This window comes from Lonchura striata, chromosome 3 (assembly GCF_046129695.1).
Source record: "Lonchura striata isolate bLonStr1 chromosome 3, bLonStr1.mat, whole genome shotgun sequence".
Classification (NCBI taxonomy): Eukaryota; Metazoa; Chordata; class Aves; order Passeriformes; family Estrildidae; genus Lonchura; species Lonchura striata.
This window is the reverse complement of record NC_134605.1, coordinates 78,786,191-78,908,896: the sequence shown is the minus strand read 5'-3', so window position 1 is coordinate 78,908,896 and position 122,706 is coordinate 78,786,191. Positions and strand designations below refer to the sequence as shown.

The following is a 122,706-nucleotide window of genomic DNA, read 5'->3' as shown; positions in this document are numbered from 1 at the left end:
ACATTAATTTATTGCAGGTTACTGAACTCAGAATAAGGAATGGAAGGTCTAAAATTCCCAGGTACTTCTGTGAGTGTCACTGGAGGGTGGGTGGGCACTGTGGTGTTTTCCTAGCACATATGGTGATCCCTTGTGAGCCTTTGAGCAAACTGTGCAGGCAGGTGTCTTCCTGCTCCAGCACCAAGTCCTTCTCCCATTAGCTTCCCTGTTGCTTCTGGGTGCCTGACATTTCCTAGACAGTGTCCCATTAACCAAACTCCAGAAGGTGTGGTAGGGGTACACATACCAGGCTGTGACCTGTTTCTGCCATGGACCCTTCCTGACGTTATGTTGCAGTTTTCTGTTTATATTTGCAGAGCCAACAAGGGCTCCCAAGAAGCTGAGAGACCTCTTTGTCAACCCTCTTCTGACCAAGGTAGCTTCCGTCAGGCCAGAGAATGAAAATGCAGGAAGGAACTCCTGCTTTGCTATTCTGGGAGTTGCTTTGGGTTTTAGCAGAAGATTTTGGTACTGAAGATAAAAAAGGTGACTGGCTGCCTTGAGGGACAGCAGTTACACCATGGGATTTCTCTATATCTCCCTCTAAGTCCTTCACTTTGAATCTGTGAGTTTACTTCTGTTCCTGTTTTATATTTAACTGTATCTTAAATTCAGCAGGTCTTTGGTTAAGCTTCCTCCTTCCTGAGAAGTGAAATGAACCCTACCTATAAGAAAGTTGTTTGGTTTTTTTTTTGGTTGTTTTTTTGTTTGTTTGTTTGTTTGTTTTTTTTTGTTTTGTTTTTTTGGTTTTTTTTTTTTAAAGGGCATTTTTGCAGCCTTTAAAAGCAGATTAGCCTCTGTGAGCCTGCTGCCCTACAACAGCAAGGTTCCTGGGCAAATCTAAGTTTGCAGGTTAGGAAACTGCTTGCCTTTTGATTGGTGAAGGAATTTCTGGCTGAAATGATCAAATATTCAGAACATGCTGTGCATGTCCTGCAGAATTGTTTGGTGTTTGTGAAGGATCTTTAGAATAAATCTCTGCTTTAAAAATGGTTGCACAGGATTTTAGCTCTTTTCAGTTCATTAAAATGCACAGGTCTCGTATGTTTGCTTGAATTCAACTAAATTATTCCCAAAACAGTGCTACAACTACATATTTTTACCTGTTTTTCTATAAGCTTTTAGAACACTTTGATCCTTTGCAGATGTCTGCAGATGAATTGAAAGCCCATTCTCTTATTTTCACATATTTGAGAATAATGCAGGATTTATGTTCTCAGGATTTCCAGTTATGCTTTCTGAAGTGAATATGGATCTAGCAGTTACTGAGGAAAAGAAAGTGGGACTAGAGGCATAAAAGATAATAGACTGACCTGGACAGGGTGTAGGCATGTACATGCCAGTGACACTTCTTATAAAAGCTGTCTGAGATAGGGCCTCTTGAATGTTGGCTGGATTCAAGGCCTGTTGACCAGGTTACTTTAGAACTGTGAGGCTGAAGGAAGAATGGATGTTTAAATTTGTCCTATAATTTCTTTGGTAGCTGCTGTACAGATAACTCTCAATGAAACACAATTTATATATAGAAAAGAGATAAAGCAGTGCAAATACAGAGAGGTATGTGGTATGTTAATGAATGTTACAGTATCAACACAGCATTTGCTGTTTTAAGTTCCTGATTTTTATCATAAGAACAATGTGTGTATAGGGATTAAAGGAAAAAAAAACCCTACCCAAACAAAACTGCTTTGATACTAAATTTGTTTGCTCAGCTCTGAAAGTGTGGCACCCCTTATGCATCTGGAGGACAAATGCAGCACCAGTATAGTTTATTTTGTTCTGTGTTTTTCAATTTCAGTCTTCATTATAGTGATAATTATCTAAAAGGGATGATAACTGGCTTGACAAAAACTGTGAGTCAAAATTATTTCCTCTGAGATTTTTGCCAGTTCCTTACTGTCTGTGCTGACTTACACATCTTTTACCAAGAGCAGCAACAAAATGCTATGACTAAAATATCCAAAACCATAGCTGTTTTACTGTTCCCAATATCTCCTTAGACTACATGGTGTGAATGGGAGTTGTTGGCATTCAACAACAAAAAGTAATTAAACAATTAAAGGGCCAAAGCCTACTGTGATGCTGCTTAACTATTACCAGGGAAAGTTAGTTCTTTGGGGGTGAAACCAGCCCTTCCACAGTAACAGCTGCTACATAGGAAGCTGCATTCAGGCTGGAAAGGGTCACTTCATAAAACCCTCCCTTGTCATTTTCTCCTGGATATTACTGAATTGTTAATGTGTTTGAATCCTAATTGGAAAGCAAATGTTTCAGCTAGCTTGGTAAATAATTGCCAATGATTTTTCTCCTTTCACCAGCTTGTGTGTTTTGTCTAGCAACAGTAAGTTTTGCCTGCAAATGAGATCTGTCAGGATTAGAGTTCTGACGCTCTTATAACTATTACAGAATGACACTGGAACACCACAATGATTAAAAGTTCTGATCTGGATTCCTTTGTTGTGCTGTGTGTTCAGAAAGGGTACCACCACCAACTCCCAGTGCTGCTTTTGATCAGATTCAGGAGTATAAGCTTTCCAGTATTAAATTCAGTATTAAATTCATGGTAAGATAGTGGGAAAGTTCATTTCTGAAATTCCTTTCTTGTGTTACAATCTGAGATTTAGGAAAACCCCAAGTCCTCTTGATTCTGTGTGTTCTGGGCAGTCATTCATATCTTAGTAAGAAAGAACTGCTGCATATTAGAAACTCCAGTATATTCAGAGGGGGAACAAAGTCAGCTGTTCTGCAGTGCATGAAGGTTCTGAGTTGGGCATAATGAAGTCTGAAAGGTGAAGGAGCTGCAGGACCATTAGCAAGTGTTTTCTGAAGCTCAAGTACTTTGGTAAGAACTACATTTGATTTGCCATTTGTGCAGATCATCCAATCATCCTTCAACAGGACACAGCTGTTTAATCCTGAATCTCATCTTCTTACACCTGATTCTGTCTCCTGACCTTAGACTGAAGCTCTGTACAGTCTCTTGAGGTTTGATTTTTTCATGGCACACCACAATAATAACCTCAGTGATGAAGGGCTTATGGTAGTATTCATATGTTTGAGGATCTAGGAAGAATCTGAAGTATATGCTGTGTCTAATTTTCTTAGAAGTTTCTGATCAGCAGTGTAAAGTTTTGTAGAAATCATGTTGTGCATGGTTATTTAATGTGTGTTGTGAAGAGGAATGTTTGATTTCTATTTTAAACAATATCAAGAGTTTATCAATGTCCTGAGAGCCCTGGCAGCAGGATGAGTGCCATGCATGCCTGGGAGCATAGGCTTCAGCCTTGCATTGACACACAATCTCTTTTTCAATTACTTTCTCTTCACTGCTTGATAAAATGGGCAGGGGAAGAGCTGTGTCATCAAGGCACAACATGTTTTCAATACTGTGGAAATAGCCAGCATGACAGAACTGAGTGCTTAACAGCCAAGATTGTAATTCTGAATAATAATAAAAAAAAAAATTTAGTTTGGAATTTTTGGCGGTTTTTTTTAAATGCTTGCCATAACCAGGACCTTTATTCACTTGAGATTTGAACACTATTGCCAGAGTAAGTACTTAGCCTGAAAAATTACTGGCTTTGTGCTTGATGAGATATGAGCTTGAGCTGGCTGGTTTTTAATTCACTTTCAGAACATTTCACTACTTTTTTTTTATTGCATGAAGTTTATGGACTTCATTGTAAGTTCATTATCAGGCCTTGTTTCATGATTAGGTACATTTCCTAAGGGCAATAAAGTACAGGCTTAACTTAAAATCTGTCCTGAACGTTTGTGTCCATCAGAGCTAATAAAGTGTTTAACAGATTGGCTGAATCTGGACCCTAAGAAAACTGCCAACATACATATATTCCTAAATGAAACATGCCAACTGTAGGTTTATGTTTCTCTGTATACTTGGCTCATGCTTTATATGGCTTTTTGGATATCTGAGAAAAGACTGAAATACACAGAGAGATCCTTCGGGATCTGAGCCTTCCTGCTTTCTGCACCACTTCACGGGGCTTTTCACTGCCGGAGCACCCGAGCGCTCCTCAGCCAGGCGTTACTCAGCACGTCCAACACCTGTCATCCATAGTCTTGCAGCCTCCCACCAGATGACGAACAGCTCACGGAGAATTGCTGGAGTGTTTTGCTTTGGAATTTTATTTTATACAAGTTTCTAAATAGCTGTCTGTTTATAGTGCAGGCGGTCAGAGCAACACACTTGGCATCTGAAGAGGAAAAGCACGGAGGCTTACAGTGGTCTTAAGTTTTCAACAGAGTTTGTTCCATTTTATGGAGCTGTTTACCAAGGGAGCTCTGCCTCTTGCTGTCATAGTATCTGCTGACAGTAGCTGGCAGAATCTTAGTTCCTCGTGTTTAACCATTCAATTACTTGAATGTAAAAAGGCTGTTACATATCTTCATAGACCTGAGTGCTCAGGATTTGAACTTGTACCATTTGCCCTGATAATACTGGCTTCAGAGACTAAGGCTGGGGAGAATTCCCAGGTGGAGAATTCTACAGCTGAAACAAAATAAGAGACAGATATGACTGAAGTAATTGCAAGATGTTTTCTGTTTGTTGGGGTTTGTTTCTTGCAGTTCATCTTAAGAGGTGGGTTAACCTTAATGAGCTAAGTGCTAACTAACAGTGAGCTTGGACAGCTCAGGGTAGTGGAAAATTTATTCATCATCTGTCTAAGCAAACACATCAGTGCATGAGTGATTGAAGTGGGATTTTAAGTGTAGGATAGTTCAAAGTCCATCACTCTACCATACTAAGAAGTCACTTCCAAACAAGTGAAGTCACTGCTTTCTTGTGAAAGTGTTTAATTCATATAAGATACTTCAAACAGATATTTGGCACACTCTGGCACTGTTTCTGATTTACATGTCTGTAAAGCCTTACCTCTATGAAGCTCTGTAGATAACTGTTGTTCCATGTTCATTTCCCTCTTACATGCACGCTGAAAAAATCCAAACTTCATGTTCACAGTTGTCTAATTAAATCCATAAACTGCACAGAAAACAGTTTGCATGTGTGTGTTTGTGTGTAAGGCAACATGAGGGGCAATTCTGCAAGCTGCATGTTAGAAAACTAAGATGATGTTGAAGTGTTTCAACTCTCCTTGAACAAACTGTTCAGCTTCTCTTACACTGATAAATAAGTAGATTTGTTAGTTCTTTTCTACTAGGGAGGACATAATATAATCATAATTCTGCAATGCCTTACTGATCACATGGAAGGAGGAAGTCACCCTGTCTTAAAGGGTTAGCCCACTTTTTATCTAGGATACAGTGGCAGGGAATGATACAAACCATGGCTGGCTACAGGGGTAGGTATTACCGGTGGTGGACCTTAGTCCTGGGCACCTCATTCATCCAGACAAGACCAAGGGCCCTGGTGAGTGCACATCCCAGGCCCTTCTTGATCTACAGCCTTTGGAAGCATATTTGGAGACAGGCAGCAGGAGCTTCAGATCAGGCCAGCTGTGTCTGTACATATCTATGCTGCCAGCACACTCTGGGATGGACTTACTCAGCAGTGTTTGCACAGCAGATACAGCTCATAACAGTCTGTCAGACCCTGGCATTACTTCTCCTTGCCTCTTGGGAGGGGAAAAACATTTTGTTTTACTGCTTTCAAGTGTTAAGTTGAAGGTGTGTTTGTTCCACTTAGAAACAGCACATCCTCTTAAGTCTATGTACTTGGTTTTGGAGAGATGAAAGGAGCCACAGCTTGGCCTAAATGAGTAGCTTGGTGATGTAGATAAATAGACAAGATAGCAAACAATAGGATCACTGTGGGATCTGGAGAGCTATTTACCATGGACACTATTTGGTATTTCAAGAAAATATTTTAGCAAGTAAAGTAACTAAGCATGATTTAAGATATTTTTTTTTCCCTTGTAGTTGTACTCACTGCAGAATATTAATTATGATTGACTGGCAAGTTTTTAAAAAAGGCCATTTCATATTCGATCGATTTCTGCATGTCAGGTACTGTGAGTACAGGAGCTACTGGTTGCTAAAAAGAATTGTGGGCTCATACAAGCAAGCCTTCCATTGCATGAAGCAGAGACAGCATATGTTTTTTGGCTTGATTTTGTTCCTGTTTGAGAAGTATTACAGCATAAAAAGTAACACTACCCACATTACTTCCAGCTCTGATTCTGAGGGAGTCATTCTTTATGGCTGTTATGTCTGAATGATGCAAATAAAGAATCTTTCAGATAACAGCTGGATGCTCGGGTGCCAGTGATGGCATGTATTGACAGCATGAGACAAAGCCTAGAATGGGGAGCTGTAATGGTACAGTGAATAATACAGAAAGCAGGATTTCTCTATTAGTCATTCAAGAGATGTCTAATAATTGCCAGAAAATACCACAGTCTCAGGAACAGTCAAACTTTCTCTCTAAGGCAGTGTTATGGAAGACTGAAAAGTGGGTTGTCTAATTACTGTAGCTGAACAGCTGAACTAGTAGAGAGCTGTGGAGTATGGCCGAGAAGCAGCTAATTAATAAAATAGAGACATCTTGCTCGTTAATCCCTCAAAGGTCTGCAGAAGAGCTCCGTGACATCTTAAAAGGAAGATATGCAGATTGTGAAACCTTTGAATGCATCACATGGTGAAATGAAGTGTGAAAGGAACTAATGAGGCTGGTAGCATTTGGAGTGTGAGTGCACACTGTCTGTGCGTGAGAGGCAATTAAGGAGCTGCAGTGCCTGATGGGCACCAGAGCACAGAATGAATGCACCATGTCTGTCCAGGGGTGGAGGGGTACCCACACTGAGAGAAACCCAGCCATTGGGATTGGAGTTACTGGTGTGATTTCCTTTTCTGAGCTTAATTAACAGAAGGGCAATGTCACATTTACTGCTACTCAAAATACTCAAAATACTCAAAATACAGACGGAGGAAAACCAATTGAGTGACCAATTGCAGAATGCATCAAGTGTCTAGTGGGAGATGCAGATGCTGGAACAACTGGCATTAATATTGGCTAGTAGGTACAGTACATGGGTGTTTTGGGGATATCTAGGCAGGGTTCTGTCATATGTCAGCAGTGGCCAGACACAAAGACAAATCCCAGAAGGAAGACTGAGCCAGTAACAATGATGGCAACATCCTCAGGAGAGAGAAAACCTGTACTCCTTTCATTGCAATTTACTGGGACTAGCAGTCAACTAGCTGTCTTTGGGTCTGTAAGCAAACCAAGAGTAAAGTAAACAGCTTGACTAACAGCAACTAGTAATCTAACTCCAAGTCTCATTCTTATTGCTGGGTCTTGCCTTTCTTTTGTATACTTGGACTTTTCCACTCTACAGTTGCAGTCTGCTGTTGCTTTTCCCAAAACTTGAGTGACTAGAGAAAAATACTACTCACCAAGGTGTCTGAGCACCATATTTTTCCATTATTTTTCCACTCTTCCTTCCTCAAGTCAGCTTTCCAAAAGGCACAGGCACTTCCAATTTGTTTATTCAAAAACTTAATCCACAGTATAAACGGAATATTGCTGGCTATTCCACTTCATTCTGTTTTCCTTCATGGCTTCTTGGCAACTTAAACTGCTGATGTCAGATTACCTGCAGGGCTCTGGCTTCTATATCTGCTAGCCACAATAGCTGTACTACCTTCTTTGTGTTGCCTATAGTATCCCAAAATGATTCCCGGGATTTGGGGGTTTTGGGATTTTTTACTCGATGTGCCAAACATTACAGTAGTTAGATTTCAGAAAAAGAATAATTTAACTTTGAGTCTAGCCAAGTACTGCCAGTAACAGCTTTGTAAAAGAGTACTTTAATGCTAAGGCTGGAGTCTGACCTACTTAGACACCTAAGGTGTTAACCATCTTTGATATGTTTCTGATAGTCCCTCTTTAGTATGAGGTTTATAATCCTGATTTATACCCAGTTCTTATTTTCAATGTGGATTTAAAATTCAGTGATCTGGACCTTCACCCTTAAACTTCACTTTGAATGATTTTATAATTTCATTATATTGATAGGAATCCGATGCCGAGACACTTAGCTATTCTAGTGAGCATCTTAAGTCCTTCTGATACGTTACTTTTAAAATACTAAGTATTCATTTTTGCCAGATATGCTTATTTCTGGATCAGCTGACTGGATGATTCCATCTTACCCTGTTTTCTGTTCTCCTGCTTCTACCTGGATAGCATCACTCTTCATATGTAGTGACCTTTCAGGTGTTGCATCTAATTTCTCAGTTACAAAGGACATTTCTAGTATCAATAATGATCTCAATGAAAAATCTCCCTATTTCTTAATGTGTTTAATCAATATCAGAAAATAGCTGTGAAATGATTATTCTTGTAACCAGCTTGCATTAGTTTCCCATTTCTATTTAGATCCTGATTAAATATAAATGGTAATTTGTCTATGGATAGTTGAGAATGGAAACTGATTAACTGTTGTATTGCACTAAATACAATTAACATTCAAGAATATATGTATATATTCAGTAATATCCATCTCTTGGTTATTAAACAGATGGCTTATATAGAAGGCTTGCTGACCTCTCCTGGATAAAGACTCCTAAATGGTTTGGAATGCTGTATTTGTTAATGAGAGAAATCTGTTCTCCATCACAAGCTGGACTGATCCTTTCATCTGTTACAAACTACATTAGACAAAACTGATTGCTGTAGTCAAGAGCAGCAAATTCCCATTCCATCTCACAAACCATAAAAAAGAACCTATGTTTCAAAGCATGACTCAGATAGGGCTATAATACTGGGTTCAGTTCAGTAAGCTGAGCTTTGTTAGCGAAAGCTTGGAATTACTAACTTTGCTGCCAAGGGAAAGTTCTTAGTCTTTTAATTCTGCTGCCAGAAAGGGCTTTATTGGCAGGTACTGAAGAGTTCCTGCAGGACTTTGCTGGAAACCTTGCAATGTTACAGAAACCACCAGCCACCCAGTCTACTGCATGAACTGTAATTCCCTGACATTATTGCTGGTCAATTAGAGGTGCACCTGTGTGACTGAGGCCTTGGTCTGTGTCTGTGCTGTGCGAGCTGACACATGCTCTTGCAGGCTTGCCAATTCTGCACTGAGCACTGCAGAGACCATCCTCTGCAGGGCTTTCACCAAGGACAATGGGGAGTTGGATTCCTTTCATAGTATGATGTGGGACCACTATGATCTTGCCAGAGGATTCCTGGGAAGCTGCCAAAAGACAGCAAAATTTTCTTTTATTCCATTCAGAAGCAAAATATTCTGGGATTCTCTACACACACTGCACTAGCAGAGGTCTTTCAGTATGTACCCCCAGTCTTTTTAGCTTTAAATCCAAGGTTAAGGTGTTAGAATGTACGTGGTTCAAAGATCCTCCTGAACAAAAAGCTTCTAATACTGTAAAAGGCTGAAAGCCTTAGTTTCATCTGTTCCTGTGCTTGGTTCTATCTAAGCAGCAATATGTTGAGTGACTTGGAGTGGGTCTTGAAAGTCTGGCAGTGTAAAAAGACATACATGGTATTGAAAGACTTCTTGAAACAACTGAGCTCATTTGGAAGTGAATAATAGGTTTCTAAAGGCCTTGCTGCTTGCATATTTTTTTCTTGCTAACTAAAATTATTTTTCCTTTAATAAAATTATTATTCTTCTAAGAATACTAAAACTGCATATCTTTCTGTTTCTCTAAAAACCCCTACTTTTTGGATACTGAAATCCTTAACATAAAATCATCATATTTTAATTGCCTTGCAGCCTTACTTAGGACAAAAAGATCTGTCCTCCTGCAATTTACTTATCTGTTCTTACCAAATGCTGGTACAGCAAGCAGGCTGGAAAACATGAGAGGTACAATACTGTCTAAAGCCCAGGGGAACAGTAAGAACCCATATAACCCTGCAGGAGGACGGCAGCTGATGTTAGGTGGTGACTTTTTCTTGGTTCTCGGTAGGTTCCTGTCAGGCCTCTTTCCTCTTGTACATTAAGTGTTTTGCTAGATCTGATTTGTGGCATTGAGGAGTTTCTGAGTTCAAACATGCTGAGCGGATTTGTCACTGTGCACTGCACCAGATCTCCTTGCACAGCTCCTGGCAATAATGTTCTTATGGCACCTTCAACTGAACTCTTTTTAAAAAGTGGAAATTGTCCTTACAGTAAAAAGTCATGCAGGCTTAATACCATAATGTGCTGGAAAAGCTGGATGTCAGTGGGTATCAGTATGACTTTATACTGAGGATAGCAAAACTTTTCTCCTTTGCCCTTTTCTTGCAGGCTATCTTAGTGAATCTGATGTGTGTGAACCAGAGAAGTGGTGAGTCTGCCAAAGGATTTACAACGCTTTAAAGCCACCCTCTTGAATGTATGCTGGAGGTAGGAATTTCTTGAATATTTTGGAGCAATTTCTTTCTCCTTTCCCCCTGAAAGTGACCACCCTGCAGTGTCACTCTATGTACACATAGAGGGGGGCAACCACAACATTTTTTTTCCAATGTATTTTAAGTGGTTTTGAAAAATCTACTGGAGTCAGAGTCAAAGAAACCAGAACTAGAACAAAAAAGTGTGAAAAATTGCAGAAATTCTGGAAAGAATTGCAGAAATTGCACAAATTCTTCAGTGAATTGGAGTCACATAGAATCACTGAATGGGTAGGATTGGAAGGGACCACAGAGGGTCATCTGGTCAAACCTCCCTGCTCCATCAGGGTCATCCTAGAGCACAATGCACAGGATTGTGTCCAGATGGTTCTTGAATATCTCTGGTGAGGGAGACTCCACAACTTCTTTGGGCAATCTGTTCCAGTGTGTGGCCACCTGCACAGTAAAGAAGCTCTTCCTCATATTCAGGTGGAATTTCCTGTCCATCAGTTTCTGCCTATTGCTGTTTGTCCTATTGCTCAGTACCACTGACAAGAGCTTAGTATAATCCTCCTGGCACCCTCTTTTCAGAGACTGATACATGTTAATGAGATCCCCTCTCAGTCATCTAAAGGCTGAACAGCTCTCTCAGACTTTCCTTGTAAGAGAGATGCTCCAGTCCTCAAAATGTCTTTGTTGCCCTCCACTGGACCTGGTCCAGGAGCTCCATATTACATACACATGCACAGTCATCTCTCAGCTTTATTTCCCCCTCACACATACACCTCACACTGTACACATAGCCCATTTTTCTTACCTGTTGTATTTTCTTTTTCTCTTCTTGACTACAAGTGGTAGAAGCATTGTCTGTCAGTATAGATAAGAGGCAAACATCTTTCTTTCAGCTGCAGGCCTCTAGTTAGACCCAAGTCTTCAATGGGACATGGAAACAGCTTTTTTCTTCACATGCTGATCACAAGTCCTTTCTGCATATCATTCAAAGACTGCTCTGAGTCACTGGGGTAGAAAATTTTTGACCACCAAAGTAGTCCAATAACTGCCTCACCCACAGATGTGTGTGCTAGGAATATCTGTCTTCATTAGAAGTAGGGGGTGCAATGAAGGAACAAAGCAGGAGGCTATTTCATGCAAGCCCTAAGTACAATAGCATTCCAGTCAGGTATTGTGTAAATGTTTGATCTGCTGTTAATGTTTTAAGGTGTGACCTGGGCACGTTCTGATTGACTGGGACATAAACAGATTTACTTCCTGATATACCTATTGATGTAGAGTCATTAACTCAAGCTTTTAGGTGAAGTTTTACATTGTATTTTCCAGACAGTTCTAGAAGTCCTATATAGAGAGGATACAGATCTTACCAAGCTGTATAAATATTCTTCCTTTTGATATTCTATATTTATTTGTCCGTATAGATGTCCATTATCTAGAATGCTGTGAAACCTCCAGTGTAAGCAAGTGGTCAAAGAAATGATTAGTTGTCTTTCATCAAAACATCCTTCCAGAATTTCACAGGTACTTCTGAGAGCAGTTTGTGCATTAAGGGGTCATCCACAAAGCTGAGAAATAAGCTTTTAATGTCAGTGTGGGCTTCCTTTAAAAACTCTAACTTTAGGAGGAAGAGGATATTCTTCAGGATTAAGTAAAAGGGGATATAATTTTCAGACCTGGCTAAAAATTTAGAAGGTCTTCTGAAATAAAGAATTGCAACAAGTGGAGTCACCAGGCTTGGAACAGGCATGAAAATCCTTGCTTTGCTCCAAAAGTCCATTTCTCTAAATCTGTTATTGCATTGATAGTGTAGGTCAAAGCTCATTCCTGAATTCTGTGGTTTAGATACTTGTATCGAGATTTAATGTGTTGTATTTTAAATCTTGTCCTATAGGGTGCTTACATTTTAAGTTAATTCTATCCCAACTGAACTTTGAAAAGAGGCTGTGAAAGTTGTAAGTTCTCAACCTGGTGTGTACAAGCTTAAAGCTTAATATGATGTGTCTTTTGTCAACACAAATTGTCCTTCAAACACTATAAACCAAGAATTATACAATCAGATTAAGCTGATAATTGGGAGACCTATTGGGAGAAGCTATACTGCTTAAGAGTATAGCTTATATAGTATTGATGCGAAATTGAGCTAGGAGCAGTACTTTAAGCAGCACTAATGCTGAGACATCAGGAATATGGTGACACAAAAGTGGAGAGAATTACATGAAGTTCAAACAGATTAACGAACCCAGACTAAAGATAAAGCCCATAGAAAACTGATTAAAATCACAGATTAAAAGTAAACAAGAACTTCCTTGTCTGTCCTATAAAAGTGAACATACCCAGATGACTACAGAGATGACCCACCTTGGCTGTTTCTGAGAACAAATACCCTTTGTTCATTATCAGAGATCTTAAGATTGAAATATCACAATATTGCACATGTATTAAGATAGAACTAACCATGAAGAATAGTATTTAAAAAAACTTGGTTGGAACAAGAGCATTATGCATTATGGTTACCTGTTTCAAAATTTGTTTCAGTAAAATAATCCTGTTCAGTTTCAAATGGAACAACACAAGGGTTCAGCTAGTCAAAGAAAATCAGATTTTTATAGAAACTAATGAAAGTGCTTTTTTTTGTACATAAATTTTATGTTTAAATATGTTTGTTTTATCCTAAAAGATGACCTGACAACAAATTAAATTTTATATTAAAGCAAGGCCAAATATTCTACAGCAGAGATAAAAATCAATATCAGATTTTCAGATTGTAGTGGATGATCTATAGTATCTCTTGTCTCACATGCAGTATGCCCATGATTTGCAACACTATAGAATCCACATCAAGGATGGAAGTGCTTATACTACCCTCAGAGTGGGATTTAAGGAGCTGCAGGAGGCATAGGGTTTGCAAAAGCCAAGAATTCTGAAAAGTGAATAAAAGCCATGAAGGAACTGCTTTGTTCCAGCAGGAATGAAAATGAGAGATTCACTTCCCTCCTGATCTGCTGCTAGAAAGCAGCAAGGACACTTCTCTGAGAGGCTAAATACTGGCCATGCATTCTCTTGGTCCATGTCTGGATGAGGAGAAGTCCCTTGTTGCTTGGGCTGGGATTGAAGATTTGGACTGCAAGGTAATACCCAAGGACTGAAAGGCAAAAATAGGAACAGAAATCAGGGCAGGTGATTTGGTCACCAGCGAGTGAATTCTGCAAAGATGTAAGAAAGGCTGCCATAGGTAGAGGCCCAAGTCAGGTATATGAAGTTTCTGTTTCTAATGCAGCCAACTATAAGCAGCTATCTAGTTAAAAGACATGTCAATACTGACTAGGAATTCTGGGAGCTGTCAGTTAGTCTGCCCTGGGCTAAAATATATTTCTTACTGCTTTCTGCTCTTGGTTGATGCTTCAGACCAAGAAAGCTATTAGCATGCTGCTTCCCTCATGTGCAGGTATTCATATGTGCATGTCAAGATGTGTGTAACTTATTAATAGTCTTCCTCCCAGGTATCATTACAGGTATCTCTAAAAGAAATTCTGATTAGAATAAAACTTAATGTTTACAAAAAACCAAGGTTGTGTAAAAATGTGGTGTCCATCAGGATGAGGGAGTTGTAGCATTGCCTGGTGACTCTCTTGATATGATGACCACCTCTGGCACTTCAAGGGAGCAGGGCATGCTCATGACTGATGGTCATATGTTTTACATCCTTGTATCTCCACACAGAACTATTACTGAGGAAATGCCAGAGGAAATAACTGGCAAAGTTTTGGCAGCAAGGACTCAATGTGAATGTAGGGATTTTCTTTCTGCTTTTTCCAAATAGTCCTAGATGTTGCAAGTGACCAATTTGAAAGAGTTGCCCAGAACCAGGGCTTTTTGTAAGCTCTTTCTTCTAATTGTATTTCTCACTATAGCAATGTCTTGCTGCAGCACATGAGACCACTTATGTTCTACATTTATTAATTTTGAAAACTGTTTTAATCTGCCATTAAGATAAACTATGCTCCAAATGATCTGCTAGTACATTTCTAAGTACCTTAAAGCTGTAAAGGATAGGTATTCTCTTGCCAAAAGCGCTCCTAACCTTGGTGCTGTGGTTGTGCACTTGGGTCAGCTTGCAGGTCTGTATGGCCTCCAGCTTACACTTTGATAGAGGCTTGGAGAAAACTCCAGTTTCACTTCAGTCATGGGAAGGATCTGGAGAGAAAGTCAGCATGGTAAACTGTCCTAGCAAAGAGCTAAGACATGTTTTTTCAAGACATGCCTTTTATTCAAAGCAAGCCCAGCTTGTGTTTGTCAAATGCTTGTGCTTGTCAAGGAATAGGACTTCTGCTCTTCTGTCAGCAAGATAAATTTTATGAACATTACTAAATCCTTTCATTCAGATTTCATTGCTATAGTTGAACAGTTCCTTCTATACCATGTTTTGTGTACTTGTAATTTCACAAATTAGTTTCCTACCTCCTCAAGTTATTTTATATCCAAATATTGTTTTCCATTTCTATTATCAAGATCAGCTGATTTGCCTGATTGAAAAAACAATCACAGCTGGCTAGTGCTGAATATCTGAAGAAAAGTCTTAGAATTAATTTCTAAACTAAAAGTTAAGAAAGAAGTGTTATTTCAGCAATGCTTCTGGTTTTCTGAAGGTTATTAGATATCCCATGATGTTAAAATACCACTTTTTTTTCCATTCCTCAGTGCTGCTTTTGAAGATTGCTACAAACAGGCACAGCTCTCTAAAGAGTTTTCCTGCCAAGAATTCAGCACAAATTGACAGGGTCTTAAGTCTTAATGGCTGCTTTAAGGGAGAGAGGTTGTATTGGGAATAGAACTGCTTTTGGGAAAAAAAAAAAATCAGAATTCTGGAGAATAGTTGAAATCTTCATGTAACTACAAGGGTATCTATTTGGTTCTCAGCTCATTTCCTGACATGGGAAAAACACTGCAGGGAGGGCTCTGGAGTACTGTGGATAATAATCCTCTTGCCCTCTCTGTCTGATTCACTGATCATTCCCTTCCTTTCTGACAGATGAATTAAGAGCATCCTTGTACATCAGTGAGAAGCCTTTAGCTGAATAAAAGTAGGCAGAATGAGAAGTTAATTTACAAACTGTGGAATAACCACATTGCTATTATTAGTGCACTTTTTGCAGTAATGGAGTCAGACACAGCAGGATATTTGCTGCAAGATTCTCTCCTTCATCTATTTATTAGATAGCTGTAGTTCTATAACTTTGGAATAAGTTCCTGTAGCCTGAACTGAGGAGAAAGTCCTCAGTCCTGCATCTCCTGATGAATCCCATCAGTGCAGGTTGCTGCCCAGCAGTTGATCCTTAAAATTGTTAAGCTCAAGAGAAAATTACAGCACATGGGATTTTTTTTGCTGTTGTGTTTTGTTTGTTTGCTTTTGCAAACTGGTGGGATATTCTCTATGTTGAAATGACTCATCTAAACATTGTACAAGGAGGTGGTTACCTGTAAAAGAAATTTAATGTTTCTGAATTATTATCTGGCCCAGTACTATCTAGGTATCCCATAAAATAGCCAAACTCTGGCCAAACTACTGCTCTTTTGAAACGTAGTTCAGCAGGAATATCTGATATAAATTGATATAGATTGAGTCACAGCTTGGACAGGAGCACTCCTTGCTGGTTTAGGAACTGGCTGGATGGCCAGGCCCAGAGGGTGGTGGTGAATGGTGCTGCATCCAGTTGGGGCCAGTCACCAAAGTGGTGTCCCTCAGGGCTCTGTGCTGGGCCAGTCCTGTTCAGTATTTTTATTGATGACATGGATGAGGGGATTGAATCTTTCATCAGTACATTTGTGGATGCCACTAGCTTAGTGGGAGTGTGTGTTGATCTCTTGGAAAGTAGGAGGGCTCTGCAGAGAGACCTGGAATGGTTGGATGGATGGGCAGAGTCTAACAAGATGAAGTTTAATAAGTCCAAGTGCTGAGTTCTGCATTTTGGCCACAATAACCCCCTGCAGTGCTATAGCCTGGGGACAGTGTGGCTGAGCAGTACCCAGGCAGAAAGGGACCTCGGGGTGCTGGTCAACAGCCGGCTCAGCATGGACCAGCAGTGTGCCCTGGTGGCCAAGAAGGCCAAGGGTGTCCTGGCCTGTGTCAGGAATGGTGTGGCCAGCAGGAGCAGGGAGGTCATCCTTCCCCATACTCAGCACTGGTGAGGGCACACCTCGAGTGCTGTGTCCAGTTCTCACTCCTCAGTTTGGGAAGGATGTTGAGACGCTGGAGCATCCAGAGGAGGCAACGAGGCTGGTGAGGGGCTTGGAACACAAACCCTGTGAGGAATGGCTGAGGGAGCTGGGGGTGTTTAGCCTGGAGAAAAGGAGACTCAGGGGTGACCTTATCAATCTCTATAACTCCCTGAAAGATTACTGTACTCAGGGTGGGGGCTGGTCTCTTTCTCCACGCAGCAGCTGACAGAACAAGGGGACACAGTCTTAAGCTGTGTCAAGGGAAATATAGGTTGGATATTATAAAAAAAGGTTTTACAGAAAGAGTGATAAAATACTGGAATGGTCTGCCAAGGGAGGTGGTAGTCACCATCCCTGGATGTGTTTAAAGAAGATTGGATGTGCCATTCAGTGCTGTGGTTTAGTTGAAGTGTTAGGGCATGAGTTAGACTTGATGATCTTGAAGGTCTCTTCCAACGTAGTGATTCTGTGATTCTGAGTCTATGGTAAGTCCTGGGTCTAGCTTTGAGCAGATTTTTTTAAAGGGATGATTAATGTAAAATTCTATTGATTACTTTTATAAATGCCTTTAACTGAAATGGTAATGTAATGTTGATATTGTTTGGGAGCCTTAAGTAGTGATTCATCTGAATACAGCTGAATAGCGCATCTTTTGCAGGAGTTTCCAGTTGAGGCACTGATGGTATGTCTGGAATCTCTCCACTCCCTCTGCACAGTGACTGCCAGAGCTCTCAAGATTTGAAGGACAAATAATTGTGCTCTGCACCCTTTTCTGTAACCTGGCAAATACAGTGCATCTATTGTGCCTGCTAAGGGATCCAGGCTTACAGTAGTGCATTTATTAACTGGGTTTCTATACTTCTGGGTTTTTTTTCCCCCAGAAATAGTCAAATTAAAGGAAAACTTTTTGTGCCATGTTATCTGTCTTTTTTTTTTTTCCTCTTTTTTTTTTTTCTTTTTCTATTTCAGAGTTAAAAGACAAATTGGACTTTTTTTGTCCAGCAAAATATTGCTGCCTTGGTGATGGTTTCATCCTGGGAATATCTTTTGTCTTCCCTGAGACCCCTGTCCTATGTTAAGTCTCCGCTCCCTTCCAGGTATCCTCATATTGCAGTGAAACTCTGATAGAAGAGGAATTAGGGGGAGACACAGCACTGGCATTCTCAGATATCCCTTCTTTAATGCAAAAAATGTTGGAGCTGGGAGAAGTAAATAGAAGAACAGTCTAACATTCCTTTATCACATTCCAAAAGGGAGGCTCAGACTGTAAACCATATGTTAAATAATTGCTATAAATGTTGACTAGGATTCCTTTCAATGTGAACCATTAGTCTGCACTGTGCCTCAATGAGTCTGCAGTGGTTACATACCTATCACTTACATAGCTTTTCAGGAGAATCATGGAAGCTTAAAATAGCACTGCCTGCTCTTGTGTGACTATGTCATTAAAGCTGAGCCGGTCAGCCCGGTCTGTGCTTCAAGCAAGGCAGTACAAGCACAGAGGTTTCCATTTGTTGATACACAGATTTGAGGAGGAAGAAATAATAAAAATCCTTGCACCAAAACATTCTCAATTTTGAAAGTCAGGTTTATTTATGAACTAATAGACAAGCAAGAAAAAGGTGACATGACTTGTCTGTTCTCACAAAATGTATTTCTGACTGTGACACTTCTCTGTGACACTTTGGAAATAAAGCCAGATAGATGGAATATATTTTCCTCTCAAAAGAGACAGGCCTTTAATTCCTGTGTGAAGACAGGCTTTCCTTGCACTGCTCCTTTGAAACAACCAAGCCTAATCAAGACTTTAGTTTCTGCATCAAGGTGCAAGGTGGCTTCAGGACACTGAAGAGTAGAAAACAAAAACCTGCATAACCCAGTTTATGTTTTAACTTCAGAGATGAGGAAAGGGACTCAGCTTCTGCTTGTGTCCTGCCCTGTCAACTGTAAATCCTTACACTTAGGTGTATCATCTTTGAAGAGCTTTAACTGGTGCCTTGGAGTGTTTATGGCAGCAGAAGACCTTCAGGCCAAGAGGCTGGTGCTCAGCAGGGTCTCTAGTCAGAGGAGGCCTGAGTGCAGAGAGAGGCTAACTGAGCTGGAAGGTCTTTTTCAGATGAGCCATGAGTGGAAGTGACTGGAGGGTTAGTGAGTGCAGAATCCCTTGGTGAATGTAGCTGTGTTAATGGAACTCAGACAGACTCTTTCTCAGGCCAGTATCTCCACTAGGCACGGGAAATGGGTGAAGCTTCAGAAAGCAGTGCTTTGTGCCATCCTGGCAATTGTTATCTTCTGGGAAACAAGTGCTCTGTTCACCTAATCTGACTCAGGCCATGCCCTGAACTGGACTGCTGAGTTGTTTCCTCTGCAGATCAGTGGTGTAAAAGCACCAGCTTCAACTTTGTCCCCACACTAGCAAAATGAGGGTATATTCTCAGATGAGCAACCTGTTAAGTAAATCCCATCTTCTGTATATAGCTGAATAAAGGGGTGTCTTCCTAGATGAGACAGCCAGTTTAATGTGATAGCAAATTCATCAAATAGCTGATATTATTTTCCATTAATAAATACCACTAAGGTATCCAACTTTACAGAGATTTAAAAACAACCGTGTGTGTTATTTTTAATGCCTCTTCAAACTAATCCGGGAATTCCTCCTATCACAATGCAGGAATCTTTTTACTGACCGTCTGTCAATGGCCTACATACGCCGCCAGGGGGAAGAATTTATCTGTCTTTCAGGTACCAGGCCTCCATTCTTTGAATCGTTTAAAAGTTGATACTAATTCTAGAAGAGAAATCCAGATGCTTTGGTTATAAAACAGTCTTGTGCAACCTGAAGTCTTCAGTAAGTTACAAATAAATTAAAGTAATTTTTGTGGTCTAGTACAGATTACAACCCTTCCCTGAAAGTATGTTTTTCTTTGGAAAATAAATAATCCCCTTCCCCTTATTTGTATAAAAACTAAGCCTGTGAAGGTGTCAGCGAAAGTCTTGCTGACTGTTATGGTATGGGAACTGACTTTCTGCATCGACAAAGCTGCAGGCTCCACCTCCATCTCTACTGCCAACAGCGTTTGGTTGAACTCTGAAAAACTGTCCACTTTTAGCTGATAATCTTTTCAGGAGGAAGTGTTGCCAGCACTACTTTGAGCACCAAGGTTTATGACTGACTTGAAATTTGCCTTTGTAGGGAGAGAGCTGGCATTGGCACCTTCTCTTACTCCTTCTAATCCCCAAAACTACATTTTTTTTTCTCCTCTTGCTCCTCCCCACCTGCAGAAGAGCTGGTTCTTGTGTGATTTACCAGGAAGCATAGAGGAAAATCTCTGTGACCCTAAGCTCACTAACAGCAACACACGTCTGCTTCAGGAAGGGCCTCAAAACGTTATCATCCAGCAATTTGTAGAAAAAGAGATCCTGTAGATTTTTATTCTCTTGATGAAAATCTTGCTATAGTTGCTGGGCTTAAGGGTATAGAATTTTTAAATATCAATGCAGAGGACATATTAAGAAACCCCATTAGCTGTGCTACTAGAATGAAACCTAAGACTTCACAATTGTCCTTTGCAGGATTGTTTTGATCCCTGTTCTACAGATCTTCCCAAAAGCATTTCCCATGGGTTATGCTGGCACTCCTTGCACTCTGCCTTTGTACACACACTGACAACATGGATGCAACCCTGCAGCTACTTGCCAGGTAGCATAGTATCATCTTAATTTTACTGATAAGAGTGACTTGTCTGAGGTCATAGTGGAAAAAAAAAATATCATCTTGATCTCATCATGATTCTCAGTGGAGTTCCCTCTGTCTGACAGTGTAAATCAAAGGCAAAAAAATTAAATCAGTGGAAAACTTTTCATCTGTTATCCCCACATTCCCTGTGCCTTTTGAGCTTATTTGATTGCCTTCCAGGGACATGGCTTTTAAGTTTAATTAGCATGCTATTACTCTTTCCTCTATCTGACACAGAAAAGCTAGAAGTAATTGCATATTGACTAACTGAAGCACTTACAGCAAGGCAGTGCATTCATCCAGTGGTGTGCCCACTGGTGTGTGCAACAACCTGGGGCTCACTGGGCTGTATGTGCAGGCTGTGACCTGTAGCATTAGCAGGCACTACACCCAAGGAGTTGCCACCTCCAGCAGCAATCATGAGACCTGAAAGCAAGGATGGCTCTCTTGCTTGTGTTGCAGAGCAAAGTTGCCTTGTCTGTGCTGCCTCTGCCTGCACCACTCACTGTGTACCATACACACATTTTGTTTATACATGTATGTATGAATTTATCTATGTGTTGTATGCATTTATAGGTGCGTAAATACATTTATCTGTACCGGGTCTGGCTGGGATGGAGTTAACTTGCTTATCAGCATTCCTTGTGATGCTGTGCTTTGTATTTGTGGTGTGTTGTTAACACACAGGTGTTTTGGCTCTGTGCTTGCTTGGCATGAAGGTTTTCTTTTTCCCACTCTACCCCCTTCAGCAGGCCATTCATAGAACAGTTTGAGTTGGAAGGGCCCTTAAGGATCACCTAGTTCTGACCCCCGCTGCCATGGTGTATATATTGTATGTATGAGCATATATGGGTCTAGAGGAGGGCCATAAAAACAATTTGGGGTCTGGAACATCTTTCTCATAAGGAGAGACTGCAGGAGGTGGGCCTCTTCAGTCTTGAAAAGACTGAGAGGGCATTTCATTAATCACTAAATAGCTCAAAGATGGGTGCCAAGAGGAGGGTGCCAGACACTTTTCAGTGGTGCCCAGTGAGAGGGTGAGGAGCAGTGGCCACAATCTAAAGCACAAGGTGTTCTACCTCAACATCAGGAAGAACTTCTTTGCACTAAGGGTGGCAGGGCCCTGGATAGGCTGCCCAGAGAGATCGTGGCTCTCCCTCTGGAGATGTTCCAAACCCACCTGGACATGTTCCTGAGTAACCTGCTCTAGGTGACCCTGCCTTGGCAGGGGGTTAGAATGGATAATTTCTATAGGTTCCTTCCAACCCTAATGATTCTGTGATATTAAGGTACATATGCTTATGTACAGTATGTATGTGTCTTTATACAAACGTATCTATATTTACACACACCTTCATACAGCCATAGCTGCAGACATCCGCACACGGTTCGTGTGCGCGCCGAGACACTCACACCTCCACTCCTGTGCTTCCACAGCCGCGTCTTCGGAATATATGCAGGCGTGTAAGTTCTGCACGCACACTGCCCCGTGTGTCCTGCACGGACAGCGTCTCCCCGTGCTCTGTGTGTAAGCTCAATCCCCGCTGTGCCGCCGGGCGCGTCCCCAGGGCAACGCGCGGGCCGGCGCTGGCCGCGGCCGCCGGCCGGGCCGGGCGCGGGCGGGCCGCCCTCGCTGCGGTGAGTCTGAGCGGCTACACGGCGTGCGCGCTGGGCCGGCATGGCCGGCCAGCTGAGCCGAGGCGTCATCAAGAGGATAATCCGCCAGGTGGGCCTGGAGTGCGCTGCCCAGGGACAGAGCCTCTCGGAAACCTTGGTGGCCTTCATGGTAAGCGCAAACGAAGGGCTGGCGGCAGCCGAGGCTTTCAGGGCTGACCCGAGCTTGGAAATACCTTCGTCTCCAATCGCGGCACTCAGTGACATCCAGTATTGGGTCCTAAAAACCTGAAAAAGTAGATTATACCCCTGAAATCTTATTGACTGTAATACTTCAAGAAGGCTGCAGGTGCCGAGTCCTGCAAACTCTGAACTCCAGCTTGGAGCTCTTTCTTCTGCAGGCAGATAAACCAGTGTTTTCTTTCAGAAGTGAAAAAGAGAAGTTTTGCCAAGTTTTACCAGGTTTTCTTCGCACTCTCATAAATGAACCTGTGATGCATAGATGAATGTTTAATGCAGCAGCTATATTTATTCTTCGATGTTCACCTCCTCCCTCTCTTGTGATAGATAATTTTGTTTGTTGCTCTGCTCTGACAGGGCCAGGTAGTATAAATGGGCTGAATATTTGAAGGAACAGGCTTTGATCCCATTTAAAGTGAAAATTTAATAGAATCAATCTCAGTATTGTCCTTGGTAGACACTATAAATATCCTAAAAACATTTTATATTTTGGCGTCTCTTAGGAGACATAGCATTGCTGCAGAATATAGTCTGAATGCACCTGCAAAGCTGTCTGAAGAAAGATGGACTAGATTCCTTCTTTATTGATGATCAGCTCTTGATAAACTTGTATATAAATGTGAATGCTTCACAGCAGTACTGTTAATAGGCTATTTTTTCCCCTAAAGGTGACACTTTAGAAAAAAGATTGGGCTCAAAAGCAGTATTAATCAAATAAGCAGGAAAATATTAATGAGTAAAAAAGTTCGTACAAGTGGCTGGCAAGACACCCAGCATGAACACCAATTGCAAACATGCACTTATTTTCCTGCATGTAGCAAACTATGGGGTTCCTTATTCAAATGGCAAGTGTTTATATTGATGCATATAACACCAACTAAGAAGTTTATAAACAACCATGATAGATTTTCAAAAAATGTTACTTAAGAAAATATTTTTCCAAATAATTTTAAAGGAGCTATATTTAAATATTTGTATCACAAAAATATTTTTTTCTTCATTTGTGTCTGAGAACTGAGATTGAAACTAGGAAGATGTGAAATTAAGTAATTTTGTTTAATTATCAAAGACTGAAATGGATAAAAAAGAATAGTAAAGAATTATTGAATGCATCTGAGATTTTTTAGAAAATAAAAATTGAGTTGCAAAGATGGTATTTTGTGACATAAATTAGTATCTTTCTTTTGGCAATCTCTAGGTGAAAGCTGTTGTTTTAGATCCAAGAAATGATTTTAATATGGATCGAATACTTACAGAAAACGATATGCAAGATCTTATCCAGGTAATTGTGACATGATGTTGAGAGTCACTACCTATCTAAGACTATAGCATTATTTTCTACCTGTTCCTATAACTAAAATGACATGAATACTTCCAAAATTTTAGTGCTGCTTTATTCTCATAGCTCTGTAGCTGAAGTATGGATTATATTTCCATAAATAAATGCCTTAGAGAAGCTTTATATGGAGAAAATGGTAGTGAGGGGGCTCTACAGCTGTTGTGAAACCTGTAGTAGATCACTATCAGTTCAGATGTTTCCCCAGAGATGAGAAAGAACTCACTTCTCTGACTCTCTTTTTAGCTCTGTGTTACCAGACTGCTTGACACAACAAACCCATCCCTAAGCACAATTAAGATGCAAGTTTACTTTGATATGAACTATGCAAGCCGAGGTAATTTCAAATATGTTTTCATTGAAGTTGATTCTGAGTTTATAATTTAAGAATGGTAATTACTGCAGTAAAGCAAACTAAAAATCCCAGGAGAAATTTGCTGTATAGGAGTCTGATATTTCAGTATGGATATAGTAGGGAAAAGTGTCCATTAGATTTGAGAGTACACTCTTCTCATGCTGATTTACTGAGTATGAGTATTAGGTTGCTTGAGGACAATTACACTTTCAGGTTCAGTGGTTAGCTGCCTTCAGCAAGAAAAGCTTGCACCTGCACCTGTGTGTCTGAAGGCACTCAGAAGTCAGTATTTTATCAATATCCCTACTTGGGAGATTTGAGTAATCTTGAACAATCAGTTACAGCTTCAGCTGAGTATATTTTTGTCTCATTGGTAGTAATTTCGTATAGTCTAAGAATGAGAATGTGAAAATAAAATGAGGTGAGGAAAATGCCTCTGCTGTAAATGTAATTCCTGATCTGAAAGGGACAGTGGAGGCTGGCTGGGAAATAGAAGACACAGAACAAGAATAGATGTGAAATAAACATTTCTGTGTGGGGAGATAATGAAAATTTCCTGTTTTCCTGTTAGCATGGATTAAACCCAAAAATTAGCAACACTGGAAGTTGCTCCTAAATCCTCTGAACTCTATAAGCTCAGTAACTCCAGTAAGTTTTTGAGATCTTGAGTAGTATTCAGATTTGAGAATGTAACTTCAGGTGTGTTTGAAATATGTGTGTAAGTTAGGTCCTCCTACAGTCATAGGAGTCCAGAGAGCCAGAAATTTGCTGTTTAATTTGGCCTGAACAGTTCTCAGGACTCTACTGACTGATGTTAATTATGCTAATTTTATTAATGTTTAACTCTGCTGTTTTTAATTCTAATTGTTTGGTACTATGAACATCTCTTCCACGTACCTGTGCTTCAGAAACCTTAAACTGGTGCTCTGACCTGCATCCTCTGTATAAACCAAATTTCAAAGGATTTAGATAGCACTTTCTAAGTTACCTTCTTTCCTAGATGAATTACTGAGTGAGCAGGCGCGTGTTCTGGAAGGAAAACTGGCTCCTATAGTTAGAGCCATCACAGAGAGTGGTCCACGTGTGCAAGAAGAAACGGAGAACGTGTGTCAAAACATCGTTACCTATGTGCTGCTGAGATCTGGCCTGGGATCCCCAACAGATATTGAGGCTGTCAGAGAGGTAACAGGTCAGTAAACTCCCAGCTGTCAAATTAGGCTTTTTTTCTTGAAAAAATAAAATTTCACCTTCTCTTTGCTGATATTTAGATACAAACATGGTAAACTGTGATGAATGCTTGCTATCCAAACTATCACTGCTCAGCTTTGAAATGTAAATTTCCCATATATTTCCTACTTTTTGCATTTGTTCAGGAGAGGCTATTTTTGCTTATTGATTTTCTTTTCCCTCATATTGAGGGTTTTCTCTGACTTTGTAACGCTAACAGCTGCCTTGCAGAGTGTATTCCCCCAGACAGAGATGATTACTTTCATCTCACTCAGTAAGAAGGACAAAGAACAGCAGCTGAAAGATCTTGCCATGATAGTGACAGGAATTCGTTTGTACAACAAGCAGTGCCAGAAAGGAGGGAGCGGCATTGATGACTGTAAGTAAACAACTGCGTTTGAGTTGGGTATTCCCAATTCATTCTTCCTGGACTTCTTCACTGGAACTGCTCCAATAATTTCCCATTTTAGGGAGTCATATTATTTTTAATGATATTTTACAAATTAAGAAACTGAGAATTGAAAATAGTGCGGATTCTCTCAGGAAACCCATGTCAGTTGTAGTAACAGAGTTGCACCTATGATAAAGCAAAGTTTTCTCACATTCCTTGACTTGACTGTTGTGGCAGCAGCTCTCTGGCCACAGAGAGCAGGCACAGACTTTCCCAGGGAAGGCTGTGAGAAGATCAGAGAAAACAATGAGAAACAATTCTTATCTCCACTTGTTGCACCTGCTGTTGTGCACATGTGGAATGTGTCATGAAGATTTGTTTACCAAAGAGTGATTTCTTAATTGGACACTGGATAGTGTTTGGATTGATTGACCAATTAGGCCAAAGCTGTATTGGAGTGGCTGTAAGGGTTACTGAGTTTCCTAATAAGTGTAGTACAATATAGTATAAGATGATATAATAAAGCAATTGATCAGCCTTCTGCAATCATGGAGTCAATGCTAATTATTCCCCAGCTGGGGGCCTGTGGTGACACACTGTGGTATTTCCACATTGTAATTCTAAATATTTGCAACAACCTGACTAGTGAGATAGGGTGGTTTAATCTGGTTTGCAAGTATTTGGAAATGCGTGAATATAAGAACAAAATGTAGAAATCAAAATTTCATTGGAAGACCATTATGCTCAAATATTGCACTTTTACCACGTGGTAATGATTTCATTAATTCCTTTTATACATATTTTGTATTTATTCTGTGTGACTAGTGCCAGGCATCCTGAGTGAAGCCATTCCGTCGGCTACACGGACTCTCGATGAACGTCTGAATTCCTGCCAGCTGCTAGCCCACCGCTACACAGCCCTGCTGGAATCCATGCAGGAAGAGCCCCAAAGGTTCTCCCGGCTTAGGCTTTTTAAATTGAAAGAAGCACTATTCAATGTGAGACAGTATGAAGCCTTCCTTTGCATCCTTCAGGTGAGATGTTATAGCCTGTGGACTTTTATTGCAGATGGAATGTCTTCAAGTTACCTACTTGCACAGGACAGAAATAGAAGAAAAAATATTCTGAAATAAATGAAATAAAATAAAATACATCTTTAGATAAAGAACCATAGATTGTTTAGGTTTGAAAATATCTTTAAAATCATTGAGCCAAACCATTAACTTATTAGCCTGGCACTGCCAAGTCCACCATTAAACAGTTGCTTGCATACTGATTCTCTGTCTCAAAAGGCATGAGAGAAAAAAATCTCCTTGATCAATCCATAAATCATCTCAGTTTTAGTCTGCAGACACCCCCAAAATATCTAGAGTCATCAAAAGTCTTTCACAAATACAATTTAAATTCTTGTTTTGTTAATTAAGAGCTTTTCATTTGTCTTTTGAGAAACTGCAGGTTTTTATTAGTCTTTCCTGTATAAGGCATTGAAAAAAAGTCTTTTTTTTTATTTTTTTTATTTCTTCATTGGGAAAATGTAGAGGATTTTCTATAAATATTGGTAGTTTATGTGTGACTGAAGTGCCAGAACACCTAAACATTTAAGAAAAAAATAAATGAAGAGGCCCAGGCATATACTTATTACTAAATACTTGATTTTTGGAGTGCAATATATCTTACCTGATGTTCTCTTTCCAGTCTAATGCAATTGGAAGTGCTCAAGAAGTTGAATCATTGGATGTTCAGTTTGAAGCAGCAATGATGGTATTGAAAAACACAGTGCAGGATAAGACTTCAATAGAGTCCAGAGAAGTTTTTGTAAGTATTATGAATGGAAAACCCATTAGTTCTTCAGTAGAAAACATTATTAAAGTAAGATACTTTGCTGGTGTGTTTTTGAATAGTTTATGTTTAGCAAGAAGCTCTATATTTTTTCTCTGATACAGTATCACCTATGATTTTTGAAGGGACAAATAAAAGACTAAAGTAAGAAGAAGGTAATGTACACAAAGGGAGCAAAGGAATTAAATGGTATTTTACTGTGTCTTGAGTTGTCATTATTTGTAGATTTCCTTTTTTGTGTGTGTATATATTCTTTCCTGTTCTTTGCAGAAACTGTAAGAACATAATGATTGCAGAAAACAGCACAATAGAGTATGATTCTTTAAAGTTATTAAAGTTATTATAGCAATCGCTGTACTTACAGTATGAGTCATTGATATAGTTTTTCTGAAGAAACTGGGTTTCTGTGATGGGGCTGTCAGCCTCTTTTCCCTTCCCAATAGCTTCTGAACCTGTTGGCAAGTTTCAGTCACATTTGTCAGAGTCCAAAGATATCAAAATATGTCATTTTGTGCAAGTTTTATGGGGGAAAAGAAGAGCAGCTAGAGACACACAATTAGAGCCTTACCAAGATCAGGTCTGAAATGGAGTTTGCTCTCTGGCCAGTGAGCAGCCACTGAAGGATTGATATTCTGTACTGTTGCACCCTTGGTTGGGAATGACAGGACATGGGAAAGAGGTATTAGGGGAAGGGGATGATCAGTGCTGTGATCTACAGGTATTATGAGAGAGGCTGCTTAAAGACCCTGTGAAAACCTGGGATTATTATGCTGGCATGTTATAAAGGAAACAGGAGAGAAATATGCTAGAAACCAGCTTTATTTAATTTGCTTTTCTTGTAAGAACTTGTAATATTGTGTGATTTGATTATCATTCCAATTCCTTGTGGTTAGCTGCTGCACCAGCATACAGTTTCATACATATTTTAGGCTATTTTTCAACATTCTAAGCTAATTATTAGAAAGCAAAATAAAGTCTACTGTGGAGGAAGAGGAAGATCATGACCCCCACCTACTCAGAGTATTTTTTACACTTCCCATAAGAGCATCCAAGCTGGAAACTCATGGGAATGGCACTTTAACTAAGTGATCCAAGCTTCAATTTATGTATGCTTTTGATTTTACAAACCAAATGTTCTCATTTGGAGATCATTTTCCCCTTTTGTCCAGGTACTTAAAGCAGTTTTTCCTCTTCTATATCTTTATGGGGCTTGGGTGACAGATGTACCTTACTTTTTCCCTAAAAGCTGTCTGTTGTTGTTTGCTGCCTTCCTGGAATTTTTTTTCTCTTCTGGCTGGTTAATTGTTTTGTCTTCTCTGCCAAAGACAGAATATATAATGCCTTTTGATTTCAGATCCTTTTCAGGTAGAGATTGTTCTATTAACACATCATTTAAACAACTTTTCTTGTCTTTGGCTTGTTGCTGACAAGCTGGATCCTCTACAGAGGTAGAGAAGCAGGGCATTCTGTCTTTTAAAAAGCATAGGATAAGGCTAGATTTGTAGTAAACATTTGTTTTAGGAAAAATAGTACATTTCATTAATATTCTTTGTTTATTCTATTAAGAATGTTTTTGATCTTCCTTTAGTTTCTTCTCTTTTTGTAACCATAACATTTCCACAGCATTAGCAATGCTGATGAATTCCAGAGCTGGCTCTGTTGACTGCTCTTATGATAATGTTAACATGCATAAAATGTGTGGTTAAGTGTACATTTCAGATTGGTTGAATCTCTCTTCCTGTAAATACTCTCTGTGTGTTTAGATGTAACAGGGCACATTTTATGTCACTGTCATTGAAAACAGCATTTAAACTTAAAGCTTATAGGCTGCTTCTTTATGTGCCTACACCTGTATGCCAATCGCATGAAGGGAGCCTCCAGTTTTGCCTTGAACCCTGGACCACTCTGAAGAGGCCTGCACCCCTTCCATTTGACACACATGATGGCCTGGGGGCTGTGGCACCAACTCACTCTGGAAGCAGGGCAGACAAAATAACAAAACCTGATAGTTTGTATATAGGTGTGGTTTTACCTACTTTGGTAATTAATCAGGTGTGTTGCTTCTGGTCCTTACTTCTGTACGCCATATTTTCAGTTATAAAAGTGTATTGTCAGTGAAGTGCTAAATTCAAAGCATGGTGAGAGAGTACATTTATTTGAGAAAGGCTCTGGAGTAAAATATAGAAAAGTACAGCTCTTGCCTGTGGGTTGACATGATGGATATACTTGCTTTAGGCATATGTGACGGAAGCTCCTCTTACAGTGTCCCTGAGTTCCCCTGGAATTTCTGGTTGCTGAAGGCCTTGGAGATCAGCCCTGCATTGTTCATAGCTGAGATTGTTGTGCACAGTGCTTGGGTTACACCATAGATATAAAACAAATCTACATTTCAGATAATTTTCTTTATGTTCTAGCCTCTGTTTATGGAACTTTCCAAGCTTTGGACTGGCTTCCAGGATGAAATGCTACTGCTAAACTTCCTCACAAATATGGCTGACAATCTGCAACAATTCTTGGAAATCCACTCACAGCTTTTTCCAGAGGAAATGCTAACATCTCTTCTGGAAGGAGTGACTGTGAAAAGTGATGTGGAAAGGATAAAAGAAACCATGGGTATGGAAAGTTGAAACTTTTTGGTTTTCCTTAATTTTCCAAGATTTTGTAGTTTGAATTTTCTTTACAATAGATCTTTTACAGAAGGTGCTATATATTGATTTTTTTAATACTCAGAATTTGCACAGTAAATTAAAATAAGCCTTGTAGGTTATAGATTTACATTTTCATGTAGTGTAGCTTGTGATTCTATCTTTACATATAAAATTAAAATAAAACTTCTAGATACAAGTATACCTTACAAAAATGGCAGAATGATCAGAAAATATTATAATTTTTTGTGAAAGTTTTTATGTGTATTTATGTCTTTTTATACCTTTCAGAACTTTGGAAATTGAGGGGTAGGTTGTTAACAATTTAACAGGGCTTCGTTTACCAGCAGAGTTTTTTTTGTAAGATGGTATCCCTAGGAACCAAGTTTTATGCCAGGGAGTTTGTAATGCATGTGAGGGTGAAAACAAAATCAAATAATAAAATATTATCTTCTTCTTGTTGTCCCTGTTGGCTTTTCTTCTCTCGTGTTTTCAAAGAAAACTAATGCTACTAAAAAAGATTCTTGCAGGACTGATTTTCAGTAGGTTCTCTTTTAAGTCAGGACTAAAGTTTGGCTTTTGCGATCTGGGCACTGCAGGTCATCCTGTGAAAACCAGAGTTATCTGATCATCCTGTAATATTATTAGCTTTTAGTAATCTGATATTTTAATATTGAAATCCTTCCTGTTTTATCTTTTCTTAGGAACCAGAGTGAATGTTTCTGATTTCAGGAACCAAGAATGGCTTTTTCCAGAGACAACTGATAATTTTGATCAGTTGCTGATCCAGTACCATGGTTTTTGTGCACATTCTATTGCCGTGAAAGGTATTACCCTACCAGGTATGCTTTGTGGTTAGGTATTTTCCATACTGTATGTTTACACTGTATGTTTAGACAAGGATTAAGAAAAATGTTAAGGCATTCTGAATGCATCCTCTTATATCCAAACTGGAATACTGTTTATCTAGATTTGTAATTTTCACCCCAGGTAACTTATTTCCCTTGTTAAAGTATCTTTTTTTAAATACACAAATAAACTGCCCTTAGAAGGCTTGAAGAGGAAGCAGAGGAGAAACAAGATGGGATGGATAAATGTTTCTTCCTGCTCTGTGTGTGTCTGTATAACATACACTGCAGCTGAATACAGGTTTGATTACTGTTCGTGTGCTGTAATGCAGGCATAGGGAAATGGCCATTCCTTCTATTTTGTGCATCCATATATAGTAAATATAGCCATTCATATGTATTTTTAAATAGCCAACCTCATATGTATTTTTAAATAGTCATGATGAAGTACTAAAAAGCTTTTGGTCTCTGTAGGCTCATTTGTCTTGAAAGTTAGCCTTATTTCAGCTATTCTAGTTCATGTTTTCCATCTCTCTATACTTTCTAGAACCTGTCCATACAGAATTTTTTTAAGCCTATGGGAGTTTGAGAGGAAAATACAGCCATTTACTTGTCAGTGTTAAAGAACAGATATTTTATTGGCAATGTAATTTACTTACACTTACTTAGTATTTCACATGAGAACAGCTGTCCTTAGTTGGATTGAAGGTCTCTCTAGCCCTGTATCTGATTATTGCACATGGACAATCATGTACAATTTAAAATTACGAGAATTCAAATCAGAGTGATCTTTCCTTAATTATATCCCTTCTTGTTCTAGCAGTTGGTGGTTATGGGATTTCCTCTGATTAATGTTGAGTCTGTAACATTCTGTTGAATAATCCTTCAAAGAAATTTTTTGTTCATCTAATTGATTTTGGAATCTATCTAGAGTTTGACATGGGATGTTCTTATTCTCAAGAGCCCCACAATTATTATTATATATGCTATGAAAAGGTACCTCTTTTTGAGATGGTTTTAAGCTCTGGCTTGATAATTTCAATAAAGACTTGATAGTCCTTCTGTTAGGAAAATTACTAAATAGTAATTTTATGTGGCACACAATTCACGGTTTTACAAAAAAAGAAATATTATTTCTTTTTTTTCTTTTTAATGCTGAGGAGGCTAACCCCTCCTTCTATGAAAGGTATCACAAGCCTTTGATCACTCCTAGCTTCCTTTTATTTGCTGTGTTGGAACAAAGTGTATTATTACAAATGTAGCCTACAGGTTGTTATAATATTGGTTTTCTTCTCTTCCTCTGGTTGCATACTAATAATTCCTTTTTTGACTGAGTATTTTCAAGGCACTGTCTCTGATGATTCTAGTCTTCCCTGGGAAAAGACATTTAAGCACAACCTGCCACTGTCCTTGAAATCAGTCTGTGTTTTCCTATATAATTTATTTGGCCTTTATTTACACTTTATTTTCTCTGTTAATTTGTTGTTCAGCTTCCCAGCTGCTTTATCTGCTTCTTCAGTTCATCTCAGTGTTATGCTCTTTGGTATAAATGCACTACTGTTCTGCAATCAGGTATTTGCTGGAGATTTTAAGTGAAACATTTTAGAGTAGAAACTAGTTTCTTATGCCTTTGCTGTATGTGTTTTATCTGTTGTTTTTCTGAGACATGCACCTAAGGCATGCTGGATGTGAACTGATAAAAAGCAGTTTTAGTGACCTAACAAAATAGAGTTTTCTGTATTTAAAAAAAGCTTGCTTTCAAGGGTTTATACTGAGTTCAGAAATGAAGGAAGTGAAAATAACTTGAGGGAACACAGAATCTTGATTACAAATGTCTTTTGTATTGGATATTATACTGTTCACTATTTTAATTTGTGGTGTTAATTTTGGGTTGGTTTTTCTCCTAATTTTTAGGAAATCCTGCTATTGGAATTTTGAAGCACAATGGGAAATACTATGTTTTCAGTTCAAACGAAGCTGCATACATCTTTGCTCAAGATCCAGATAAGTTCATTCAGTTGAATGTAGAAAAAGCAAAAGAATATGCAGAACTAATTCAACTGCTTGAGCTCCATCATCATTTTGAATACCTTGTCCCGCGTGCACAGGTACACACTGCCCATGCCTCTTGCTAAACAGCTGCTGGGTCACTGGTTGGTCTGTCCTTTCTAAAAGAAAACATATGATACCTATCTTTAGGAAAGAAGTAAAATCCTCTGCCTATCTGAAGGTCCATCTTTTCCAGGTCTTCAGAGCATTGAAGAAATGTTTCTACTTAGTGTCATTCTCACCTTATCTACTCATAGGAGAATATGTAAATCCAAGGCATTCTGGCAGTGATAAAAGCTGCTAGTCCATAGCCTAAGCAGGTCTTGTGTCTGGTGTTTCTTTTCCTCATTTTTGCAAAAGTAGCTTAAAGGACCAGTAAATAACTTGATATCTAACATATCTTCTGTTGCATTTAAGTGGAGCTTTAGCTCAGCAGTCCATCCATGTGTGCTGGATGAGGGTGTAGTTGTATCTGGGGACAGGAGTTATGGAACATATTAAAAAATAAAAGGAGAGTCATCAATAATGAATGTGAAGTGTTATTATGTGAAATCCAGAGACTTGATTTGGATTTATAGACAACATTCTCTGTGATCGACTTGTGAATTTTAGATTCCTAGCAGTGGAAAAAATGTAGTTTTGAACTGGCCCTTGGTTTCAAATATAGTTTATATCCCAGCTATAGCAGAGATGTGTGCACTTCTCCCAGTTATGATTTGTGATTTTTAGTCCATTTGTGAAGACAAACTGAGGTGCCTGCATTATAAAATACTGCTGGTGATGGGACCCATTTTTCTAAAATCCAACAATTAAGCAATTGGTAGGTAGAAAGGAGCTTGCAGCTCAGCTGTGGCCTCTGCCTCATAAGTTTTCTGTCAGAAATTAAATTCATCAGGTACTTAATGTTTTCCTTTTAGTGGGGTCATGGACAGCAAAAATACTGTTGAATGTAAAAATCATTATCCACTTGTGGTTTGCAGGTCTCTATTTGCTTTTAAAAAGTAGCATACACATATGCTATTTCTGTGTATTCTTCTTAATGCCTTGCTTGGCTTTGGTTGTTTCTTTTTATCCAGGCCAGAAAGGCAAGCAAAAGTTCGATGAAACCACCCCCAAAATGTGAGAGTGGTACTCAAACTGATACTCATATCTTGCCTCCAACTATTGTGACATCCTATGAATGGAATGAATGGGAACTGAGAAGAAAAGCTATAAAATTGGTTTGTACTGTTATTACCAGACTTTCATTGTTGGATATAACAAATTTATGAATAAATTATTCTTAACTTTTGTTCCTTGAAACATAAATATAAGCTTTTATTCAAAGACATATACTTCATTACAACTGGCTCAATTTTTTTCTGGATACTCTCTCTCCTTACTTTTAGACTTCTTCTCTCACTTCTTACATATGTTTCCCTGTTTTTTGAGCAGTTCTTCCACTGCTTTGTCTATTCATTTCAAATTTTTTGGTTGCCTTCTTTATGTAATAAGAGTTTGTTGTTTTGAACTGAATTGCATTGAATATTAAGGTTGTTCTACATTCAAATCAATTTAATGGGTGGAAGATACTACTGTATAATTTCTTTGTGAAAAAAAGCCAGAGCAAATGTTTGTCATACTATCAGGATTTTCTGATGGATTGGAAATCACAGTCTGTCCATAGAAGGTTGACCACATTTTAAATTAACAGTAAATATGTCAGAAGCTTCTTTCTAGGGTTTGCCAGCACATGCAGTTGTCAGGTATAGCACCTGATTTTCAGAATTCAGAAATGAACAACTTGTGAGTACAGAGAATATTGCAGTTAACAATATCAACTGAACATATCTAAAGGGTTTTTTTTTTCCTCTGTGAACAGATGCACTGTGGAGGCTTGTGATCTACTGGGCAGCCTATTTCCTTTGTTTTCATTTTTGCCATGAAATCTCTAACATTATGAAAGGAAACCAAAATTTTGGACTGAGGAGTCTTGCCAGTGTCGCTAGCTCATAAAGGATTCTAAGAAATAGTTGTTACTGAGGTATATAAAAAAGCCAATTAGGTTTACAAGAAACTTAGCTAAAAGCCTCTTTTGCTTTTGTAAAGGACAAAACTACATAAATAAACATAAGATGTGGTCAGTGTCTCTTCAGCATAAGCAAAAATGGATATTTTCCAATATCTGGTCATGAAGACCATTCACAAACAAATTTGTAGCTCATTAGTTTGAAATATTTAGAGAATGTATTTTAAAGTACTAAGGGTGTTTTAGCCTCAGCTGTCCAAATATGAGATTAGTGATGTAGAGCTGAAAGAAAAAATCCAGATGCATACAAAAGTGCTTTGACTACGCTAATTTGCAATATGGAGGTGATAAAACATTTAGTAACAATGTGATAAATTAACAGAAATAGTTTACCAGTGCATCAATGAATTTGATACTTCAGGGAAGCATGAGACAAACTTGTGGGTTTTGTTAGAGGAAAGAGCTCACGTGCCTTTGGGGTTTTTTTGTGTTTTTCATACTTGGCCAAAAAACTTCTAGTGGTATGAAATGTTAAGCTATTACTTTGTTAGAAAACCTATATGCTATTAGAAGTAAAATTTTTAGCTCACATTTGTTTCTCTGTGCAAGCACAGTTCCTTGTAATTGCACACATTCAGTCATTAAAACCTCAGAAAAAAAAAAATATATTGTCTTTCTTCCCATGCCATCTCCTCTCTAAGTTCCTTACTGTTCTTTGTTGGATTCTGCTTGATGACTCTGCATGTAAGGTTCAGTTATAGATTAAGGTACCAAAATGTGCCTACATTTAGGTGCTTCACCTTCCATTCCAGCAGAGAGAGGCACCTCAGTGGTGGGGGCTGGAGAATATTTTAACTTGCTCTGATACAACATTTAGGACATTTGGCCAGCTGTATCACTCTCCAGCTTCCACCGACTCCAGTCTTCACTGACTGGACTGGACTCCAGGGACTTTCTCACTTACATGAAAGGGTCTGAATTCCAGCACATGAGACTGTATTTTGAGGAGAACATTATATTATAATTTATAGTGTTTTACATTGTTGCTGACATAGAAGACTCCATGGAATAAGGAAAACCATTTTTGTTTCAAGTGCTGGCTTTGGAATATTAACACTTTGTGAGAAGTAGTTTTGTTTGTGTACCTATGACAATTTCTGTGAATAACCAGCTTTAATCATAAATTACCCTTTTGCTCCTTATGAAGGGGTTAGTAATGTGGTGTAAGAAGGCATTTTTAAACTTTTATCTGATACTTTGTGACATCAACCCCTAAACCTCATAACTTTTGGCAGAAACCAAAGACTGGAAGCACTTACCATGAAAACATTTTATTCTAACAAAACAACAGTGAAGCATTTAACAAAATTTGAAGGACAATGACCAGTGGTATGAAATTATTAAAAGACTAATTTAAAATTGGGTGGGGTACCTAAAGCGCTGTTCACACATCCTGTTAGATCAGGATTTGCCAAATCACAGTCACAACTGTGTATTTTCAAGAGGGTAAGGTGGGCCATGTTCCAGGTTTGTAAAGCTCACGGATGTAACACAGACAAACACTCCTGAGTATATACTGGAGTTAAAATGTTCAAACAAAATTTTTGCTTAATCTGATTCTTTTTGTGTCTTTAGGCCAACTTGCGCCGCAAGTTAACTCATGCCATGCAGACTGATCTCAGCCACATGAGAAGAGAGAACTTCACCCAAGTGTACTTGCCAAAAGATGTTGGCACCCAGACTAAGTGTGACAACTCAAGCAATGTACCCAAACCCCAGGTTTTCTTGAAAGGTCTCCGAGGAGGATCATCTCCCACTACTCATATGGTCACAGTAGACTTAACAAGACCACTGGATGAAACCTGAGTGAAAATGAGAAACCTGAAGACACATCTTGAATGTGCATATAAAAATCCCTGAATACATCTGAATTTAGACACTAAAGACTTTGCTGTGTTTGTTGATTCCAGGAACAGTTGGTCTGTTTCATTTATCTTATCTGTTGGGACTGCTGACTGGCATTAAGTGACAGAAGTGATAAGCCTGAAGCACAGATTTTAAATAGGAATTTAGAATCAAGTTGTTCCCGAGGACTTTCACTTCCAACATTTAAATATGTAGCATTCTGGGATTTTACTTTAGTTTGAATGCAATAATTGCTTGTTGAAATACTGTCTTTAAATGAAAAACCTTACCCCAGGAGACTCACTCAAAGGTCACAGCTCCAGCCTTAGAGCAGAATTGTCAAGAAGGCAAAACCAACAAAATTAAACCACTCTGGGTCCTTGGGCCTGTCCGTTTGTGCTGCTGTTAACCCAACCCAATGAGTGTAGATCAAGGCTGGGAGGTTGAGAAGAGGGCATCTGTCTTGGGTGGTTCTGGCACCCTTTTATGTCTCTAGCAATTTATTGGTTAAACAGTGTACTGGTGAGCACGCTGCAAACCATAGGAACTTGACTTCAGGGGACCTTTTTGAAAGCTCTGTTTTGCTTGTGTTTGAAAACCTACAGCACAACAGAGAAAAAGTTATTAGCTTTATGTCCTTGTGGCGAAGAAATGTGTGCCAGGTCTGATCAATGCAACTGCAGATGGTATTTCTGTTTGTGAAATCCTGAATTATTTTAGCCTCAGGATGAAACATCTTCTCAAATGGAAATGGGGTACCTTAAAACAGATTCTTTTGATGACAATAAAGACTTCCTCGAGCTGCTATCTTCACAATGTCCAGATGCATGTGATTGCATAGGGTGTGCTAAGGTTTCTAAATCTCTTTTTTTTGTGTGTACATTGTGATGCAGTGTGGTTTCCTGGCTGTAGCTAGGTAAGCTTGTGACAATGAAGCTTGAAGATTCAAGCTACTGAGTGACTTTTCTGTGGCATTGTACAGGATAGCATTCTTTTGTTGTTTTTCAAGGTATCTGGCTTCACTTTTTCAAGTTACACAACATGGACAAATCACTAAAGCATTATTAGAAAAACCCAAAGGAGCGTGAGAGGAGCACTAAGCAAGAACTTCGTTTTTGACTATGTGATTTTCTCTTTTGGGAAAATAAACTAATCAATAACAGCTAGATGTGCTGCTCCTCCATGTTTTTAAATTACGAGTGGGCACCAATTATTAGATTTATTAATTAAAGTATCAGTGCGATTACTAGCTGCATCTCTTTTTTTTTACCCAGAAAAAAATACCGTGTTGCTCCTTTATTATTGCTGTGATCTCTCTATATTGTCATAATTTGCTTTTAGGCTTTTATGTTATAGTTCTTACCAACAAACTGGTATTTCAAGAATCCAGAAATACCTTTTATTTAAAGGTAAACCGGTGATTGAAATTTCATTTTATCCTACTTTGATATTTTCCACTGGAGGAGTGCTTACTGCAGTGCTGTAAAATTCTGGGGGATACAACTGTAACCTCCATCTCGGTTTTTCTCGCGGCAGAAACGCGTCAGTGGCTACGAGCTTGCTCCTGGCAATGAGAAATACGTGTGTGAGACTGCTGGATGCTTGCTGCCAATGAAGCCGTTCCGAAGTGCGGCGGGGTGGAGCCGGATGCTCTCCAGGATATCCAGGCGGGACGGAGCTCGACTCGATGGTTCGGCGCGGGCGGCGGGGCGCTCTGGGCGGCCGCGCCGCACTCTATGGTGCGATGGGAGGAGCGGCGGGGCACGGCGGGCGGCCCCGGCCCGGCGGTCCTGGAGCCTTCGGCGAGCACCATGACGCCTGCGAAAGGTGAGGGTGGCGGCGTGGGGCGTCCGGCGGGTCCCGCGGCTCCCGGTGGGAGCACGGCCGGAGAACGAGGACAATTCCCACCCGTTTTCCCAAGAGGAAACGCGACCTGCGCGTAGCCTGCCCCTGCCTCCCCCCTGCCAGAGGGAGTGGAACTGTCCTCCCCGCTGGGGCTGTGGCGCCGGACGCCACCACCGCGGGAGCGAAGGGGGGAAGGGGCTACGCGGGGTCGCGCTGGGGAGGGGCTCTCCCCGCCCGCTTTCCCGCCCCGGAGCCTCTCCCCGCGCTGTGGCGCCGCTGCGCCCCCGGCGTGTGGGCGGCGGGCACTCCCGGCACGGGGCTTGCCGGGGCCCCGGAACGCTTCCGCCTGCAGGATCGGCCGCAGTCGCCACCAGTTCCCCTCTGGAGCGTCTGACCGTGGCGCGGCATCTCTGGGGCTTATCCCGGGGGCAGTGCACGGGCACATCCCCTGCAGCCACCCTGCGGCCCGCAGCTGGCCCTGGGAACGCCGCCGCGCCCAGGTGCCTACTGGAGTGTGTTTAGGATGGACATTAGGAAGGATTTCTTTCCAGAAGGGATGATGAGGTGCTGGAATGGACTGCCCAGGAGGGTGGTGGAGTCACCATCCCTGGAGATGTTTAAGGAAAGGCTGGATATAGCACTTAGGGGCACGGTGTAGTTCGCTTGGTGGCGTTGGGTCACAGGTCAGATCGATGACACCAGAGTCTTTCCCAACCTGCTTGATTCCCCGGTTCTCAGGGATTCTGCCTGTGTACAGCGAGGCCAGAGCCCGCACGGGCCCGCACTTTTGTCCTGAGGCTTTTGGCCTGTCTGGTCCCTTTTTGCCAGAAATCATTTCAGCCAGGTGGGATTTACTGGGAAAAAAAACAAAAGCTTTTTCCAGCTCTTCTTTTCTTTAGGCAGGTGTAAGTTCAGATTTATCAGCAGAAGTTATGTGTGCCCCAGCTGTGTTTTCTTCTGCTCTCCTTGCTGCACTGGTACTGATGCAGACATGGGAGCCTGGCTGAAGAAAATCCAGGCTGAAAAGAATTACAAATACCTTTTTACATAATGCTGGAACTATCTAGTCTAGATACTAGACTTGTTACGTCTTGATGCCTTTGGTTTACCCAAGTTTCCAAAACATTGCCAAATTGGGGCTTTTTTTATTTTTAAAGAGTAGTTACTAGAGGCAAGCATTAAGTTTAGCTGTAGTTTGGTGGTACATAGATTAAAATCTTTGTGTGTCAAATCACAGCATTAATATAATTTTTGTCAGTACTGAAACATCATTTGAAGATACGTTTTTGTAAAACCAGATGGGGTTAGTTATATATATTGTTATGCCCTTGTATTTCCTCCCCACAGTCCAAATTTAATTTTAAAATGGGTTACAGCTTGTAAGTCTCTTCTAAGCATTGTTAGTCCAAAAACTAATTGGCTCTACCTTTTAAAAGTGGTTACTGACGTGGGTAAGATTTTTATCTATAAGGAAGTAGCTAATTTAAATGATTGCAGTGGCAGGAGGTATTAACTGTAGCTTGCAGAAATGTTATGCAATTGAAGACATCTCTGGCTTGAAAGAAACATGAACGAAACATTGGTCTCACTGGATTCAGCAACTCATTCCTTTATTAAATGAACAAAGTTATTATAAAACTGCTTATCCTGTATCTCGTTTCCTAATCAGCAGAGAAACGCAAACTTACACCAATTAAAACACATTTCTTTAGGATATTTAGAACATGACAGTGGCCTCAAAGGTGCTGCTGACATTTGCTGATGTCTTGTGTTGGGTCTTGCCTTTGGGCAGAGAAATCCCATTTGAAGTTGTGTGCTGTTTTCTTGGCTGGTTTAGATGCAGACTTAGCCATTCCCTGACCTGGGAATGCACTGGAGTGTGCGAAAAACTGCCTTGTTCCAGGGGACCTTGGACAGGCTAACTCCAAAATTTTTCAGGATAGTAGTTGGCCCAGGTCAAAATTGTTACAAGTATTACTACTGTTGTAAGAGTATATCAGTGGGGAAGACAGAGGGGATAACACAAATTATACACCTTGTGTGGTTTAATTTATTGGAAGAGCTTAACTTTAGGCCTTTGTACAGGGAATTTTTCCAGAAAGCCCTTTGTGTGAAGTCCCATCACCATTCAGAGCAAAATCTTCTTCTTTTACTAACTTAGGTTGAAAATAGGGCTGATGGAAATGCTGTGGTTTTTATTAAGATTTGCTAGATTTGTTTGCTTATATCGAACTTCTCTCTTTTTGCTTTTGCTAGTCTGCCAACATTCTGTGTCAGAGTTCAGTATATTACATGAAGAAGATCAGATGCCATTTCAGAGCCAGCACCTACTGTCAGCTAAAGAGCATGAAAGCTCTTTTTGATTGTTATTAGATAAATATTAATATTTTTTTCTAGAATGAAGGATGATTACAGGGGCAAGAGAGCATCTCATTTTCAAACATTTGGAGTTTCTGTACAAGCTTATTTGAGAAGGCTGTAAAATTTAGCCAAATATTTTTAATGGAAAGTGTTTCCTAACATTGTAATTATTGTCTGCTGACACAGTAGTGTTTGATACATCCCTCTAGCTGGAGAACACACTGTGTGAGTTCTTAAATTAAAATGGGGGTCATGCTGAGTCCTCTCCTCTGTTTTGTTTCAGAAAATGTCAGCTTGCTGTTCAAGCTGTACTGCCTCACGGTGATGACCCTGGTTGCTGCCACGTACACGGTGGCACTGCGGTACACCAGGACAGTGGAGACAGAACTCTACTTTTCCACAACGGCTGTGTGTGTCACTGAAGTTATCAAGTTGTTCCTGAGCGTGGGCATCCTGGCTAAGTAAGTGTGGGAGTGCTGATCATTGTTTTGAAAACCAGTCCTTGCTTCTAACCTCAGATTCTTGGGTCCTGAAGTGCAGGTATGTTTGAGATTGTGGCTGGATAATGGTGCTGTGGAAGGGTAATTTTAGAGCAGGTTAGAGCTTGTGAGTCCGCATCAGCTGAAACTGCTTTGTATACAGCACAATATTCAGGTGTATCCTTTCTACATATTTTCTATTTTTGTATGCTTTGGAATCAGTTCACAGTGTCATCATGGATTATCCATGATGTTTTAGTCTTTAAGATGTTGGTGTAGGTGAAAGTTGGACTTTCATTATCTTCTATGAGCCATCATCTGCTGAGTTACATAAAATTCTAATGTTCCTACGAATAAATTTTCCCAAACAATGTTACAGACAGACATTTTGCTGTTTCTAATAAGCCACAAACCAATGCTGAAAGACTGATCAAAAAATATTACCCAGACTGCTGCTAAGAGCTAAAACTTTAGTGCATGCATGAGCATCTCAAGTAGGGAGGTTATCAGTCTGCTGCCTTTTCTCTCAGCTTCCCTGTGCTACATCCTTCCTAGCAAGAATCTTTACATTCTGGACTTTTCCAAAGCCCAGTTCTTGCTGCTGTGGTAGAATTTTTTCTTTTAAGGTCTCTGTCTCTCTTTGTGGCTTGTGGTACATCAGAAGGCTGGCTGTTATGTGCTAGACGATCATGGAGTCACATGATATACTTCAGATTTTCATCAGCTCTTTTCCTTTTAACACACAAATGGCATTTTACTTGCTTTAGAAGTGAGGCAATATTTGAATTTGGTAAGGCAACTGACAAACTGCTTTTTTTTTTTTTTTTTTTTTGTTAGCCTTTCATTAAATGGAATGTGTAAGAGAAGGGAGATGAGATCAGTGGGGAAATCTGTTTTTCTTTACATGCACTCTGGACTTCTCTGTCAGCACAAAATGCTGGCAGAAATGGCTCTGCTGACACATGGTTCTGCTGTAGTTCTCACTGTTGTAACCAGTGAGGATCCCACTGGCTCTCTGGAGGCTGTAGCAGCCCATGCTTCCCAATAGTGAGGGTAGAGGGCTGCCTCTGGATAGCCTCACCTGTGCGTGTAATTTGTCAAATCTTGTGCCCCTGAGACTCAGGCTGTTTATAGTACACCTAGTGCAGCAGGGTAAGCAATCCCTTTTGTTAAGGGACTGTAATGTTTTGTTCATTAAATGTATGAATGGTCTTTTTTAATTGAAATCATTAAAAACTAAATTACTTTTAACTCAGAAAGAAGTCTTAACATGTTGATGTTTTTAGAACAGCCCCGCACAGCAAAAAGTCTCTGTAGCCCATTGTCTTCCCTTTGTCAGCAGAGGATGTGTAGAATGGAAGTGTAGCCAAGGGGTCAAGCATGGGCTGAACTTTCCTTATCTGGTGGCAGAAACTTATGGATCCTGTTGTCTTGTGTTGACAAATAGGATGAATAATCTTTCCTCGTCCATTTTGCTTTTTGTAACTCTACAGACCTGTGTTTTCATCACTAATTTATTTTCTAAGCCAGGAGCCCTAGTTTAATTTTTCTGGGATCATCATAGTACCCATCCACAGAGCATTTCCAGTATTGATACATCCCTTTTGAAACAGGATCCAGAGCTGCATGCTGTATTCAGGATGTGACTGTGCCATGGCATTAGGCAGGGGGGTGAAGGTATTTTCTCTCTTGGCCTCAGTTCCTTTCCTAAGGATTTTGCTCATTTCTCTGAGGCAGCTTTCTCATGAAGCTGATGCCATGTTTGAGCTTGTGCCATCCAAGAACTACTTGCATCTTTTTGCCAGGTGCTCAAAACTAGATGAGAGAGGGTTGCTGTATACAGGGGTGGCCATTTTCTATGGTTCTTTCTCATTTATTGACACCTGAGCCTTATTTACCAGTTAAAATGGGAAGAATCAGATTCACTGAGCTGTTTGGAGGTTATAATGTCTATTCTGATCTGTCAGCTGGTGGGCTTTTTCTCTCCATAGCTGAGGGAGTGATGGGCACCAGCAGACAACATTCATCAGGCCATGCTCACCTGTCCTTGGTACCATGTGTGGCATGCAGGCAGGTCCAAAAGTTGCCAACTTTCTAGTAACCTCCCCTTTCAGATCACTTATGAATATGCTGAACAGCATCAATTCCAGCACAGCTTCTTTCTGTGTCTCCTTTACAGCTTCCTTCTGTTTTAAATCCTAACCAATTTGCCTCACCCAAGGTAGGGTGCCTTTGTAGTTCAGTAAGCAGTCCTGGTTTTTTTACTGTATAGCAGGATACATTTGTGTGGGTACCTTTTCTTTTTGAAAGAGATAGTGTTGATAACTGCAGTATACAGGATACTAGAATATAACTCTCCCACTGTTCCAGCTGCCAAATTTGTTTTCTTACACATTATTACATGATGCCTTCATTGTTTACTTCTAAGGCGTCTCCTGGAGGGCATATTGAATGGATGAATGCCAAAGAATTGTCTTTCAAAAGAGAAGCTTATGATAGTTTAAGCTGTGTTAATTGTTAACTGAAATATTCAATTTCTAATGCTTATTTAAAGTCCTGTTCACCATCTGGTATTAGCATTTGCTATGTTCTTAGCTGGCACATAACTACTTACTAATGGATGAAGGAAAGCAGAGCTGTTTTGCAAACTCTAGTTTTAACTTCAGCTTTTCTCACAAATGTGTCTTTCTGTTGCATGACTGATAGCTATTAGTATCTCTCACCTCTTCATACCTGGAAATTGGCTTTGTCAGTAGGGTAATGAATTTATGAAAGGGGAAATGGCTTTAAAGTGAAAAAAAATAGGGTTAGGTTAGATATGGGGAATAAATTCTTCAGTGTGAGGGTGGTGAATCTCTGGAACAAGCTGCCCTGAGATGTGGTGGATGCTCCATCCCTGGAAGTGTTCAAGACCAGGCTGGATGGGGCTTGGAGCAAACTGGTCTAGTGGAAGTTGTCCCTGCTCATGGCAGGGAGGTTGAAACAATATGGTCTTAGGATCTCTTCCAACCTAAACCATTCTACAAAGAAAATTGATTATATTTTAAAATTTAAACTTACATCAGCATCAAGAAAGCTGAACTCAAGCTAGATAATTTTTTATTTTCTAATTTGATCTTATAGTGTACAAGGTCATTTTTTATTTTCTAATTTGATCTTGCAGATTCTTTGGGCACCTAGTTTTGCATTATCAGCTGTATATGGAGGCTTTAAGTTGTTTTTTGGCCATGTACTGAATTCAACTTACAGTTAGAGATTCTTGGTATGTGCATGCTTCAGAAAGCACATCCACTGCACAGATGAACTATTAGATAGCTTATCTTCTTGTTCTCAAAATCTAAAGGGAAGATGGTAATTATTAGACACATGTTATTCTTTGCTGAAATTTTGTTCTTGAAGTGAAAGTAGACAGAATTTACTATTGCCGCTGTGACTTTAAAAATGTGATCAGCAAATTCACTGAGCGTGGTCTGGAAGAGAAGCAGTTTAAATATTACTTTAAATATTATTTTTAAATTATTTTAAATATTGTTGACAGCTCACCTTAGTATCAATGAACAGAAGAAGTTATTCCTGCATGGTATTTTTTTACTTCTTATTTTCATAGAGTAGAACTGTGTCTACGCTGAATATATTTTATTTCCAGTTAGACATTTGAGATAGAAGCACTTTAGTCCATCTGTACTTGAGTATTACCCAATTTTCTTGTACATCTTATCTCCCAATCCTAGACAATGTAATAAACACATTCAGAATTGGAACAAACCAAAAATTTGCCTGTAATATCAATGACTCCTAACATTTTATACATTTCTGCATCTAGTGCAGTTAACCATGGTGAGCTGTAGCATGAACTCTTCCCCTTTCTTGTATTGCAGACTTCATTTTAAGTGCTATTTGTCCGTGGATTTTCTTGTCATGGTTGTTCACTGTGGCCAGACATGTCTGGTTTTTTGTGTGTTCTTTCTGTTATGGAAAAATACAAAAAGAATTCCTTGCAGCTGCCTGTATAACGACTTCTTTCCCTGGAGGGGAAAATAAAAGAGGAAAAGAAAGTATATGCTAGGTGCAAGTAGGGAGGAAGGCAAGGAAGGAGAGAAATTTAGATGGAAGGATCATGACAGGGTAAAGTCTATAATCTTCAGAGAGGAAGAGCTGAACAACTGGAGTACAGAGTCAGTGGTTTATCAGGAAAGGAAAATATGCTGAAAAGAGTTAGTTAAAGCTATTTATTCATACGAATGTGTAATAGAACCACAAGGACAGTTAAATTTAAAAGCAGTACAGTTTACAAGTTGAAAGGCCTGTGGGAGGGGGCAGGAATGATTTTGGATGTTGGTATTTGTCAGTGCTAAGCAAGAGAGGATTGGAAAGGGGGACCGTGGGAGAGGTGGGAAGAGGACTAGAGCAGCAGCAACAAGTAAGCAGCAAATGTCATATTGATGTACAAGTGATAAGGGAGAGCCAGTAATGCAGAGGGCAGCTGTGAAAAGCTGAGTAGCAAATTGCAAAAGCAGCCAGCAGCAACACATTCTCTTCCCCATTGCCTGCTCTGTCACACACTGTAATTACTTGAAGGAGAGGTGTGAAATGCAAAGACAGGGACAGGAGACAGGGAGCCCCCACACATCCGTCAGACCTCTTTGTGTGTGTGCTGGTGCTGGTCTAGCATCTCCCACAGCACAAATGAGAATGGGAACCCGTGGCTGACTGAGGAATGAGAAGTTTTTCTAGGTAAATAGCGTGCAAGGGTACAATCCTTTTCTGACTGTACTGTGAAGCATAGTTTAAATTTTCCCATGGAAAATCATGGGCATTTGACATCACACACCAACATTAATACCCAGTAAAAAAGGGGAAATGTGAACAACAGCCTTCTGTTCCACTGCCTATACACTGCTGCACATTAATGCATCTGACTTCCTGATTCCAGAATGTCTCTCTCATCTTGTTGAAAACCTCGCTTGTTTTTTTTTTCTTTTATGAGCAGAAAGTACAACTGATCATGGAATACAAATTTTCAGCTCTCCCAAGGGATTAATTGATTTGATTTCTGTTTTAAAATACCAGTTTAGGAATGCCCTCCATTATGTTAATGTTTTATTTTGCAGAGAAACTGGAAGTCTGACAAAGTTAATAACATCTTTAAAAGAAAATGTATTCGGAAGTGCTAAAGAATTGCTAAAATTAAGTGTTCCATCTGTGGTGTACGCTGTCCAGAACAATATGGCGTTCATGGCTCTTAGCAACTTGGATGCTGCAGTCTATCAGGTAATACAGGTTTCTGTCAGTAACAGACCTGGAAATATATTTCTCTTTCCTGGTTCATTAGGCACGTGTTTCAGGCACACAGCACTCTCTTCAGCCTCAATGTTAAAAGGGAAACTGTGCTTTGTTCTATTCAGAGCATACACTCTGCTGCAGAGCTCTGGCTTTCTGAGCCAAGCCACTCACTGCTACAGTCCCTTCAAATTCATGTTGTTGTAATTGGAGATGGATACGTAGGAAATCAATGAATATAAAAACCTGACATTCTGTAGCTGAATTTTCTATTTTATTTTCTTCTTTTGGAGGAGTTTATAAAACCATGTCCTCTGCACTACATTCCCATCTTTTTTAGGTGACGTACCAGTTGAAGATCCCTTGTACAGCTTTATGTACAGTCCTGATGCTGAACCGTACCCTTAGTAAGTTGCAGTGGTTCTCCGTCTTCATGCTGTGTGGTGGTGTTATCCTTGTTCAGTGGGAACCTGCTCAGGCTACAAAAGTACAGGTAAGAGCTAAAATTTTCCCTCTGCAGATAAAGATTAAATGATCCTTGATCTTTGGCTTTCACCTTTGTTGTGTACCTGTTCAGGCAGGCTTGTGCTATGGCTCTGGTCTCACTTGTTGGAAATGCAATGGGTTGCTGCAATTAGTATAAATTACCACAGCCATCATAATCTAATGCACCGTCGTAGGAGTGTCTGAGTAGATTGTTTCCAGCAGTAGGCTTGGTAACATTGTAACTGTTGGAACAGAGAACTTGGAATCAAAGCACTGCCAAAAATTAGGAGCAAAACTCCAGCGTACTGTGGGTATGTCATTTAAACACACCCTTCAGAGGCACTGACCTAATACTGTTGTAGGAGAAACAAGTGTCCTCTGTTCCTTAGGTCATAGCTGCTGCTCAGCTGCATTAGTAGGAAAGATAGGTCATGCCTCTGGGAGCACTGGCCACAGCCAAGTAGACAGTACCTCTGAGCACTGTGGCAGCACCCACAGAAAGTGAAACACCGCACAGCTGCACTGGGCTGAGCTGAGGGACAGCCCTACATCAGCAAGGGCACCTGGTACTGCACTGAAATGCTCATGATTTTGCTCTGCTTAATGAAGTAGCTCTGTGCTGTGGTTTTGACTGAATAGAATTTAAATTTCTTCCTAGTAGCTGGTTCAGTGGTGTGTTTTGGATTTAGTATGAGAACAGTGTTAGACTGGTGTTTTAGTTGTGGCTCAGTAGTGCTTAACCATGAGTCTAGGGCTTTTCTGTGCTTCCTGGTGTGCCAGTGAGGAGAGGCACAAGAATCCAGGAGGGAGTATGGGCAGGACAGCTGACCTGAACTGGCCAAAGGGATATGCTGTACCACAGAATGTTACACCCACTATGGAAAATCAGGGAATTTGGTCAGGAGGGGCTGATTATTGCTGCAGGATGGACTGGGCATCTGTCAGCAGGTGGTGATCAGTTACTTTGTGCCTCACTTAGTTTTCTTGGGTTTTATATTTCTCTCTTCTTTCGTTAATACTAGAATTATTAGTAATTTTTATTTTGATTTAGTTATTAAACTCTGCTTATATCAACCCACAAAGTTTACCTTTTGTTTTCAATTCTTCTCTCCGCTGTGGGGCTTGCGGGGAATGAGTGAGGAGCTGGGAGGTGCTTAGTTGCTGGCTGAATTTAATCACAGCATTCTGGAATTGATTATTGTGAATGACTAAATTGTTGTATCCTTTTTAAAATAATGGTTGATGTTGCAGGTGGAGCAGAACCCGTGGCTAGGGTTTGGAGCAATTGCTGTGGCAGTGTTTTGTTCAGGATTTGCAGGTACAGTATTATTTCTGTATGTGGGCTGTATCTAAAGGATTGGAGAACTCAAAGTGCTTAAAACTGAACATTCTACATTTGTTAACTGTCTTCCTCTAATAGTTCATTCCCTCTGCCCATAATTGTCTTCTACTTTTGGTAATTATGGCAGATTCATAACATGATTACTCCCATTGTCAAGCAAATGATAGGAGCATGTACCATTGGTTTTACACGATGCAACATACAGGGCTGGTTTGCAATTGGAAGTGTCTTTCAAATGCTGTGAATAAGACTGTAGGGAGCAGCATAATGACTCACTCCATACATTTAATTAATGTACATCAATTTTGTAAAGTTTACTTTGCAGTGAATAGCTCCCCTTTGGTGATCACATGAAATACTTGCATTTTTTTACAAGGGGAACTGAGCTCCTTGCTCAGCTCTTGTACCAGCTCAGCCTTGAAATACACATTACCATACTTCTGTAGGTGGAAAATCTAACTGGGATGTAGAGGGAGCATGAGGAAGGCAGAGAGTTAGAGTAGTATCAGGAAGCCTGTATAAACTCAATGAAGGATTTTTGGTTTTGTTTATTTTTGCTTTGTTCTACAACCAGTGTCTCCCCTCAGTGTAGCTTTTTCTCTGTCTTCTGGAGAAGGACACCAAAACTTTGGGACAAGTGAACTGGTTTTCAGAAATAAAGAAATGCAAATTACTTGTTAATTTGAAATTTGGCTCACAGGGGCATATTCCCCTGACTGTAAATTGGATTCTTCCTCCCTCCTCTGTAAAAAGCAAGGTACTATCACCCACCTCTAGTACTGGAAAATCTTGCAAGAATGATCTTGTGCTGTGTGTAGATGCTCATTACTCATGGAAAAACATTCTGGTGGGTAGAGGAGGAGAGTGTCATTCTTATTTGGTGTTGTTTCAGTAAAATAGGCACTTTGAAGCAGAAATACTAAATAAAACTGTGCAGAGCTCAGTCAGCTTTTCCTGCAAGGTTATGAATTTCCTCATTTAAATAGATGCTTCAAAGCTGCAAGACAAAATACAGCCTTCAGAATCTCCTAAAACTCCTGTTTTCCCCAATAATGTGGGTCAACAGCTGTGCTTCCAAAGGTCTGCAAATTCAGAGCAGCGTGAGGCACTTAGGGCTTTCTTCTCCTGCAAAAGGATTGCAGCTTGGGTTTCCTTGCTGACAGCTGAAGCTCTGGGGCAGCTGGGAGGGACTGTGTGTTTTATCCACAGAGCCCCTTGTGTCCTTGGGGCTTTACATGTTGAAAACAAAAATTCTATTCAAGTTCTCTTCCTGTTCTTCCTTCCCACGCTCACATGAAGCAGTTATTTTGCTGTTAGATGTCCATTTTCTGAATTGACCATGTTTTATGGAGTGTTTTGTTAGTCCAGCAAAATGAAAAAAAGGTTGTGTGTGTTTGTCACTTAGAGAAGGAAAATAAGTTTTTTCTTCAAATTGCTGATCCTGTGATAATTTCCAAGTACTGGGGCCCCAAAAATGCGTTTAAAAGCATTGGAGGGACAATTTAGTGGCAGATTCTTTGTGATTTAAAACAGTTCTGAGGAGTAGATTCTCCTAATGAGCCCCCATTCTTTCCTTCTTCTTGCCTAGTGGATTTGTGAATTGTATAATCACAAATCTAGAAGCATAATTCTATTGATTTGCCTACTGTTTTCTCAGTTTATAACATTTGCAAGTATGGTTCATACTCAAGCCAAATTTCTGTTATGTTGATTACACCTCATACTCTGTGGGTCTTCTCAGGGGCAGAAATCTCAAGATAATTATTCTAGGTTATTTTAAAGGTTGCAGTCTTAACAATACTAGTTGGTTGTTGTTTACACTTCAAAAATTTATATTCTTATCAGATAATATTTCCTTGGTTTTATAAATTATTTGAACCCCTGAAATATAAATCTGCCTCCTCATTTATTCACTGTAAGTACTCACTGTATTAAATTATAAACTGCATTTTTCATTAATTAAAGAATAGAAAGACCTTCCTTGAAGCTAGTTTGGGGAATTTTTGAGGGGGAGGGGTGCATGCCTAGGGCTTTTAACACCCAGGACTTTGTTGGTTCCATATATTTTCTCATATTGTATGAAGGATGGTGCGTGATATTAATCACCAATAAACTTCTAGTCAATAGGGCTCTCACCAGAAGGTCATGGAAGTCACTGGTAAGAGTCCTGGAAACTGCTCTTTGTTTTGAAATGTGGAGGAAATTTGGTTTGGTGAGCAATGGTTAAAAAGGCAGGTGGGGAGGGCCTTGCCAAATGTCTGCCTCTTAGTCTGACAAATCCCTCCCAAGTAGAATAATGAAGTATTTGGGGAGTTTCAGTAATGCAAAGCATAAAAATAATGCTCTTCCATGTGGTATCGAGAGTTAGAACTTTAGATTAAAATGAATTCCACTTCCTCAAAAGCAACCTGTATTTTCAATTAGCAGAAGGCCTCGGTTTTCTTTTGCTCTTGAAATCCCCTGAAGCTGTGGTTTCAGAAGGAGCTGCTCTGCCAAGTGCTCTGCCAGCACAAAACTCCTGAGGAGTTTTCAGTTTCAGTACTGAGGTAATATAGATCCTCCCTTCCTCCCTTAACCTCTGAGAAAAATTGGACTAAAATAAATCTAAAACTAAAATCAACACAAAATTATTTTCATGGAGGCTGTGAATTGAAAAAGGGCAGAGATAAGAAAGGGTCAGGATAAACAGATAAAGGGAAACCTTCCTGTTAAGTCAAAGCAGATGCACTTGGTAAATTTAGGCCTGGACTTGACCAATGACTTAAAGGGCCAAGTCAGTTACAAATCTAAAGTACTTGAGAATGTAAGAGAGGAACATTGATAGTCCCTTTGCTGTAGCATATTCAGACTCAGCTGTAAAGGAGTTTGTACAGGGTGGAAAACGCCCCCGAGTTCAGTGAAGTACTCCCATGGGATGCCTTTTTATCTTCTCAGTGGGCCAAGAGTTGAGCCTTGAGGAGTGAGGCACCAACCCTCGATCCATCACTGGTGTTCAGCAGTGGTTTTCCACAGACAGTGAACTTGCGAGTTTGCTGGTTCTAAGAGGTTGTCTGGTTTTAAAATGCAATAAACCATGAATCATTCTTCTAATTGAAATATTTTCGGGTTTTTGTTTTTCTTGTTTTTTTTCAGGAGTTTATTTTGAAAAGGTGTTAAAGAGTTCAGATACTTCCTTGTGGGTGAGGAACATTCAGCTGTACTTATCTGGGATTGTGGTGAATTTATTTGTTGTGTATATGTCAGATGGAGCCAAAATTCTTGAGAAAGGGTTTTTCTATGGCTACACATACTACGTCTGGTTTGTTGTCCGTAAGTATCTTGTGGCTTTTGACATTGTTTTTCTTCTTTAACAGTGATACAACTGATTGCAGGAAGCTACAAATTCAGTCTGAGACACTCTCAACTGTGTTTTGAGGGATTTTATTTAAAAGTATCATTTTCTTGGAAGTTATTCGCTTATTCAGTTTAAAATTGTGCTGAAACAGCAGCCTAAATAATTTACTAGCAAGTAGATAATCTTTAAATAAGTTATATCTTATTTATTGGATGCCACACAGACATCCCATTCCACTGAATGATCTGTTAAATCATAAATTAGGACAATGTAGCGCAAAGTAGGAGCACATTCCACACAGTGGAGTAAAATGCATAATTTCAAGAGTAACCTACTGCACCTGTACTTATGGTAACACCTTATTCTTCTTCCCAGTTCTGGCCAGTGTGGGTGGCCTCTACACCTCGGTGGTTGTTAAGTACACAGATAATATCATGAAAGGCTTTTCTGCAGCAGCAGCCATTGTTCTCTCTACTGTGGCATCAGTCATCCTCTTTGGCCTCCAGATAAGTAAGTGCCTTTTTACCTTTGATTTGATGGCTGTGCATGTTTCCTGCCTGCCCAGCCTGCTGCACACAGCTCATACCAAGGCCATCATTTATGCCCCATCTCAGTTTTTCTGGTTTTAACTTCAATTCTTCTCCGGGACTCCTGTGCACTAATGCATCATCAGTCCCTGTTGTGGTACATAAAGGTGCCTGATGACTGTGCTTTGAAAGGCATTGGTGCTTTGTTCTTTCAGAGGCATCTACAACTTCAAACAGAAAGAACCTTTCTGGTTTAAACAGCTTTATGTTTATGCATCACTTTCTGATGCAGTTTAGTGTGTGATACAGCTGTTAACCTAAGACTGCTGTTGATGGGTTATTATTTCTTGTTGGGTTTAGTACAGCCAGTGCCAAATTAATTCCTCAGCTAATTCTTCAAGGGCTTTACACAGCCCTGATGAGTTACACCCACTACTGCATTAACTTTTACCTCCCCCATCTGCTGTGGACACCCCCATGCGAGAAAGTCAAAGAGCAGCTGGGGCTGTGACTGACTGATGTGGTGAATATCTTTGAGAGGAAACAGCAGATGGCTCTGGGCTGTTCTGCAGCTACACAAAGGATTTTATCCCCAATCAAGTCTGTGTCTGATACTGTGCCCAGCAGTCCTGCTCACTCCTTCACTGTTTAGTGGGTGGTTTCCTACCTTAATCCAAAGATGGTGTGGGAAAATGGGGGAAAAGTTAGCTTTTTGATGTAGTATTATTGAGTTAAAAATTAAGGAAAGTTTGCATAAGGAGAAAATAATCAGTGTTTTGCTGCAAAAGAGCACCATAAAGCAAGGAACGAAAAAAATTAAAAACTTACTTGGGCAGTGTTTTCGTGACAGCTGACACAAATTAAACCTGAACTAATGAGCTTTCTGTGAAAGCTTTATTAATAGAGTTTCTAAACAACCCTGTCTAGACATGGGAAGGCAAAATGGTGTTATCACAGGCTACTTTATCATATCCACTGGCTTTTTGTGATTAAGTTGATTGTAAGCCTGTACAAATAGCACCTGGGGCTGCAGGAGATACTTCACTTTCTATTACAACGACTACCACTACTTTCTTCCTGACGAGACCAATTGGAACCCTGTGGGGATTGTAAACACTCAAGAGATCCCAGTGACAGAGGATGAAGCTAAATGTTGCGACTTATCAATAGCTTGCTGTCTTTTTTAGTTTTGGGTAACTTCAATACTATCATTCAGATATAATTTACATGGTTTGCTGAAGGTTTCTTATATGAATTTATTTATTTAAACTATTTTGTCTTCTTTCAGCTGTTACCTTCTCCCTGGGTGCTCTCCTGGTGTGTATTTCTATTTACCTTTATGGATTACCTTGACAAGACACCACAAAAATCCAGCCCTCAGAGACTAAGAGCTCAAAAGAGAGACTTGCTACTGCGTGATGTCCATAAAAATGGACAGATGGACAAGAGAAAAAATACTTTAAAAAAAACTGCCTTTTTTTTTTTTTTTTTTTTTCCAAAATTAGCCTTAAGCTAGTCATGAAATGGTTTAAGTGAGATAGACTAAAAGCAGAAGTTAGTTCTGTTTTTCATGTGGAGTTTCCAGTGGCTGACACTGAGGCTACACTGCAGCTGAGGAGCTGGCTGGGTATTTTATGGAAGGTATTCTTCATTCACATCAACAATGAAGAGTCTTATTTACAAGGAAAATCCAATGAAGGAACTGATCACTCAATTGTATATAATGTATATAACAGAGAGAAATCGGTTCTTTGTGTATTTGATAAACTGTCTTGCTCTTTGAGGGCAGAAATGCCTGAAAAGTTTCATTAAAAAAACTATTTAAAAAAGCAACTACTGCCACCATTTTCTTTTAAAATACTTGGCAATTGCAGTTTGATTAATGACAAGTTTCTCTTCTAGGCAATAAGCATGAAACGACACAACTCTACAGGGAATACCCCTGCTTTGAGCATCACCAAGCTCAGAGTGCTTAGAGGTAGCCTTTGTTGTTTGGTTTAAAAAGTCAACTGAAAGGCTCTGCAGCTGTGGCTTTCCTTTTACTCTTTGTTGTTTTGTTCATTTTTTTTTTTAATTGGCTATAGGTGGTAAAGGGATCTTCTATGCATCGTACAGGGGAAGGTTTGTATTTGTTCCTGTACCTCTGGCTTAAGTGTGAATGAGTCACAAAGTTTCTACCTAGAAGATCTTTTCTCTCTCAACCTTTCTGTGCATACAAATGCTTGAAAAGGGCTCCTGTAATACATGTTCACCTTTAATTTTTCAGTGCCAACTGTGCAATTTCAACCTCCCTCCTCATCTTCTGAGGCCTTCCAGATGTTTCAAGTCTACATTGTGCGAAAACCGACCCTGGTACATTTGGGAAACTTGTTGGTTGACATTCACAGTGGAACTGAAATGTGACCAAGTTCATGCTCTTGGCTACATTTCTTTTGCCATAAATTAAGGAGCTGGTTTCTACTTGAAAGTGGGGCATGTTAAATAGCAGTAACATGCCTAAATTCTCTTCAGTGGGAGAGGTTGGTCCCCCCTGCCTTTACCGAGCTGTTCCCCTGCAGTGCTGCTCTTGGGAGTCAAGGCTTCCATGGTGGAAGGTATTGCCAGGCACTTGCAGGACCTCACAGGTGCTGCTCCACCTCTACAGCAATGTGAGGCTCAGGGGTGCCAAGCAGCAGCTGCCACGTTTGCCTGCGTGCTCAGTGCTGAGGGAACACTGCGCCTCCTGTTCGACCCGCTGGGCAGCAGTCTCTTCTTGCCGGCCATCACGTCAGTGGGAGCAAGGAAGGGCTTAAGAGCAGGGTGTGACAGCTGGCAGCTGGGCTTGGCTGAGCTTTCTGAAGGAGGAATGCAGCACAACACCCAGGAAAAAGTTTCTGCAGGGTCTGAGTAATTAGTTTTGTTCCAACAGACAGGGAACCTGAAGCCATTGTGCCATCAGGCCTTGGTACACAGTGGCAACCACAGGAATGGAGAACTTTGCCTAAGGCTGGACAATGAACACCACTTCCTCTACTGAAAGGATGTGATATTTACAGGGCAAATACACAGCAGTTCTCTTTTATGGGAAATTCCAGGTAGAGTAGTGCCTTAGGTACACTGCTGCAACCAAATGTCTGAAGAAAGTGATGACAACAGCCTTGCCCCTGCAACTGGCTATGCCACAGGATGGAGAACACAAACCTGCCAGAGCAGATGGTGTTTCCAGCCTGCAGTAGCAGGACACAGACAGGACAGGACTCAAATTATTGTTGAAAAAAATAATTTTAGTAAGAGACATGACATTGGATATGGCCTCGTTACATTTGAGTTACAGGTGTAATGCCAAGAAGTTTCATTCCATTGGCTAGAACTGAGCGTGCTGCATGGAAGAGACAGAGCCGTGCCTGGAAAACAAAGAAAAAAGTAATTTTAGGGTAGTGCTACAGAATAGGGTGCAGTTCTGGGGCCAGCAGTTAGATGCCAAGGTGAGAACACTGTGTGCAGCCTGTCCCTGTGCAGTGTGGGCCCCCACTGGGACTCAGATCTACACAAAACTGAGTATTAAGGAACATACCAATGCTGCTGGAATTCACACCAGCTGTGGCAGCCCACTGGGCACAGAGGGACACTTTGTCAAAGGAAGGTGGAAAGGAATGCCCAGCCCAGTCTTCGCGGCAGAGCAAGCAGAGGTGCATGAACAAGAATGCAATGACTAAAAGCTGAAAGTCTTTCATGCACCAGGGGCTAGTAGAGCTTGAGGATACCACTGGAATCCCTCCCCTCACTGTGTCTGGGTGACAGGCTGCCAAGCAACTATGGGCTGCTTTGAAAATTTCACTCTCCCTCGTCAATATCTGGCTGTTACACAACTGGCTGTTTGGGAAGGGCTCTATCAAGCTTGCTCCAAAAATCATAGCTCTTGAAAGCTGTCACAGTGCAAGATGCTGAAAAATATTTTTATTTACAGTATAAAGAATGGAAGTTTTCCTTGAAGTTTGATGCAGTCAAAGGAATTAATGCCTACAGTATCTAAGCTCAAACACAGACTGCAGCTTCACCAATTCCACTGAATGTTTTCTCCCACAGCACAGCTCAACACTTAAATTTTATTTCCTACCAAAATCAAATAGGTAATTCCTTTTGAAATACATGAAAGAAAATAAGAGAGGCAATGTAATTAATATATTATTTACCAAGTCCTTAGGGGGTCAAACATTGCCTGGGAGATCAGTAAAAAGAATTTGCATTTATTTGGAGTGTCACATTAACAGTTGTCAGCCTCTGGACAACTTGGGATATGTAGGTGGCAAGAGGGAGGAGACAGATTCAGTTCTCTCCTAATTCTTTATCTTCCCACATAACCACTAAAGGAAACCATCAAAAGTCAACGAGCAAGTTAAATGCTCAAATGTTTACTCTTAAAACATTTAGAAGGAAAGGTGATGAGAAGGTGTTTGACTGGGTCTGGAACAGTTGTCCTTAGAGAATGTTGTGTTTTTGGCTGATCAAGCGGAGCAGCCCTTTCTGGAAGGCACAGCTGTGAACAGCAGTCCCGGCTTTCCCAAAGCGCTCCGCCCTGGGAGAGCCTGGCTGCTGGCTCCTCCGCCTGTGGGCTTGTATTCCCCCCGAGTAATTGACACAGCCGGGCTGGCAAAGCCCCGATAGATCCTTCCTCGGGCCGCCCCCCGGGCTCCCCCAGCCCCGCTGTGCCGCACCTGTGCCACGTCGGGAGCGCTGCCTTTCACAGGGAGGGTTTTGTGTGCCACGGCTGCCAGACGGCTGAAAGGGAAAACACGGGAGAACGGTGAGAAGGAGCGAGTCACTGTGTGCTACAGAAAGCAGCAAAACTGGAAGAGCCACTCACAACTGCAGCATGCCACAGGCGCTTTTCTAACAGACTCTTCACCCGGCTGAAGGAGGGCATGGTTTTCTGTAGCCTGCATGGTACTGATGGCACACCCTAACAACTTAATTCTCCTAAAATAACCCCAAAATAATCTCCCTGCTTCACACATATCTTCCCACTCCCTGCCGTCCATCCCCCCAAAAACCCCACAGAATAATCTCAAGACTGCTCTGGGAAGATCCTTGAGAACCTACCCTATCATTCCCAAGACGCACGATTCTGTACACTGTTTTCCCTAACTTGTTAAAGCCTTCCCATACACAGGCTCAACAGCTTCCTCCACCAAGCCTACACCAGCATTTCATGGTGCTGTCCAATCCCTCTGGGAATCAGAAACACACTATAACTTACACTAGTAACAAGCTTTGTTCATGGGCTGAGATAGTGGTTAAAAGCAGCTTGGAATAAAATTTTCTAGCTGAAATGTTGTTATTGAGAGAATATTATCAGCTAAAATCTCATCCTTAAGACATCATTAGTCCAGCATGATTTTGGGTTCAAATATTTGGATTCAGCCAAATGATTATATTTTCTTAAAAGCTGTTAAGTTTCTCAGCAGGGTCATGGCTCCAGCCTTAATCTCAATGATTTATTACATTATTTGCTATCCTAATTTATGTATTTCCTGCTTCAAGGAAACTATGCCATAAATTTGCATCTTCCCACTATTTTTACTCTTCAAAGTAGTGCAGATGTGAGGGCTGCAGAGCCAGCTCAGGAAGACCTGTTCTCACTGGAGACATGGCCAATATCAGCAAACACCTTACCTCAGTGTGAGGAGGTAGCTGACAATGTGCTTGGGTTGCAGATCCTGAGAAGATCTATACAGGACCTCGTCGTACCTGTGAAGGAAGGAAAGGACTGTTTGGTTCTGAAGTGGTACAAGGTGTACTCAGATAGAAGGTGCATCAGACTTGCTTAAGTCAGAACAAGCACCCAACCACAGCTGTAGAATTAGCAAAACTAATCTTCTGAAGCAGACCTAAGCTATATCATTAGCATACAATAGATTATTCCTTCCTTGCTCACTTATTATTGAAGGAGATTGCTTCTGCTCTTCATCATGCAAACAGCTCAGGGAGGCAGGCTATAGCAAAGAGAACACAAAAGCTATATTTGTTCCTGGAACATTATGTCTGGTTTTACATCTCAACACTAACTGTACATTTCTAGGAGCAAAAAACATGTGTTAAATAACCAAGGAAGTCAAAATAATCCCTTTGCCTTTAGTAAATGCAGCTTAGATTTTTAAGTAGATAAAAGGAATCTTGCAACATTAGAAAAAGACAAATCCTGGAATACATAATCACACAGAATGGTTCAAGTTGGAAGAGACCACAGTGGGTGATCTGGTCCAACCTACCTGCTCAAGCAGGGTCATCCTACATGACTTACACAATACACTTGACTTTGTAAGACAGTATTAAGCAGGGTAGTACAGTCATGACAGCTATGTTTTTTTCTTCATGTGTTTTGCTATCCCCTTTTCAAAGCCTGCAAAAAGGTGCCAACACCTAAAGGGCTGAAGAGATTTCAAATTCAAAGTAGGGACTGGACGTCCCGCTCTCTGCTCAGCTCCCAGGCCCATCCCTGCCAGCATGTCCAAGCTGAACTGCTGTGGAATCTTCCACTCTGATTCAAGCTGCAGAACTGGGGAGCATACGGTGATAACAGCTCAGCAGTCATGCAAAAGTATAAAAAAATCCCAAGGAAGAGCTCATATGTTTTTTGTGAAATACAATGGCACTGCATAAATAAGACACTACTGGTTTTGCTGAGAGCTGGCTGGTCCTGCTGCTGCTCAAGAGAGCAGCAAATGATGCACGGCAGGCAGACCTCTGGCGGTAATTACAGTTAATGGTAGGGCTCTGCAGCCCACACATGCAGGTCAAAGGAGCCACCTGGAGCACTGGCATGACTTTTGAAAGTCCTAATTGTATTCAGGTGGCCTCACAAAGATCTTAGTATGGTCAAAAAAGTTCTTTCTGGCACTCTACAGTGCAATGCAGCATATAGGAATTCTCAGTAGGAATTCTGAAAGCTTTGGTAATTTCTGACTCCATCACAGGCTGCACAACATGGAGAACTCCCTTGTCTCCATAGTTTAATTACACATCTATGAACTAATGAAAACAGAAACTGCTCAACTTAAAGACTGAATTAATGAAGAACTCCACTGTTATTAACAGGTACCAGTTGTGCATTCAGTAGCTCTGCAGGATGCTGAGCTCCCAAATGTGCACACACATACTCCATGCACCTCACCTCTTTCACATGACAAACACAGAACAAGAGGGACCAAGCAAATCTGCAGCTAATATTTATACAGAGCTGAGCACACATTTGTGAAGATAAGAAATAATTAGGAGGCTCATGTACACTGAGTATGTTCCAAATACTGCTTTTTCCATCTTGAACAACTGCTTCTTCATGGCTTCTAAAGCCATGAACACTTCAAATATTGCAATCCATGTGGCACAAAAGGCAAGTCATTGTCTCAAACAAGCCATTTTTTCTTATGATCATGCAGTCTGTGCCCTCTCAATAGGTCAGTGTTATCTCCAGATATTTATTTTAAGGGAAACGGTATTTGGAAGGAAAACTAGACAAACCTGAGAAGATGCTGAAGAACAGAGATGGCATCTGGCTCTTGCAAGCATGCCACATTCACATCAGTTAGCTCTGCATTCCCATGCATCTGTTCTAAACTAAAACAGGAATGGAAAACAAATGTTGGATGAAAACCACCTCTTAGCAATGCTGAACAAAAAAAAAAAAACACAGTAATCTGTGTTTTTAAGAAAACAGTGCAGGCTCTGCTCAAGCTGAATGGAACACTGAAATAAGACTAGCTGACTTCAACCTAAGATTAAAAAAAAAAATAAAATGTGTGCTGGCCATTCAATTATCAACAGTATTAGAGATATGCATGGACAACAGGTCCAGAAGCTAAAAGGACTAGGGAGGTAGACAATCCCCCACTAATGGTACTCTGGAACCACCAATACCTACATGACAAGGGAGTACAAGAACAGACCAGAGAAAGGGATTAGGCTTTCATGTTCTCCCTGAACACTATGTCCTGCTACCACTGCCTCACAACATCAGGCTGCTTCACACCTTTCGCCTCACCCAGGAAGAAATCTTACATGAAAACACATATTGAGGTCTGCTCTGGCAGTTCAGTATAATTGATAAAACTGTTCAAACTGGACTCTTCTGAAACTCTTTAAAAAAAGCAATTAAACATGTCAAGTGTTTGACCAGAGTCAACAGGAAGGGATCTCCTTTTAATCTTGGCTATCAAGAGTGGGAAATAATGTTAAAAATAAGACACTAGTTACTGTGGGTAGCCAAAACACCCAAGTTCTGTGATGTGGTGTGTTTTACAAGTATGGGCATTTTAGCTTTTACATCAGTTTCCTTAGCTCTTGGCAACCACCTCATCAGTGACACCAACCACAGAGAAGCTGTTCCTAGAACTGAGAAACTACAAGAACAGTTAGTTCAGTTCCATGGAAATGAGGTAGGAAATTAATTTTAATTGGCCTGCTCTTCTGGAAAGTCTCAATGATTTCTATCTTAAACTCACACTTCCACAGAAAAAGTGAACATGTGTCATATTTAAGGAGTTAGCACTACTACTTAGCAAAGCAGTAGTGCCTAACTAAGGTTAAAATTCACATCAGACTGTGGTGTGCAGAAATGCTCATCTTACCTATGGAGTCTGGCATGGGTGTACTGTAAGAACACACCTGTATCCCCCCGACTTTGGAGAGCTCGATCCCAGCTAAACTGGTAATCGGATGACAGAAGGCCCTGGAAGTCCTGGAACAATAAATTGATGTCACCCAGACACGGCTCTTCATTTCAATTTGCAGCTTCTCACAGACAATGCAGACCTTGTGAGGCAGCTCAGACTCACCTGAATTATGAGTGCTGCAAGACCAACTTTCTCCGCTGTCTCCACAGGATCTTGGATCTCTTTGGTTGCTGAAGAGAAACAGAAAAACATCATTAAGTCTGCAGTACCATACTGACTCCTGCTCGCACTTACAGATGCCAATAAAAGAGCAGATCTTCCACAAGTGTAAACTAGCAATATGGAAATTGTCAGGATGCATGCAGCGAGGAGTCGAGGACATAAATCTTTATTAAAAGCTGAAAACAGCTGTTTCACATGGGCTTTATCCCACTTCCCCTTGTATGTGTAGCACAGATTTTGAGGTGAAAAGGGTCCATTATGACAGACTATGCAGGCTACATTGAATTCCTTTTCACAATTAAGACAGCCAATCTCCAAGATCAGGGAAATACAGATTTTGTTGCAAAACTGATAAAAAGCTCCAAGTGCTACAAGATGCATAAACAAAGAAAGTTGTTCCAATGGCTAATAGACCATTTGAATGTACATTTAGGGAGTATTCACACCATCCACTCTAAGTATTTAAACTGACTATACTGAGGGAATCTGAACTGAGAGCATCACAAATGCTTTGGGTTGGAAGAGACCTTTAAAGACCATCCAGTCCAAATCCCCTGCCACATGCAGGGACACCATCTCCTTGTCTATTTTACAAGGAAAATCATCGGTTTCAAAAAAGTTGAGGAGGCAGAGCAAGGAAGATGCATACTACTTAAACTGATCAGATCGGTGACTCAATCCAGCACCTAACTCCAGAGAGCACAAGAGGGGGCAGCATTTCACTGGGAATTGCTTGGATCTGTACTGCATCAGGAGGAAACGATCCTGGAGCCACAGCCCAGTGAAGCACAGGGAAACCAGCCCCTCTTCAGCACAATCTGGGGCAGAGCAGTGACCTCCAGGGCACTCGGGAACAGCCACAAGGTTGGCAGGGTGACAAGGCAGCAGTGGCAGGCAAGCGAGAGTTACTCTTGCCAGAGAAAACTGTCAGAGCTATAAATCCTTTGGATGAAATCTGACTGATCCCTGAACTCCAGTCCCAAATCTACTACTGACTAATTTGTCCCTCCAGAAAAAAACAATTGTCCCCAAAAAGCAGTTAATGTCTTCTCAGTGCACGATAAAATAGTTTCACTGAATGTTAGAGTTTGCAAATCTGCAATTTAAGGGAGTTCACAGAGTTGCAAAGAATTATTGTAATGGTTTATATTATAGTTGGTACAAAAAGAAAGAAAAAGAACATATTACTGTGATTAGTGCAATACAGGGAGAAGTGAAGGGTGGAAAAGATGACACAATGTGATCAACACAGAACATCAAAAAGAAGCTAATAAGACCTGAAATAGCTAACTTTTTGTAGAAGTCATGTTTTGTAACATCCTTGAGCGAACTTCATTTAAAACATCTTCCAAAAAAATTACTTCTCCTCTCCGAGTCTTCATGCCTTGAACTAGACCAAAAGACACATGCTGACACCTGTGTTGAGAAGCAGCAGGACCAAAATTATATTTCAATCAAGAGAAATGTTTGCAGTGTTTTTTCAGAGCTGGATTCTCTACCAGGAAACAGCCATAACAGCTGAATAAATAACACTCCAACGTGGGAAGCTTGGAGATATAATCAGTAACTCTCATTTCAGACACCAAGCTCTGCATTTATTGTATAATGGGAAAATTATGATCAGAGTAATGATAGCCTGGTCATTTGTGTGCTCTCAGGAATCTCTTGCTACTAGCGTTAGTACAAAGGCCTCAATCCAATAATTTGCAATAAATTGAGGAGAGGCAGGATGTAGATAGATCAAATTACTGTGGCAACAGAGGTATCTTAATATAATTAGAAAAGGAGTCATAATAATTCTATTGTGGCCACATTAAGCTAACAGTATAATTAATCATTGCTAATAATAAAGTATTCACTGTTTCTGCTCATAATATTCCAAGGCATTATTCTTGATCCAGAATCTAGGGTAATTTTAGCACAACTAAGTACTGTGAAAGGAGGCAGGTTGGTATTCCTGAAGGCCAAAACCCTATATTTAACCACAAAAGACATGCAGTCTGGCAGAGAGGAATATGATTCAGTCTGGAGATCCATTACTGACCTTTGCTCAGATTGCTAACAAGATTGGTAATTACAATGAATAACAGCAGGGATACACTTCCCTGCAATAGATACTTCAAGCCTGAAGCATGATTCAAACTCAGATTCTGATCTCTGCTAAAATAAAATACTTTAAGAGGTAATAATTTAGTATGTGACCACACAATATCCCAGAAGCTATGCCACAAAGTCTCTTAAAAATGGTTTCCCTTTTTCACATCAGGCAGTTATGAAAAACCTGTTAAATGAGAGACAGGGCTGTTTTTCACATCCTAAACATGCAGCAATGACTCCATCCACAAATAAATCAGACCAGCAGGAGTGGACACACAGAATGAAAAGGCTGCTGATAAGGCCCTGAGGCCCACATTGCACATAATTCTGAGGGTTTGTTTCTCTGTTGGACTAGTACTAGTGGGGTTCTATAGACCAAATGTCTGCTTGTACTCTGGAGTCCATTACTTGCACACCAGCATTACATCCTGTAGTTTAGTTTCATCCAAAATGTCTACATGATGTGTGCTATAGCATGGTGGTGGATGGACACCAGCAGGAGATTCTCCTCAAAAGAGCACTTGACTGAAATTCTAATGTACATATTATATACATTCTTGAGGAAAAAGAAATTAACAACCAAAACCAGTATGTAATTAGGATTTTTAAGTACATACCTTTCTGCCCAGTCATAACCCATGAGCTTCAGTATTTGGAATAAATGTTGAAAGTGATTACTTTGGCTTTTATCTGTCTAAGGAATAGAATTGATGCATATCAGAAAAGACTACGAGTCTGATAGGAAGTAGCTTTTAACACAATATCACAGTGCCAGTAAGTAATTTCAAGCAAAATTAAGATCCATGAAGACAAGCAAGACTTGTGACAGCTGGAATCTATGGCAATGGGATTTTGAGTTATGTTAGGAAAAAAAATCCACCTTTTCAGAAATGATTTTTCTCAGGTCATTAAGGCAAAGACACGAAGTGCAAGGAAACCTTAATATTCTTTAGTTTCTCGTGATCTGAAAGCTACCTATCAAACAAAACATCTGTTTTCACTTCAGAGCCTTGCTGCTCTGATTATACCCCTGGGTTATATCACCGAACTCCAAGGATCCTTTGGCTTAGAAACAGAACGTCTTTGGCTGTCTGCCTCCAGAACCCACTAGCTACCATTGTCTCCAGCATGATTTGTAGTTTTACATCATAAGGCAGGTAGATAATTCAAAAAAATGTATAAATTACCACAATTTCATAACCATTTACCTTGATCTTTCTTCCACTTTCAGTTACACTCTCCTACAAACTTGCTTCTGACTGTATGTTATGCTTAACAACAATCTTCACATGTGTTTCTAGCTACAGCAGTTGCCATGAGGTTCATTTTCCTACCTAGTTGTTTCAACTACCTCACTCAGACTCCTTTTTATTCCTCCTTAAAAGACAGTGCAGAGATAACCTATTCCTATTATAACCTATAACCTATTCACTATTTCCTCATTTGTTTGCTGTTCTGGGCCAAGAAGTGAAATGTTTATCTGTGTCCCTTCTCAGTTACCACTGTATGAAGCACCTGCCTCCTCTCTCCTAGCTCCTCTTAACCTGCTTTGCTCCTGGAATCACCTCTCTGTGCTGACTCACAAGCAAGGCTGATAAAAGGACAGCAGTGGCTGGTGCTTCAGACAAGGCCTTCCAAGTCCTTTTCCATGCACCTTGCAGATGAGGTTATCTCTGCACAAAGCCAGACCTCTCTCATTAGGTGGCCGGCTTAAGGTAGAAGTCTGAGAGCATGGATTGGATTTAGTTCTTCATATCTAAAAGCATTTTCATCTCCTTCTTGAGTGCAACATTCAATGGAATCTTAGTACCTCTTTAATAGCATGCCACAAGTTTTAAGATGTTTTGAATATTTTGCTTGTACCACTGCCTTTTTATGAGATAAGTGGGATTTTTTTTAAACCTAAATTGGTGAATGCACTGATTTACAGCATTTCAAGTAGTAAACCCATTTAATGTTCCCTTAAAGAAGTTGATCTGATGAAAATAAGACAATCTTGTAAAATAAGACTCTAGAGTCTCTAAATAATTTTCTTGTAACAAGATTAGCATTCTGAAATACATTTTTATTTAATTATTAAAGACTAAAATTATTAGCATACTAATTTAATCTCATGAAGTCCTCCTGCCTCTAGTAACACTGAGTAACTCACTACTAACACTCACTACAAAGCAGTGCCATAAAACAACAGCAAAGCTCAGCAAGGCTGGCAGTTCCCTCACCAGCTGTGTGTCCCACAAGAGTCTCCTACGATTGATTTCACTCTTTTATGACCCACTTTCTCAGCCCTCAGAAAGTCAAAAATTATAAAAATACTAACCATGTCCTCTGAAAACCATACATCCTGAGCAAGGCTGAGAAGATAGGAGAGGCTAATCTGTCGTTTCCCACTTGAATGAGACATTGGCTATGATGAATCACATCACAATCTGTTTGTGCTGTGTATCTCTTTGGACTTGAAGGAGACCAGGGAGGCTCAGGCAAGGAATTAAACAGTAACTGGAGTTCAGCTACAGCAGTAGTCTGATCAAGATTCTTGCTCCTATGCTTGTTCACACCATTAGCTGAAAGTTCAGCTAACATCTTGATTTATGCAAAGTGAACACCCAACTACTCTTTTTTCTAATTGTTCCTTCTCCCTTGGTCCCTGCTACCTCCTGGAACATCAAACACAAGTAATTGCCCACCCACATGAACCAGACAGGAAGCATCCTTAACATCTAAAACTTTGCACTTTCACAGCCACACTGCCCTTTGATGCCAATGAACTCACTGTCCCAGCCAGCAGGGGCAAAAAAGCTCCCACCAAAATCACACAATTCCCCCCCAGAATAACCAAAGTCTCTGTTCTATGACAACGTGTAAGAATGGCAAGCTACAGGAAACTTCCTGAAGACTGAAGCTGAAAGGAGCAATGTGGTTTAACTAGAAGCTGCACTTTATAAACTGTGTATTTAATGTTCTGCTTACTGATCTCTCTCCCTGCATCTTGTTATGTGCCACATTATATTGACTTTTGAAAAAGCTGCACAGAGAAGGTACAGGGACATTACCAAACATGACCACATACAGATTTCTTCCACATGTTACTAATTCTGGACTTCATAGAAAAGAACATAGCTTTCATAATTTTTTCCCCTAAATATGAGAAAAAGAAAATTTAAAAGCAACACATGATATTTTCTTGCTAAGATGAGATCAAAAACCAGTTTCAGACAAGGAGACAATCCTGCTATTCATATCCATTATTGATACTGCTAGAATTGTGAAAAAACAAAATAACAAAACCAATAAATATAAAAAGATTCCCTGTCTACAACTGCTTCATTCTGATTGATTAAATATTATGTGCAATTTCTACTTAATGAAACTAAGGCATTGTTCTTAGCCATAAAAATGTACATTTCAGATAAGATATCAGGACTTCAGAGTAGACTTAGATTCATTTTAGACCATTAATTTCTCAATTAACATTTGAAAACCCTTTATAATAGTAATAGCTTTTCCTGATTTGTTTAATTATTACAACTTCTATAAAGAAAATAAAATGCCAAATCAAGTAAGATTTCCTTTCAAACTAATTGCAATGAGTATAGAATAACTCCAGAGCTAACTTTCATAAAATCGTACAAAAAGGATTGGAAGGCACCTTAGATCATCTTGTTCCAAACCCCCTGCTGTGGGAAAGGACATCTTCCAGTGTACCACCTTGCTCAGAGCACCATCCAACCTGGCCTTGAGCACTTCCAGGGATGAGGCATCCACAGCTTCTCTGGGCAACTTATTCCTGTGCCTCAGCACCCTTGGAGTGACAAATCTTCTTCTAGAATCTTATCTAAACCTATTTTCTTTCAGTTTAAAGGTATTTTTCAACCATTCTGGGGGTCATGCACTGAAACAGAACAAAGAAACTGCCACACAGAGGCACAGCTGCTGGGCAGTAAGGGCATCCATTTTACTGCCAAAAGTACTGTGTGTCAAAGTCATATTGCAAGCCAGAGGCCCCTGTTACTAGAGAGAGTCAGCACCAAAGTGTGTGCTGAATCTAGAATTACTTACCACATAAATCATGGTATCCCAGCTGTGCTTATTCATTCTGTCTATAGCAGCTGCAAGATCTCTGAAAGAGATAATGAGAAACTATTTGGACTTTCAAACATTCCTCACTACTAGCCTCTTAGAAAAATAACCTGCTCTTTATGGAGTGGAGAGGACTTCCTGAAGAGAAGGATCCATGTATGCCTTACACATAAAAAAAGACATGTATACTTTTGCTGATGACACATCTGAAATGTTTTTTTTAAACCAATACCTAAGAAAGCTGCTGAGGAAACTGTTCTTTGGTGCAGAGTAAGTCCAGTGCCTGTCTGCCCACTAACACCTGAGAGAAACAATCCCTTCCTGGAAAACTAACCCATGTTCAGCCTTAGCTTAAATGGTACAAAGCTCATCTACACACACACAAGCACACAGGACTGTCACAGGAGTATTCCAATCTGAAAAAGCATTTGCAATTGCACAAGACTTGTTATGGAAGGCTGAGGGGAGATAAGAAAAAAGACGATGATAACAGGGATGGGTGGCTTGTAAGTTGATTGCTGGTTATGTTTGTGTAGTTGTCCTGCACCTCATCAGCACAGTCTGTCCCATCTTCCCATGAAATTCCATTTCAAACTCTCCTGGGTGAGGGGGCTGTCTCCTCTGTGTGCACATGTGTTTGGAGTCTCAGTAGTTGCAGCTGAGGACTACAGCTCATGCAGGCCATGCATCTGTGGTGTCAGAGACTGAGGGGGCTGGACATAAGTGAAATGAAATTTTAACAGCTGGAGCCTGGCCAGGGGTCACAAGGTGTCTCAGCCAACAGCTGGAGTGAGGGCACACACATCCTCCTATGACTGACAGCAAATATCAGGTTGAATAGCCAAGCAAGTAGGCAAAGTATCCTGGGAAGTCTCCAGATGTGCCTGCAGAGATGAGGCACCAAGAGGAGTCTGTACTGCTGGCATCAGAGGGTCCAGGCCAACTGCTGAAGAGACCACAGGGACCTCCAGCTATTGGAGGGCTTCATAGTGCACGTACAATACATATGTATATTGATTAAATTATTCAATAATACACACATAATGCAAGTATATCTGTCACAATATACACCATATACACATACATCTATTTCTTCACAGGAATAGATACTCATCCTAGTCATCCAGAGGGAAAAAAAATGCCAGCTGTGCTGAGTGGTTTCAGGCCTGTGTGTGAGCCTGTTGAGATCAGGTGCTCATGCTTACTCCTGGCTGACCTGTGCATGGAGCTGTGGCATCATTGTCTTCATTTGGCTACAGGATTCAGCAACTCCCTAATGTACAGGATTGACTGCAGCATCTCCCTAATACCCTTGGCTTTGAAAAGCTGTACAGAGTTTACCCTCAGGGCTAGACACTAGATTTATTTACATTCCTGGCACAAAGAAACTGTTAAGGCTTCCATATTAAAATACCCAAGAGGAATTTTAGGATACTGATGAGATGGCTGAAAAACAGCAATAAAATTGATGTTACAGTGCTGATGGTCCACTGAGCCAATGAAGACAAGGCTAAACAAGCAATTTTTTCCTGTATCACACCATCAATAAACATTTTAAGCAAAGGTCTTTTTAAAAAAGACCTTTAAAAAAGACCTTTTAAAAAAAAACCTTTATTATTTGGCAACTCTTTATTAGATTCAGAGATTCCAGCTTTGTTTTCAAAGTTAGTAGCTGGAGAAAGTATTACGATTTATGCAAAGGGGCATTTACTAATATTACTTAGGGACAGGAAAAGCATTTAAAAGTCATTTTCATCCCATCATAGTTACATTGCTAGTTTCAGTTACAAATAGCCTAGAAATAAAAATCTTCAAAATCCATGCCATCAGTTATCAATGTACTCATGTTCAAAAGTTGCCTGGCAAAATGACTGGCAATGAGCACAGATGGGCTTACTTGCCTTGTTATATAAAGAGATGTCCCATCACTGCGCATGACAGTGGAAAATGTTGAGAGGTCTTTTTTCTCTGAGAGATCCACAATTCCTGTCCCTTTTCTGTAAGGGGAGGGAAAATACTAATGTCACTGCAGGTTATTACACAGGTAAGTTCAGGTAAGACTCAGAGCCAAAACCAAGGCCTCTTGCCACAAGCCCCCTTCCCTCCAGACAGTCTCATTCTTTTTCTTTGAATTACTATCTCCTTATGTCTTTTTGAAGACTGTCCCTGTAAGTTTGCTGTCACCACTGCTAATGCCAGAGAGCAGCCTGCCCATGATTACAACTTCCATCCCAGTTCAGCCAGGCACCATTTTCATCAAGGCAAGGATCTCATCTAATTCTGCTCATTAAATGGCATACAGAGCTACCAAACTAATCAACAGCCTAAAACACCATTAGGAGTTGAACACTGTCATTGTACCAAATTTGACAAGGTCAGTCTTTTGTGTTAGTCATGTAAATGTAAATTTTAGTTGTAACTGCACAAATCCTGATGGTCTTCTACTAGAACAGCTACCAAAACCATGTAAAGAAAATTCTTCCCCTCAGACTATGTACAAACCACTCATCTTATCTTGTTTGAAGTGCAACTGAGATGTTAAATAAAGTGCACCAACAGATTGAATGAGTTCATACACTGTTTTCTGAAGGAGTCCTTTATCTTCCAACGTCTTCAGAACTTCCTGGGCCTTCTCTTGGTAAAATGACTCTCCAGAATATTCATCAAAGTGCACTCCTAGACGCTGAAAAGTTACAAGAATATCATTAATACCAAGGCTAACCATTTTTCTTCAAATTAGTCAGATGATAGGCCACAGATCAGATACAGTGCAAAGATTAATGTTATTCCAGGAAATGTCCCTTCATTGTTAAAAGGAAAGGATGCTTGGATTTTGATTTAATTGATCTCTGCATTAAAATTAATCTCTCCCTGAGGTGAATATGGTGTTCAATGTAACATTCATGAGAAATCAGTAACATTCATGAGCAATTCATGAGAATTGCTGGTTAGAGCAATTCACACAATTCTGAGGCAAGTCTCTTCCTTGCTGTGCTGGAGATGAAACCAGTGGGCTGCAGAGGAGCTACCTGGACATGAAACCAACCCTATTTTAAAAGGATGCTAAAAGGAATTTTAAAAAGTAAAAGCTGCTCACAAACATTGCTGAGCATACAGAAATTAAGGCTGAGGGTACATTCAGAAGAGACAAAGATGACCTTAACTGTCAAACCTGGTCACTTCATCAGTCCAATAGTTTTTAGTTTAAATGAAATTGGGAGAGGAAGATCTAGCTGCACATCATCATGTGATCAATGATGGGTGACTTTCAAGATGCAGCTGCATACACAGCCCAGTACCTAATTACCTTCAGAGGACAGCTTTCCACAAGCATTATCAAGTCTCTCACTGAACAGATCTTATCTTAAGAGTACTTTCTTGGCTGCAGTGACATGTTTCAAGGAAGAACTTAAAGCACAGCCAAGTTATCTGGATTATAAACAGTTTCAAAATTTTTCAGGTTAATTTTTAGGTCAGTAGCACAACATGTCCCATGAAACAGTGGACACTGGCTCCACTCATGAGATCACAGTGTGCAACAGACAGCTGTGCATTAGCTCAACTCCACCTGCAAAACCAAACAGTATTTATTCAACATGGATCTGCCTTGCTGCTTTGCACCACACTGAGCTTCAGGACTTCTGAGAAGGGAGAATTAGTCTAAAGGACATTTACCTAGACACTATTAAATAACATGTATCTAGCACGTCAGCAATTGTTCTGACAACTTGCTTGTATGAGAAATCAACTACTGTGCTTTTTCCAAGCAGAATGAGGCTTAGCCTGGCATACCGAGAAAGAGCTTCCCCACAACATTCTAAAATTTATGGGAAAGGCAATGAACTGGTAACATTAAAGCAATCTCTGATCCCAAGTGAGTCCACTGCTTGGCAGTCTCTTACACGAAAAGGTGCCATGCACTGTTAATTATGTTGATGAAGTAATAGAGAAAGAGATCATTTTACCACAGAAAAAACATTTGGATGATTTGTACCTTATAAATCCTGATGTATTCCTCAATACTGAGGTCTCTAAATTGTTTCCAAATTGACAATGTCTGCTCATCATGTTCCTCCAGTTTTCTGAAGAAATCCTTAGCCAACTTTTTTATGTTTTCATCTTCTGCTGCCTGGTTAATCTGCACATACACCTAAAATTTGACACCGAAAATGTTGAAGCGGTATAATCCTCTCTTCCAATAAAAACAGCTCTACAAGAACAATATAAATACATTTAAAGTTGACATTTTTAACATCAAATTTTTGAAAGACTTGTTAAAGCAACACATTCCAAATTTAAAGAAAAAATGTATAGCCTAAAGTCCAACATGAAAATATGCAGCTTATCTTGAAAGAAGACTAATGGCCTAATTCCTTACTGCTGTCATTATCATTCTCTTCACAACCTTGAAACAACTGCAGCAGCAAAATATGGAAGAACTAATTTATGCATGGAAGGGAAACCTATATAAAGGACTTTTAAACCACAGACATGTCTTCAGAGGACCAAAAAAATCAATATTTATGGCAACTGCACTGTCTAAAATTGAGATGGCAGTTGAAGCAGCAAAATCTTTGATAGACTCAGGCTTATATTCATAGCAAAGACTGATTTCACACACCAGCAGAAAAAGCATCAATTTGAAACACATCTCGGTTTTTGATACAGGCAGGCATACAGCTGAATAAACACTTAAAATCTGGGAATAACTGAGAAACTAACTTGGTCTCAAATAACTACTGTTTTAGAATCTTTTGCATTTTTACTGAATAGTGTTCTCTACACTTAAAGGCAATTTTTTAAGATCATAAAGCCTACATGCTACTGCAATAGCTGGTATTTTGAAGCTTTAGTGCAAAATTCAAGCATAAAAATTTACATTCTAAGAGTGGACTGAAATCATAAATAAAAACTAAATAATGCATGTTGATGCACAACCCCAAAAATATGACTGCTTCTTGTTTTCTCTTTAAATCAGTCCCACAGTTCTAAAACACTTCAGTGCTGAGACTATCAACTTAAATCCACAGGGGTCAGGGATGAGGGAACAAGCGAATAAAGTTTACCTGCATCAAAGAAGCTGGTGAGCTCAGAAGGAGCTACCCTGCCACATAAACAATCTGACTGACATGCATGCAGCTGCTGAGTACCCAAGTATGCACAGTTTGTTCCTTTGCCACAAGACAGATTTGTACAGAACAGCTATGCTGTGGTACACTGCCTGAACACCAGCATTAGCCACAGTTCCCACAGGTCCCATATCCAGCCCCAAGGAGGAAGCACAGCTCAGCTCTGTGGCAAGAGAACACCTGAGAGTGTCACACAAGAAACCTGACTGACTAAACCCCATTAGCATGTAAGATCTTTTAGAGGATGAGGGCTTGAACATTAGCCATGCAGGGATATTGCCCACCTCTCCTCATGGTTACTGGGTCTGTGCAGGTCAGTACATAAATCCTTCATGTGTATTGTATCTGTATCACACACAAAGACCACTTACAAGTACCAAAAAATCAACAGAAAGTAAATACTAACTCAGATGGTATCAGGTATATTTGAATACAGCAAGCCAACAAACCATAACCTGTTTAATCCTGGAAAGAAATCTAGTTGGTCTTCACTGAACTTACCTCAAAAAGGTGTTGCAAAGGACTAGATTTTAGTTTTTCTTTGTTGCCAAAGGATTGGAAACCAACACCCAATAAGCCTTGAATAACAATTACATACAGAGTTAGACGACAAATCACTGTAATATTTTGAAAGAATATAATGGTATATGCTACAAAAAGAAAATCAAAAGCATGACCTATTATTCCACTGCATAAAGATCACCCCCTCCCCAGAAATATAACAGCTAGAAAATAGTAAGAAATACTATGTTGATTTCTCAATTCATCGTGAAAAGAATTTGTGTTTCTAGACTTGTATAGACAATTATCTTTTACACAGCAACAAGATGTGAATGGGAAGCCACAAAGTGGAAACTGTCCAGCAATAGAACATGTTCAAAAATGTTCATTTTGCTCCCTCCCTTATTCATATTATCATTTTAAGGATAATAAGAACTAGGATACAACATAGAATTCCTCGTACCACCCATGCAATGTTTTCAAGGGAAATTTTCCTGCCCACTTAGAATATGCAGCTTTTTTTGAGCATCCTATTTGGCTTCAGGACTTTCCAAAAGCTATCTAAAAGGGAAAGAAATCCAAATCCCAATCATTTTGTCTAAATGAAAAGACCCCATAACTCCTTCAGTAATGCAGCAATATTGACCCATCAGTCTCCTAGATTATCTGAGACTGACTTTTAAGGCCAGCTGATTCATCTGAGCTGACAAGGACCAGGACTGATGTAGGAATGGTAGCCCTTTGAAAAACTCTCTGCAACTAAACAAATAGCTGTCTCAAGAGCTTCCCTCTTAGAAACACTGAGTACAGAAGTATAAAGTAAGAAGGCATGACAGACTTAAAGAAGAACTGGTCAGGTTTTAGGAAATAAAATTAGTATTGTCTTAGTAATCCTATTAATGGAAGTTTAGTTAAGGACAGCTTGTTCTATGAGCAATCAGAGGTGGGTTTCCTAATGATCTCTTATATATTAGTGTACCTAAGCATTCCACTATCCAATGCTGATTTCACACTCCAATCTCCAGCACAACTGTCAGTCTTTATTCAACCCAAACACATCCTTCCATGCATTTTCTGTCTTTCCCATATTATCCCCAGACCTTGTTATACCCATGAGTTAATGGCAAGATGCAGCCCATGTGGGAACTGATCCTGACTTGAGGTGCTGACTGGTTAGCCAGCAGGTTAAACACAGAAGTTAACTTTCTCTCCCAGAGGTCAACACATTGTATTTCTACTGTTACTCAGCTGCCAACTGTCATAATGCCAAAAGAAATTAATTCTCATGGAAATAGTTTTCTTTGTCAGATCTCGCTAAAGTTGCCCAATGGGTTCAAATTTATTAGGAGCAGAGTGACAGGAAGACAGATGGACAGATAGTGTGACTGCATACACTTTGTCACTTTAAGAAACCTGCCCCAAAACTGCCTAAAGGCTGAGGGCCTCTTTCCTATGTTTCAGGAAAATATGTTTTCAATTCTTATATTTTAAAGCCTTTGACAATAGCAGCTGTAAAACCAGCTGACAAATCATTAATTACAGCACTGCTTCTGAGAAAGAACCATTACAGTAATATTGCTATGCTATAATTCTGTGAGGCATGACCATTATTTGTTATAATACTGCCATATATTTGAGCTGAGCCAGTCCAAATAAAGAGGGGAGTACCTACTTTGAAAAAAATACTTGAACTACTAGGTCAAAAGCATGATTCTAGGAGTTGTGTGCTGCACAAATGGCAGAGGTGTAAATAACAGGTATTGTGAGAGTTATACCTTCAGGAGCCTTTATATTAAAATACATAAAATTCTTGATATCCAGATTTCAGAATGCTACTTAGTATCTTCAAAGGCAGACTGAATGAGGTCGGCTGAGAAGCCTTTTACCCACACAGCATTTCACTGCTTAACTGCCATTGCCACATTCACTATACAATAGTGTAGTGATAAAATTATGTCTAAGGGGAAAACACGAATGAAACATGCAAGGATAAAAATTACTCAATTTTTGGTGAACTCATTCTGTATTCAGTTCTTATGAAACAAATCATAAGTGAAACAAAGCTCTGCTATAAGCTACAGTTTCATGCTATAAGCTACAGAACCATGATCAGGAAAGACAAGCTGCAGGGGCTATAACTTAATAAAGGAAAGAATGTTTTATTACCACTCTCAGAGTCCTGAGAATGTTATACTGCACTGTCTAAAATTCAGGAACTTAGTTTACAAAGACAAAAGGTAGAACTGAATGTACTTTAGTTATCTACGCTTATGAATCTGAATATAAAAATGGAGTGAAAGTAGGGTATTGACTTTAAATTTTTAACCCAATTCTGTTCATAAAATTGATTCCTTGATGTGCCCAAAATCAGCAGTACCATTGAAACAGGAGCGGGCAGCATAAGGGCTGGAATAAGCAAAAGTGACCACTTGACATACATTGCACTTTGTGTTTGCCATTTAAACAAATAAATGGACAGTTTCCAGAGCCTACTGCAAAAGAACTGGAGATTTTTATAGCTTTCAGAGGTGTACCAGTTTTCAAGAATGAGGAAGTGGGCATTATTGCCTTTTTTTAAATGTCTAAAAATATGCTAGAACCAGCTTTTTTTGTGGAATTAGAACAGGAGAAGAGACTATAGATCAATATAAAATTCAAGATTAACAACAGAAGTCAACAAAGTTGTCAATGCTATGGATGGGTCAGCTCCCATCACAGAGGGATAGCTATAGATCCAGCAGTGGGACATGAATGATCTCCAGTGTGGCAATAAATATCAAGCCATGCATCCTCAGGCTGCACTTGAGAGGACTTTTCAATCCCCACTGATCTGATGATTTCAGAAGAGATGGGGGTGTCTATGTGTGTGCATACTGGACTGATAGTATTCCAGTCCCTATTCACCTGCACATGCTCCATCTACACACCTCTCTTCTGTTACACTTTAAGGGGAAACTGAATATTTTGGGGAAAATGTAGGGATATCTCTAAAAATATCTCTCTGGGCTCCAATGTGCAAAATTAGGTTATTATGGAAATTAATTACCCTCTATGAATAATGAGAAAAGGAACAACAATAAAAAACCCTGAATCAAGCAACCAAAAAACCAAAACCCAAACCTAAACCAAAACATATAACCTCCAAACTACACATTTAGTCTGAGAGAGGAGCTACTGAGGGACACTTGGATAAAATTGCTCCTGCTATTTTTTCAGCATCAGTACAGGTCATACTTCTGATGGATCAGTCTGGATTGTTTTGTTCAGCTTTTTTAAGGAAATGAACTATACATTACCCCCGTGGAAATAAGATATCATTCCTTATGAGCACAGAGTGAATCCAATGGGCCTACAAAAACTGTCACTGGAAACCTAGACCATACTATATAGTAGAAAAGGGCACAGCATAAAAAAATATTGAAACATACCAAACTGCATGCCCCAGTCACCAAGGTAATTTATTCTTACTACTTCATGTCCCAGCGCAACTTTGAGATTTGCTATAAAATTCCCTGGTAATGAAACAGAAATTATATTATTATTCAGTTGTAGGTAATCTCTCATCCCTATGGAACAGTTTTCTGGTTTTGTATCACCTATTCAAAATGAAGAAGAAAAGCAATCAGATGGAATATTCCACAGGATTTGCTAAAACCTGACAACCGAAAGCAGCAAAAATAGTAAAAAGCAAGTTCCTTTCTGATCAGGAAAAGAAAAGCTCTGCATCTCAACAGTGCCACAAAGTGTCTCACAACAGGGATAGAAACATAGACAGGTGGATGTACATGCACATATTGCCAAGTATGAGACCACAAAAAAATCTTTTAGAGTAATCTCGTAGTCTCGCAAATAAGTGGCATTATACGTAATTCCATCACAATCAGGCACACTCATACCAGGTTAGGCAAGCACTCAAAATTCACAAACTGCTGTTGTGATGCTAAAAAGAGAACATCAAGTCCTGAATCTCTATAGACTGTTGGAGCAGTTCTGAGCTCTGCACTTCAACTATGCTCCAAACTTGTCATATCATGCAAGGACATACAAAAGAGTTCCAGATGCTCTTACAACAAAAACCCTTCATCTCTCCCCTGAGCTTAGTTATAGCCTTAGAATTACAAAGAAGAAATAGCCACATCCCTTCCTCTATTTTCATGTGCTTCAAGGGTACCTTTTAATTACAGTACTGTTGTAAAGGATGCAGAAAGCTCTCTTCTTGTATTGTTATAACACCACATTATAGCTTGCAATTACTTCCAATTCCATTCTCTGTAGTTAATTAATTGTCTTACTCTGGGACAAACATTGCTCTAAAGAACTACTTCTGAAAGTGTTTTTTTTTAATGTAACAAAGGATCCAGAAATGGAACATTAAAAAATCCCAAAATACATAATTTCACTCAACTATCTGTCATGGAAGAAGCAATTACTTTACATAATTAATAACTATACATTATGAATTATGTATCATTAAAACCTGATACATTATTAGATACACAGATTTTGTAGGCTCTTCTGCTACAACCCACTAGTTTTTATTGTGAGATTAGGAAATGAGGGACAGTTTTCCATATAACATTAGAGCACAGCACAAGGAATTTATTAATTATTCTATTAGATATTACAGCAACTGTCTCAGTAGTACTGGTATAAAGTAATTAGCATATAAAAGCAAGCTTTTTGCAGGACAGCCACCAAGACATAACAATCTGAACTGCTCTGCAGTGCAGTACAAATCGAGAATTTAAAATTCAAAGGACTCTTATAACACCTCAATGAAAACTGCCTTGGGTGTCTTTGAACACCAATTCTAAGCTACTTCATTTAATATCCACAGTCATAAAACTATATTATGTGTGACTTAATAAATCTGCCAGCAACACACCACGTTCTTTTCTTCCCTGCATAATGATCAGAAAGGTTTTAATTAGCAAGTGGAGCCTGACATGGCCACTCACACCCGAGGAGGGAGATGTTAGCATGAGGCAGGCAGACAAAGCAGCCCTCCAGGAACAGTGAAATGCACACTCACCTACTATGGTGGAACGCAGATGTCCTATGTGAAACTTCTTGGCAATGTTAGGGGAGCTGTAACAGATTTTAACAAATAGCATTTGTTCAGTGGACAAAACTGCCACATCACCAAGTTAAAAGAATCCAACTCATGCATCTAGAAGAGCTGAAATAAATGCCCTGTTTTCAATTTTCCTATAAGATCCCCTGATTAGCTTCTGTCCCAGACAGCAAGTTTTCGTATCTGACCAGCTTTCCCTCCAGTATCAGTTAACAGACAGTGTTTTGGTTAAACCACCCCACAAATCAACCCAACAACAACAAAATATAACCAAAGCCCACTTGCACTGGTGACAAAGAACCAAAAATATCTTCTCACTTTTTACAAGTTTTGGATATACGGATCATTCTCCTCATGTCTTTTTCAGAGATGAGAGATCTTGTGTACAAGGATCAGTAACCAAAATGCCATCCTGTCAGCAAGGCCCACCCCACGAAGAAAAATAACTCTTTACACAATTGTCTGCTCAGATAACAAAAAAAAAAGTTCATCTATGAAAATTCAACCTTCAAATTAAAGCCAAGTTCTTACTTTCCATGACTATAGAAGCCTGCAGAGGGACTAGAGAACAAAAAAATTTATACATAAAAAATTGAGTCAGCCAATTTTTATTCCATGAGCAGGCGACAATCAACAAAATTGCACTGGACAAAAAATTTGGGGGCAGCAATTAACAAGATTTAACCAGACAAATGCCTGTCTGCTTTAACAAGTCAGGGAAGAAGGTATTATGGTGCAAAAAGAAATTCATTAGTGCCTGGAAATTCAGATTTTGTTTCTTCATAACAAAATAAAAAGCAGTTGTCTGAAAAACTGAATGCTATTATGCATTAAATGAGAATATTCTTAATGGAGGGCTGTGTAAGGCATGAACTCCTTTAATACCAAAAACACATTCTGGGAAAAAGCCTCAAATCCTTGAATATAATTTATATTCTACCTGGTGAATATATCAGCGTATCCAATACACCTACATATACTACTGCTAATATGGTTTAACATCACAGGCATCACAAATTACAGCATTGAATATCAGCAGAAAGTATCAATCAGCAGACAAGGGACTTATCTCAAAGGACGCCTCAGATGTGCTTACCTGAACTCAATCACTGCCTTTTGTCTGGGAACTGTAGAGAAAAGTTCACTTTTTACTCCATACTCTGAACCATCTTTCCACACCTGCTGCAGCACAGTCTAAAGCAAAATCAAAAAGAAAACAAACAAACAAAAATGCACACAAAAGAGTTTCATCAACAGAAAGCATCACCAGGAAAACTGCTCACCAGCCACAACGGAGACTGATCTCACACCCTGCATTCACATTAGTAATTTGATGGCTGGTTTGCCAAGCAAACACTGTCTCATACACAGATAAAAATGCCACTAACCTTAGAAAGCTGTATCTGATCAAATAAAAAATTTAAGAGAAATTGTTCTGGGGGGACTGAATTTTGTGAAAACCTCCTACTTTTTAGTGCCAAAGAAAGCCAACTCTTCCATCCTAATGTATCTAAACAACTCTTCTTTCTCTCTCCCACCTGCAAGTCTCTAAGGCCAGTATGAATGATCTGTACTAAAATATGTCTGCTTTGAAAATCTGGAGACAATGTAAAAAACCTTAAAATATTCCTCAAGATGGTTTGTGTGAGTTTTGTCAGTAATGTGCTCATAGCACCAAGTCATCCCTACATAAACCGAAATGTGCAAAGTCACACAGGCCAATGCATTACACAGACCTAACGTATGAAGCCGTATGAACTGGACAAGCTTCCTGAAAGTAACAGAAGCCTTTAACAAAGTGAAATAAAGTGGAAATCTCACTTCATTCAGTGGAAGTTTTTATCATTTTTCTCACTCAAAAAAATCACTTTACAGTTTTTCTGCAATGGCTTTTTTTTTTTAAGAAACAGCATCTGAAAAAAGCCTTTAATTCTGTTCTTATTATGATACCTAAGAAGACAAGCTAAACACATACACAAAATTGGCTTACAGACCTATTCTCTAATAGACATTGGCTTGGTTACAAGGTATATGTATACTTCAGTCAGGATTTTGAAGAATACATCGTCTCGTCTGGGTTTTTTTCCCCTCAATTTTTTTTTTTTTTTTAGCAAAGTGTATAATGAAAGATCTACCAAATATTTCTATGTCAGGTAAAACCAAGAGTATTTACGAGGACAAAACTTTTGAGTTGCACACTGTAAAAACTCAAAGTAGATGTAAATAAGCCTGCATTTTAAAGCAGAAGGAGAGAGGAAAAAGAAGAGTTATTAGTGAATGCAGTAGATGCATTGTTCCCTCACAAGAGGAAACCTTCTTGAGCCTCATTTCAAATTCTACATAACAAGCAGCAACAGGGATCCTCAGGAAAAACTTGTGAAAGACAATTTTACATAGAAAATACCTTCTTAAGACAATAGTAGGTATTCTATAGTTTTATACTGAGAAAAAATATTTTTAGCTTAAAGCACTTGAAAGACACTACTCACCTTTACTAGTAATTCCCTGTTTATTGTAAAATTCACTGTTCCTGGACCAGCACTGATTGCACTCACTACCGAATCACATTTCAACTAAGAGAATAAAACAAAACATACTGTAAATGAAAACAGGTGAACTGGAAAACTGTCATTCAATCCACTGTGAATATTAATTTAATCCACTGTAAACACAATGTTTTTTATTTGTTTGAAGCAATCATAAAGGGAACGTTTCATCAATGCTCTTGGCAAAGGGACAATTTTATTATTTCCCATTCATGCTTAATAACCTCTGAATACAACTCAGCTTGAAATGCCACGCATATGTTCCACTTCAGACCCTGTCTGTTCACAGGCTGTGTTTTCTTTTGATTGGGAGCAGTAGTTGAACTCCTTGCACAGACAAAAGCTGAAATAAATTTGACAACTTACACAGTAGCTATCAGCACTTAAAAAAAAAAAAAAGTTCAGTGACAACTTTCTGTGGTACTCTGTGTCACAAAATAAAAATATTAAAATTTGGGTCTCTTCACAAGCCAAGAGCTTTGGCTCTCAACCTGTCAGTTTTGAGAGTTACTTATTTAACTAGCTGTCTTTCACAGTCAAGAAGTTGTCTAAAAAAAGGAAGAAGAGGGATGGAAAGCATATAAAAATATGACACAATCACCTTCTCACTCAGTCAGCATCTATGAGTGAGGTAAGCTGCACTCCTACTGAAGCTCATCACCATGAAGAGGAAATTGAGCCCCCACGCTGGGTCTCCAGCTTGGAGAGTGACCTATCCAGGAGAAATCATAGCTAGCTTTGAAATTTTTATTTTCACAAGCTCTGCTAACAACAAGTTCCAATGCTAACTCCCAAGCTACATGAAAAAAAAAAAAAATTTACTGTGTTGACACTGAATTTTCCACCTTACTGTTTTACAAATGGGCCTTTCTACTTATGGGGCAGAGAGAAAACAGAAATACCCACTGGACTTTCTCCACAACATTTGTTCTGATAAATGTTTTTACATAATCTGTCATTTGTTACATCAGGAGTTTTTAATAAGAGTGTTCATTTGTCCTCTCCACAGCTTTAACCAGCTCTTCTCCAAGTGCCCTGTGATCCTTTAGTAACCAGATGTCCCTGTGCCCAAGGCTTGGACTAGGATGCCACTGTGCAGTACAGAAGCACAAAAAAACCCAACACAATGTCCCCTCCACAAAGAGGTAACAGTACAAAAATGAAACAGGAATAAGCCAGCCAAATGAAATCAAAAGCCCAGGGAAACAAGACCCTTCTGACTTTCTAAAAGACAATTTTCAGTACTTCAGAGCACATTGCTTCACCTATTAATTGTTTCATAGCCCTACTATTTAGGCTATTTTAGTCAACTGGAAAAACTTCCATCTCTTTTTGCTTAACCTAATACCTGTATTTCAAATATTGTGGCCCATTTCCTCAGAAGCGACTAAGAGCATTCTGTTGAACCTTGAGGCACCTCATCAACTGTTTATCATGACAAAATCAACTAACTGCCTGCATTTTTCCATCTCCCTGCTAGTTTCTAATACATAGTTATATCTTGCTAGTTTATACACTGCTTACCTTCTTTGGAGATGACCAGCCTAGACAAGTTAAACTAAATGCATCTCATTTATTCACCACCCAACAAATAACTTTTCTTAGAGATTATGGATTTTTATTTTCCTTTATCTAGCTGGCATAATCTATTTAGTTTGGGGGCTTATATTGATGGCCTGTTCTTCATTACTGTTAAAATTGCTTCTCCATGTAAAGTTGTAGGGCTAAATGTTTCAGGATTATTTACTGAGTCACACACAATAAAGAGGGGAGGAAACCTGCAGCTTCCTAAACCCTGGGAATAGCAGCTGTTTTTAAAATGACACACAAGGAAAAAAAAAAACAAACTTCTTACTGTGATGACACAGTCATTGAAACAGATTGAGAAAGAAGTTGTCAAATCCTTGGAGGCTTTTAACACCTCACTGGATTTCAAAAGTCCTCAGCAACTTCATCCAAAACACCTGCACTGGGGAGAATTTGGGAACTGGTTACTTCCTGAAGTCCTCTCCAACCTGAATTATTTAATGTTTCTAGATCATCTTTCAGTCATTTCAGAACTTTTTGGTTGTATATGTGTGCATCATCACTTCTTCCACCTGAGCCAGAATATTTATCTTGCCATAACAGGTCCAAGACATGGATAACTTCAACACCTCACCAGTGAAGAATGGCATGAGAAATAGTTTAACTCCTCAGCAGTATCACAACTGGTTTTATTTGTCCTTTTTACAGTATTAACACCCCAGCTACTGCCACTTCCCAAACTAGCACACCTGAAAAAACTGCTGTTTCAAGAAAAATCAATTTCAAGCAGATAAGGATTTGAAGGTTAGGCCTGTTTGTCTCACAGGCCAACTTTATCCATTGGCTTTCCAGAGCTGGGTTTTGTAGTCTTTGGTTTTTCAGGCAACCACACATTCAATTTCTTCCTCAAGTGCTGGACAGCAGCACAGACCATGGCACACCCTTTAGATACCCACCTAACTTGACCAGCACCGTTTACTTCAAACTGTTGGAAAACAATAATTTCATGAGAACCTTAAGCAAAGCTGCTTCTCCAATCTCTGTGAAGATGCTGTGTACAATTACAGTAAGCACAGCCATCAAACTACTCTGGCCCAAACAGATGCTTGCAAAAAGAATACTTTTTTATCTTATCATGCCCCTTACACCTCTAGTCTGTAAGTTCATTATTACATACATATGTGATGAATTCATCAGCATACCCTTTCAGCAAGCTGCTGAGCTTGAAGATGTAGGTCTTGCGCTAAGCAATCACCAGAACTGTTTTCTATTACAGAAGCAACGGAGAGCTGGAAGTCAGCAACATGCCTAAACAAACAAACAAACAAACAAATAAAAACCAACATATGAAAATCGGGAAAAAAAAACCTGCTGAAATGCTGGGGAGATTTGACAGATCCAAGCTGACTCTGCATATGATAAGTGTAATTGCCAAGAACAACCCAGCCACAAATATCTGAAGATTCACTATATTTAGAAAGCTGGGCTAGAAGGCCAAAAATCACTTTTACAATCAGGAAGTAGATATGGTGAGAACACCATCTCAGAATAAACAAAAACCATGCCCATGAGTAAGTAAAATTTACTTGCTAACATTACTGCAACTCTTGAGCAGGACACTGAAAAAAACCCCCATATAACTTCACATTGGCTCTAAGCAGTTTCACATTCAGATCACCAGTGTTGAAGCATTTGCCATTCATCCACTGCCAATTATTTGTACAGGCTTGTAAGCAATTATATTTACTGTGAGCTTTCTTGAAAAAATACAAGCAACTGAACTATCGAACAATTACATTGGTATAAAGTTTGGGGTTTTTGTCTGTATTTTTTCCCCTAAAGTCTTGTTAAGCTTTTGCAATAACAGGCATGACATGAAATAACAAAACATGACCAATATTGTAAGGCAAAATGTAAACAACTACCGTTTTTTGGAGACAGGAACTGCAGATATGGACTTTATTAAATTCTCTGGTGGCAGATCCAAAACTTTTGAAAGCTAAATTGAAAATAAAGACAAAATTGACAAAAGATCCAAGGAAAAATACTGCTCCCTGTTTAAATACCCACGGGGGATGCACCTTTTATATCAGAAATCTATTTTCAGCCCAGGTAAAAAAAAAAAAAAACACCAGCAAAGACTTCATAACTATTGGGAACACTACAATAAAATACAAACCTAAGCGATGTTAAAGAAGTCTTTGAAAAAAGGCAAGGGAAAACACCACAGAAAGTTGATGTTTTTTCTCACGAAGAAACCCACCGAACCCTTTACGGACTGAAGTAGTCACGGAATGACAGAACAGTTTGGATTAGCAGGGACGCTAAAGATCATCCCGTTCCAACCCCTGCCGTGTGTAGGGCCAGCTTCCACAGCAGGCCAGGCTGCCCAGAGCCGCATCCACTCCCAGGGCGGGCGCCATCCCCCCTCACTCCGTCCCAATCCCGGCGGGAGCCCCAGAGCGCCGCGGGCGGGCCGGGAGCGCGCGCCGAGCCCGCTGTGAGGCACCCGGGCGGGGACCCGCTGTGAGGGCCCGGAGGGGACTCCTGGCTCAGCGGGCACGGCCGCTCCGCGCCAGCCGTGGGGAGGAGCGGGGCGCACCTGGGAAGCAATGCTCCTCCGGAAGGAACCTGCCGCCATGGCCGCAGCGCCCGGCGGAAGCTCCACGGCCGACCCCGGCCCCCCCCGCCCCGCTCCTTTGTGCCCGCCCAGCGGCGGGCTGGGCCCTACCAGCCTCAGCCTACGGGGGGAGGCGGCCATTGGTTGCGCTGGGGGTGGAGGGATGGCGCGGCGCGGCGCAGAGGGGGCTGTACCACTGCTCAGGGAAAGGGCGGGGGGGGCAGCGGCGCGGGGACGCGCAGGGAGGTGGGCGGTGCGTCGGGAGCGCGCGTGCGCGGGAACTCCTCCTCCTCCTCCTCCTCCTCCTCCTCCTCCTCCTCCTCCTCCTCCTCCTCCTCCTCCTCCTCCTCCGGTTCTCGGGCACCGGCGGGCGCGGGGCGACATGAGCACGTGCTCCGTATCCAAGGTGAGGAGCGGGAGAGAGCGGGGGGCTCTGCGGGGAGCAGCGCGGCCCGTGCGGGAGCTGGACCCGCGGTCCTGCGCCGCGCCCTGCTCCTTCCCGCCTCCCTGCTGCCCATGCCCGCCCCTTCCCAAAGCCTTACTGGCTCTTCATCCATGCCCGGCCTCGCTTTGCCCAAGGCGCTGCTTGTGCTCACCGCAGTCCCACAGAATCCCTGGGTGGGCAGCGGCCCACAAAGGCCGTCGAGTCCAGCCCTAGGGTCCCACCGTGAGTGACCCCGCAGCGTCACCTGCCCGCTGCCTTCCTGGCACAACGAAGCCCATTCCTACTTGCGGTAAATTCACCCAGAACAGAGCCTGGGGTGTTGTGGCTCTAGGTTTTGTCACTTCCAGGTGAAGTCTGGTGGCACTGCTTGCTGCCGCCACTCATTGCTTCCCACCCCCACACCCCCCTCCCTGCACCAAAACTAATTCAGCGAAGAAATAGAATTAAAAGTGCATTCCCCACCGCATAAAGTTAAATATCTGTTATTGCTTTGGTATTTCTGAATTGAAAGCTTTTATGTGAGGTGTGATCAGAACGGGCAGTAGGGATAGTGATTTCATCAGAGCGTCAATGAATAACGAGACTTGAAATGTTGTATTGAAACGCTTTTTTAATCTCTTGCTTGATCATGCAGTGAACAACAGCAGTGGTTCACAGCATGTGTTTTATCACACAGGAAAATTCATGCCTCTCACTGTTTTTCATTGAGCTGTGATATGCAGCTGCATCCTTTGGTGGGGAAGGCACTGTGCAGGTGATTACTTCCAGAAGTGAAGTGCTTCCAAACAAACTTAAAAGTTAATCTGAAACAGCTGGATTCCACTTTTGGCAGTGGCTATTGCCTGATAGTTTGGCAGTGAATCATGTCCCTTCACCTTGTCTCCCACATCTTATACGTAATACTTCTTTGCAGTTTTATATTCTAGTTTTAGTCTCTTTTATTCTCAGCCACATTTAGTGGTGTGGAAAAGCCAATACTTGCAAAGCATTCAGCAGTATTTGTGTTTAGTCTGATTAAGCATCCATTCTTCTTTTGTATATATGATTTATACTTCCTGTGGCCAATTCCATTTGTTCATGCAGCAGCACAGATAAACCTGTTGGTCACCTTTTTGCAGTGAAATTGTTCCAGAATGTTTATCACTTGTAGAATAATCACTACTTTAGGGCAGCTGTTTTTAAATGATCCTTAATATAGGTGGTAAAATGAAATGTGTCTGAAAGCATCTCCAGTGCATCAGGCTCTCGAGAGGGTCAATAAAAATGTTGGTGTCTAACTGCAATTTCTTATTTGTGTAAGAAAGGGAATAATATCTTTGAAGTCACTCAACAGACTGGTGACTGTGATCAAAATTGAACATACCTCTGGTGTTTGATTTTCACTACATCATTCTTACTCTAGTGGCTGAACTATCCTAGGTTGAGTTCAGCAATCCTTGTGTAAGCATCTCCATTTAGAAATATGGTATTGAATCAGTCTGTTTGTTTCCAGCACTTAGGTATTTCTTTCCCCCTTGCTGCAGCACAAGAACCTCACATGAGAGTTGGGCAGTGCAATAACTCTTCAAATGAGATGAACTTTTGTAGAGAGGATGGCGGAAGAAATTTCAGATTTTCTAGAAGAAAATGAAAAAAATCTTCAAGAACTCGAAGCTTAATACTTGTGTGATGAAATAGGTCTAACTGGGAGATGACTTCTCTCTACAGGAATTCCTTGGAACAGAGGGTTTTACATGAACCTTTTCCCAACCATTTGTCATTCTGCTTCTAACCACCTACTTTTTTTGAGTTGAGATGCAGTTCACTGTTTCTTGGGCATGTAATTTCCTTTATAATTTACTTAATAATGCTCATTGCAGTATTCTGGATTGTTTTCCATTCATCTCAGCCTCTTGCCTTTTGTTTTTTATTTAACTGAAACTGTACTGAGACAACCGTACTGATGTGTCCCCGGGGAATAATTTCCTTTTAATTCTAAACCTGTTGGAGGTTTTGAGACATTTAAAGAATTTGCTGCTGGCCCAGTTGGTGGTTGAATTGCAAAACATAGTGGAAAGATGAAAAAATTCCTAACAAGTGTGCTGGGTTACTGCTTCCACTAATGTTCCAGCTTGAAACACAAATACAAAGGGGCAATATGTAACTTGATATTCTTAAAAGGCTGGCAATTCAGTGCAAATTATTGGTTTAATGGAGCACTGAAATAAAAGAACAATAAAGTGGCCTCTGGAGCCAGTCAGATTGATGCTTTTATTGAAGTCTGGGTTTTTTTTGCTGTTCTCTAGGGCTGCTTTGTTTTTAAACCAAGTACCAAGAAGAGAAGATTGTCTGATAAAACAGGTTAGTACATTTTCATTTATGCTTCTGTTTTTGAGAAGGGTTAATCCTGAAAGGTTCATCATATCTGACGATGAGTTAATATCATGAGTTCTGTCGTAGCTGTGTGAGGTTTTCTCTTACTACTTGATTGCTGAAAAGTCATTTATTTTGAGGAACACAAGCAAATTATTGGCTGGGTTTTTTTCATCTCCAGCAATCAAGATTGTATAGCCATCTTTGTCTTTGCACTTTTTTTTTACAAGAGAATTCCTCACTATGCTACTGGTTTTTTGCTGACAGACAAACAATTCACCTGAAGGTCTGAATCAGCCATTTTTAAGCTGTGGGAGTCAGAAATTATATTCCATCCATAAATCATACATTCTGGGTATTTTGCCTGAGTTTCTTCTGGAAGAGAAAAGCCATTTGTGACTTCTGTCCATTAGTATTTGCTGTAGACAGCAAATCCTTGCTATACATTTTCTCTAGATGTCTATGTATGGCTGCTTTCATTTGAGGACCGACTCTTCTTGGAACCAGAAATAATGTATCTTAAATAATTGCTATTTGAGACTCAGTTGGGAAACTTACTGTTTTTATTCCCAGGTTAAACTACTTTTATCATCAGAGCTGTCAAAATGCTTGACAATTTATAGAAAAAGATGGAGAGGAAGGTAACGAGGGTGGATTTTTGTCATTGCAACAACCAAAGCCTGTGCACTTAGACCACACTGAAATTTTACCCCTTACTGGATATTATGTTTTTATTTTTGCAAGATTAGACATGCTTGGATAAACTACTAAGCATATTACTTTGAGGTGGAAAAATAAATTTGACTGGACTAGCCCTAAAAGAGAGAGGCAGAGGTGAGCTGGTTTGGCTTTTCACAGCAGCTGGTTAGAGCAGTGCTCTAAAACATGTACTTGGATATGAACCTGTCCAGTCTGGAAGCCCAGTCCTGTTCAATAAGAGGTTTTAGTTGTGGAACTCCTCTGTATCAATAGTTGATAATACTGTCTCACCCCACAAAAGGCCTTTTGAGGACATTTGCATCTATAGTTTGCTTTTTGGTAGTGAAAAGAGGATATTTTGCCTTGGTATGTTACCAGATAATGTGATAGCTGGATTTTCTTCAACTAAAAGTCTAAGATCTGTGTAATCAGAGTTGGTTATGTATTCCAAGTGATTTTTCTTAGGGATACAAATGAGGTGATAGGGGAGACAATGAAAATAGAGGTGGAGAGATGTCTCTCATTTGTCATTTAGAGACCTGTTTTGGGTGGGTTTAGTGCTTTAGGAGATTTGCCCATCAGCTGGCTCTTCTAGAGATCAAGCCACTGCTGGTGCTCCATTGGATGGCAGCCAAGTGGACCCACAAAGTTTTCTGAAACAAGAGCAAGATGATGATGATATTTGTTTTACTTCAATAATAAAGGCTGTTTGCTCTGATTTAGTCTGTAGCTTATCTAGCACTCGAGATAGAAGCCTCTTTACCTTTTGCCTGCATACTGGTGTAATAGATTCTGCTTGTTCCCTTGCTTATTTTACCAAATACCAGCAATTAATTAATTGCTTAAGAGAAAAGTCATCTCCCTGAAATATATATGTACAGTTGGGTCCTTTTTTTTATTCTCAGGGAAGAAAGGTTTTGTTTTAATGAGCTTATTTGTGCCTTCCTTTGCTTTCTGTGTTTCCAGGTCATGATTTCAGATGCACAAGCAATGATTCAGAGGATGCTCAGCTACGGTTTGTCACTTGTCAGTCTTTATGGAGCCAGATCAAATCGGAAACAGAGGTGAGTTTTGTGCTTTACACTAAAGTGGTGTTTTGCATTTGTAATAATGCTGCTTGCTTTTTTGTTTCTGGAGATCTTTTTGACACACTTAAAAGTGTATGGCAGTTAGTTAAAGCAATGGGAGGGCCAGAAATATTGACTGTCTAGAACATGAAGTAATAATAAATGCATCAAGTACACATTTCTTGTAACCACTGAACTGTACACTTTTGCTGCTTCAAGCTTCTGCTTCTAAGCTTCTCTTCCTACTAATTGTCTTTTTTTATTAACTCCTGGCATATTGCTGTTGTAGTTCAGGTAATGCTTGCCAGCCCTCTGAGGATTTTAGGCTGGTCTTGACCTCAGTGTTCCAGAATTCATACACAGCAGCCCAGGATTCACAGTGGATTTTTGTGAGCACAGCTGCATGGATGTCAAATATGGAATGACACCGCTGAAAATACAGCCTGTTGAATTAGTATGGATGGCATGAATGGGGTCACAGTTTCATACTGAGCTGTGGCCTCCTGACAGCAGCATGCCATGTTGTGTGTTACATGGCATGCTGCTGTTGTGTCCATATAGCCAGCTGGCTTGCATTATAGTATGAATAATTGTGGCAACAGCTGTTTGGCTACAGAAAGCAATGCACAGCTTTTCCAGGCATTGTCCTGGGGAAGGCTCTGAGAGGATCAGAGAAAAGAGTGATAAACAGTTCTTATCTTCACTTGCTGCACCTGTTGTCGTGAACATGTGGAATGCGTTATGGAGATTTGTTTACCAAAGGGTGGTTTCTTAATTGGCCAGTGGTGATGGTGTTTGGATTCAAGGGCCAATTTGACCCACTTGTTCGTGACTGTAAGGGTGATGGGTTTCTTAATAAGTACAGTATAATAGAGTGATTGATCAGCTTTCTGAGAATCATGGAGTCAATGCTAATTATTACCCAGCTGGGGATACCATGTTATGACAAGTAATTGCTTCCATACAGCAGAGATTTCCTTCCGTCCTCTTTTCAGTGTCATGGATTCTGGGCAAGTGTTCCATATTCCTCTGCTTGCTCTTGGGCTCTACAGACATTAGGAGAATTTTTTTCCCAAAGTTTGTTTTGTGATGTGCAGTAGAAGCCAGATAGATGTAGCTTGAAATCTGCACCTTTGGGCTAAGCTCATAAATTCCTTTAAAATTCTTCCAACCCTTGTGTTCTTTGAGGCTATTAGGAGTTTTCCAGATACTTTCTTCTGGTCTTACTCCTCTTGATGGAAGACAATTCCTCCTATATTGACATATTGATATGAGCATTTTTTTAGAGTTTGAATTGCCCAAGGGCAGATTACCTGCAGTTATTTCTGCTGCTACAGAGAGAATTTTCTTTATTCTTCTTCTAGTGTATTTGTAGTATCTTTCCTACTGAGTTTTGAATCATATCTGTTGGCAAACATGGAGCTGATGGTTGTTCTTACATGTAAATTAGTGCGACAATTTAGGTTGGAATGGGTCTTAGAAAATCTCTAGTCTGAGCTCCTCAAAGCAGCATCATCTGTGAGGTCAGACTAGGTAGGTGAGGGCTTTAGCTAGTCAGAATTTTATTTCTTAGGTGTTTTCAAACTCTACTGTAGCAAATCTGATCCATGGCAGAGTATGTGGGAAGCCTGTGGCTTGCTAGTTTGGGCTTTTATTCTAGGGGTTCTGGTAGCGTGCTAAGGGAGCCTAGCAGGACATTCTCCAAAGGTTTTGCCAGGGCACTGCTACCTGGTGACTTGTTGGCAAGGCCTTGTGCTTGCGCTGATGTTTTCCTGGTTCTCTGCCTGAGGTGTTCAGAAGAGGATTTACTCTCCAAGGCACTTTGTTGTAGAGCACTCCTGGCCTTTGTATGTCCATCATAAACTGTGCTGTGGTTGTGGCAGTGCCATCTGTCATCTGGTTATGACATCCTTTCATGCTTCTCACAAGCGAAAAGCTGACCAGAAGTGTGGCAGGAACTACTCTTTGTTTTTGGAAGGTGAATTTTGGACTCTCTTTTTGTTTCAGTATTGCAGTGTACCCCAGTTTTGACCCCTGCTGTCAGAAGTGGCCTTGCAGATGTTCTTACGATAAATCTCATCAAGGGCTTACGGAAACATTCCTCTGCTATGAGGCGAGAATTCGTTCTACCAGGATCTGGGATAGAAACTAAAAAGCAAAGTGCAGGGCTAAAATACAGTAATTTTTGCTCTAATATGAAGATAATGGTTTTCAGACCACATAACAAATAGCCGTGACAAAACCTGGTGTCATGGCAGTAACTGAACTTCCAGTTCCCATGACTTTTCCAGAGTGAGAATACCATGGAGGTGACTTGATCATTTAAGATGCAGAGCAGACTGGTGAACTTTCTGGAACATTAATAAAACAATGCCAGCAACAAAGTTGTTTTGACAAGAAAAAACTGATGTATTATAAGAAAGCTAGGTAAGTGTGTAATGCTATGGCAGATTGAATGCCATTGTCACAGGTTCACAATGGAAGAAATAATATGTACTACAATGGAGGAAAACAAACATACTTTAATCATGCATATTAAGAACTGAGGTTCTTGTTAGGTCAGCTTAGCAAAAGCAATAGTGATCACAGTAAGTTTAGGGTTTGATGGAATCTGAAAGAGCAGCTCAGAGGATTGTTAAAGGATCTGTGGCAATACAGGAGTTGTTACAATCATGTTATAATGCTCATGGTATAAATTCTTTCAAAAATGTCATGTTACAACTTGTTCTGAGTTGCATAGGATTTACCAGGTGGGAGTTCAGAGTTGCACAATCAACATCAGAAAGGCCAGAAGAATATTCCTCAATAAGTGGAGGATGAAAAGACTAAAATTACTTTGTGTACAGTTTTATCAGTTATTTGGGAGACCAACAGAAGCTCTGATGTATTATGGAAGTGGAGTTCAGGCTATTGAGCAAGCATCATGTGCAATCTCCTGGAGATGTGACTTTCACTCTTTGATAGTGACCTCTTCAATGCTGCTAGAGATGCTTTGCTCAAAATCAAGTTCACAGCTGTGTGTGACACTTTTTGTTGCTAATAAATTTTGATGATGATTTTGCTTGGAACAAGGGTTTAATCTTGTTTCTAACGTGTATGGTTTAGAGTATATATTGATGTCCTGAACTTCAGAGTACAGGAGGGTTTTTTGTCTGTTCTAGCATAAGGCATATCTTGGTTTAGGGACAGATTTTCCAAGACACACAGACAAAAACAAACAAACAAAAAAAAACCCCACAAAATGCTACTGACATATTTGCCTTTAAAAGTTTTATCTTGCCCCATTTTCTCTCACCTTTTTGTACGTTCCCGCTTATACAGATTGTTGTGTAAAAATCATCCTGAGTGTCAAAAGACTGCGTAGCAAACATAGGAGTCAAGTGGTTTAGTATTTTTTCCTATAAAACATATTTGATTATTTCCTTTAATACTGTTTTTACATCTTTCATCCCAAATTACATTCAGAGGAGCGGAATATTTGCTCTCATTTAGATCTCTGAGAAAAGTGTTTACAGGTGTTTTGTAAGGTGAGAAGGAAGAAAAGGAATTTCCATTAACATTGTTCCAGAAACTAATTCTGTTGTTTTTTCTGCCTGTCATTGAGGCTTTGTCAGTATGTTGTTTTTTTTCTCCTTCTTTAAAGCCTGTAGTGTGACAGCACAGTTAAGCTCACTTGCTTTTCAAATTATTCTTGAAGTACTTGACCAGAAGTTGCAAGATGAGAAAGTCTGTTTGCCACATAATTAATAAGTTAGTGTGGTTTATAGATCACAGGAAAATTTAAAAACCCTGGAGTTCAAGGGTTAAAGATTATGCAGGAAAGGAGTAGAAATAGAACAATGCAGTGATGTTTTCACATTTTTATAGATCAATTCTCTCTTTGTATGTTTGCAGCAAATACAGGAAGACTTGAATAAGCAGTTGCTTGACAATCTGGTGAGTTTTTTGAGCAGGTCTCATTCTGACTTTCAAGAGAAGACAACAAAATGGACTTGCAGGATGAAGTTCAGAGAAATTCCTACTGCAGCTCTTGTCTTAGGTAATTTTTTTAAGATTTTTTTTGTAATATACAGCTGATTAAAACTCACAGACGCATCAAAGAAACTTACTGAGTCCCAGCAATTACTGTGAGCAATATCAGCCTCAAATATGTCAACAGAAGAGATTGGGTGGAGAGAAAGAAGTCAGATGAAACCTCCTTCCCTTTTTGTTTATGTTGCTTAATAGTCCAGTAAGTCAACAATTCCCCTACAGGTTTCTCTTAAGCAGTGGTAGCAATTTGAGGTTTTTTTGTTTGAGGCACTGGAGATAACTTTGATTACATCTCTGTTTCTGCCACCAGCATGCTTGGTGGTTTCTACAATTTAACCATGGAAATTATATAGCTTCTGTATTTCTGATATATATCCTTGCAGTGCATCTTTGCATGTAGGAAAGTAGTGTCTTTATCTTAGGAAAAGAGCACAGAGGTTTGTACCTATAAATCCTAAGCCTGATTCAAGGCAAGTTGATTACATTTTCGGTTAATTATTTCAGGGAAATTAAAACCAGGCCTGTGCTTCAAACTTACCATGAAGGCACTAATAAAGAGTGATCAGTACTCCTTTTGTAGGTAATAGTGAAAAACTACTGCTTCAAATATTTCTGTGGACAAAGTCTGAATTGCCTCCTGGAGGGGCTTGTTCTTTTTTTTTCTGTTGTTTAAAGGTATTAACAATGGCAGTAAATACTAAGTAGCTTATAGTAAATTCAGACTAAGTTTCACAGCAATTTACAGTCATTTTCCTCTTTACATCAGCCGTGAGAGGATCCAGGTATGGATGCAGTATTCTTCTAGAGAAGGTGAATATAACTTCATCTGCAGGCCTTACATGGCTGTAGATGGCTTCTGAGGGATGTTAAAAAGCCAGTCCTGCTTCTTGCAGGTTTGCACCCTTGGAAAACTGTCTTTTAAAAACCCCACCAAGCTATATGATGACATGTATTTACAGTGAGTCCCTGTTTCTCCTAATCAGGGACTGTCAAGATGTATGTCTAATCTTGTGCTAGTTTTTCATCTTTCCTCACAGCTGATGTGATACTTTTCATTCTTCCTTAAATATTTGAGGTATCTTTTGGTTTTTGTCTGTTGTTCAGTTTATTGTCCAATCATTGTGCTCACAAATAATGGGAAATATGCCCTTAAAATTTTGTCTTTTTTTTTTTCTAGGTGTAAATGTTACAGATCATGACATGACTTTCAGAGGGCTCTCGGATGTCCTTCAGGATAACATTACTCCTTATGTAGCCTTGCTGGAAGCCAAAGATTGCCCAGGTAAATACTGCAATATATAGGTGCTTCTTTTGAAGAAGGTAGCAATCAACTAGGAATTCTAGCTTTTGTCCCTAGATGCAAGAGTAATGGACGGAGGGGTCTTGAAGACTTTCCAAAGATTTGCTCCAACCTATGTAAGCAGAGTAGTAATGCCTACTGTATTTTTAGATGTATCCAGTTCCATTTAAAACACTGCAGATTGAAATGCTTTTTAGCTGTAGTATAACAGTTAAGAACATGCTGCTTAATGTATTGCATGTTGATGTTGCAGGTTGGTTTTCTTCTTGTTTAATTGGACAGTGGATATTTGCATTCCACTTTCTAAATGCTTACAGTCACATTATTTAGTGAGAGAATGGGCAGAATAAAATTGTCCCTTGCTCCTTTTTTATTTTTTAAGTAAAAATATTAAAATCACATGTGGCAGCATCCTCAGTTCTGTGGAGTTGCTGCCTTACTTATTTCTAGGTCACTCTTAAAAGCATATGCTGGAGCTCAGGTAAAGATGGAAGACCAACATCTTAACCTCAGTTGTTTCCATCTAGGCAAATTGCATGAACAGCATGCATATCATCAATGCTTTCAGGAACATGAGATATGCATTCTGGAGAGAGAAGGAGAATAATTAGAAATGTGGAAAATAATGAGTAATAACTTTGAGTAGTTTTTTATAGTATGACATGAAGTGTTTCCAGATAACCAAATGCCTTTACCATGTTTCTAAAAATGTTTTGTGAAGGCATAAAAAATCTGATGCAGAAGCTGATGGGGCAGCTGATGAACTGTGATATAGATGTGGACTCACTGGAAGATGAGGACTGTGTGCAGGTTCCACAGAATAGAATACGCTGTTCAATGCCTTGTCTTATCAGCTGGTATGACAGTGTAACAAAGGTATGTTGTTGGAGCTTTTTATCCCCAGTGTATCAAAATGCCTGACCTTTAAAACAGAAATTTAATAACTCAGCTTTGTGTTTAAAACAGAAATTTAATAACTCGGCTTTCTGTGAGAAAATGCCAAAGGTTAATTTTTAAAAAATAACATGATACTGGGATTATTTGAATATAGTATGTTACACATAGAACAAATGTGGAGTTAGTTACTGATTATGTATGAATGTCAGAATTCTGAAACATAAGCAAGAAGTACTATTTCATCATATGTTTAATTGGGAACTGAAATCTTAAAATGCAGTATCAGCTTCATGCCAGATGCTTTTCTCCCAGGAGTGCTGAGATATTTTGTTTATTAAAACAAAAGTTTACAGAAGAACAGCCATCCAGGGCAAAGGTACTGTATTAGTGCTAATGGGCCATGATGTCATCTGCAGCCCACACTACATTGGCAAGCAATAAGGAAATAACTTTCAAAATGTTTCTGTATCTTCATGTTTGCTGAAGCTATTTAAGTTTTAAGTTTTGTTTCTGTCATGAATACAAGTTACAGCTGATTTTCTGATTACTTTATCAGAGCAATGGGATAAACTAAAGTGTACTGAGTGCATGTTCTTTTTATTACTGGGTAAAGATACAGAAAATAAGCAATGTCTGTGTACACAATTCAAATCTCCCTCATTCCCAACAGAACTCCACCAGATCTGTCTCTCAGAGCTATTCTTGTAATTGTTGGACTGTGTGTTTAAAATCTCTTTATTCTTTGTACTTCATGCTGTGCCAAACAGAAGGAAGAAAAATGGCAGTTCTAGGTGCTAATAATAAATTCAGCTCACAAAAAGCCAGTCACGTCAATTTGGAGTATTATAATATAGATATGATTCAGTCTTTTTTATTTTGCTGGCTTCTGTGTATTAATGTTTAATTAATGGCTTTAAAGAAAACAGATTCTGAAACTCCAAGCAAAAAAAGAAATTCCTCCTCTAGACACTGGCAGTCTCCTCCAGTTGTAGTCATATTCAAAGACATGGAAAGTTTCACCACAAAAGTTCTTCAAGACTTCATAGTCATCAGCAGGTAATGTGACTTGAACTTTAGTTCTTCCACTCCTTTACCCATGTTCTATTTGCAGCTGTTTTGAAATTTAACAGTGAGGCCAGCTGGAATGCTGATTCCAGCATTGGAATTAAATATTGGTGCTGCTTCTTTCCAGCAGTGATTGAGCAAAAAACTACTTGCTAGATTTTAGAGGTAAATTTTTAAGATGTCTGGATCTTTTAAAATTGTTTCCAGAGTGTATTTTTGTTTGACTACTGAGGTAATGGTGCTGCTTAAAAGTCACTAGCTTACTAATAAGGGTGTATATAAAACTTCCCCAGCTGGCCAGGATCTGTAATCAGCAGCTGACTATTTCAGATGCTCCTGTACTTCTGTTCTTCTTTAGTGTAATCTGTCTTCCTTAATGTAATTCTGTCTTCCTTAATGTAATCTCAGGCATGCTAATCAAAACCTCATGCTGCTCTCCAAAAAAATCATCATGCACTTAAGTCCCCAGGTTGGAGCTGTTAGAATTGAGGCTGCAATTCCCTAGCAATTCACTTGTTGTGCCACCAGCAAGAAATTGTATAGCTTGTGTTATTATCTTCATCTCAGTCTTAAAAATGTTTAATAATAAAGGTGAAGTGGATAAGTGTGAGAGGTTCCTCTGATTTGTTAATCACAAGTTCTGATTCCATTTTAAGATTCTCTAAGGCTATCAACAGTGGACAGTAATATATGAAGTTTATTGGTTTCATGTTTGTCATCAGCAATTTTTTTTTTTGAGGAATTAGAGAAACAATTAAAATCCAAAGTCAGAAAGTTGCTGTGGCAAAAACAAAGGAAAGGAATAAATCCACAATTTTAACTTAGAATGTATTTAAGATAGCATATTTTGTACATTCTTGAATCTATTAAAAATGGAAAATAATGATGACATGATACTGAAAACACTGTATTTTGTATAAATTGTATGCTGTCCTCAAGGAATACACATTCAGTCCTGATTTTCAGTTCTAAAGCAAATACTAAAAAATTATCTGAAGAGGAAGATTAAACTGGAGAAGTTGGGGTTTTTTAAAAGTGTGATTGGAACAGAGACATTGGAAATGTTTCATATTTACTTTGAATTTATTAAATTGTGTAAATCTTGTAAATTTTCTTGGCTGATACCTATTTAATGTATCTTCTTACTTTTTCTTTGTATCTTTGAAAAAGTCCTATTATAAGACTCAGTTCTCTGAATATAACTTTTTGGGAAGGTAGGATCAGCACAAAACTAACTGAAATTATGCTTTTTGTGCCACTTTCTAAAATTTGAATCTGAAAATGGAATTTCATTTTCTTACCTACTTTAGGGATTTAAGTAGCATCCTTGCTTTTTTAATTTTATTCCACACCAATTCCTCTTTTGGTTTACTGGCAGCAGATCTTTTAATTTACACCTTTCTGCATTTAAACTCAGTGCTGTAGTAGGAATATAATGCATTTGTTACACAAGCTTCTATATAAACTATTTCTCTTTTTTTCCCCTTCCCCCATTATCCAGTCAACATATCCATGAATTACCTCTAGTGCTGATTTTTGGAATTGCTACATCACCAATGATTATCCACAGACTACTTCCTCACTCCGTTTCCTCTCTGCTGTGCATAGAGCTTTTCCAGTCCCTTTCCTGTAAGGAGCACCTGTCTACTATAATTGATAAGGTAATTCCCTCTCTAAATAGAGATGAAGAGTATGTGTGTGTTGAAGCACAGTTTACATGTGTGGCCTTTAAATGCAGGTTTGTCTGAAGGTTTTGGAAAGGACTCTCTTCCTGAGAGCTGTGGATTTTAGATATTTCTACTTGCAGCTGCAGAGTAGTGCAATACTGAAAGCTCCCTTCTCATACTGAGACACACATACACACACCTCCTTTCATCTTTCATTTTCATTGCCTTGTGCAATTACACTTTGATATTCACACTTCTTCATTAAAGATGAGCTGTGATTTCAGCTTTACTTTGTTCCAGAAAAAGATAGCTTTGAAACTTAGCTAAAATTCTGAAAAATAAAGTTCAGCCTGATTTTTGCCACCTGTCAGACATTAGTTGAGTTATCCATATGTTCACACCATGTATAAATGTTGTGCCTGTGGATTCTTGGGAGACCACAGGATTTCCAAAATCTCTGTTGCACATGCTGAAAGTAGTGGTATCATTGTTTATTACAACAGTCTCTGTTCTATTTGTAATTTTACAAAAATAGCATTAAGCAAAATTAACTTAAAATGTTGTATTAGTGAAAGATACTTACAAAAATGTGGTAAAATAATAAACTGAAAATCAATCTTTGCATGGATATTTTAGTAGAAATACTGTTTTTTAGAAGTTGGGAGTGTATTTAGTATCTCATTTAGTTGAATGTTAATACACACTAATAGTTGTATCAAGTTGTATATATAAGTTTTACTGATTTGAATTCAGGAGAGAATTTCTGCTATGGCTGCTTTTAATGTTTGTCTCCCTTGTAGTTGCTTCTGACATCTCGGTTTCCCTTTAAACTGGGAGAAAAAGTTCTGCAGGTTCTCATCAACATATTCCTGTACCATGACTTTTCTGTCCAGAATTTTATCAAAGGATTTCAGGTAGGCAATAGTAACAAGAATTCAAATAATGATTGTGAAAACAAAGGGTAATTATTAGGCACTGAAAGATTTCTTATGTCCTAGTACTGCTGAATTGCATGAAAAAATACCCTTTGGTAACAGTTTGGATCTGTGAACAGATGGATATTTTAAAGTCTTTACTGATAAGGATTTAAGGGCAAACTTGAAGGACCAGTATGAAGAAGCAAATAAAAGCTTACTCTGCCACAAAACCCGCAATATTTTAAGGTTATGTTTAAAAGGGTGACCTGGCTTAGTGGGCAGAAAGAGCTGTATTTTGCTATAGATTAATTTGTAGCTTTCTAGCACCACTGGCAGAACTCCCCAGTTCTGATCATCTGCACCAGTTCCTTGGTCTCTGGTTTGTTTTGGTGTGAGTAGGCTACAGCAGTGTTTCTTCCCCACTTGAACTCCTCTGGCACAATTTCTGGATGCACATTTCCTGCCTTTTCAGGGAAATAGGAGCTGCAGAGTAATTTACTTGGTGCCTCAGAGGAGGTAATACTTGTGCTCCAAGCAGTTGTGTAGCAATGTGGGAGTTATATTTACTCTCTCTCAGGAGACAAAGTCAAGAGCTCAGGGGGTTTCCAGAAAGAGTCTCTACAGAGATATTTAAGTTTTTATTGTCTTATATAGTTCTTAATGTCTAAATGTATTTCTGTGTCTAGGTCTCCTTGTAGCTTTTGTGGGTTGCAGACAAGAGTTCTCTGAAGAATTTGTAGGCCCTGTAACCTGTTTGAATGCAGGATTGTTTCTTTCTTACTTAGTTCCCTGTATGAGCCTGCTAGTAAAATATGCCCTTTTGATTTCATATACATTTAGAATTTCTTTGATTTTTTTGATATATAAGATTCAGTGATTACATATGTCCAGGAGAAATATCCTGACCATAGTACCTCTTCCTGAAGACAGACCTTTGTGGGCTTTCATAGGTTTCAGCTCCTCTTATTTGAAAGATTAGTACTTCTCCATTGGCCTAACATGCAAATACAAGTTTTAGACTTAACTCTGTATGGCTGTGTCCATGTGTGTTAAAAGAATTCAAGGATGAAGCAATTTCAGATCAGATTTTCAAAGCGATAAAAACAAGAGATCAGCATCATATTATTACATCTATGTGTGATGTTACATAAGAGGGGGAAAAAGCTGAGGTACTGAAAATGAATAGCACACAGAGCAAAGAAGGTAATTATGTGACTGTGTACATCTGTATAATCAATGTCCTATAGTGACTTATGGAATATTTATGAATTGTAATTGTTTTTTTAAAGGAGTACCATTGCTCCATTGTAGTATATGCAGTGTAGTTGTAAGAAAGTATTAAAAGGTAGATATAGCAGGGAGATTTAAGTTTTTTAGCATCCCTAGTTCTTGGTTTGTTTTTCAGCTCTGTATTGTGGAGCACTTCTATTCCCAGCCTCTCAGTATACTCTGTTGCCACCTGGTAGACATTAAGAAGAGAGTTTATTCTTTGTCACATGATCAGTGTGAAAACATTCGGCGACTGCCTTCTTTTAGAAGGTAAGGGTGGAAATACATTTCTTGGACAATCATGTATTGATTTGCTTTAAAAATATTAAAAGAATCTGTAAATATGGTTCTGTGACCACTGTAGCTCATTTGTGCACGTTTCTGTAGCAAAGGTAAATTGATCAGAGGACATTTCTAAATAATTTCAGGAAGCCTCTAGGGTTTTGGAGTGGCCTTTCAACTTGTTGGATTTGACTGTCCTTTTTGAATCTTACCAAAGAAAGATACATATTTCTTATAGCAGCATAAGCATTTTAAATGTTTCTAAACATAGGATCTTCCTTTACATTATAATTTTATGCTGGTTTTATTTTTTTTCCTGCCATAAGGTATGTGGAAAAGCAAGAGTCAGGGAAACAGATTGAACTGCTGACAAATGACAGCTTCTTAAAGGTAAAATTTTTAGAATGTCTTTGGAGAACATAAATAACTTGCCCAATATATCACTTTGTGGAGCATAATAAAATAAAAGACCAAGATGTATCATTCTGTATAGTATCTTTCATACAGAACATACTGTGCTTTGTGACCAGTAATGAGGAATTAGGATTGGCAGGTCAAAATTCCAAATCTCTAGGGTTGCCAGGTCAGCCTTTATATGAAGCTTCACAACTTTCTTACATCAACTTCTAGCTATGTCTAGAAATAAAACTGCTTAAAAAGAAGGATACAAGGTTTATTTATGGCCAGGTCTTTTCATGCTTACCCAGACTGACTTTCTTGGAAGGACAGTTAAGTGTTTGAAGAATGTGTAAGTTATCTTGGAGATTATTTCTTAAGTTTTTAATCCTTCATAGCCTCTGCATAGTTTCTGATTGAACTCAGTAGGGCAGAGTCTGTGTCCCAAGACACACATTCACCCTACACCTCATTCAGGATTAAAACTAATTTGTTGCATGTTTATCTGAAGCTTTGCCAACTGGTTGAAGTCAGACTACTACTATTGTGAGCTGTTTAGGAATTCAGCAACAAAAATCTGTTGGTTATTTTCACCATCTGAGCCACTCCCAGTAGAAGCATTGCTGAAGGTAAAGGGTTTCTCCTGGCTCTTCATTTCAAGTATTTGTAACCTGTAAGGCCAATGGTACTTTCCTGGTATGCAAGGCCATTTCAAGTATGAAGAACCATGGTAGTGGCTGGAGGGGAGGTTAGGAGCAAACAATATGATAAGTACACGTACAGTATTCAAGATGAGATATGATTTTCCATCATTTTATGATCCATTGTCTTCACTGGCAAAAATAACTTAAGCTACAACTGTTCCCCTGTCCTTTATTCACACCTGCTTTGAAAGCTGAATAGTCATCAGCTTAAACTTTATATGTTTTCAACCTTACATGTTTAATAATAGACCCCTTATTTCACAAGTCTGAACTTTTAACTTTGGGAAGGAAATTGTAATTCTCATACTTAGGAGCATATGATGGTTCTCAGAGATTTTAATTGAAGAGATTTGCTCTAATCTCAATAGAGGTAGGACCATTACTGCCTTGCCAAGCTGGCAGAATATTCTGCCTGGGGAAAAAAGGTCCTACTGCTGCATTAATGGGGTGCTGTTTATTCTGATTATGCTAATCTAGTGTCATGGCCAGCTTTGGAAACACTTTCAAAGTCACTATAGTAATCTTTCATATGAACTTGATGTTTCAGCACCAGGTCACTTTGGTCTTCTAGCTTGGCCCCTGCTTCTGCAATACACTTTATCAGCCTCATTTATATTTATTATTGTTACCACTTTTGTAATAAGTATGGGAAGAGTTTCACCTATTTAAAATTATCAGTTTTAAAAGCAATTTTACATCATAATTATTAACAAATCTGTCTGAAATGTTCTATGGCAAATTTAATTTGAAACTATGTATATGTGGCAATCTTTTTATCTCTGTTCTGGAATAGTCTTCTAATGACATTTTCAAACTATTCTAAAATAGATTATGCCTTTTAACTTTATTATTTGGCAAAATACATTGCTATTTACTTATATTAACTATATTTGTCTTGAGCTAGGACCAAAATGAGGGACATACAGATGTGTTAATGCTTGGGGTTTGGAGAAATGAGGTTGATGAAGCAGTGTTTTCTTAGCTTATTTTGTGGTTGGAATAATTTTTTTCTTAATGGTCCTACTTAAAATTATAATACAGACTTGTGAATGTCTACCTTAAGGTTTTAGAGGTTGCCTTAAGAGTTGTTACATCAGTGACTCTTAAATTTCCATATATAAAAATTCTATGGGGAGAAAGAGTGTTAATGTTTTTAATAATTTTAAACTCTTTTTAACATTATAAAGCTCTCTGTAGCACTGTCTTTGTTACTTTCAGTCTTTGCAATACATTTTCTTTCCATAAATTTGTACTTCCTTATATTGACTGTAGACAAGGTTTTACTTTTCATTTATCTTTAATACCCTTTGTTTCACTTTCATTCTAGAAAACTTCAGTAGCTTATTTAGTTTTTCTCTTTCCATTTGGAATAGTTGGCTCAGAGTTAGGCAAAAGGGCAGTTCAATATGTAGAGGATTCTGTAGTTTTTTCCTCTTTTTGACTGAAGACAGAGGAAAGATCTTTTGATTCACAGACTTAAATGTAATGACCACAAAGACTAAATGACTTCAGTACAGTTACCAGAATTTTTGAGTGTAGCTTACCAGAATCAATATATGCTTCCATGGCAGGCCAGTGATACTGTGGTACCATCCAGAAAATTCAGTAGCAGCAGTCAATAATTTCTGTTTCTTAAATGTAATTTTCTATTTCTGTGGTTCTCAACACATGAATAAGCAAAAGTCAAATTAAAAGCACATAGGATAATCTACTGAATATTTATTTGTTTTCTGTGAATTGTTTTTTTTATGCCTATGTAACTAGTAAAAAACAACAGCCACCCACAATATAAGAAATAAATTTTTAAATGCTTTTGTAGTATAAAAATGTCCGTTTTTGAGTAAATGTAGCTATGTAACTTCTCATTGCCTGCTAAAGGAGTAGTGTATGCTCTCATTGTTGTGAGATGACATCTGTCTAAAGACCTAGATATAGTTGAAAATAGTAGAATAATAATGCTAGTCAATTGCAAATCTCTACTGAGCTGGAGGAAGAAAGTAAAAGTAACAATATGCAACGAGAATGCAGTGAACTGTTGAAATACAGCTCATTTGCTTAGTGTTCTCAATTTAAGATTGGTGATTTAAATCATAGCACACTACAATATCAAAACTTCAGAGTAATTTTTAGTGCTTTATGGGAATTTTGAATGGATGTCAGAATTACTTTTAAAGTTATTCTATCACTGTAGGAAGAAACAGAGAAGTTGCTGGAGGACTTGCATGTTTACCATGAAAATTATGTTTCAATTCTGAGATGTCTTCATGTTTTCACATCTTCTCTTCCAAAGTATCCTTTGGGCAAGCAGGTGATGTACTGTTATATGTGGGTCTTGTTGGGTTGTTTTTATTGTGGTTTTGGTTTGGTTTTGGTTTTTTTATTGCCTCAAAGTATGACATCTAAATAAATATTTACTCTTCATTTATTAATGTGCTGTTTTGCCTCCTGATTCTTAAAATGGAGAGAGATACTTTCTTGCTGTGGATAGAGCATGTTGTTTTCTTTACTGGTATGGGTGATACCTTGACTGTCAGCAGAGTTTCTAGGAGGAGGCAGTTGTACAGATCAGCAAAAAGATCCTTACATTGACTTCCTCACATCTGAGATTACCTGTATGCATTGCAGAGAGTGTACACTCATGTACCACCTATTACATCAATAGTCAAATTCAGATGAAGAGACTGAGTTTTTAGCAACCTTCTTTACAAAAAAAAGTAACTGTAGGAGGAAGAGTGATAGACTCTGTTAATAGTCCTATTGCTCTGATGTCATTTAACCCACCTTCTCATGCTAAGCAATTTCTTCTACTAGAGGAACAGTTACATATTCTGTGCATGTGCACTTGTCTCTCAGTTCTGAATGTATTTCATACTATTACTAGAATCTGTCACTGACTACAAAGGCAGCATGAACTGTGCCAGTGTTTGAGAATAAAAGGATGTTTTAGCTGGGGCATTTGATTGGAGTTCCTTTCTGTTACTGCAGTTGTCTTCACCTGAATATTAGTGGTTTGGAGCCTGGTGCAGAGCAACAGTCTCCAGCAGAAGCTTAGTTCTGGAAGATACTAAGAGCTCTCATTCCTTTTGCAGTCTTTCTGCATCTTTGGAAAACAGGCTCTAAAGGAATTGCTTTGAACAGCTTGTTGTAAGATTCCCATATTACTTTGTAAAACACTTTATTCTTTCTTCACCTTCTGCGTAACAGATCAGGGAGTTGCATTGTGCTTGTTTGGAAAACCGAGTGTGGGAGACAGAGGAGTATGAGTCATCTCTTCAACTAGCAAGGTGATTTTTTTCCCATTTTGTTTTAATACCACTGTACACATGGAAAGTATCAGTCATCAGTTATTCTGGAACTTAAAGCTGAAGATATTACCTATTCACAGCTAGTTTTAGGATTGTTTGCAAGTGTAATTGACTGCTGTTTTCAGTTTGGTTTTCTCCTGATTTCTGTGAAATTCCACCAGGTTCTAATATCTCATATACCCTGAGTAATTTTGGCTGAAACCACTGAGATTACTTTGTGTGAATGAGAATGAGTTGGGCTTTGTCTTTTAAAGTATGATTGTGGTAGATATTATCAATCAAATGATTGGTCTTGAATTTTAATCTGTTGTGAAAATTAGGATCTCTTCCAAATGAATAGTAGCTAAGGCCTTTCTTTTTTATTTTACTGCTTTCCTTCTCTTCCTAATTTGCCTTAACAGTTTTTACAGGGACTGAGTTAATTTTTTCTGATACTGTGAGCGTAGGACTTCAGGAGAGGCTGTACTTGTGTTGTCTGTCAGTGTTTAAAATGCCAAAGTTGTCAAAGCCAGTCTTCTTGATAGAAAAACTTTTGCAGTGTTGTAGCTAAGACTTCTAAATGTGCTTTCAACAGACATGTGGCAGTGTCTGTCTCCTGATAGCTGCACTCATTCAAACAATCCCTTGGCTTTGTCACACAATGCCATAACTGTGACTGCCTCTCCCAGACCCCCTGAGCTGCTCAGGTTTGATGTGTCTGGCAGTAAAACTGCACAGAAAAAACATACCAGTGGTGGATGGAGGGTAGCTTTCTGGGCTGATACACACACACACACAAGGAAACACACTCTTCAAACTGTACCTTTGCCATGCTGAGTGGTTCTTGCACATAGCCACTTTTGTCTGTTCTTTACCCTTATCCCTTTGAAAGGATTACATGCTTGAGTTGTCATTTCTGCAGTCTTTCCTTTGTGCTCCTTCTCTGATTCTTCTGAATCTTGATACTACTCAGTCACCTCTCAGCTCTTGCCCACAAATGTCATTCTGCTTTCTCCACTGTCTGTCTGTAATCTCTTAATAACTCTTGGCCTTTTTTCCCTTCTTATTTTTCTTCTCCTTTGTTTAATTTGCTTTAATCCTCTCTGAATTAATCTCTCTCTTCTCCTATCTCAAAGTTGGTGCTGCCATCAGATTCTGGCTTGCTCCCCTTTTATTTTTATCTGTTCATCTCCCTGCTGTTGTTCTGTCCTGGCTCCCACTGTGGGAGCCTCAGATAGAAATACAGTGATCATGGTTGCTGCTTTCATAGATGGTGATTCTATGATTTTTTTTTTTTAATTCAGAAATTCTGTCGTTTTTCAGCTTTTAAGTTCTGTTTGCCTTTTTACAAATAATTCCTCTTGTCTCTTCTTTTTCTATATAGAATCTTGCTATTATCTTTCAGAAGAAAATGATAAAATGTGGTCTTTCCCCTTCTACTCACAATCTTTTTTTCCACGTTTTGTTCAGGTTTAAAAGTTACTCATTGTTCCTTAATATCTCTGCCTTCTTAGGAATCACATCACCTGTTGATAGCTTTATGTTTACACTTCCCCATCTCTTACTTCTTTTCAGTGTTTTTCTGGAATCCATATTTTTTTTCCTTGTATTTAGAAAGTAAAAAATAGAGAAGCTTTAGATCAACTTAAGTCTCATTTTCTAACAAAATACCTCTTTTGCCTTTCATGAATTATGTTTGAATGTAAGGTTTTAAGTTTCTGAATTGTGTTTCTTTTGTGATTGGCTTCTCTACTTCAGCCTTTCCCTGGACAGGCTTTCATGCCTTTGCTAGAAGTGCTCTTCTCAAAGATGGTGTTTCAGTTAATCTAATTTGAGTAATCTAGACAGTAGTTACTCTTACCTGAGTTTTCCAGAGTCTAAAAGATGCCATAGGGCAACAGAGAATGTGTGAACTTTAGTTCATTTTGCATTAATTCCATCATAAGAGAGAGATCAAGAAAATTGGAGAGCATCTCACTCGATTGATTATGTGGAACTAACTGGCTGGGACATCTCATCAACCTTTTGAGTGGCAAAACTTCAAGGACTGTCTGCCCTATTGTCTTCTGTCTAAATATTGTACTCTGGTTTTTGTCTGCTAGTTATGGATGGCTTTTCATCACACGTTGTTTATCACAGTCCTGTCCTGTGACCGGTGCTGACCAACATGATATCGCTCCTTCAGGTGATTTCCCTCTTCAGCATTCAGGAATTTGTGTGGAAACTCTTCATTTTAGCTTCTTTTCTTCTCTTGAATAGCTTGCCTGAATAATCAGAGTTAGATTTATTTACTGCCTTTTGGTAATCTGAGATCTTCCTTCCTGCTTTAAACCTGACTCCTCACCAAATTAAAATCAACCCCGGCATACTTTACAGTAATCTGTAAAAAGGTTGCTAAGGATCCTTAACTGTTTTTTCATATGTGATAACTGCCTTCTTGCCGTTTCTTTGGGCACTGTAATCCCGTTGTTGTAAATAAATTTTTCTAGAACTTGCAGTTTCCTTTTGAATAATACTAGAAAAATAAATTTGCTCATTCCCATTTGCAGATCTCCAGATCTACTTACCTTCTCTCCATATTGGGTGTGTTTAACTGTAGTGTTTTGTCTGGCCTGGAACAAGGCTATCTTGTTTACCCATTATAATACAAGATAGTTTCAAAATGTTTTGTGTGGTCAGGGTCACACTTTCTGTTCTGATGCTTTTCTGTACAAAACAAGTGCATCTTGTCAGGCAATACCTGACTTGCAAAAATCTGTAACCCTGAAGCAGATAAACTGAAGTTTTAAATTGTAACCTTTTTAAGCATTTAGTATCCATTGCCAGTTAGAAACTAGAACTCAAATTGCAATTGTCCCACTAGATATCCAAAGAGCTTCCCCATGTCTTTTGAAATCTTCCTTAAATTTCTTAGTCACTTTTTAGGTAGTTGATATGGAAACCCACTGCTTGAGACACTGACCACGATCATTGCTTTGATATCTTTTAAATTAAGATATTGAGACTGGGAACTGCTCAGTGACATTTGAGAGAGGCCCTAAGAACTAAATAGTAAGTAAATGCAGAGCTGGACATTGGACTAGGTCTCCAAGAGATCACTTCCAACTGGAATGGTTCTGAGATTCTAGTGATGGGTAGATTTACAGCAATTAAATACAGAAAAAAGCATACAGATTTCGTCTGAGAGTCATTCTGAGTCACAGAGATTAATTTTGTGGATGTGTTTACATTGTGTTTTTTTGTTTGTTTTTTTTTACCATTTCATGTACTGTTTTTGGGAATGAGTTCTGAACTGTACCATGATTGGGTTTTGAGTGTTGGGTTTTTTTTTATTTTGTTTTGATGTCTGACTCACAGTTTCAAAAATTGGAACTCCTGTGTCCAGCAAGTGTCTTTAGATAATCAGGAAAACTACTGTTCTTCAGAAAAATATGAAGGACATCATCACCAAAACTAATTGGCTTGTTACTTTCTACTAATGACAGCAGGAAAAAAAATTGATGCAAGACTGAATGCTTGCAGTCCTGGAGATTTTTTCTTTTAAAAGGATTTTTTGGGGTTTTTTTTAAACTTTTTTCAACTAAGAATATTGAAAACTATTTCATCATTCTGCATTTCAACTTCAGCCAACAATTGTGTCTTTTAGGATGCTGAATAAGACTGATTTGGTAACCATGCTCCAACAATGTGTGGAAATTTTGGTAGCATCTTCTGGAAAGGAGTTTGATAGGGCAATAGAAAAGTTGAAGGAGTTCTTGACTCAGTTTCAGAATCTAGAAGGTGGGTGTGTGCCATCATGTATTCTATTACAGATTATGTAAAAGCTCTCTATTATATAAAAGCTGACCAATGAGTAATCAGACCATTTTCCCTGAGATAACCTATCATCATATTAAATCATCATATTTGCAGGATTTTTTTTTTAATACATGCACAAATTTAGGAAATGTTTATATTCTCTACTGGTATGTGGTTCGTGTTTTTTATAATACGGAAGAGTGACATAAGATAAGAAATTGGACAGATCAGCAGACATTACCCCCTAAATCTCTCATACATGTATTTTGAGCATTTTAGCAGATGTTGCAGTTGCTAAAAACAAACTGTTTTTAAAGATAAATAGCAGCAGACTTCCTTATGACATGGTATATAACCCAAATGGGTTATATACCATGGCATAAGGTTCCTTCCTCTGCATGTTCAGAGCTAGGACCCCAAGTGCCAGTTGTCAGCTCTGCTGACAGGCTGTGACTTGTCAAACCCCCAGATTTGATTGTTCATGGTACAGGACATATTTCAAATTTTAACAAGGCAAATGGGTAGCAGCATTCTGTCTTTCTGAGGCAGGTTAACCGAAATTGTGCATTTTTTCTTAAACACAAGTCTGATGTGTTCCAGCATTCTTCTGGAATAGAAATGTTGTTGCTTTCCCTGGATTATGGAGAAGCACTCCACAAAGATTGGCATTTAAAGATTAATTGGTTATCATCTGGTCTGTTTTATACATATTAATGAACTCGTTAATAGTGTGGTTGCTGTACAGCATTTGGACAAGTAGGCAACAACCCCCAAATGCAGTCAATATTAGTTAAAGTAGTTACATTACACTGTAGGGTTAACTGGGGTTGTCCAAAAGAATCAACTCTTGTCTGTACCATGTATTTTTTAATAGTTGTAGTAAAAACAGAGCTGTGGTAGAGAAAATAGGTCATCACTTTGAAAAAGCTGTGTATGTCACTGCTGGTACCAGCACTCAGGAATCTGAACTATAATGGAAAACCAAAGGTTTGTCTAGTTTGGAAAAAAAATAATTAAAGCTAAAGGCTTTTAAGTAGTTGGATTCTTACCTTGAGAAAATAAATAAGGAACAACAACTCTGGGGATTCAGAACTTGCAGAACTACAAAGCAAAAAAGACAGTATTTATTTATACTTGGGGTTTGAAGATGGGTTTAAAATAGTGAACATCTACTGAATCCATCAACAATCTTAGTTTTCAAAGTGGATTTAATTTAGGCTTCAAAGGAAAAGTGAGAAGGGGAAGTTAAAGATAAACTGTACATTATTAAATTGCTGAGTTAGATAACTTTTTACTTTACATTTATGTGATGGTGTTGATCTTTAGTGAAGATTCTCAGATGTCTGTTTTGCTTCTTTGTTTTTACCTAAAAATTACTAATAATTGGTGCAATTGATCACCGAACTACATGTCCATGAAGATGAAATTTTCTTATAAATTAAAGTGAGAATAAAACTGGGCAATGTAGTATCTTACATGCTTTTGTTTGCTGCTCTGGTTGCAGTTTCTGCAGTGGGTAGGGAGAACTCATTTCTTACTCATTATTTTTCTGCACATGAGAAGGGAAAAAAATGCAGCATGTGGCTTTTTTAGAAATATTCCAAAAGCATCAGTAGTACCTAGTCCTAAACTGTCAAATTAACAAGTGTTGAGAATATGACTTAGGATGACCTAAACAGAATTAAAGTGATGTGCAAGGCTTGTGCCTTGGGCCTTTGCTCAGGGCTGAATTGTTACTTAATCACTGTTGGCTAAGCTGCACTGCAGACTTTTTAACAATCTTCTACAAGGTGCAAGACCCAAAAGCTGCCTGTGGTTGCCTATGTTAACAGGGAACTACTGAGTACTTTGAAGATTGCTTGGGTTAGGAGGGTTATGTAGGAAAAGTCTACCCCACATATCAAACATTACTTTTGTTCTAGTAGCAGAAACTTCCCAAGAACGAGATGTGTCTGTATCACCACAAAAGGAGCTCCAGAAGAAGACAGACCTTTATCACCTTCAGAAGGTTAGGCCTACCTAAGTTTTACTGACTGATTGCTTAAATTAATGTTTTAAAATGTTCATGGTTAGTTCTTCCCAGCTTGCTGGAGCTCTGAGTAAAGGGTTGTGTGTGAGCGTTTCATCTTAAAAATGAATGAATAAGTGCCAACTATGTATTTCAGGCCTTCCTGACACATAGAAAATTACAGAAAATAATCTATCATAAACCAGGATTTTTAAATGCAAATTAGATGTTTTCTTTTTATTTAACTTGTAATTTAGACATTCTGCCTAACATATTTCTTTGAATTTCTCAGACTCCTATGGGTTTGAGAACTGAATACATTGGCTTAAATAAAAATAACTGGCCTAAATAAAAATAACTGATTACATTTCAGACATTATCAGCGAGAACATGCCAGCAAAAATAATTATACATGTTAAACACATAGATTGTGTTCTCCAGAGAGTAACTGCCTCCCATGTAGTCTTGTGCATCATTTTTTTTTAAAGACTTTGCTGGAGTTGAAGGAATCAAGGAGGTCTAAGAAACTGACAAAGTTTGAAATGCTTCGTTTTGAAGTTGTTGACTATATAGACAGTCTTGTAAGGTGAGCCTTCCTGTTTATATTCCTGCATTAGTTTGCACCATAAGTTGCAAATGAAATTTTACTAACATGTTAATCTTGTCAAAATTGTGTTTCAGTCCCTGTGGCACATTTTTTTTCCCTTCCTATTCTTTCTTTGAGGGCTCTAAAAATAATAACTAAAAAACAACAAAACCACACAAACCACACCTCTTCTCCAGTAGATCAGTTGAAATAATTAGAATACGAATGGACCAACCTACTTTGGCTACAGAGACAGTGTTGATGGAGGAGTGGGTCTAAGTGGCAAAACAAAGTCAACAGTCTTTACCCTAATCTTTGCTGATCTGTTCTTCTTATGAAACTGTACAGATGTCAAGTGTGATATCCTGTCCATTTTGAGAACTGTTTTGATGAGCAAGCCATAGCAGATGCAGTTTTGGAGACAGCTCTGCAGTGCAAAATGTGAAAGGCTTGTTGTGGTGGGGGAAGAGATGAAGGCATTTGTTAATTATAGAGGGTGGGGGGGAGGCAGAGAAGCTAACAGAAGTATCACTGCCAAGCAAAAAGCTTCAGCTAGGGAGACCAAGATGCGCAGAGACACTTGGTGAGAGCTTGAGATGGATAAGTAAGATCTGTGGAGTACTTGACTGGGTTAGCACTGCCCTTATTTTTGAATTTGTCAGTGTCTCAGCTAGAGTTCTATGCTAAATACATTAGATATAGAGTTGATGATAACAGATTTCTCTGCTTAAAATTTTATTTCAGTGCTGTTCATCTTGTTTTTCAGAGATTTTTCAGTACTGGATGGGAAACATGCGTTTTTATAGTCTGACAGCAGTAGACTTGTGTTGTTTCCCTTCAGCTAAAGCATGTGTCTCCCCCACACCCCCCATTACCTCATATTTTTCCAGAAGATACCTTGTACCTGCAGACAACAGGACCCTGCATGAGATTGTGTATTTCAATGCAGCCGCTGTTCTCCGAGGGCACTTGAATGCTGCCCCCAGGACTGCGCTGCACACAGCTTTAAACAACCCCCACTGGTACCTGAAGGTAAGAAGCAAGGGGCTGCTGGGCTAGTTCTGGAAGGCTGCGGGAGCGTGGTGTACAAGGCTGAGTTTTGCTGTTTCATGAAGCTTGGCACATATTCAGCTGTTTTGCAGAGAACTAGCAAGTGCTGATAAGCAACTGGGGACTTTGTTCAAGAAGCTGGGGAATCTGTCTGGCAAATGTAATTCTGGAAAGAGTTCTGTAGGAGGAACCCATTTTTCAGAGCATGTTCTAGCCATGGTATTTTCTTTCTTCTGTAGATGTAGCAGAAAACTAATTTTGTCCTCCCTACAATTAGGATGACTATCCACAGGGAAACATAAAGTGTCTGTTACTCTTTCCAGAGACTTTCCTAATAGGGCTGGTGCTCAGTCCTCACTTTGTAGATTAGCTGTAAGGTAAAGGCTGATCAGGTAGAGTCATAATATTAAAATAGCATAAATATGGTGTATTTAACCAAGTCCTTTGTTTTCCTCTGTAATAATATTTTAATGCTTGTGCATTGATATCCTGTGTTTTCTGAGTCGAAGAAAAGGATCAGCCTAACCCTGCCCTTTTCTAGAAGAGAAAAGCAAACTGTTGTCCACTTCTTTCAAACTGAAAGGATAACCAAAAGAAAGAAATAGATTAGGATTTGGAAAAGCAGTGATCATAGGTTTCTTTTTATTTGATAATAGAAGATACTTGAAGTTGTTCTTACTACCTAACATTTTTCTTTAAAAAACTGACTGTAATTTTGAAGAAAGTATTGGTTGTAGCTGTAGCTGAGTAATGCACTACTTGAATCAAAGCTAACACTTACCAGGAACTGCAAAGGCTGATAAAGATCAGCCTTTGAAATCTACAGCCTGATTTGTATTGGGTTTGTTGGCACTGTCCTCGATTTGAATGGGGGTTATCAGTTTTGCTGTGTGAAGGAGTTATTACTAAAACCATTTACAGAGCTTATTTATGAGAACAGTAGTTAGCAAATTACCATTAAAGAAAACTAATATGAACCTCAGTAGTTGATATTTTTAGAAAACCTGTAAATATACAGACTAAGATAGCCAAGAAAATCTTTAACTACTGATGTCTTAAATAAGTATTCTATTCTCTTTGAGTTGACAAGATTTAAAGCCCTCTGTCATCTTGTACTTTGTACTTGGACATGCTTTAACATATTTCCAATGTTTTCTGAGAAGATTGTGAAGTTTTGGCATAGCTTCTAACAGTAGCAGTATTGGCTGAGTACCTTGCTTAGCATTTTAATTCATGTGAGTAAAATACTTTATGACTTCTGCATGGTTTGTGTTTTTCTGCACCATGACCAGAGCAGAGTTCTCCAGATCTGTTTATTCCAGAAGGCCAGGACAGAAAAGTGCTCCAGTAGAGTACCAGTGAAAGATTAATGTGATGCACTGCTTACAGGAGTTCAGCTAGTTATTTAGCAAAGTGTGAACCAAGGGGCATGTTTATCAGCTGGGGGGAGAAGAGAACCCCAAAACAACTGCACCAAACCCAGTGTAATTCTGGTTTCACTGATCCCTGGAAAATTTAACAAATTTAAACTTGGGATACCAACTTCCATATGAGGGAAAGAGGATTTAGTCCTTGGGATAACAGCATTGATTCCAGAGCAAGGTATGCTGTGTCCTCTGTCTAGCCTTGGGGCAGGGTCAGGCAAGAGCAGTTCCTCATCAGCTTTGTTCTGGGTTGCTCCCACTCCTGTTTCCTTCTTTTGGGAGCAGCACCTCTGTGCTGTACAGATGGATTCACAACTGGCTGCTTGTTGTAGAGCAGCTTCCTGCTTGCCAGCCAGGTTATTTCCTCTCGGAACCACAGATGTGCTGCAGCCTCAGAGCCGAGGTTTCCCCGCTGGCAGCTGCAGCTCCCTCCGGCTGCACTGCAGAGGCTTGGCCCAGTTACCACAAGGGAGGCTGGGATCTCTCTGTGCTGCGCCTGTTCCAGGGGTGTGCAGTTGCTCTTGGTTGTGATAACTGTCCTGACCTTAAAATTAGAAAAGCAGTGCAGAGGGTTCTGCACAATCCAGGTTGGCACATGGATGAGTAGTAGAAAACCACAGAGCTGGGTGCTGTAGGAGAGGGGAAAAGAGAAGGGTGTAGTGTTGTCCTCTTGGACAGTGGTGAGTCACTAGATCTAGATCAGCCAGAAGTGTAACCTCATGTGTGCCAGATACTAACACAGGAGTATTGGAAACTATTGTGGTACACTCCTGAGTTACAGAAGTGTACCATAATACTCCTGAGTTCCTGATAAGCAATGTCAGAATTGTAACACTGAGGTTTCAGCCATATTTTTCTGGAAGCCGTCTTGTAATGAACTTGCAGATACTAACCTGAGGTCTATAGCTTTTGTGTTCCTTGAAGAGGAGAGTAAATAAACTTGAAAATTGCTAGGTGTCCTGGAAATTGTGAAATGTCTCATAAGTGACAAAGTCCAAACTGGAACTGAGTCTCAAAAATTGCAGGAATTGAGATCTATGGGTAAACGACAGATTCTTGAGCAAAGTTATATTTTTTTGCCTAGCCTTATTTCCTGTCTTGAAAAGTATTTTTCTTTTGAAGGTATCTGTCATTGCTACAGCTTTATAACTTCCCTAAAGTTGCTTGTATATTTTACTAGCATATGAAAGTGTTTTAGAACAAACTTCTATGACCTGAAAGGAATGATCAGTGGTTGTTTTCATGTTAAGACAGCTGACTTCTTAGAGTATATATGAAACTGAAATGAAATGCTGTAAATTTCTGCAGCTGTACAGAGACTTTCTGCCTCCGGCTTGAGTGGCTTTTCAACTTCCCAAATAAATGGTTCAGTGCTGATGACCTTGAATCCAAGAGGCTGGGAAGCTGCCCAGCAGAAAAGGGCCTGGGGGTGCTGGTTGACAGTGGCTGAACATGAGCCAGTTGTGCTCAGGTGGTCAAGAAGGCCAATGGCACAAGGTCCTGGATCAGCAATGGTGTGGCCAGCAGGAGCAGGGCACTGATTGTGCCCCTGTACTCAGCACTTGTGAGGCTGCATCTTGAGTTTGTGTCCAGTCCTGGCCCCTCACTTTAAAAAGGACATTGAGGTGCTGAAGCAAGTCCAGAGAAGGACAACAAAGCTGGTGAAAGGTCCTGTGAGGAGCAGCTGAGGGAGCTGGGATTGTTCAGCCTGGAGAAAAGGAGGCTCAGGAGGGACCTTATCACTCTCTACAACTGTCTAAACGGACGGAGGTTGTAGCCAGGTGGGAGTCAGCCTCTTCTCCCAGGGAATTTGCAACAGGACAAGAGAAAATGGCCTCAAGTTGCACCAAAGGAGGTTTAGTTTGGATATTTGGAAAAATTTCTTCCTGGAAAAAAGCAGCATTGGAACAGGCTGCCCAGGGGAGTTGTGGGCTCACCACCCCTGGAGAGATTTAAAAGACATGTAGATGTGGCAGTAAAGAACACAGTTTAATGATGACCTTGGCAGTGCTGGGTTAATCACTGGACTCACATGATCTTTAAGGGCTTTTCTAACCTTAATGATTCCACGAATTTCCTGAAACATAGTATACTTTGTTAGAAATTAGACTTTTGCTTTACAGATGCTGAGTTTCAAGACAGAAATAAATGATTGTTACATTTCAAAGGTAAAACTCTGAGACGAAAGAAGTAATTATTTTTAGTACATATGACAGAACTATAGTAAATCTTCCTCTTCCTGTCAAGAGGGCTGGAGGGAGAATTATACTTTCATATTTTCTACATGGCAAATCATGACTAGTTTCTTCTGACTCCATAAAACAGAGTATTTCTCATATATAAATAGATCTAGCAAAAACATTGCATAAAAAGATAATCAAGATAATCACTCATTGCAGTAGATACTGCATAAGTGTTACAGAAGGAACACCAAAATTGAAGTAGCTGGGGGGGGAGGGTTTGTTGGTTTTTTTAAATAGAATGCTTCTCATTTTCCTACTTGTTTTTTTTTTTTTTTGTAGTTTTTTCTTTGTACCATCAACTTAACCATTAAGCACACAAACAGTAAATATTTGCTTAAAATACCTACTATCTGAATTACCTGAAATAATGTTTTATCTAGCCCTTGGAATTATTCAAGATTAGACACTGATCAAAGTTACTGCCTTCAATTTTTTTTCATCAGAATCAAGCTTTGAAATGTGATGGAGGAGGCATTTCTAATAAAGCCCCTGACATATGCATAGTGTATAAGCTTCATTTGGAATGCGGCAGATTGATTAATCTCGCTGATTGGTTAGAGGTATGTGATGATGCTAACAGTACCTTCACCTGCGAATTTCAGTATTCTGATTTATCTTTTTCTGCATGTCTGCTTTTCTTTAGTGCCCCTTTTGACAGTTTAAATCATTGATACCTTGGTCCATAAGACTACAAGAACCCACAGCAACTCAAATAAGTCTTTCTCTATTGTGAATCATTTATTTCCAGCCCTGTTAGTCTGTGATGAAACTATTTTGCTTCTGCTTCTTTTTTGTGCTTGGCATAGATGAGACTTTATGCTTAACAAAATTGCCTTTCTTTTTTCATCTTTAAGTATTCTGTGACATTTTTATGGAAACAGGCAGGTGGGACTCTTGGAGAGAATGTTTGTGCCAGGGAAAAGTCTGGGTCCTTCTAGCTTGATAACCTATCTCATACTGTAGCCAAAAGCAGGGAGAATATAGCAAGAGAATGAACATGATATAGTCTCCCTGGCTAACAATCACATTTTAGTTCTAAGGTTTCCTAAACTTGAGTGCTTCCTCTGTATTTCATAAACCTATCTGGATGTCATTACCAGTATATTTCAGCAACCACAGCATCCTCTGAAAGAAACTGTAGCTTAACCACCTGCAGTTTAGGGGATACTCCTTTTACTTCTTCCAAGTGTGTTTTGTTTGCTGCTGCCCTGGTTGTTTATTGTATAATCCTACCCAGCATCTTGCTGTTCCTCAGTTTTATAGATTTATTCACAGCCTATCATTTCCCCAGAATATTTAAGCAGTCTCACTTTGAGAGTATTTTTTCAGTTCTGTAGTTTATCTGAGAATGGGTCAGGACCCAGAACCATTTGAGATTTAAACTGCAAGCAGCAGAGTTCAGAGTGATGTCTTGCTTTCTTTATTCCTGCCATGGTAATACGTAACTTTGCTCGCTTTTTGATTGCTGCTGAACTGACACACTTAAGAGTTCTTCTTCCAAGATCTTATTCCATGAGTGAGCCTTCAGCTCAGAGGTCACTATTTTATATGCAGATCTGTCTGTTTATGAACTAGAATAAATCTGTGCTGCTTTTCCCTTTCTAGGCTTTCTCAACTGTGGTGATGGCAGCTGAGGAACCAAATGCAGATGCAGCTTCCTCAGACCAGGTGGATGATGTTATCCAGTATCCTTTCTCATTTTTCTCAAGCTTGACATGGAAAAGCTTACAGAATTTATGAACCATGGGTTTTAAAATACAGTTTCATGTACACTGATTAACTAGTTTCAGAAAAATTACTTTAAACAGCTTTAATATATTGAAAATGTCTAGGAAGTAGATCAGTTGAAATAGTTGGGCTGGGAGTGGTGAGGTAAAAGAGCAGCTTTTATGTGCAGGAGGTGTTTGGGTCTGAAACAGAACCAAAAGTCCATAAAACAAGTTGAAACTGTGGTTAAATTATCAGAGAGTTGGTATAGCTGCTGGATAGGGGTAGAGCATTACTGGGGAACAGATGGGAGGAGGGCTGTGACCTAGAGAGTACATGGAGAAATAGAAGCAGTAGTTCATTATGTTCCAGTACCTTGGAGTTGAGAACTTTGCACAGGACACCCATTCTGTTTCTTCCTTTGTCCTGATCCTGAACTGAAGTCTAAAAAATATTTAATAGATGAGCATCTGAACCAAAACTCATGGCTACAGCAGTAATGCTGCCATAGAGAAGAATGAATAGTTGTACAAAAATAGGCTTAACTGAAGGAAGGATAATTATATGCTCTAATACTGTACCTGGCTTTCCTGGCCCTTCATTTTTTACAAGCTCCACTGTTAATTGTCACTCGCAATAAATTTAATTCTCTAACTCGGGAATATAAACCTGTATGTCAGGGAGGCAGCAACAAAGGTAGAGTGAATAAAAAGGAGAAGGTGGTGCCATGAAACTTCAGAAAAAATCTCTATAATTATCTATACATTTTTTTTGTCACGGGACATATAAGTGTAAATTCTTCTGAGACACTACAAAATTGGTGTTTGTAGGCTTTAAGCTTCTCTTAGCAGTGGGATAAGAAACTCTTCCTTTGCTGTCATGTTGTATGCATGTGGCAGAACTACTGATCTGATTGAAGATCTGTGTTTCTGTAGGCAGCTTGTGCTCTGCCCTTATTTCCAACAATTTTATTGTGCAACACTTTGTGTAATCTGTGCTTACCCTTAGAAGTCTTGCCCTCCTAGAAGAGAACAGTGTGTCTGTCATCTGTGTCATCAAAAGTGTACTTGGTTCCTTCACTGACATGTCCAGCGCTCGCTTTATTCGAGCCGTTTCTGAACTGGAGCTCCTGGGCTTCATAAAGCCCAGCAAGCAGAAAACTGACCACGTGGCAAGGCTGACATGGGGAGGCTGTTAATGTGCCACCAAGGTGCCAATAAACCTTCCCAACAGAGCAAGGGCTGTGTTCCCACCACACTAGTTCTCACTAACTTTGCATACCGAGTCAAAGTCAGCGGTGTTGAATGTTGTGAGATACATTCTGAGTGCCTGGGCAAGCTTGAATAAGTTGTTTTTTAATGCTCATCTCTGTGTAATGTTTTGCTGTATTAATGCTCATGTTCCAAATACCTTATTGTTGTGCCTGTTCAGTCTTTGATGTGTGATACTTAAACAGTCCGCTGATACAACTCAGGCTTGCAAGTCAGAAGGACAGCACGCAGCCACAAAAGTAATGAAGCAGTATTATTAACATCCTTATAAGCTGATAGGATTTGAGTCATTATTATAAAATGCCTCCTAGATCCTTGAACCAGATTTAAAAATAAATAAAACAAGTATGCTAAAGAAGACAGTGAACTTCCACGTTCAGCCTCTGCTGTGTGTTCTTCCAAACTGGTCCTAACTACCTCAAAACTCCTTGAGGAAGAGAAGAGGAGAGAATAATTGTGAAGATGCAAAGCTTTGCCCTTTGGCAAGAGCAAAATTGAACTATTTGAATTCGTTTTTCTAGTTGAAGTTGATGGGTATTAGCTGACTTCTGGTAGGAAAACTTGTGTCAGCAGACAGAGAACATGGCAGTTGTGCACTCGTCTGGAAGGCAGGAAAATCCCCACCTAAAGCACATGTTGTAACCTCCCTCTTTGCCAATGATTTGTGCTGCATGCAGGCAAAGGAACCAGCTGCGTGAAAAGCAATGTAGGCTGAGTGTGTACCAGCACTGCTCATCTGATGATTGATCTTCAAAAAGACTTCTTAGACCAGCCTTGTCCCATGACTCTGTGGAAGGAGCATGTTTATACTGGTGTCTGTGACCTGTGCTTGAAGCATGGGAAAAACCTTAGGAACTGAAGGGGAAAAGCTGCATTTCCCTCCAGAGCAGTGTGTCTGCTGTGCTTTGTTAAATCCTCCATAATCACTTCCATAAACCAGATCTGTACTGGAGAGGGGAAGTCCTGTTACAAAAACCAGTAACTTAGCCAGCTGTTTCCCCAGGAATGTATATGAGATATCAAGCTTGTTTTAAATACACAACTACTACCCTCTCTGAGTGTATTTTCCAGCTGCAGGAATTGCAGTCACAACAACACATCCTGCTGTGTGTAAGTGGGGGTCTGGTTCTAAATGCTGCCAGTCAGTTCAGAAGCGGGAGGAGGAGGAGCTTATCAGACTCTACTGGCAGAACTTGCAACTTGGGAAACAATGACAGAATCCTCAAGAGCATGAATTCTTAGGATCACAGTGGAGCACTTGCAAGTTTCCAGACACAGGTAAAAATTCCCTGTTCTTCCCTGGTGAGCAGGCTCAGGGACCTGTTCAGTAGCACGTACAGACAGCTATCCAGCAGCAGAGAGGAAAGCAAGACATTTCAGCAGAGGGAAAGGCTGAACACCCCTATCCTGAACCTCACCCCATTTATCTCATAAACACACTTGACAAATGAAAGGGAGCAGCACCAAATGTCTCTGTGATGTGCAAGAGGACAGGAGGCCAAGTGTTTTGCTGTGTAGCTGTCTCCTGCCACCCCCCTCCACTAACCTCACCCCAGGTAACTCACACCCCCAGAAGGTAAAACATTCAGAAATAAACAGAAACCAGCCTCAACAGTGTGTGGCCTTTAATCCCCAAATGTGCAGGCAACATGACATTAAAACAGTAAAATTAATAATTAATGGCTGTTTCTTCCCTTTATCTAATAACAAATTTGTATGGTTAAAATCACATTTGCTGTGCTACATATGGTTTTCTCAGATCAAAGCTTTAATTCTGTATTTGGTGCTTCATTTTCTTCAGCAAAGAGGGTAAGAAGGTTGAACAGTTAAAAAAAAACAAACTAAACTGGTCATAAATTTAATTCACCTTTCTTCAGAAGCTGGACTTTGCAATCAGTCCTACTTTTCTGGAAAGAGCTTAACATCACTGAATCTGGAATTGACATCAGTAACAGCTGAGACCTCCCTCACATACCTTAGCTGAAACAGATTTCAACTAGAAAATTAAAAATTAGTTTCTAAAAGTGTCTATACAGTAGTAACATGTTATGCAGATCTTCCAGAAAATCTTCACTGTCTGCAATGTTCACTTAAAGAAAACAGGACAAAACTCCCCCAAACTGCTTATGTCTGTAGTAGTTCTGAAATTCTAGTATAAAGCCCCACCTTTGAATTAACTTAGGTAGCCACATCTTTCAACAGAACTACTGCTAAAAATCAGATCCTGAATGCAAATTAACACTCAATTAAAATACTTTTCAAACCCTTTTTCTCTACTGTTATAGATGCTGTTCTTTGACACCTCTTTCCACTACTGCACTACTGGTTTCAAACACCAACTTTGTATTTTTTTTTATCTTGAACCCTACAACAGCAATAAACTGTAAGAACAGCCCAGGTGCCTGTAAAAGCCATTTCATCACTGAGAATGGCTTCCAATACAAAAGTCACAAGCACTGGTTAACAAGAGCATAAACTTTTAATACTTTACCTGCCTCCATTTTTTTATCCCCACTGTGGAGTCAGTAAGCTTAAGTCCTTCCCAATTCCCAACTTGGTAACAAAGAGAGCTTTCACAAAGCAGTTTTTTAAGCAGAATCTGTGGCTGGTCATGCTGTTAAAGAGTACACAGGCAAATCTCAATCATCAGCACACAAGATTGCTTGCATCTCCTTCCTTTGCAAACTTGAAAATTTCTGAATCATCTTATGGTTATATGCTCTCACATCTAGACACCAAAATCAACACGCAGGATGTACTTGCTGCTTTTCAAGTACACAGTAATGGAGATCTGCTTGGAAAGAAAAATTACATCACTATCTTAAAAACAGGTTAACCAAGATCTTTGGTTAAGTTCCAGTTAACTGTTCTCAGCTTATTTGGCTTTTGGCTAAGACTGCAGTTACATACAAATGGCAAAAATATTCTATCTGTGGCCACCTCAAAGTATAGTGCCAAGAACTGTGTGGTTACTGAACTGTACTCATTTCTCCTTGACTCAAAAGCCTTTGAAAAGGTTCTGCAAAGCAGGTTGGTTTTCAAGCACCAGCCAGCTCCTCACAGTACCCCTATTTCCCTAGCTTCAACAGCCATCAAGCTGCCAGCCATTTCCTACTGAAGAGTGTATCTCTTGTTAGAACAAGTCTTTCATGTATGATTCATCACACTAGATACTGGCACTGGCATTAGGAAAGAGAGCCAGTATGAAGTCCAAGACAGAACAAGCAGCAGGTTAAAAAATTAAAAATTTCAAAGAATGCTACCCCATTTCCAAAACAGGCACAAATTAAGCATACCACAGCTGTGAGATTGTCAGCACCCACAGTGCCATGCCTTTCATCTGCTACAAGACTGCTAATTATTCATCAAT

At 39.5% G+C, this 122,706-nt stretch overlaps 4 protein-coding genes across 5 annotated transcripts; 3 read left to right on the top strand and 1 right to left on the bottom strand.

Moving 5' to 3' along the window:
• Window positions 1–21,959: 21,959 nt before the first annotated feature.
• Window positions 21,960–36,814, top strand: CFAP206 (cilia and flagella associated protein 206). The gene is made up of 12 exons (XM_021545812.3): window positions 21,960–22,104; window positions 23,371–23,454; window positions 23,755–23,845; window positions 24,864–25,052; window positions 25,311–25,469; window positions 26,307–26,515; window positions 27,177–27,296; window positions 29,735–29,933; window positions 30,670–30,807; window positions 32,728–32,921; window positions 33,939–34,082; window positions 36,506–36,814. The coding sequence occupies exons 1-12, from the start codon at window positions 21,997–21,999 to the stop codon at window positions 36,734–36,736; spliced, it is 1,866 nt and encodes a 621-aa protein (XP_021401487.2). The 5' UTR covers window positions 21,960–21,996; the 3' UTR covers window positions 36,737–36,814.
• A 1,524-nt stretch (window positions 36,815–38,338) lies between these two features.
• SLC35A1 (solute carrier family 35 member A1) lies at window positions 38,339–54,262 on the top strand. Its single transcript, XM_021545786.3, has 8 exons — window positions 38,339–38,602; window positions 41,265–41,442; window positions 46,572–46,731; window positions 47,081–47,233; window positions 48,478–48,544; window positions 51,701–51,877; window positions 52,278–52,412; window positions 53,718–54,262. Exons 1-8 carry the CDS (start codon window positions 38,374–38,376, stop codon window positions 53,780–53,782), a joined length of 1,164 nt encoding a protein of 387 aa, XP_021401461.1. The 5' UTR covers window positions 38,339–38,373; the 3' UTR covers window positions 53,783–54,262.
• Window positions 54,263–55,671: 1,409 nt separating this feature from the next.
• On the bottom strand, window positions 55,672–84,967 carry RARS2 (arginyl-tRNA synthetase 2, mitochondrial). Its single transcript, XM_021545768.2, has 20 exons — window positions 84,856–84,967; window positions 84,179–84,252; window positions 83,456–83,561; window positions 80,670–80,753; window positions 79,277–79,374; window positions 78,139–78,194; window positions 76,535–76,618; window positions 73,107–73,183; window positions 71,471–71,626; window positions 70,053–70,159; window positions 69,378–69,473; window positions 67,456–67,516; window positions 64,014–64,090; window positions 62,591–62,715; window positions 61,240–61,307; window positions 61,033–61,142; window positions 59,927–60,022; window positions 58,082–58,156; window positions 57,124–57,187; window positions 55,672–55,812 (listed from the first exon to the last, which is right to left on the bottom strand). The coding sequence occupies exons 1-20, from the start codon at window positions 84,892–84,894 to the stop codon at window positions 55,726–55,728; spliced, it is 1,740 nt and encodes a 579-aa protein (XP_021401443.2). The 5' UTR covers window positions 84,895–84,967; the 3' UTR covers window positions 55,672–55,725.
• Window positions 84,968–85,198: 231 nt separating this feature from the next.
• ORC3 (origin recognition complex subunit 3) lies at window positions 85,199–119,709 on the top strand. 2 transcript variants are annotated; one of them, XM_021545728.2, is made up of 20 exons: window positions 85,199–85,279; window positions 87,604–87,658; window positions 89,336–89,433; window positions 93,331–93,475; window positions 94,646–94,750; window positions 95,490–95,644; window positions 96,585–96,721; window positions 98,232–98,391; window positions 99,198–99,311; window positions 100,720–100,853; window positions 101,192–101,255; window positions 104,157–104,273; window positions 105,170–105,249; window positions 108,896–109,029; window positions 110,973–111,055; window positions 111,544–111,641; window positions 112,532–112,673; window positions 116,802–116,918; window positions 117,964–118,043; window positions 119,158–119,709. In XM_021545728.2, exons 1-20 carry the CDS (start codon window positions 85,256–85,258, stop codon window positions 119,261–119,263), a joined length of 2,148 nt encoding a protein of 715 aa, XP_021401403.2. In that variant the 5' UTR covers window positions 85,199–85,255; the 3' UTR covers window positions 119,264–119,709. The 2 variants fall into 2 exon arrangements, with proteins under 2 accessions (XP_021401403.2, XP_021401396.2); XM_021545721.2 differs by having other exon boundaries at window positions 110,970–111,055.
• The last annotated feature ends 2,997 nt before the right edge of the window (window positions 119,710–122,706 follow it).

Excerpts from the sequence above, each read along its gene's own strand:
- ORC3 (XM_021545721.2), top strand. The coding sequence starts at position 85,256 with ATGAGCACGTGCTCCGTATCCAAG. Across the intron at positions 100,854-101,191 it reads CGACTGCCTTCTTTTAGAAG|GTATGTGGAAAAGCAAGAGT; the intron begins GTAAGGGTGGAA and ends TCCTGCCATAAG. Across the intron at positions 111,642-112,531 it reads TATATAGACAGTCTTGTAAG|AAGATACCTTGTACCTGCAG; the intron begins GTGAGCCTTCCT and ends ATATTTTTCCAG.
- SLC35A1 (XM_021545786.3), top strand. The coding sequence starts at position 38,374 with ATGCTTGCTGCCAATGAAGCCGTTCCGAAGTGCGGCGGGGTGGAGCCG. Across the intron at positions 47,234-48,477 it reads CTCAGGCTACAAAAGTACAG|GTGGAGCAGAACCCGTGGCT; the intron begins GTAAGAGCTAAA and ends TTGATGTTGCAG. Across the intron at positions 48,545-51,700 it reads GTTTTGTTCAGGATTTGCAG|GAGTTTATTTTGAAAAGGTG; the intron begins GTACAGTATTAT and ends GTTTTTTTTCAG.
- CFAP206 (XM_021545812.3), top strand. The coding sequence starts at position 21,997 with ATGGCCGGCCAGCTGAGCCGAGGCGTCATCAAGAGGATAATCCGCCAG. Across the intron at positions 23,846-24,863 it reads TATGAACTATGCAAGCCGAG|ATGAATTACTGAGTGAGCAG; the intron begins GTAATTTCAAAT and ends CTTCTTTCCTAG. Across the intron at positions 29,934-30,669 it reads AAGGATAAAAGAAACCATGG|GAACCAGAGTGAATGTTTCT; the intron begins GTATGGAAAGTT and ends ATCTTTTCTTAG.
- RARS2 (XM_021545768.2), bottom strand. The coding sequence starts at position 84,894 with ATGGCGGCAGGTTCCTTCCGGAGGAGCATTGCTTCCCAG. Across the intron at positions 78,195-79,276 it reads AAGGCAGTGATTGAGTTCAG|CTCCCCTAACATTGCCAAGA; the intron begins GTAAGCACATCT and ends AATCTGTTACAG. Across the intron at positions 70,160-71,470 it reads AATACATCAGGATTTATAAG|CGTCTAGGAGTGCACTTTGA; the intron begins GTACAAATCATC and ends GTAACTTTTCAG.